General features: G+C 43.4%; 8 protein-coding genes, 1 long non-coding RNA gene and 2 pseudogenes across 13 annotated transcripts; 7 read left to right on the top strand and 4 right to left on the bottom strand.

Annotated features, from left to right (window-relative positions):
* Window positions 1-12,523: 12,523 nt before the first annotated feature.
* On the top strand, window positions 12,524-35,669 carry LOC109472223. The gene is made up of 3 exons (XR_002140351.1): window positions 12,524-13,856; window positions 25,767-25,894; window positions 34,713-35,669. It is a non-coding gene; the product is annotated as an uncharacterized LOC109472223 (long non-coding RNA).
* An 11,442-nt stretch (window positions 35,670-47,111) lies between these two features.
* LOC109472130 lies at window positions 47,112-63,046 on the bottom strand. The gene is made up of 15 exons (XM_019771707.1): window positions 62,785-63,046; window positions 61,913-62,088; window positions 61,031-61,073; window positions 60,806-60,901; window positions 60,178-60,290; window positions 59,270-59,767; window positions 58,642-58,931; window positions 57,997-58,210; window positions 57,502-57,762; window positions 53,367-53,619; window positions 52,199-53,202; window positions 51,516-51,609; window positions 51,174-51,279; window positions 48,830-48,971; window positions 47,112-47,968 (listed from the first exon to the last, which is right to left on the bottom strand). The coding sequence occupies exons 2-15, from the start codon at window positions 62,034-62,036 to the stop codon at window positions 47,877-47,879; spliced, it is 3,330 nt and encodes a 1,109-aa protein (XP_019627266.1). The 5' UTR covers window positions 62,037-62,088; window positions 62,785-63,046; the 3' UTR covers window positions 47,112-47,876.
* A 344-nt stretch (window positions 63,047-63,390) lies between these two features.
* On the bottom strand, window positions 63,391-71,744 carry LOC109472222 (probable gamma-butyrobetaine dioxygenase). Of its 3 annotated transcripts, none has more exons than XM_019771821.1 (16): window positions 71,640-71,744; window positions 70,948-71,082; window positions 70,540-70,616; window positions 69,921-70,030; window positions 69,288-69,415; window positions 68,820-68,962; window positions 68,148-68,209; window positions 67,816-67,891; window positions 67,589-67,633; window positions 67,041-67,165; window positions 66,535-66,675; window positions 66,198-66,258; window positions 65,773-65,826; window positions 65,476-65,544; window positions 65,235-65,342; window positions 63,391-64,966 (listed from the first exon to the last, which is right to left on the bottom strand). In XM_019771821.1, exons 2-16 carry the CDS (start codon window positions 71,075-71,077, stop codon window positions 64,859-64,861), a joined length of 1,437 nt encoding a protein of 478 aa, XP_019627380.1. In that variant the 5' UTR covers window positions 71,078-71,082; window positions 71,640-71,744; the 3' UTR covers window positions 63,391-64,858. The 3 variants fall into 3 exon arrangements, with proteins under 3 accessions (XP_019627380.1, XP_019627382.1, XP_019627381.1); XM_019771823.1 differs by having other exon boundaries at window positions 65,235-65,339; XM_019771822.1 differs by having other exon boundaries at window positions 71,654-71,742.
* A 166-nt stretch (window positions 71,745-71,910) lies between these two features.
* LOC109472277 (anaphase-promoting complex subunit 13-like) lies at window positions 71,911-73,825 on the top strand. The gene is made up of 3 exons (XM_019771943.1): window positions 71,911-72,080; window positions 72,886-73,016; window positions 73,519-73,825. The coding sequence occupies exons 2-3, from the start codon at window positions 72,888-72,890 to the stop codon at window positions 73,633-73,635; spliced, it is 246 nt and encodes an 81-aa protein (XP_019627502.1). The 5' UTR covers window positions 71,911-72,080; window positions 72,886-72,887; the 3' UTR covers window positions 73,636-73,825.
* A 76-nt stretch (window positions 73,826-73,901) lies between these two features.
* Window positions 73,902-77,569, top strand: LOC109472275 (annotated as a pseudogene).
* Window positions 77,570-78,102: 533 nt separating this feature from the next.
* LOC109472317 (beta-secretase 1-like) lies at window positions 78,103-94,301 on the top strand. Of its 2 annotated transcripts, XM_019772007.1 has the most exons (12): window positions 78,103-78,555; window positions 80,449-80,537; window positions 83,590-83,806; window positions 86,362-86,493; window positions 86,959-87,093; window positions 89,434-89,535; window positions 90,844-91,069; window positions 91,518-91,610; window positions 91,772-91,819; window positions 92,388-92,518; window positions 92,814-92,902; window positions 93,025-94,301. In XM_019772007.1, exons 1-11 carry the CDS (start codon window positions 78,280-78,282, stop codon window positions 92,886-92,888), a joined length of 1,524 nt encoding a protein of 507 aa, XP_019627566.1. In that variant the 5' UTR covers window positions 78,103-78,279; the 3' UTR covers window positions 92,889-92,902; window positions 93,025-94,301. The 2 variants fall into 2 exon arrangements, with proteins under 2 accessions (XP_019627566.1, XP_019627565.1); XM_019772006.1 differs by having other exon boundaries at window positions 92,814-94,301.
* A 3,972-nt stretch (window positions 94,302-98,273) lies between these two features.
* On the top strand, window positions 98,274-103,406 carry LOC109472350 (annotated as a pseudogene).
* An 8,424-nt stretch (window positions 103,407-111,830) lies between these two features.
* Window positions 111,831-113,203, top strand: LOC109472327 (forkhead box protein D2-like). Its single transcript, XM_019772023.1, has one exon. The coding sequence runs from the start codon at window positions 111,886-111,888 to the stop codon at window positions 112,735-112,737; it is 852 nt and encodes a 283-aa protein (XP_019627582.1). The 5' UTR covers window positions 111,831-111,885; the 3' UTR covers window positions 112,738-113,203.
* Window positions 113,204-114,391: 1,188 nt separating this feature from the next.
* LOC109472300 (putative hydroxypyruvate isomerase) lies at window positions 114,392-115,904 on the bottom strand. Its single transcript, XM_019771979.1, has 2 exons — window positions 115,161-115,904; window positions 114,392-114,954 (listed from the first exon to the last, which is right to left on the bottom strand). The coding sequence occupies exons 1-2, from the start codon at window positions 115,791-115,793 to the stop codon at window positions 114,775-114,777; spliced, it is 813 nt and encodes a 270-aa protein (XP_019627538.1). The 5' UTR covers window positions 115,794-115,904; the 3' UTR covers window positions 114,392-114,774.
* Window positions 115,905-116,124: 220 nt separating this feature from the next.
* On the top strand, window positions 116,125-122,919 carry LOC109472299 (CDK5 regulatory subunit-associated protein 3-like). 2 transcript variants are annotated; one of them, XM_019771976.1, is made up of 14 exons: window positions 116,128-116,304; window positions 116,918-117,049; window positions 117,451-117,551; window positions 117,813-117,861; window positions 118,068-118,156; window positions 118,282-118,371; window positions 118,509-118,645; window positions 119,138-119,306; window positions 120,372-120,572; window positions 120,707-120,734; window positions 120,834-120,919; window positions 121,578-121,783; window positions 122,255-122,426; window positions 122,768-122,919. In XM_019771976.1, exons 1-14 carry the CDS (start codon window positions 116,244-116,246, stop codon window positions 122,837-122,839), a joined length of 1,593 nt encoding a protein of 530 aa, XP_019627535.1. In that variant the 5' UTR covers window positions 116,128-116,243; the 3' UTR covers window positions 122,840-122,919. The 2 variants fall into 2 exon arrangements, with proteins under 2 accessions (XP_019627536.1, XP_019627535.1); XM_019771977.1 differs by lacking the exons at window positions 121,578-121,783; window positions 122,255-122,426; window positions 122,768-122,919 and adding an exon at window positions 121,378-121,564 and having other exon boundaries at window positions 116,125-116,304.
* Window positions 122,920-122,945: 26 nt separating this feature from the next.
* Window positions 122,946-131,864, bottom strand: LOC109472298 (kanadaptin-like). The gene is made up of 13 exons (XM_019771975.1): window positions 131,000-131,864; window positions 130,336-130,543; window positions 129,762-129,887; window positions 129,557-129,626; window positions 129,088-129,230; window positions 128,555-128,712; window positions 127,774-127,843; window positions 127,330-127,516; window positions 126,648-126,771; window positions 125,289-125,496; window positions 124,804-124,907; window positions 124,373-124,487; window positions 122,946-124,187 (listed from the first exon to the last, which is right to left on the bottom strand). The coding sequence occupies exons 1-13, from the start codon at window positions 131,834-131,836 to the stop codon at window positions 124,138-124,140; spliced, it is 2,400 nt and encodes a 799-aa protein (XP_019627534.1). The 5' UTR covers window positions 131,837-131,864; the 3' UTR covers window positions 122,946-124,137.
* Between the last annotated feature and the right edge of the window lie 679 nt (window positions 131,865-132,543).

Raw genomic sequence — 132,543 nt, 5'->3', positions numbered from 1 at the left:
AGTGGGACTCCCATACGTCACCGGCCCGGCAGGGGGGCCTGCGAGGCGCGCTGAGGCGGCGGCGTGCAAGCAGCGCCAGGAATATGAATATATCTGCTGACATCCCCCCTGATGATAGGCGGGCGGTTTGAAGAGGGGGAAAATCTTCGGTCCGGTCAAGTGGGGATTAATTTGGTCCCGGTCTCTAATCAGTCTTTTCCTACCTGCTCCTGAATGTGGCGCTTTTGTTTTGGCTACATGATATGAGCGCGTGGCGTGTAGCGATAACTTTTGTTGCAATTTGTGGCCGTTATAACTTACTGTCACCTAAATACTGCTATAGCAATACTGGAAATAATATCATGAAGATATAGAGCAGCTATATGCATGAAGTAACCTTGACCTTGCTGGGTAGTGGGCCTTGTTTTACCACCTGTTTGATGTGTGCCGATACTGTCCGACAAGACAAGGAAACCTGTACGAGTGAGTGCTACCGCCGGAAACTAGCGACAGAAGTCAGCACCACATGCAGCTAGCTAGTGACAGGTACTAAGGTTTGACAGGATAATAAAATTATAGTCTCTCCAGTCTAGTTTTCTTTCTTTCTTTTTGTTTGTTATACCCCAATTAAAACGGGACGATGACGAGCCTGACCTTCACTGCAATGTGACGCGCAGGAAACCTGTACTAGTGCTAACGTTACCGTCGGAATCTAGCGACAGAAGTCAGCACCATAGCTAGGGTTAGGGACAGGTACTAAGGTTTGACAGGGACGATGGCGAGAGTAGCCTCCTTCGCAGAATTGTAGGGCGGTGGCGTTAACTTTTTTTCGGGGAGCGACGCGAGTTATGCCGCGGAGAGACGATTTTGCCGCCGAGGGAGTTTGACGGTGAGAGAGATATTTTCATCGCAGCTAGCTAAGACAGGTACTTGACAGGGACGGTGACGAGAGGACTTCCACAGCAAGGTGATGCGCAGGTGACGCGTCAGGGCGTGTCATCGCGGGCGTGTCGCGATGGCGTGCCGGTGACAGGTGGTGTTACGGTCCCCTGGTACTGCGGGTTGGTGAGTTCTACTGCCCTCCTGCAGCACCACAGCTAGAAGAGGTAGGATGTGACAGGGACGATGACGAGAGGACCTCCACTACAAGGTGACGCGCAGGTGACGCGTCCCTGACGAGAACATGACGCGCCGCTGACAGGTGGTGTCACGGCCCGGTGCCGAGGGTTGGTGAGTCCCCCAGCCCCTTCCCAACAGCAATCAGCAGCGGTTACGGGATGATTACGGGGCCTGAGGTGGCGGAGGAGGCGAGGGGAGGTGCAGGGGAGAGGACCTGTGTCATCGCCGCCATATTACAGCGCTGATGAAACACGACAAGGTCACAGAACTGGGGCTGGGACATGCCGGCGCCGCGGAGCATCACGGGATACCACAGGGAAACTTTCTGCGCACCCTCACTCTGTGTGTTTCTCCTACATATGTGTGTGCTGACTCGATTTGTTAAACTACGTCGCTACCTGAAAAAGTCTACATGGTCGACATGATTATTCAAGAAACTTAGATTCAATACAGCCCCAATTTCTCATATCAAGTTGCCTCTATGTAATGTAATGTAATGTAATGTAATGTGATGTAACTTGTAAGGTAATATAACAGCATGGATGTATACCTTGGTGAGTTTTGGCGCATATCTATGGAAAACGGTGTTAAGTGAGGGAAGTAGATGAAATTTGGTAAACCAAAAAATTCCAGGATATTGTACATGTACAGGACAGACAAGACACTCTAAGACACATATACAATGTACAGCTATAACTGCAATACAGTGTCCCAATATTCACATGACCTATGGCTCAAGTGCATACTAATAGTCCTTGCTTGTGTACTTTATTAATATCTATGTCTATTTCATACGTATACATACATATCAGTATCTGTATAGCCGGTATAATCGTCCTTCGGCGTTACACACCGGCTTCGTAGGCACGCGGCGCGGCGGCAGCTGGCAATATATTACACCGAACAACCTGTTACACCTAACCTCTGCGCATATAACAGTAAACGTTATTTAAAGCTGTCTAAAAATGATGTCCCTATAGTATACATTTTGTAGACGAATGAGCAGATGAACATCGCCCTTGACTCTCTAGACTAATTGTATACTAAAACACAGAAAGTAAGGATAGCAAACCCCCGGAATGTGCGTACTTCGGCCTCCCTGTGGATTGTCATGTGCCGACAGCTTTACAGCCAGGGATAGTCACCGTGCGTGCGTAGGAAAAAATCACAGGCACTTCCTAAATCATATCCTAATGTTCGCGGTGTAAGCCAAGCACAACGCTAGCTTTTAGATCGAAAACCGCACATAACAAGAAGTTACAGCAATGCTGCAGTTCCATTAACCGACTTGCATAAAACAATCGCAACAGGTGCAGCCGGCGGTAAACCTATACTTCAGAAAATTGAAAAATTACATATGCATGGTCGATCCCAGGGTTGTTGAACCGATAGGATGAAGCAAATCCATGGTATAAACAGACTTCACATACATCTTCTGCCGTCTCTTGGTTCTTCTCACCATGCAGGCCCGCAGCAGACTAAGGCAGTTTGGTTGTCACAACTGACTTTCAATCTGAACTAATACGGTGCACAATCACTTTTAATTCAATTCCGCCTTCCTAACCGAGGTCTGTACACGTTGGAAACCTTGGAAGATGCGCCTTAAGTAGTTTGAATACGTACCTCACAGAGAGAAACAAGTGTTTTTCTTGCATATTATGGTTTTTTCTTGCATATAAACAGCCAATCTTACTGGAAACATAAATTTCATAAACAATTTACAGCAACCAAAAGTACCGTTAACCGTTTGATGTTTATTTGTCCATTCATTTCAGTTCCACTTAAAAGTTGTATGTTTGACAACTCTGGAAGGGGAAAAATAGCAAGTGTATCATGTGAACTTCAACTTGGTATAATACTGAAATAATCTTGTTGACTTTGTTGCATAAATATGCCCCTCCCCCGCATAATAGCTGACTTATTAAATATTCTTTTTAAGAATATATTAGACGTTACTGACATGATTCTTAATTGACTCCGCAAAAGTACAGGGACTTTCGTGTGGTCTACTACAACTAAGATCGAACAAATAAGCTAGATATTTGTGAACAGAGTCATCCTGCTTACAGAATATTATCAATATATGTTTTTGGCAAACTACGCACAGAATATATGTCAGTAGCAATTTTAGAGGTTTAACTCTTCTCTGATATGAGTCTCTAAGATTTCAACATTCCTTAATGTATTTCCCAATTAGGATACTGTTACTTAATGATGCGGGCGTGCGTTATAGATCTAGTGTGTACATTATTTTATTACGATAGTTTGCTAAAAGTCAAATACTCCCCGCTGTGGCCGCTCCAAATGTGGAGTCCCTACGTGTCACGCTCCTCTTCTCGATCGAAGCGATCCGTGCAACATGTACACACACGCGCCGTTCGTTCATTTTCTTGTCAACGAAAACTTTGACAAATTCCAACACGAGGCCGCTTTAATAAAGGGGAGATGTTTGGCTGTCGTTTCAAGTTCAGTTACCCGGCTCTGCTCTGCTTCGCCGCCGCCGCTGCCGAGCGTACACGTACGTGGAGAGAAAAAACCGCTCGACTCAGCAAGTATCGACCACGTTGGCGGCACCGGTGCCGGGATTTCCCCCGTAATAAGCCTGCAAAATCCCGGAACGCGCATCGAATGAGGGAGAAAGTTGACGGGGAAGTTTTGCCGTAATTTTTCACCGGGCGTCTTTAATTGCTTTGATGTATTTAGGGAAACGATCCGAGAGACGAGGCTCCACATTGGCGCGAGTCGGCAGCGAGCTTCTGAAGCGCCCGTCTGAGCATCCAGATATGTGAGCGGCCGGTGATATAGAGGAAGTCCCCGGCGCGTGAGACCATACCAATTAAACAAATTGCACTTATGCGTCCCATGCTCCACGCAAATGGCGCTCTCTAACTTACAGAGCGTCGTGTCAATAGCCAGTAATGACAAAATCCCGACTTTCCGGAAAATACCCTCCGCGCGGCTTTTCTGTAATGAGAAAAGTTCCCGCCTCGCCATTTTTCATCCGCGGAAAGAAATTGCATGGATGTATTTAGTCGAGCGGACCCAAACTTCATGCCGTATTTAGTGGGATGGAGCTTCGCAGCTCCGTCCGTATCGTTCCATATGGGATAATAAAGTTATAGCCGCACTCCATTCCCAGTTGCCATGGAGACCAGCAGACAAGGGTCACATAGCTCTATTTGTTTTTTGACACTAATCACAGGCGAGATGAAATATTTACATCGGAGTTATACCGAAACCGGAAGACCATTTATCTTGGACGGTATCGAGCGTGGAGCTGTCTTTGCCCCCACTGTTCATCGACCGGCCATTATATTGTTTGGCGAAGCCTGGGCCACGCACATCTCTTTTCCATACGTACGGCACCCCTCATCCATCACCGGCGCTTCCAGAACCGTTTTATTCATTTCTCCCCCTCTCGTGCGCGCCTCCGCAGACACAGTCGAGTCTCATTATCTCTGCCATTTTTCTCCCTCTCCTCTGACCTTGGCACCCTCATTTTGCGAGCTCGCTTTTGATTTGGAGCGAGAGCCCCACTCTTCATGATTGACTTTCGTTCTCTCCGAGTCTTTCTCTGTGTTTGGACCAAGTACAAAGCGTGGCGGGGGAACCCTGTGGCCGCGGGGTTCGGGGGGAGGGAGAGGGATTCGGTCGGGAGTTGTGTGGTTGTGTTGTGTGTGCACTTTTCTCATCTCCGCCGCTCAGCTCAGAGCGCCCTGCCTCTCTCCATCACAAGGGCAAACCAGCCCGGCGACTCTGTACTCTGCAGTGTTGTAATCGTCCGCGGTTTCCCCTAATAAAAAGGTGGGAGGGAAGACGGGGTTTTAGTGGGTCAAGAGAGACCTATTCCGTGGCTTTACTGCGTCTCCCCCCGTTGATAAGGACCGGGGGTGCACAATTTGTCTGCGTCCACTTCGGCTAGTTCTGTGGAGCCTCCGCGCGGCCCTATCGCGGGGCTCCATCTCCTGCCCCGCGGCGGAGCTTCTGCCCGAATCGACGGCAATTGTGCACGGAGCAATCTAGATTACCCCGGTGTATCTTTGAAAGCAAGTCCGGGGGAAAAATCGACCATTCTCGCAGCCACTATCGGAAACAGTCCGCATGTTGATGGCAATCTACAAGAGTTTGCCTTTTTCCGGTCCGCGCCGAGCAAAATGTCCGCCAGGAAAGTGGCGCGGTGTAACATGACGAAAATGCATTCGGACGTTTTGAATTGCGCGAAATGAGAACTTTTTACCTGACATCTGCCTATCTCAGCCGCAAAGCGAAATGGACTGGGCAAAAACCTTTCAGGCCGGTAGTCGATTTCGTCCGATTCCGGTGCGAGATAGAACACATCCATTTACATGGCTGGGCCCACTTGCAGTCTACATCCTACACTATATCAAGGCTTTCTGCTCCCGCACAACACATTTTCCTACATAAGCCTGAAAAATGCGGACCGTCAGGAGCAATGTAGCGATGTTTCTGTCTTCTGGAGCGCAGCCCCTCCACTCAGAACTCTGTCCTCCCCCTCCCCCTGCACCGCCAACCGGCCGGACTAGAACCGTGCGTCTTCAGAAACCACCTGATGATGATGGCTGGACCAGGAGCGTCACTCAAGGAGGAACTATGCGCTTCGTCCATCCATTCTGGTGCGAGGGAACGTCTACTAGAGACTCTCCGATTCTACTAGAGATTCGCCACGCAGAAGTAGTTTTTATTGTTCAGTGCCTACGTAGTAGTCGACAAAAAGAGTTCAACAACAGGTCCAAGGCACCGACGGACGATTTGGCGGAAGGGGCACCCTTGCTGTCAGTCGACCACTTCCAAACAGTCTATAAGGCCCAAAATACAGATGCAACTTTCTTATACATCTGTTGTGGTGTGGAATGGCTTGTGAAGAATGATCCATGACAGAAGCGAAGATAAAATATCATGAAAGTAAACTGAACATCCTGACACAAAGCAGGTACTTCAAACAAATACAAAAGAAAAGGAACAACAAGAGGGGCTGAAATATACGACCCTAGCATCACGACGACACGACTGCCTTGTTTTCGTCTGAAAAGCAGAAAAAATGTCTTTGAGAAAAGTTTCATTCCTTCAACTACCAAGACCAGACGCCCCCCCCCCGTCTGCAGTACAGGTGGGATAGAAACTTTTAATGTCACACACCTGTACAATTAAGAACATCGCGCCAACTTTTTCCCCCGAATTTTCTAAATTTTGTTCCGGTCGATTGGTCCTGACGAAGCGTGCATGCTATCAACGCCAGGAATTCGTCCTAGAGAATAACTGCGTCAGGATCCGGTTGACCCCGCGCGACCTTGACATCTTTGGCCAGTTCTGTTCCAGTCAAGATGGAGGGGGATCCATCTTGTGAAACTGGAGAGGTCTGCCCACGGCTGAGGGACGCGGGAATCGGACTCGGTAGCAGCCTAGAGAGACTGACTCTCTCTCTCTCGCAGATAACATCCAGCCCGCATTATTAGAATCCACGCCTGAAGACATGAAGAAAGAATAAAATCGAGAAAACCTTTCATTCAGAGTACTTGGTCAAAGAAATGTATAGCTGGACCGAACAAAAATAATGACAACGTGATCTCCCGCCACAACAATTCCCTTATACTTACAGTGTAATTCATATTTACACACATGCTAAAGGTACTCCATAACACGATACTAAACATCTTTACGAGGCCTATGGATTGTGATTCAAGGATGACGACTTCTCGGTTACCTTGTAGCGTAAAGACAGTTGACATAATGGATACAATATTGTAGAAGACACCCTTCATAACCCTGGTCGTCTATGATATGACCGTGTGTGCGCCCTAGCCTAATTTTGTATCACGGGTATCAGGGGAAATATTTATTGCTTATAACTTTTGATAGATTGTGCTGTTGGTACAGAAGCAGTTTCAAAACGTCTCCTCCACACACACACGACATTCGAGGACTCATCAGGCGAAGGGGGTGGGGGTCGTAGAATTCCGCAGATATGGGAAGAAGAATATCATAGGAAAGTCTGCCCGCGGGAAGGTAAATGGTTACTTTACAAAAGGCTACTTTTTTTTAAATTCCCCTGGCAACTTATTCTCACAATTTGGCTAAATATTTACTGTTTTTCAACCCGCGTTGTTAGTCTAGAGAGACTAAAACTTGTTTGGGGAAAGAATGGTGTGTGGGTCGGACCGAGGAACCAGATTCTTTTATGAGGACCAAGGAAAATGATATGACTTTTGATAGCCAATTGTGTTGTTGGTAGAATTAGAAACAGTTGCAAGACGTCACTACTGTACACACACGACGTTCGAGGATCAGGCTATAAAATTGTTGGTGGGAAAGAGTGGGGGTCTGTCTCTACTCTGCCGCGCGGGTCGGACCACAGAAACCAGATTCATTCACGTTCATTCATTCATCATTCCCAATGGCCAGGAGCGGTGGGAGCAAAAAAAATGTAATGGCGTGCCGGAGAGGAGCGGGATAGTTGGTTCTTCCCATAGCTTGGAGGCAGGGCGGGCTATTACCGCAGCTCGGGCCGGCCGGGACAGATGTGCGGGGAGTACCATGGCCGCCTGATGCTCCTGTCCCTTCAAGTTAAGCAACGTCATCCATCACGGCGAAACTTTAGACGGCGTGGTCGTGGCAGTTCGGGGTGGGGGGATGGCCAGCGGCCAAGGCAGGTGCTGCGAGGGTAAAGACGCTCCCGCTGCAAGGGTAATGGGATCTTATAATCACCCTGAAAGCTGCGAGGTTTCATTTCCAGCGGGATGATTGGTGTGTAGAGCACTACTGGAAATAAATTTTTGGCAATAACCGACCTTTGTCCTGAAGGGGCAACGGTTACTCTCCAAGCAGAGGTTTGGGATTTGGCATTAAGAAGCGAGCAGAAGCTGAAATTGTAACTTACATAGTAGTAGTCGAACCAGCAGGTAGTAGTACACACTAGTATAGTACAGTACTAGTATAGTATAGTATAGTATAGCATAGCATAGCATAGCATAGTATAGTATAGTATAGTATAGTATAGTATAGTATAGTATAGTATAGTACAGTATATATAGTGAGATATCACCTTAAATCATGTAAAGTGAGATATCTCTGTGCTTTATACATGACCTGTACTTAGCTTGTAAGAGCATACATGTACAATAAAGGCCTTTCATTAATTCACCAATTCATTAATTTTTGGCGTGATTTAGGCGTTTTATCGGTATCTCTCTTTTGTAGTAGTGGTATCTTTTTTTTACGCCCGCCTAACTAACGGGTGGCAAATGGTAACTGTCTGGAAAATGGATACTGCCTGACCAATTTGATACTGCCTTTGCAGCCACCGAAAGATCTGCTTGGAGATTAGGCAACGGCCAGTGTAAAATATCACCCCGGAACTTAACTTCTGTTCAGTGAGTGCGTATCGGTCAAGGATGACACAAAGTGTTTCCTCAGCACACTATTGTTAATTTGCCATTTTAACATAACCGGAATATTAAATATCATTAGCATATATAAGTCGTTTTGCAGTAACGTTGATTATCTAAATTCATATTGGTACAGATAACCCAGTTGCAGTATAGTCACTAGGTATCTAGTCACAGTCTCTGTTGAGCAGAACGCAGCATACACGTAATGTTAACCTTGAGCTTGCACAAAGGTGAGAAATGTAATGCAAACTCTGTCTGTTTGAATGAAAATAAAAATTGAATCCGAACATGGATTTTGACATATTTGCGTCAATTGGTCACGAATGTGTCACGGTCTCGATGTAACAAATACGATAACTCTTATTCTGTGTGATAGACATGCACAGGTATGAGGGTCTGCATGGGGGGTCCCGAGATGTACTGGCGCATATAGATACGATGGTCTGTATGGGGGTCCCGACGACCCTTTACGCAAAATTCAGTAAGACCCACATTGAGTAAGACCCATCCAGTTACGAACTGCGGGGACAAAAAAAAACTTGATGTGCACATTAACGAAGAAGAGAAATAGCCTCCAAGCTGAACCCCTAACCTCTGCTTGGAGAGTAATTTTTGCCGAAGTCCTAGCATTTTAACCCCCTTTAGGAAAGCCTGGTGGAGGCTAGGCCCCAGGTATATACTAGTATGTCTGATATCGAAGGTCATGTCGTGGCCTTGAACTAAACGTCAGACATCTGCATCTCATTAAGGAAAAATGTTCCACTACGTGTTTTCCGAGGGCTACAATAACAACAACTTGCGAGAGAGTTATGCGTATAAAATTCTTACTATTCCAACTTGTCTTTTAACTGTAGTTACATATATCCGCTAATTTCCCCTGAGCATTTTACAATTACACGCACTGAAAAAATAACTGCCCGGACAGCTATGAATGGAGTATGGGTCGCTAATGACATAGTATCGCAGCAAACACATGATAAGCTACAACGTTAATTCATCTTAACTGACATTTATCCTGGGCAAAATGCTTATCACCCTCAAGCTTGTTGTGGAGAGGGGGGGGCAACTATAGTAGTGACAAACGTGATTGCAGTCATAATTGGATGCTTTGCTTTCACAGAAGATCCGTTATAATAAGACCATTATTCCGTTACCCATGAGATAATCAGGAACTGGTAGTAATCTGACAAATCTGAACTGTGGTTCGACTCAGCAGACGAATTTTTCGTGAGAAAACGTCCCTATATGTGACGCGTTCTGACGTCAGGTTCCCGGCATGCAACGCGAGACGTCAGTCTCCCGTGTTGGTGGTTGATACAATTTTCATCAATGAATGAATAAAGATAAATTAGACGTTAGGCCTTGATCATATTTATCCCAGAAAGGGTAAGAACTGAAACGAATTAGAACATGTTAGGCGACCATTGATTTGAGTTAGCTATAGTGTCAGGACAGCTTCAAAACATGGGATGAATGTAAATTATCTACATTCATCAGCATTGAAGAAAAATCATCTTCAGGGAGGATACATAATTCAGCAGAGAAATGAGTGAAAGATAGCAACACGTTGACCTTATACAACTTAAACATCTGTACCGCTGCCAGACAGAAGCTGCGAGTTTTCCAAGTCCAGCGGCCCGGAGTGAAGTCGGCTGAACTTTTTTTGAAAAATTGAAACATTAGGCAAGAAGAGGCAGCTCCTTGGGGACTCTCGACGTCAAAGAAAATCAATCCCGCCCATAAATGTACAGATCTGAGTGATTCCGCCGCAAATTAGGACGCAGGAAAAACTTTCTCAACCGAGATATAGACTTCTTCAAAAGTGGGGAAACTTCAATAGTAAGGAAATGCCGCGAGTGATTTCAGCGGCGTTCTCTTACATCTAGGCCAGGTGCGCCCGCTGCCGGCGCAAGATTGATTCGGGTGTCGCGGAGGGCGCGAATTCCTTGGCGGGCTAAAGACAGGTGCTCTGGGTGTTGGGCGATCCGGTCGAACCGGAGCGGTCTGGCAGCACAAGAAAATCTCGGGGCTGTAAATCTTGTAGTCCGCTGATATGCGTGGCGTGAACCTTTGCAGGGAAAGAGCACCTTCGTCAGATTAGATTTCTTCCCCCCTCCGAAACACACACACAGCCCGGCCAGGCTGGACGGTCCTGCAGGCTGTAATTGCATGATGTATGGTGGCCGGAAGGCAGCGATATGTGAGTGAAATGAAACGGTGTAGGAAATACCATAATCCCGGGACCGAGGAAAGTTCGCTCCTGAGTGGGGCGGGCGACACACGACCGCGCTCGCTGCCTGGGCATTCCCGGCACCCCTCCGAGCAAAGAGGTGAACCAACAAGACGTGATCAAGGCGGAGAACTTCCACGTTTTGAGGCGATAATGACTTTCCTGATTACTTCCCCGACGCCAGGTCACGGCCAGTGGGTCCTGTTCATTTGTCATGTGCACTTTGTCGACCAAAAAGTACTGATGTGAGTCCAACAGCGCCTAGAAGATTTTTCGAGAAGTAGTATACGAGGGAAAGTTTCCTCTGTGACGGGACAAAATTTACGAGCTAAAGCAAAGATATCAGACCTGATTATTTAGCACATTTATTTAGTTAGTATCTGTAAAAGATGACAAAAGACGAAGTGAGACATAGTTGTTTTAGTGATTTTACAAACTCTAAATTCAATAATTTATCATATACTAGTGACAAAATGAGCTAACTCTCACTAGTAGATCATACTCGTACAACGTTACTTAACAACAGTATAGCAACAGGTATCCGGATTCTCAATACATATGTTCTCTACAAATACTTGCATGTTTATGTGTGAGTAAAATTGTATAGCTAACTTGTAGAACTGTCTATCTAATGTCGAACTACGTGAACAAATTGGACAAAATGCCGCCGAAAGTACCACAGCACGCCCACCTCAGGTGGGTATATCATACCAATTAAACAATCAATCGATCTTCCCTGTGCCGCATTTGTAATTCAAACAAGCGACTCGGCAAAAAGTAGACTAAACAACAGCACAGAGAGAAGAGAGAAGTACGAGCACTACATTTCCTGGGTGACAGACAACATCTGCGGGAGATCAGTTAGGTTGTTCACGCCTGCCAGCGGTGTGACAACCGCAGTAAAATATCCTGATGATATGATGTCAGATTCCCTCCCCCCCTCCAGCGCTATTCCTTGACACTATAACTAAGTAATGTTGTCATCCGAGCTGCGGCCCGTCTTTAGTCTTACAGCTACTATTTATCAGGACGGAAAAGGGTCAGTAAACTCACGCGTACTTTCCAGCGTTCTCAGATGAACAATTTCATTAAAAACTTAGCTCAAAATGATACAAATTGAATTATGAATTCTTAACAACCATCTATGGACAAGCCTTTAGTCTTTACAGGGTCGGTAACTCAAGAGTTTAAACCTTTGCAGCTAGGCGAACTTCAATGTATCATTAAAAATCCAGCTCAAAATGAATTTTAAGCAACCCTCCCTGGACAAACTAAATGATAATTTTGAGTAAACCTCTGTGGACAAACTAAATAATGAATTTTACGTAACCCTCTATGGACAAGCTCTTAGTCTTACAAGTTTCATTATCAAGAAGGACGAACCGTTGAACAATCAAGGAAAACGTGTCGGTAAACTCACACGCCTTTCAAAGGTTTGCAGATGAAAAATATCATTAAAAACCCAGCTCAAAATGATACAAACTAAATGATGAATTTTATGTAACCCTGTATGGACACGAAGGAAAAGGGGAGTCGGCAACTCTCATTCAATTGTTTGCAGGTGAAGAATACCATTAAAAATCCAGCTCCAGATAATAAAAACTACAAACTCAATTTCAGTAAACCAACTACTATCCACAAGCAACCCACTGTGTAGCACTATGTCGTAGAGCACACTTATAACATATACATTGTCTGTCTATCTTTTCATTTAGCCGGGAATCCACTTTTCTGACATGTACTCTTTAGTTGTAAAATCGTTTTGTACCGCTTAGCGTCGGGTCTATCGTATCTTATTTATTGGAATAAGATTTGTTCTCATTTTGCATAAATTCTTTATGTCGCAAAATGGCGTCTCAACAATATTAATATTTCTTACTACAACTCAACTACGTTACTGCCACCATTCAGTTCGTCTTGTACAATTACATTTAGTGTAGTGATTACTGGATTAACAAAACCTGATTTCATTTGGTACAACAGAGAATTCTATATCCTTATATTTGGCCCTTATAACTACCTCACGGATGTTGGCTTCGAAAGCCAAATATCGTATTTCCGTCACTTTGTTAGCGTTTATTTCCACCTTTTAAGGATCAAAGAATGTTTCCAGGAGGGGCGAAAATAATCCCCCAGTAATCCTAACAGAGTGTTACTATTTATGTATTTCATGATTTGTGCTTGAGGGTATGAAAATATAGCACTTCATATGTTAAGTCGAGTCGTATGCAGTCAGGCATTGTAGGCTTATATATAAACTGCACAATGTTTTACGGGCTGCAAAATATATAACGAGGAAGCAAACAGATTAACATGATTACAACAGGTGGGATAGGAAATACCGGAATATTATGTATGGTAGGTGTTGTCGGTTCATGTGAAACAATATATACTAGTAGTTACCATTTATGTTAAATACATCCATCAGTGTTCATCAGTGTTGTGGTGAGAGACTGAGAGTTTCTTATGTGTGTCTAGCGATGACAGGAACCATAGCTTGAGTTGTTTATTACTTCTGTAGGCCACAAATACAGCTTTGGAGGAGAAAACCAGTCCCGACCGAAGCTAAACTCAGTGAACTACAACATAACAAAGTTTTGTAGGAGGCGTGTGGTTGTGATTTGTGACGGCAGCGGACAATAAAAAAAACGCACTTCTGTCCAGCTCTGTTCGTTCGCAGTTTGGTCTACTAGCGAGGAGTCAAAGTCTTCACAAACTACATGATTAGTCTTCAAGGTGTCACGGAGCGTTGGAGCCAAAGTGGCCCTCCTGTGCTCCGAGTTTATGTGCGTTGGGACGGTGTTGCGGACAAAACAATCATTCACCCAGCCGTTCGTCAACCTCACCTACGGCAGGGTGTTATGTTGTCGTCGCTTTTTGGTTTGCCATTTGTCAACCGGTGTTGTCTGAAGGTCCAGTCTTGTCGCTCGGACAGCGTTGTGTAAGTGTTGGCGACTCAGAAGGAGACGCAGAAGACTAGCTAGACTTGTTGGACTTGGATTTGCCCGGTGACTTCTAGCTGAAGCCGGCAACTTGAGCTCAACAACAAGGCAGCTGGTGACAGGATGATCTCAGTCATAGCCCTGCAGACTAGCGACAGCGGCGACACACACGTACACACGGTAAACTTGCTCAAGTTTTTTACTAGCTAGTAGCACTACATACTAGCCACTTCTCAAGCCCCGCATTCTTAGCGGGTGACTCATGCCGGTAGACTCGGCTGGTTACAAATGGGACGCGGCGACGACCTGACTTATGGCGGGCGCGAGACCCCGGTGTCTCCTCGGCATGACCCGTACTTTGGGTAATGAAGGTAAAGTCGATTTGGCTTGCCGGGGTCGCGAACTTGACAGTGAGGGCTGAATTTGGGAGTAGGCACACTTGTGAATGGTCTCGTTTGTTCGAGTCAATTTTCCCCGCGCAGACGTGTCAACGCGCGCTTAATTGTGTATGGCCATTTGCTGACAAATAGCTTTGCTTTCACCGCGAACTGCGACGTCGTCGGCTTGTACTCCCTCCCAACAACCGCTAGCGACATCACGTGGACAGGTCACACATCCACACACTTACGGTCGTGTCCTCAACTCGAGAGGGAGTCAGAGAAAAGCGGTGAAGTCGTCATCAGAATCAAAACGAATTAGTGGCAAAATTTCTTACAGCTAGCTTGCACATTTTTGAGCCTGGTGGATTTACGATATGATGATGTGAAATACAAGTACACTCTGGAAAGCTGCACGGTGCAAGGGTGTTCCAGAAGTAAGGGTTCAAAGTCGCGCCAAGTCGAATTTATTGGTGGTATAAAAAAGGGAGAGAAACTTTGCCTTGTGCACACTGACTGCCAGGAGCCGGTTATATTTATGGCTACAGACCCCGGTTTTGGGGCCGCTGGCTCCGGCGTCCCCCGCTCTGTGACCCGTGCGCTAAACTTCTCCCCAAAACAACAACAGCCGAAGCCGTGCGACCTGGCGACTCCAGGCGGGCACGTCTCGGGGGAGGGAGGAAAGCTATAGCTACTTTCTTGGCAGCGCGGATGTGAGGCGGCTCTCAGTGTCCGTGTTCTCCTGAAAGTCGCATCCATCTTCTGACTGGCTGGCTGGCTGGCTGGCTGGTGAGAGTGTGTGTTCATGTTTATCCACGAGGAAGTGGATGAGTTCGGAGGGACCAGAAACTCCTCCATCAATCCTGGCCCGGGTTCCTCCACCCCGGCTCTGATTCATGGCGGAGGGGCCAAGGGGTCCCCGACTTGTTACCCGAAGTTTGGAGCGCGCTACCCGGGACAGGACGCCGAGAGCGGGGCGGGGCGGGGCCTGGCGGTGACCTAGAACATACATCACGGCGTGCCACCTGTTTGGACTATTTTAGCACCGCGAACTTTGACTCCACATACACACAGCAAGCACACAGACCAACTTCTACGGTGTCGCGCGAGGGCGGGGAGAAGGCCTGAGACCGACCTCTTCTACATACACGCCTCCAGGACACGCACAAGAGGGCAAAAATAAGGCGTGCATAAATACACACAGGCGAACTGTGGCCCAAAAGCTACCACCTGTTCTCCCCAACCCGCAGCGTCCCCACAACAAAGTTTTCAACCTGCCGGGCCGGAATATACGGTTATTTCTCACCGCCCGTGGCGGGATTGGGCAGCCAGCACGGCCATAACTCTTCGCACCTTGTTCTGTCTTACAAACGGCATAATTTCTCGTTTCGTGCAAATTTATACTTTCCAGGGCACGGACGCGCAGATGCGGGGAGAATGGAGGTGCTCCGACGTGCGGGGGTCTCCCTGACACCGGAACGAAGTTGCCGTATACTTTCCTCCGTCCTTCTCTCTCTCTCCGCGCACTTGGGCTTAGTCCAACTCATTAACGAAACCGACGGAAATGGTCCCATGTACCCTATAATGGCGATCGCTTCAGTCAATTTCATTTACAACTTCAATGTCAGTAAAGGAGTTTTGTGATTATTATGGTCTGTATGTGGCCGGCCTCTATCTGTGTGTGTGTGTGGCTTAATCAAAGTTGAAATACTGGCTGCTACACAGGGTTGAACATGACATGTGTTTATAACCGCCACACACGTGGAAGAATGGTGAAGACATATCCATACATGCGTGGCTTTTCAACAATGAAAATTTAATACCATAGCACTCTTGCATTCTACTTTACTTTATCGCGTACAACTCTTTAACTTCGTACCGACGTGATAAAAACCCCTCTCCTGTCTTCTCGTCCAAGAGAACGAACGGTTCAGACTAACACTAGAGTCATTTACCTAAAAAGTAGCGCACTAACTGCCTGCGATGTTAATGTAGCGAGCAGACACTCCCGGGTCAGAAGGCCCCAGTTATGCACTTCGAGGTTACTGCAATCCTCATTAATTACACCTTTTCATCCTTGGATGAACTAATGTCCCCTCGGCAGGCGGAGTGGGGAGAGAGAGGGGGAAAAGGACGGCTCTCTCGTGCTGAGGTGACGTGTTCTGTTCCCGTGATGAAGGTTTGCCTGCAGGGCGAGCCCGCACACCTTCAATCTCACCACGTCACCAGCACAGCCGCCACGTACGTCGGAACGAAACAAAACGACCTTGAAGGATGGGATGATGTGATTTCCCCCCCAACGAAGCTCTAGATCATCGCAGCGCGCCATGCCAGCTTCAACAGTTAGAGAACAGTGCCTTTTTGTCTTTAGTAGAAGGTATATAGAAATAGAAAAGGTAACAATAATGTCACATGATACATCCGATATTAGGCAATACAAATGGCAGTGTTGGGATTTTTGTCATTAGCAAAACTTTATATCATCACAGCGCGCCAGCTACCAGAGTACACCTTACTCACAACATAGTTAGAGAACGGTGCTTTTTTGTATTTTGATAGAGGGTATACAGAAATATAGGAAGGTAGCTATACATTTGAATAATGCCACATACAGATGGCAGTGCTGAGATTTTTGTCTTAGCAACAGAATTGACAGACTTTATATAATCGCAGAGCGCCAGCTTTCAGAGTACGAGAGTATGCGTTACTGACAACAGAGTATGTGTTAGAGAACGGTGCTTCTTTTGTCTTTTCGTATTGCACTGTAAAATATACCATATAACAATAACAATAACAATAATGTCACATCCGATATTGTCTAATACAAATGACAGTGCTGTGATTTTTGTCTTACTAGCAACAGAATTGACAAACTTAAGATCGTCGTTGCTAGCTTCAAGAGTGTATGATATAGAACAGTGCGGTGGAAAGCTTTTTCGTCTTTTGGTATCGTGCTTGCCGTTAAATGAATGAACCTTAACTACATTTTTGCCACGCTGGGCTAAGTACAGGTCACAAGAAAACAAGATGAACAGCATATATATAGTTAACAGATACAAAATAAAACTATCATGAGATAAATTCAACTTCTCCTCGCTTTTCAGTTATAGTAGAGATAGAAGAACAGATAAAATACAGAAGGTAATAATAATAGCACGTCTGATATTATCCAATACAAACTGCAGTGCTGTGATTTTTATATTATATGTCCTAGCAGCAAAATTGACAAACTATCATGTTGTGCCAATTTTTCCGGCGAGCCCGGCTCGACCCACCAATCCTTCTCACGAATCGTGGATAGTTAGTTCTTTCTGCTCGGAACAACCGTTTCCCTGCGCCTTTGAAGCAATAATTAATTAACATGAGTGATTACCATGGAAACGTTGCCATGGCAACGACGCAATTAACGATCCTTGCGGCTAAAGGTCACTAACTACATGCCCTTTATATGCAGTTTGAACGCTTTCAACAATTCTAGGACATTCAGACGCGATACGGCTTTTCTGCACCGTGGAAAATTACAGTTGATTTCTGTACAGGTTCCCCAACCTTCATAAATTCACGGCGCTCGACGAGGAACATTTGTTTTGTTGTGTGTTTTCTTCCCGTAGGGCATTTCGTCGTCCGTAAATCAGGTGCTTAAGTTCGCAATCTGGATTTAGAAAGAGACAAGATGCGTGATATATGGGAGGGATTTTACCTGCTAGTCCTCCTCGGCGATCCTTGGGCCCGCCGCTGTCCAAATTAAGTTAGTCCGACCCGACACCGGCCGCCCCACCTCCAGTACACAGTGACCCTCACACCACTTAGACACGGCTCTAACGAAAATACAATTATCCCGCTCGCTGAATATGAATATGCAGGGCCATCGATACGGGAAGCAATTAAACTTCATCAATTATTAAGTCTTCATCAAAACGACCCAGTCTCGTTTTCTTTCGGTGAACGGAATAAAACGCTAATTTCATGAGACGGATGACTTCGCAAACACTTAGGCGAACAGGAAAAGTATCTAAGATGACACGTAATCTGTCCCGGAGATATCTGCCTTGATCTTAAAGAAGTCCTGTGTGTCAGAGGAGGTGCTCCCGAACAGCCAGGTGAGGCGGAAGAAAATGATCGGACCGGGATTTTTCCGAGAACACAATGTCATAAAAAATGCGGGGAGTTATGCCGTGCGGCAGCCACGCCGTTTAGGCACCAAACTTTATTAATTATTAAAGCGGACCTGCCAGCGGGCTGGCGCGAGCTGAGGCGTCGGCTCGCACGCCGGCTTGTAGACGGTGATGGGACCTGACAGATAGGGACATCATACCGCCGCGATGCCAACACAACAATACATCAAACACACGGCCAGACCGAGACAGACAAACAAGCTATGTACGACGTCATATCACATCACACCATGGGTACACAGAGACTTTTTTCCCACACAGAAAAGGGGGGCAGCAAACACAGTGTCTCCCATACCGACACACACACACTCACCGCTATCGCTTACATCTATTTTGTGCAGTGGAGTACGTGATTTGACATCTCCTTATTAGCGTGAAAATTATTTTGTTCGGTGTAACTGAACATGATGGGCGGGCAGCATCGAGCTGTCAGGCTTCATACAGGAGTCATCTTTAGCGAACAATCGGACTGGGAAGGCATCTAATGACATCAACAATGCAAGAACAAGATCGTTAATTCTCGGCTCAATGACGGAAAGATTAGTTAGGCTTCTGTTCCTAGAAAGATGCACTTATAATATATTGTGATTTTTTAGAAGGAAAACGTCCTTAAAGAGAGAACGTTGCTGGCTGATTCAAATGGACTGAAAACGACATTTTTACACATGGTAGTTTCAATGTAATTTTTTCCTAACGACGCGGTATCATAAAACTAGCAATCCTTCACACAGCACTGGCTCTAACTCCGTCTGAAATACTCCAATTCATCATTCATTCCAACAAATCCGCAATAAAATCCCATCAAAATATCGATAAACGAGCAATTGCTGAGCATGAACATCAATTGAGAGTGCGCTGCTATATTCATCACCGGCGAAATACGTTTAATCTGTGGGCGCTGCCGCGCAAGTTTGCAGCTAGGGAAAGTCGCAGCCAGCCTAGGCGCGCGCACGCACGAGGCGGAGTCTGTTGGAGTTTCGTCTTCCCAGGCCCGGAGCTACCAGAAAGGGCAGCCCCTGTCCATCATGTTACCATCCCGCTCTCCTTTTCAGCCATTTCCTCTCTTCCTTCCTGAAACGTTCGAAGATAGTTATCTTAAAAGGGAAAGTGCGGGCCAACTTTCGCGGCGCTATCGCGTCTGGAATCTTGAGCGGGAGTATTACGGAGCGTTTTCACGGTGGAGCTGTGGAGGAAGAGGAGGAGGGGACGTCTTTGCCTACTAGGAGAGGAACGGAGAGAGACAACAACAGAGAGAGGGGGAAAATCCAAACGAACGAGGACGGGAGAAGTCCACGGCAGCTCCGTGATTGATGAAACAACGCGCCGGCCGAAATTAAAAGGGTGCGCGGGCCAGAATAGCCCGAGATGTCATGATACATATGGGTGTGTGGGGACGATAGGCTGGGTGTGATGAATCCCCCGACCATTTTTCACAGATAATGTCAGGAGAAGAGGTCTCCCTGAAAGCATCTGGGGGCTCTTTTCACGGGGCGCTGCTCATTTGTCAGCTCAACATGCATCCCTGAAAAATACAAAGAGTTGCTCCAGAGCAAATAGTGGGGATTTCGAGGACACTCTGGGTTTTTCTTTTTACTTGTCATGTTTTCTCTAGAGTTGTACACTTGTTACAGAGCCGGAACACTGAGATTTAACTTGAGAAAACCACCAAGACCTACATCTTACACCTGTAATTTTTGTCTGTTGTGGTTTGCTGATTTCTTATTTCTGTCTTTCAAGTACATGTATACTCAACGTCAAGTATACTCAACGTATACCTAATACTTTCTGAACTTCGTGGAAGTTGAGCACATTAGTGGAATAAACCGTTTCAGTTTCTGTACAACAAAGTAGTCAGTTATTGACGCGAGTCAGCTTATCATGTTATATAAGACTCTCTACATGATAGTGCCTAGTTTCTTTTCGTCTACGAATAAAGCTTTACGGTGCCCAGGCAGTCGCCTCCTCTGTTCCTGGTTAAAAGTTTGGCGGGAAAGTTACGTTAGCCGGCGGGGAAGTCGCGCTTGTCTGTGACCCTGGCTGACATGGGGGGCTTATACGAGGTCACTGATACAAAATGCGCATCGGACAAAATCAGGACCCTTTCCTCAGTCTGCTACTAACTGCACGGCCGCGGAAAAAGAGGGACGACGACCCGACGTGTTATCGGCCAAATCCACGGCTAGCTCAGCTCTCCGGGCGCGCGGGTGAGACGGGCGGCAAAGTGCACGGCACCGTTTCACCCTCGCCGCTTTCATTTGCGCGGGAAGAAATTCGTCTCTGTTTACCCCTGTCGTCTGTTCGTGAGAAAACAATCGTTCTCCGTGTGCGCCGGAATCACCGCCAAATCCCGGCCCGGCTAAAACTCGGCCGATCGGGGAGAGAGTCGAAAATCCGCCAGCGCGAAGTTGCAGAGCTGGCCCTCAGATGTGGGCATGCACTTATGGCCGGCCGATTCGTCATCCCACCATTTGCTTTAGGTGCGAATTCGTCCACTTCCTACACAGCCCGCCCAGCTAATGACCGTCCATATAGCTACAAACTACTCTAGGTACATATAAACGTGATTTTGCGGTGATTGAAGTTGTTTTTTTTTTTACTTCAGAAGAACATAGCAAAAATTGCGAAACTTCTCAGCTCATGGAGTCATTCATCTTTGACTTTGCGGTGATCAATTGTTGCTCGTATTTGGTGTTGTGTTGATGTAACGTCTGCTTAAAACGCCGACACACCACAGGTGGTGAGGCAGGTATCTCACTGGGATTTTAGCTTCACTTTTCCTCATATGGACTTTCTTCACATATTCTTCTGATTTATGAAGTGATATGACGCTATACAAACATACACAAAATTGCCAGTCAGTAGACCATAGAGAATACAACAAGTAGCCAAAATATCTTACAGAAATGCACACACTAACATGAAATTCAACTTGGTGTATCTGCCAGTTCTAACTTATATTTCAAGTTTTTCCTACTCATTCGTCCATGATATCCTTCAGGCTCTTCACAGCTGGATATGGAACTGCATGTGTAGAAAAATGTTTTGGATTTGAATAAAAAGAGATTTATGGGAAATGTGTGAAAAGTAAAAAGTTTCATGCAGCCTGTGGACTGTTTATGATGTCAACCTGAAAGCAAAGGCATTTATTTATTCATTGAAAGGGACCAAAGAAAAGGTTTTAAGTTCACATAGGGAATGCCACAGCTATCACAAAAGTATATTAAGCTAGAATCATTTCTACTTGCTTTATCATTACAGCAGAGGCATATATAATATATAAAATAGCAGTTACCTTGTTCCTATTTCCTGTTCACATATTGCATATTTACTTTTTATCCTGTATGTATACCAACGTTATTAGATTTAAGTAGAGATAGTAGGTTCGATACGTATATCGTACACGTAGAAGTTCATGTTAGCAAATAGTCTTATATCACCACATTTTTCTTGTCAATGTCCGTATGCAATTAGCCCTCGGGCATGAATTTGCAATAAACAACTTTTTAAAAATATAATTCCATGTGGTGTATTGAAAAGTGAACATCACTTAACTTTTCTCAGTTTATATTTTCAATCAATCATGGACAATTTTAAATTTTTTTACCTCCTGGTTATCGCTCTTGTAGCTAAAATTAGTTGATCTAAAATAAAATCTATGACAGAAGTGCAATAGTTATGGAATGCATTACCAAGTGAATTTAAGACTGTATACAATGTGAGGCAGTTCAATAAAATAATTGATCGATTTTATGCAACTTAATGGCTTTAATACTGATGATGATGGTTTATATTGTAGTTAGATCCTGTAGATAGAGACGTAGCACACAAATGTAACAATTGCTTATTCTTGTACCCAAGTTATTTAACTTAAGTGCATTTGGCCCGTGTAGGGCGTGAATATGCAATTGTTTATTGTTATTGTCATTGTAATGGTTAAGCAATTTTAGTAACTCGTACGTTTTATGCCTTGACTAACTGATACTAATTATCATTTTTATATTATTATTGTAGTCATAATTAGTTCTCTGATCCGATCTCTGACCTTGATTCTTAATTCTTGAAGTCTAGATCTGTACTTGTATGTAAATCTGCACTAATGTGTGTATCTGTTTCATGTATTTGTATTGTTTAACGATTTGCCCTAGAATATTAGTCCCATAAAGAAGCTAAATGGTATTTTGATGAACCTAAACTTAAAAGAAGGAGCAATCTGAGAACAAAAGAGCTGAAACAAAACGATATCGATACTCAAGTTGTTTGTGATTTTGCCAGTGTCAGTTTGAAAATCTTTTATCACTCCAGTGTTTTGTTCTCTTTTTTTCTTGCTACTTGTGCAAACCACTGTTGAATAGAATAGGATTCTGTGTGTAGAAACTACCATATATGAACCACGCCCCTATTTAATGACCCTATATTTATAAAAAGTTTTACTCTGAAAAAGTTTTACCAAAGTTTTTGGTGCAAGCCTACACACGGTTCTTGCGTCACATGCACGACCCGGCGCCTTTGTAAAGCCATGCCCCATTATGTATTCAGGTGTATTTCCCCCATTCCTGGTATTTTATTACACCTTTTATGTCCTCTGTAAGACTGTGTGTACTTATGCTCTGGTGACGATGCCTATCTATATATCCTTTCGGCTACAATATACGGTCTGATGTCTGCTTCCGTGTTCTTTGCACGGGCGCTGTAAAAAGTCGGGCGGATTTTAATGAATGATGCGACTCTCGTTGTTACTTATACGGTTATGGCACCCCAGTCGGAAGACTACAAACGTCCGACTACGATCGTATCCAGCTCGGTCGTTCAGCTAATCCCGCCACCCTGTGCCGAAATCTGCGTTCTTGTGCGCCGGCCTGGTGCGAATCTATCAGAGACGCCGCCAGATCAGCTCTGCTCGCATCGCAAAGCGCCGCAGACAATCCAAGATAGATCGCGTCGATGGACGACCTTCCATTTTCAGTGTCCGCGTGGCGCCACGCTAACCCCGGCCATCTTTAATTGCCGATCCGCACTCCGTGTAAACTTTCTCAACAACTGCTAAGTGGAAGGGGAAACAACATTAGCGATCGCCCCGCCGTGCAAGGCATTACCACACTTACATACATCCAGCTATACGGGCGGGTTCCGCGTTCTAAATTATTCATGACTCTATCGTATCGGGCTCTCTCTTTCTCTCCTCCCGATTGTGCGATTCTGCGAGTTGTGTGTATGTAGAGAACAATTCGCCACGACCGTTGTGTGCGACTTGCAGTAGTGTGATGCCCTTAACGACCTTCACTGCATGATAAACGGAGAGGTTTACTCATAACTGCACCAGTTTATTGTCCCGGACTGATTTATTGTGCACGAAGCGCCGCCCTGTGTGCAAGCCTGCATTGTTGTTGTCATCTCGACTCAGTGTTTGTCTAATTTGAGAACACAAGGTGTAAATGGCCGCCTCACCTGCATAACGTTCTCGTTTAATACTTTTGCACCTCCGAGTTGGCGGAGGAGCGCACGCAATGTCCCGGGTCAGTATTAAATATGCACGAACTCACTTTTGTTCTACGGGCGGGATGAAATGGAGCGGCGGTACCCACATCTCCTCACAGACAATGACACGGGAGAAGTTGCATATTGTCCGTCCCAATTGTCTGTCGAGTGGTAGGGCACTTAAGGGCCTCTAAGGGTCGCTCTCATGTTAAGGAAATTGAAATAAAATCACGGAAAATAACAGGTATTGCGTCGTATACATCGCACGAGCCGTATTTTATCCACTTATATCTCTTCCGCCGCCGGTTTTTATGAGGAATGAACCCGTGGTGCGCTTCCTTACGTATAATTTTTATTTCTCGGTGGGAGGTTTTGTGGAGGAAGAAAACTGCGCCGCTAAAATCGCGTGTAATTGAACTATTTTCCCCCCGGCGAAAATGTCCGATTTTACGGAATTTGGCTGTCTGGAGGCTGGGGCTAAGCAGCACGAAATATGATGGATGAGGGTTCATATCTGACCATTTATCACCGGGAAGGCCTAGCAACCAGATGTCGGTACCCGGGCGGGGCGCTAGGAGGGGAGGCGGGCGGGGGGACCGGCGACGTGGGCCGACAGGGGTGGGTACCCAGCCCCGGTACGGGGTGGGAAGCGGTGCCCGCCGGGGACTAGTGTCGTATCCAGAAGGCTTGCCATATTCCATGTATATTATATTATTATTATCAGACCCCTTCTATAGGAACTCTTTCTTCCGACACAGATACGGTTTACTATGCAACTAGGTTATATTTTCTATTATTTGTATGTCTTTCCTGTATATATTTAGAGTTTTGTATCATTTTGAGATGTATTGTTTTCATGGGTACTTTTTACCTGAAATAAAGAATAAAGAAATAATTACTTATATTAAATAGTGTAGTGTTAAGTCTTATTACTGGTATATGGAACTCCTGTGCATTGCTGTAGACGATAGCGTATAGATATTAGTTTAATATTTAGTAATTCTTAAGAACTTGACATACATTGCACCTGTCACAATTATTGTGCAATAAAGTTTGATTGATAGGTTGATCTATTTCTATGCCTGAAAGGGTTAAGGTTAGGCTCAGGCACGGTTCTGGATAGCCTCCGCGAATCCAAAAAACGTAGATTTACCCAGGTTTGGTTCTGGATACACCTGGACTATCCAGAATGCTGCCTGAGCAAGGTTCTGGAAATTAAAGCACGATTCTGGATACAGTAGGGGCTGTACGCGTGTGGTCTCTATCCATCCCGGAGGTCGGCTGATGTTGTTGTGTACGTTCATAACTGTCAAAACAAACACGCAGGTGTGCAGAAAAACATGTCCAACAGGACATGGCCATACAGTCAACCTGTCGTGCAGCGCGTGCTGTTGGTCTGAATGAATGTCTAGAATTGGGACAATTTTATATCAGGATATGGCCATACAGTCAACCTATCATGCATCTCATGTTATTTGTCTGCGTGATACTAGAATTGGGACAATTCCATATCTTTTTGTTTTATTCATCCTGGTACTTTTGACTATTTTGAGTACTGTATGGTTTGGGAGCCACACCCCATGTCACGTCCTCCACACATACATGTACGAACTAATCAGCTGAATTGGAATGAGTGAGTGAGTGAGTGGCTCAGTGAGTGAGTGAGTGAGTGAGTGACTCCTGTGAGTGAGCGAGTGAGTGAGTGAGTGAGTGACAAATAAGATTGATGAGAAAATGAACCATGAAATACAAGAGCAACACAGTATACATTTATAACAATAGAATCAATGGAAATATAGTTACATTAAAAGAGTTTAAACAGGGATATAACATCTGGTACTGCACAGTATTACATTAGACTGTATTATGATAGAAAGAGGTATACCACATAAGAACATAAACACACAGACACACACACACACGTGCACACACATACACACGCGCGCGCGCCCACGCACACACACACACACAGACACACACACACACAAACACACACATGCAGACACTCACACGCACAGGCACCACCATTTCCCCTGTCTAAATTATTGGTGTTCTTGACACAGACGCCGCCTGGCGAAGTGCAGCTACGCGATGTTGCAGCGGAGATAACGGGAAGAGGAGAAGCGTCAGTACCAACAAATTTGGGCGATCCTCCTTCACACATGAGACTACAGCTAGCTGTTGGGCAGAGGTAAGGCGATGAAAGTGCATACCAAAAAGTCTTGTCATCTCATGACGTAACCATGAAACCACCTGTTCTTAAATCCGTCGTTTTGCTCCTATCACAAGTCAAAATTGTCGTTTTATTTCTCACTTAGCAATCCTGCTTGTCGGTCAACGATTTGTCTCTTTCATTTCTGCACGAATTAATGCTGATAAATTGAAAGATCTGAGGAACAGACTGACCCCCATGACGTGAAACGGAATTATCACACAATAAATGTCTACCAGAAACATCACTCTTGTCTCCTCACTGTGTATACTACCGTTTTCTCTACAGGGTAGGACAAGTATCTACCTACTCATTATAACCATTGCCTAACACTTGATAGTATACACATTACAAGCTTCACATGAAAAACAAAACCTTTAAGACTGCTAAAACCATGAAGTTGTCATTAAAAACGCTACAAAAGTACATTTCTACAACCATGACAACCTGGAGTTTGATACATTCGCCGTTAACTGTAGCTGAGAGGTTTAACTCAAAGTCCATGTGTACAGTACAGACGTGTAACAGTCGACAGTGATGTTGTAATGTTTGAATTGTACAAACTTCTAGCAGACAAAGATCACCACTTAGCACATCTTCTGCACACCGCGTTACATACACAAGGCCTTGCCCTTGGCACAGAACTCTGGAGCGTGCAGAGAGAGAAATAATCACGAAAACTTGGGCCGAGAATCCTGACAAATGATAGATACATCGTAATTTCCCGTTCTGCTATTTGATACGCATGGCAATTTGTTTTGGAGCAGGCAGAGCTCCCTTGTTGCTCCGGGATAGTGGGGGAGACCAGCATGATTGATATATGAGAGAACTTTTTACTTTGAGATCTCAATTTTCTCCAACTGCCATCGACAGGGTGCGGACAATTCTACTGCACGGTGCGTTCTGTCTGACTGCTTGTCTTGATTGCAGCGGGTTCAGCGACCCTCAGAACAAAGTGTACGTCCTTCCAACAATTCATATAAACCTTCCCGTGGTCTGGAAACGTTTGAAAACCAAGTTATAAAGTTATAAAATCAGCGTGTTGTATGAAATCCCGGCAGCCGTGCAGTACGTGTGTCCTGGTCCGCTGGGGGATTGGGGGGAAGCTGTCTGCTGGCGTACGATATAATTAATGTGTTTTTGCTATTTGGTTATTAATGTCATTTATATATGGCAAGGTCGAGCGAAGAAGTCAATTTCAATTTCATTGCCGCGTGCAAACGGGAACCCTATGTAGGCTGTACCTCGGGAACGAGGTGTCCTGGAAACGAGAGCACGCACGGGCGTTTTGTTGTCGTACATAACAAAGCTATAAGTTTTCCTTATGTATAGTTGGTTATAGCTGTTTATTAACCGCCCATTGTTATTCCTTATGTGGATGTAGTCCTCTGCGTTTGTTGATATAATGAATGGCACAGTGTGCTTAACAGAAATGGAGCAAATAACTGTTCATTTGTGGCGGGTAAGGCCAGTCATAGCTCCAAGTTTGCGTCCGTGCTTGACATTTAGCAGCCCAAGGTGTTCTAATAAAACCGTTAGATCGCGCCTATAATGGGTGTTCTGGGAGTTGTTACTATACGGAAGATTTGTATAAGCTTCTTACGCCTGACGTCAAAACTACTAAATAACCGGTGTGATCATCTTTCATGTATTCATGAACTCGCCAAGATCAACTACACTGCGTCCACACGCTGGACGGGACAGTTTGTTCTCTAGATAGAATTTCTTGTCAAACACTCAGGTGAGGCGAATGACAGATCACAAGACTCACCTGCCTAGCCTACCTGTGCGTACACCTGATCTACGTAACGGCCTCGTTACGGAAGCGTTTTGATACGTTTGTGTGTTTTTGTACCGACAAAATGAAACCCTCAAATGTCCACTTCAACCGTATACGACTTACACGTGGGCGTACGCAACTGATACGTTCTAACCGTGGGCTAATTCGTCTGTTCGCACCGACAGCGGCAACAGCAACTTGTCCATGACACCGCGAGGTGCGAAACTTTAGATTTGTTTGCGACCCTCACAGTGAGCGCGCACGTAACATGGTGGTCAAGTACACGCTAGTGTGAACCCCCGGCTTGGCGTTGTCACGGATTCTATTATGGGAGAAAGACGTTAATGAAGTCTACCTCGACAAGGTACTAAATCACCGCAAATTCCTTTGTCTGGAGAAGTTGCCAGCTCGTCGAGGTGCGGGCACGAAAAGTTGCGGGTTTGTCTGAGTACTGTTACAAAATGACAAAAACAGACAGAGAGAGAGAGGGGGGGAGGATGTTCTAACCAAAGCGGTAGCTGCTACCTGAGGGAGACTGTCTTCTTGTATTATCACAAGGGAAAGGTGCGATTCTGCAGGCCAAGACGTCGAGGCACAGTCAACTTCACCCCCGAAGTTTGAACATGTTTTGGTTTTCCCTCACTTGATCCGGCTGGCGGGCGCAGCGCTCGGGTCAGCTGGGGGACAGGGGGGTTAGGTTTCACGGCAGAACCAAATGTTTGTCGTCAGCGGTTCTCTTTTTCTTCAAAGCATATCGAAGGCAGAAGGCTTTGAACAGTTTTTCATTACACAAGAATCCACACACATTATGGCCGGTTAAAATGTCGCGTCGCACGGCCTGGCGCGCGCGCAGGCAACTTGTCACCGAGCTTGAGAAAAGTGTTCCCGCTAGTTGCGCGCACGACGTCGGCATCCCGTCCCGCGGATCTGTCCTCACCTGGGCCGGACAGGTGCCGCGATGTCCCCGTTTCGGGGACACTGCGGGGTCAGCCGAGCTTACGGGATGGGAACGCGTCCGTCCGCAGTGCCGCTCACGGCCGAAAGGTTAACACCACCGATCGGGCTACACACTACAAATGTGCTTACTACACAAATACAGGACAAATTCACTGAAAACACAGAAGTACAAAATCACTCTAAAATGCACCCTACGGTTATAGAAAATTGTGTATTTCTATCGCAAGCAGAAACGGCTTTTATTTCTTTTTTAGAAAATCATTATCGAGTCAAGTTCGCGGCGCCGTTTCTCCGCCGTGTGTACATGTGTTATGCTCCCGCCTCGGGAAAATAAACGCCGTCGCCTTTCCCCGCCCCAAAATTACGACGCGCAACAATACATTCTGACACCAAATATAGAAAAACACAAAACGCTATAAACGACCATAAATTCCCGCCTCGCCCGCCCATCCATCTCCGAGAAAAAAAAACAGCCGCCGGCGAGTGATGAGGAACGGAGTGAATTATTCTCCCCAGTAAAAATTTCCCGAGAAGACTAATTTTAGTTGGACTCACCTCCAATTTGTTGGCCCAGGTATCTGTGACGAGCAGATTTCCAGGCGTATTGTTTCCCCGCTTACTCCAAGTAGCTGTGGTCCCGGTAGAAACTTGTCATGAGCCGCGCCGGAGATAGACGGCAGAGATCGTGCATACATGTATGCAAGCTCCCAATCTAATCTATATTTCTGATGAGAGGCGCGGGCAGATTCGATTTATTAGAGCGGGTAGGGAGGCAGCTCCGCGGAGATGATGCCAGGAGGGACGACTCTAAGCAGGCAGCCGAGCGGCCCAAGTCGGAGGCATTACCATTCTGACGGGGGAGCCTTTTAGTGGGGGGTTGGAACGGTTGTGTGCGTGCTTTAAACTGGTCTAACCACAACTTGCGTCACGCGACAGACCTAGCTGTCCCAGAACCTGGCCCGTGAGCCGAGTTGGGGAGTGTCAGATCACAGCCAACAACGTGTACCTCACATCCACAGCACGCCAGAACATGGGGAGGAACACTTATAACATAGATTACATAGCATTAAAGGATGGGAAAATACGGGGCTGTGCGCCTCTGCCGTCACACACACACACACACACATACACTTGTCTTCTTCATTGAGAATTCCCCTGTTCTTTTGTATTCCTTTCTTTCTTTTTTTTTCAGATTTCAGCCAACGTGTACCTCACATGCACAGCGCACCAGATAATACAGAACATGGGGAGGAACACTTATAGATAACGGCATTAAAGGGTGGGAAATACAGGGCTGTGCGCCTCTGCCGTCACACACGCACACCCACTTGTCTTCTTCACAGAATTCCCCTGTTCTTTTTTATTCCTTTCTTTCTTTACATGTCAGGTTCCAGCCTCGCCCTGTCACTCCTCCTTCCCGCCAATCTGGCTGATGGATCATGTTAATATCAATCCGATGTTCTATTATCTGTCTGCGGAGTCGGGACCTGTCGCGGCAAAAATTCATTATCCGCTCCTTGCCTCCCTTCCTCGGTACCAATTCTTTTTATTTCAAGAAGCCAGGTGATGAACGACCCTGTGCAAGGTAATCCAATAAGTTCACCCGACACCGCCACTGCTAAAAACTTCTCACTGGATGGAAGTCTCCTTAACTTCTGCCTTTATTCCGTTTTCCGCCTTTTTAATTACGGTGCCGGTCGTCACGTGAGGGTTTCGACGGTGGCGACTGTCGAGCGCGATCCTTCCGTAATCCGGCCTTAAACCGTGACTTATGGCGGAGACGACGGGAGCCACTTCATCACGGAATTTTCGCGCAAATCCGAAAATTGCTGAGAGTCATCACGGTAATCACCCGGGTATGGGCGGCGGCATATTCATGGACTGACTGGTGGATGGAGTGTGTTGGGGGGATCATTATTACACGGACTATAGCCTCCATAGCATGCCAACAACTGGTGGTTTGGGGGGTCTTCAGGGTCCTTGCGAGCTTTTATGTGCTATTTTCTGATTGCATATAGACAACATAGCCGGCCTGGTTGAATTACCCCGTTTTTAGAACTGGGCTAATCAGAGAACAGCCGAAGACCACCAAATCCCTAGTTCTATAAGCCTGCTATGGAGGCTACACGGACTGAGACTTGGGACTTGGATGATATAGACTCCTCGGGATGCTGGAGAGAAAAAAAAAATTGGGTCGAAAATATGTACCTCCTTTGCCGGATATCTCCTTTGGCCAATTCTTCAGCCAAATCTTAACAAAAAATTCTCCACCACCAACCCAAGGAGTCTTGCACTTTTAAGTTTTAAAGTTGCAGGCACCAAGAGTCGTATTAAACTAAAGGATGGAGTAAAGACAAGGCAGGTACTGAGAAGAAAGTCGACACAAATCGAAGGAGCAAGAAAGAGAATGAGTGAAAAATGAAATGAAATAAAAGAAAGGCAAGAAATGTAATCAGACATGTAATTGACAGGCCGTGACCCGACAGGTGACTATATTGGTCTCCTCTCTCTCCCCTCCTGTCCCCGCCATTCCCCGGTTTAATATGAGGAGAAAACAAACAGCCCCCGTGCCTGTGCAGTGGGGTGTGGAGTGGGCATCAGTGTGTGACGGAGAAGACTTGGACGAGACCTGTCGATGGCGCGAGTCCCCGTGATTAATCATGTCGCCACCCCGGAACACACAGCCAAGAGAGGGCGATGTTTTTGTTGGCAGCCCGGCGGAGTGGGGCGGGAGAGACGGGCTCGGGGAAGAGTGGGCCTGAGAGGGCGGGCTTGGAGTGGGGCCAACCCTACCGCCACCCGCGGGACGCCTCGGCCGAGGTCTCGCACTTCTCGACTTACCAACTTTATCGGTTGTGAAAAGTTCACGGATTTCAACAGTAGCAAATTTAGCGTACACAGAGAGACTCTCAAAGAGCGTGTGCTCTTAAATCTGCAACAGAAAGTATTTTCTGAACCAACAAGACTTCCTTTGAACTGTGACAGCGGTCTATGAGAACGTGTAAGGACGAGCGATCGGGTTCTTGATAAACTTCACTTGCAGTTTCCCCCGAGTCTGTTACTCTTACAAGTGACCCGGGAACTCTCGACGCCGGTTGCCACTTGAACTTTAAAGCGGGAGGTTACTGCGGCGACCGACCGGCCCAGGCATCAACACGTGCATCTCTTATCAGTCAAGTGTTCCTGTTGTTTCCCTGAAACTAGTGGCGCTACCGGAACTAGTCTCCACCAGACTCCTTTGCAGGCAGAATGAATAGTAGAAACCGGCCTAAAAAGGGGATTTGATTGGCCAGAGGAGTTGGCCGGCCAAAGAGGGTCCAGTTGGCTGCAGGCAAACTGGACCCGCAATGGCCGGCCAACTCCCCAGGCCAGCTACACAAGTTTTTAGGCCGATTTCTATTACTTATTTAGTCTGCAAAGTAGTCTGGTGGAGACTACTAGTACATGTATACAGGAACCGCCAGAAGCGGACACAACCGGAGACTCCCCATGGCAACCGTTGCTAAGGCCACGCCGCATCTGAAGAAGTTGTTTGGCCTCGACGACGTCGCTCCACACTCACTTGTCACTTGTCAATAGTTTCTGTCTTTATCACGAGTTCCTGCATGCCTGAATTTCTGAGTCTATTTGCATTTTTTTCTGGTATATGATACATTTTTCCGCACAAATGTGTGTGTGGGGGGGGGATTTGATAGCCAATCCCTCCTAAAATGTACGTAACCAAAATGGCCTAGGCCTCTGGTCTACGGCGCTGCTATTGTTTAAGGCCGTGGTCAAAGCTGCCAAGTCGTTAAATTCGGTGACCCTGGGCTCTGTTAGTCCTGACACACAGAATGTCTCCTAGCCGTCAGCCCCCAAACCCCCTGCAGTTCCAAAATCAGCTGGTAGGGGCCTAAACCTATGCAACTCATTTCTGACTTCGATCTGTCAAATCAAGTCCACATCGTGTCCAAGACTAGCCTCCTTTTCAGGCGTTCCGAGATCGGTCGGGGGGGGGAGGGGTATATGCTGATCAAACGTAGATCGCACGCAATAGAAGCTCCGGCCAGCAACCCTACATAGCTCTCCCTGGTCACACACACCCCCACGACGTCGGACGCCTGATAAGGAGGCTAGTCCAAGACGAAGACACAAGAACTGGAACTGCAGCACCACAGACAGTCACTAGGATTCTCATTATCGACCTTGACCTTGGTCTTCCCAAAAAGACCTTCCTACAAGCCAAATATCATCACATCCCATCCACAGCTACAAAGTATTAGGAAATACAAACCAATAAATACAAACAAACAACCAAACAAAGAAACAGACAGACAAACCCAAAGCAATTATTGTACGAGTACCTTAATTTTTCACGGGGGTAAGTCTTCAACCGTGAACTATTGAGATGTCCGTGAAAAACTTGCCCCCAATCATCGCACGCCGACGTTCTCTTCCTCAAACACAAGTTCTTGGCAAGGCAAGTATGACCGACCATCCACACGTAATCCCGCCCTCCCCACCTCCCCACTCCTGCGTGACAGGTAGACGTATGACCATGTTTAAAAACGGGTGTTTGGCCCCCGTAAGGTCACGGCAGCCTGCCCCCGGCCCCCTCCCACCCATTGTTCCTCCAGCCATCAGGGCAGGGAGATGGAGATGGATGGCCGACTCCCGCGCCCGACAAAAAGGAAATAATGCGTCACGGGCGACAGATGGCACCCGCCTCGCGTGTGGGAGGGACACTTATAGGTCAGGGGTCAAGGTCACACCTTACACCTGTAGTTGTGTGACGCTGTGGACGGTAAAGTGAGGAGTTGGCGGTGTTAAGGCGCTGGTAGGAGGGGATAAACTCTCTGTTCTCTCACCAAATACAAGTGCAACTGTCTCCAACAACTTAAAGTATGTATGATGGCACGGTGTGCGCGAGAGCGAGCTACCTGTTATACTAGTAGTATCGTCGCAACCAAAAAAGCCATCCATCAATCACCGCATCGCTCCGCACTTAGTTCCCGGCTGTTACAGGTCTATCCCATCCATCAATCAAAGGTGTACCTCCGCACCTGCGATGACAAGTAGTGCGGCCCGCGCGCCTGTCAGCGTGATCCATGCGTCCGTACCAGCGCCGAGCGGGGCTGAAGTTAATGCGTTTGGGTCGCGCCGTGGCCGCGCGGGTCTTCGCGTGGGTCAGCCGGCAGGTAGCCACAGGTGTGGGTGCGGGCCGCAGGTGATCGGGACTCCTCCCTTGGAAATCTTTCGCGCCTCGCGGGGAGAATCTTAACAGATGGATAGGTGCGAGGAGGAGGCAAGGTCATGAAATATTCAGGCGAACTCAATTTGGAAAAGTTTACGGTGCGATAAAATTGGGTTCTGAACCTGCCAAATATTCGCATTTACGATAGAAACATCCGGGGAATAATACAGGGACGCGTGGCTGTGCTGTGGGACTTGGTGTTACAGGACGACGTGTGTCAGGAAACCTCAAGAACAAGAAACCTCAAACATTCTGAATTTGTTCCATCATGGAGCACCATGGAGCTATAATACACAGCTCCATTGGACCACTGAGTAGCTTCGGGAGGCGATTGTACTTTTCTAGCGGACCAACTCCCTTGGCATGTCATCTCTCTATTTGGTCAATTTCTACTCTTTCCAGCCGCCTCCCGAAGCCTGGTAGAGGCTACTGTACAAGATGATGCCGTGGCCACAAGGCAGTGTTCTGCCACGAAGCCTGAATGTAGTCTGGATGCCAGTAAGTTATCCTCGCACACTGGAGAACTTTGGGACTACTGCGCTATGGGTCTGGCATCTAGGCTACGAAGCCTGGTCAATTCTCGTGTTTTATCGTCCCCAACACTCCTCCTCTTCACTTTACAGAATTGAAAGTTATTTGTCATCATACTAGTGTAAGTGTTGTTCAAGTCGGTTAAACAGGCTTGTTTGCGTTGTTCCGCCCACAATTTTTTTGTGTCGTTAAGCTGTAGTGTGGCGCGGTAAGGTGGTAACTAAACTTTCGGTATAATCTGTCGGCGTCAGGTGTGCGCAGATAAAGGTGTGCTTATCTTGTCGTCCCTTCTGCAGGGCCCGGCGTTCCCGGCCTGGTCAGCCCGCTGACAGACGGTGATGGATGGCGCGGGGCACCGCCGGTCCAGCCTTCGGTTTCGATCACACTTATCACCGGCGGGCACGACAGCGCGCGACGGTGGGGGACGACACCCGGGTGATTTATCGGGCCCGTCCTCGGACGTGCGGTGGCTGGAGACAAAAACGTGATGAATGGGACATTTCGGCGGAGGGGACCGGGGCAGGATTCATCAAAGCGCCGCGCCTCTCCCGGGAGAGCTCACCCCGCTCCTCCGACCCTTTCAGCCGATGACCAATCACCCACCTCGTCTTCCACAACGTCCCGGCCGGCTACTAGTTAAAAAGATAAGCCCTTATTAATACCCGCGTCCCTCCCGCTATCTGCGCCGATCTACAGGGATAAACCGCGTGCGAATGGGCAATTATTGTTATCAATTTCATATCGCTCAGACAGAGCAACTTAGCCTATCTGTGGAGCGTTAGGTTTTATTGGTTTCATTCTCACCTGTCGGATTTGGCCCTGGGAGGACGGGAAATTACGACAGTGATGGCGGCCGAAGATCGGCAATTTAATTAAACTCCGAACGATTAAAGGGGCACTTTGGTTTATCAACCGAATCCACTTAGGGCGTTTTAATGAAAGGGAGATTTCCCTCTGCAAATCAGATCGGAAAGTTTGTCCATAAATTTCCGGGAGGGTAAACTTAACTTCCGGGAAGTTTTAGGAGAGTCATAAAAAGTAGTCGGAGAGCAAACTTTTAAAAGTGTCGAAGGGACTGGACTGGACGAAGGGAAGAGTAGAGTTCGCCTGAACTTTGTTGCAATGTTCTATTGTAAACGAGTGACAAAATCGTCCTCAAGTATCTATACTGTATGTTTTGCTTTTAATTTAAAACTCCAGGAAGAATAGCATTTGTATATATGTACAATAAATGTATCTTATATGTGTATTAAAGCCAATGAAATAATAAAGTCTCCAAGTATCCAAGATGACCTATCCTAGAACCGTTCTAGGCCAGTACTGAACTATTCTGTTCGATTAAGGCCAATAGTTGTGTTGTAACTTTCAACATGTACTGTATTATCATCATTTCCTGTCCCTCTCACTCCAGCGTACCTGGGCTTATGACCTGTAGGTCAGTGAACTTCTCTACACCAGAATCTAGCACAGGTTAGGTACAGATACAGATACATTACGTCATTGGTGACTTCTTATGACTGTCTGACCTCCATGATATTTGTCCACGAACAGCATATTTTTCTACAGAAATATGAGACCGGATGAACATACTGACACATAATAAATAAACACAACGTTTACATCTGAGATCTGACATTGTGATATTTTGTCTCTAACAAGGTAATATTTAGTCTTGAGTGTTGTTGCTGGAAAACCAACATATAGGATGCGACGGTTTTGTTAGTTATCAGAATAACCACGCCAGAAGGTTACGTTATACGTTTTGTGACGTTTGCCTCGTGCAATCAGGTACGAGTAGTACGTATACTAGTAGTAATGGTAGTAGTGTAGTGGTGTAAGAGACCTCACGAAGGAACCACCATTTTCAGTAACAGCAGTATCTATACCGGGCACCAGTTGGTAAGTTTTAAGATGTGACGTTACGTTTTGTTTTCTGGCGCGAAATATCCAAATGTAAGCCATTTGCAGCAATATTATTAATGACTTCACAAGATGTTCCCCAGATATTGGTAACATTCCCGCTGCCGCATGTTAGGAACTTTTCGACGCCTAAATACTAGTGACGTCATTCAAACCTCATTTCTCAACATTCTTGCGGCTTGAGTCTGGGTACCGTCCTCTTTGGGTTGACTCTGTGTGCCAGGAGCCTAGCCTATACCAGGCTCTTCCGGCTACTGCCAAATTGGCAAAATTGACAGAATAGCATGCCAGAAAAGTTAGCCGTGGTTGCGAATTTTACCCTTTTATATATATTATAATAGCAGACTGACTTCTCTGGTATACTTTTCAGGCTATTTAGCCAGTATCTACTATTTTTCCAGCAACCTACAGAGCCTGGTAGAGGCTATCCGTGTGTCCGGGGCGGTGATCGGAGTGGAATATAAAATATACAGGTACAGAGCTCGAGGTAGCAGGGTTCCAGGTGGATAACCTCTTTCAGGCTTCAGAGGCGGCTGGGAAGACTAGAAATTGGGAAAATAGACAGATGACATGCCTTTATATAGTAGTTGGTCCAGTAAATACAGTTTGCGGGAAGCCTCTACCAGGCTTCAGAAGCGGGCGGAAGTAGTAGGAATTTGCCAATAGGCAGATAACATGCCTGGAGAGCAAGTCCGCTAGAGGAGTACAATTTGCGCTTAGTCTCTACCAGGCTTCAGAGGCGCTGAAACTCCCCTGGTATATTTGTCTATTTGGCGAATTCCTACTCTTTCCAGCCGCCTCTGAAGCCTGATAGAGGCTACCAGGCGGGGTGACCCGGCCTGTTGTCGCTGATAAACCGTGTACGTAAAGAAGGCAGCAGTTTGTTGTCCAACACGGTCTGTCCGGTTTGCGGGCCGCAATATACAAGTCATACAATCCTGTTCCTCCTCAGCCTGCCGTGTTACATGACGTAGGAACGGCAGCGGTGACGCTGACACTTACCTCCCGTCTGCACTCTGACCTTTTCACGGTGGGGAAAAACGGAACGTCGTCCATCTTCACCCGCTTCTCTCGCTCGGATGGCCGCAGATCTGTGATGGATGCTCCCTGGTCCGAAACTTGTACCACTATTTGTTTCAGCGGCGGATCCTGTCACCGTGCGGGGGATGTCCTTCAGTGATCTCCAAGCAGATGTTTGGAGGCAAGAACACGACCTTCGTTTCATTTTCATTTAACACGGAACTTTTTAGCCCTGCTGGGCTAATCTTTCAAGGCTCAAAAACATACATTTAGAATGACATAATGTCCATTACATGGCACAGAAAAAGTACAGTAAATACATTTAAAAGACATACTTAAATCACAAAATCAACAATAAACACACAAATCAACATTTAAAAAGTAGAGATCGAGGGTCTAATTGACACTGTTTGGATGACATCGTTCTGATCATTGTCTCGTCGTTTTCCTAACATACAGGATAATGAAACACGATATTACATTACACTTCCAACGTCCACTTGGAGATTCAGACACACGTTACTGAAAGGGGGTTGAGGAAGACACGACACTTGTGCCCACGTGAATTCGGAAGACGGCTAGGACTGGGGTTCAAACGTGTTGTATGATAGCTATATGAGTCTCGTTCGTCCTCTCCGCAAATAGAGAGAGGACGAAAGAGACTCGGCAGCTATAATAGGTCTAGACATCAGGCAAGATGGGTCAATCGTCTTTTTCGTTACGTTAAAGACGGATTTGCAATATTAGATTACATATATTACGCATATACTACGCATTGTGTTGTGCACAAGAACACTGTTACTCAAGCAGCTGGGTAGATGTTGAAAACCGCCAGAAGTTTGAGGTAGCATCCACTACACTTCGTCAGTGACGGGCATTGCATTAGTGTCCTTCCAGAAGATTTTAGCTGTACATAATAATTGTTAAACGTCTCAGTTCACACAATTCAGCCTCATGATAGTGGCTGCGACGTGATGGCGCTGCGTATTTACTGTAATACTTGTGCTATTTGAGGAATAAACCAATGGTATGGTTTGGCTACGTTACACTTATAGAAATGGGGTATGAAACATGAAACATGAGTGTCGCTCTGACCTAGCCGACCGTGTAATATACCAGGTTGTCCTTCAAGGTTCGGCACCAGATTGACGGCACACTTTCCTTCCCACTCCCGAGTCCGGTCATCCTTACCGCCATCATCCATCGACCACGGGCCGGCTTATGCCGACTAACCGCCTCTGACAACATTAATTATCAACACTATTATGCCGCCTTCAAACGGCCAATTGCACCATTAATGTCCCAATCTTTCTTCCCGCGTGGCTGGAAGGTCGGGCCTCAGGACGGGAGGGTTTAGTGGGTCGGTTGATGGTCTGGTTGGCCATTGGTCGATGGAAGACACGGAAGGGTCGGTGGTTTCGGTTGAGGGCCTGGTTGGTGGGTCGGTCGAAGGGTCGGTACAGGGTGGGTGGGTCGTTGGAGGGTGGGTGGGTCGTTGGAGGGTGGGTGGGTCGGTAGAGGATGGGGGGTTGGTGGTGGGTGGGTTGTTTCGGTGGAGGATGGGTGGGTCGGTGAAAGGATGGGTGGGTCGGTGGAGGATGGGTGGGTCGGTGGAGGATGGGTGGAGAGGACACCTGTTCATGATACGACGGACCAGTCCTTCAGCGGAAACACATATCATTATAGGATAGAAGATGAACATCATTTTGTACTAGAAGGTAGTTTGTATAACAATCCATGTAGCTAAATAGAAACCATTACAGGCAATGGCGTAGTCTTGGTATTTATAGATCTAGAACTGCCATACTGCCGTACCTGTTACAACTGGTGTCAGGCAATAACGTTTCCAACTTTCACGTATCATGGAAGTTCATCTGTGTTGGTAGTAATCATAATGTAATCTTAAACTTCATTCCAAGAGTACACGGGGATAGCATGTTCAACGGCCACTGCCTTCATCAGGAATTGGTTATCAATTATCCTAGCGGCATTATGTGGACTTAGTCTTCTCCAGATAGTTTCAGATTTGTTTTTAATTGTATGTACTGTGTTTGTTGATATGAGCCATGGCAAAATGATGAAGGCGACAGTGGTCGTTGAAAATCTTTTCCCTGCGTACGCTTGGTGTTGGAATAAAGTTTGACATTGTACTACAACTATTGTGACGGTGAAGGCCGGTATGTGGGGTAAGGTATACTTAGTAGCAGTGCGTGGTCCCGTGTGGGGGTCCTGACATCACAAATATCACTGCATTAACCCTGACCGTCTCCCGGGGTCGATATCTCTATAGGAATAATTCAATCAGTGAAGAGAACGGATTCCATGGTGCGGTCTTCGTTTGGACAAAAGGATTTACTCGTCAATGTCAAGCGGACTTGTCGATGTCTGCTTTTGTGAATAAACGTCAACGACGGTTACGAAAAGTTTGTGTTACTGTTGGGAAGTTTAGGAAACCGTTAGTGATGTTTCACTGTTGTTGCAAAAACGTTATGTTTCAGTGATTTTCTGTACGATTTTTATTGAATCTCAAACTTATGAAGATTCTGAGAATCCTTTGACAAAGATATCAGTGAAAATGAAACAAATGTGTGTGTTACGATGTGTGTGTGTGTGTGTGTGTGTGTGTGTGTGCGTGTGTGTGCGTACGTGCGTGTGCGTTTGTAAGTGCGTACGTGTGTTTGTGTGTGTGCCGCGGCGCGCGCATGTGATATCCCCAGTTCATTAGCATTTCCCCCTAGAAATAGCTGTTTTAAGCTTTCTCTTATCTCCAGTGAAAGAAAAAAACAGGTAAAATCTATCTGTGGAAGCTGTCCCGTGTATCTCAGGCAGACTGATGGCAGTAGCGGTACAGTATTTGTACTCTCCAAGCAGAGGTTTGGGTTTTGGCTTATTTTTGGCGAGTTTTTATGCTTTTTTTTATCGGGGTTTTCTTTTTTGCACTGGATTTTTTTGGGTTGGGGGAAATTCTCAGTGCAAGAAAGAAAGCCCGACAAAAAAGGCCTAAAAAACACGCCAAAAATAAGCCAGTCAGCCAGAACCCAAACCTCTGCTTGGAGAGTACAGTATTTGCGCTCGTGTCTTCAGGCCTTTCAACAGGTCCGTAAGCCGCCGCCACGGCGCACAATCCATCCCGCACGCTGTTCTTTCACAAGAACGCCAGACGTCACTGACACAGGCAAGTTGTTTTAACGTCAGGTGCGTCTTTATGTGCAGGGGTTAAGACCGGCAAATCCGCCGGGTCACACATTCACGCGGCAGGTCGCCGTACACGGCTCCCAGCATCACTTAAAGCACGCGCGGGGCTCCTATCTGCATGAGAAAAACGGGAGATACAGATGCCTACTTGGGTACATTAGAGTTATATGGTAAAACGCCTGATTTGCGCTAAAGCTTCTCCTGACAGGAGAGCAGTAGTCATATCCGGCGCGGGTCCGCTCGCACCCACGTTTGGAGAGGAGAGTAATGGAGACGCGCGTATCTTCTGACAGCACGGGCCTTGCAAGAAATCGCGAGGGGCAGAGAGCGAGTCTTCCCGGCAGCGGAGGTGCGCGGGGGTCGGACCCTGGGACACAAGTTAAGATTTAGAGTCGCCCAGGCGTGAACCGCGCAGATCGCTACAAAACGTCGCCTGTCAGGCCGACTTACACGCCGCGCTCACGACTCCGCTTCGCCCCGACTGATACCGCGGCTCAAGGACAACGACAACTTCGATCGGTTGAAAGTTCCGCGGAAAGCGCTTTGTGAGAGGCGCACAAAAGTCCCATTTCAAAGGTTTAAACACAGTCTTTTTATGTGCGACCTGGAGGCAGGAGTTAAGCGCTGTAGGATATTTTCTGAAGTGCAACTCTGAGCAGATAGAAACTTCACCAGTGCGCTATCAACTACGAGTAAGGTATCGAAATACGACACAAAATGTAACATTGAGGACTTCCATGTCCGCTGGTTCCTAAAAGTTATCTGAACAGTTCTTTGACGATGATAAGTGCAAAACCCCTGTACAATGTATATACACGTGTAGAATAGTTGTAAAGTGAAATTCGATAGCCAAGTTCAAATTGTTGTTGTTCTCTTGTTGCTGTTAGTTCGGTCCAGTCCATTTCTATAGACTTCAATACACAAGTCTATATATACAAAAATGTATCACTGGATTGCTCACTTGGTATTCCGATTTTAGTAAGTCCCAAGCGCACACATGTAAGTACGCCTGTACAATTCAGATATAGATATATATCACTGGATATCAGATTGAGATATACCACTGGATTGCTCACTTTGTATTCCGATTTTACAAACTCCCGAACGCACACATGTAAAATACACCTGTAGAATTCAGATAGTTCATTATAGTTTATTTTCTGATAGGTCAGATCAGTTTATTGCTGTATCTTATATATATAAATATATACAACAGGATTGCTCACTTTAATCCGATTTAAGAAACTCCCAAGTGTACACGTGTAAAATATACCTGTGGAATTCAGTAGAATTAGTTTAGTTTGTTGTCAGACAGTTCAGATCAGTTTTATATTGCTGTATCTTACATGACATACATATCATCACTAGATTGCTCACTTGGTATTCTGATTTTAGAAATTCCCAGGCTAACGCCTGCCACAAATGTAACACCCTTCACAGCTCAAACTTCTCTCGTACGAACCACTTTGCGAGTTGGACTTTGGGGGGCAGTTCTGACAGTGTTTAGCGCGGAGCGACTAACGGGCCCGGACTAAGACGGAGCGGCGGCGTTGTGCTGTAATCCTGGCCCGGGTACCCAGGCTAACACGGTCAAGCACGGCAGACAGCCCACGTCTGCACGCGTTACACTCAACGTACGGCTGGAGTTACACCGGGGAAGAACTCTTCAACTCGTGTACGTGTATGCTGTTAAACTGTGCTGTAGTATGTATAGAAAGTGTTAACCTTGCCCTTGTTATCGTATAGCAAGGAGAGAAAAAAATGTAGCTTGCATTATTTTGTTGTGATGTTTCCTTCCATTGTCCAAAAAGGACTCAACTCAAGCTCAGCTTTCCAATGTCAACCTTGAAAGCAATCCTTAATTCAAGAATTCATTACTGAATAGAATTTTTAAAAACCAAGACACTTTTAAGCTCAATAAATCTTGGAACTGTCTATTAAGGATTGTACAAAACCTACAAAAGTTGCCCCATTTCATACACTCAAGCACTGTAGAAAAATATATCATATTCATAAATTATATTCCTAATGCAACTATACGAAACCTTCCATCGCCTTGAAAAACGCCTTTTACCTACACTATAAGTTCTCTACCGTGAAAGGCAAGTATGGTGTAACTGTGCTGTAGAAAGTGTTAACCTTAACCTTGCCCCTTGTTATCGTGTACTACAGCAAGGAGAGAAATGAACTGTATGGGTTTGTACAAAACCTTTTAAACAAAAGTATGTTCCAAACTTTACCACTGGATATGACAATTTATTATCAGACGTTTAAAGTATCGTTTAAAGAACAGTTATACGGTTCGCTACCAAATGTAACTTCAGTAGTCAAATGTCGACGACTAAGCTTGGCCGGTCATGTAATACGTAGTGAAGAACCAGCCAGTAGGCTTCTACTCTGGAACCCTGATACCTGTAAGAGAAGAGTTGGACGCCCAAACATAACAGTTAAGAAACTTATTGAAACTGAAACTGGCTTGGAGGGACATGAACTTTTCTCAGTGATGTATGACAGACAGTTGTGGCGAACTAACTTTGTATGCTCCACCTCTACGGAGGATGAATGATGATGATGATAAAGTATCGTAAAAGATACTCGTGAGAAGAGTGACAGACACTTGAAACGTCTGATAATGAATTGTTCTATCCTGTGGTAAAGTTTGAAACACAATTTGATTTATATATAAACCTGTTGACTAGGGCAGACAATACTATTAGATTTGGCCATAGGAACACATGCTTAAATACATTTATTAGAAGTCCTCATGAAAGTACTTGCCCATACTTCAATCTCAAAAATTTTTCTGCACCAGGTAGCCACAAGGAAACAGGGGGTCGACCATCTCAAATTCCCGCCACAGCTGATGATAGTAACAAAACCTCAACTTTGACCTAATTTTCCATGGTATCCATCCGCCTGGCCAGATAAGAACTAACCCACTCACATCTCTCATTACGCCGACTAAACTGGTGAAATAACAAAACTTGACCAAAGTAGGAAAGTTTAGACCCTACCTGTGCCTTCCAGCCCAACAATCTCCAAAATGGACCAAAACTTCAAAGAGAAAAAAAAAAGATTTTCAAAGGTATTAACTAGGCACTACAATCGTCACTGCGCAACGCAAATGTGGTGTCTGCCCACTAAGGATCACTAAGGTAAAACCTATTAAAATCCATATTCCTAATGAAGCTATACAAACCTTCCATCGCAAAAAAATATCTTCTGTTGCCTCTACTATAACTGAAAGGCGAGGTAGAAGTTGAATTTATTTAATGATAGTTAGTTTTATTTTCTTTCTGTTAACTGTCTCTTTTCATCATGTTTTGTGTTGTGACTTAAACTTATATTTAGACAGGCAAAATGTGAGATACATGTAACAGGATACTACCAAAATGTTCGTAATAATAATATATCATATTCGTATTTTTGGTTGTCAAAACCCATCCTGGTCTTGATGTATATATATATTATGTTACAAAATGTATAAATACATATCCACATGAAATTATTGATTTTAATATCACAAAGGATTATGAATCGTTTTGATGTGTTAGGTAGTCGAATCTTCTATTTTTCTTCTGGCTTGCACACTTTATTTCTGCACATCTCGCACCACTCACTGTAAGACTGAAATACTCCCCGAGCAGAGGTTTTGGCTTGTTTTTGGCGTGTTTCTAGTTTTTTTTTATTGGGCTTTCTTTTTTGAACTGTTATCTTTTTTACGCACCAGTGCAAAAAAAGGAAGCCTGATATGAAAGCCCACAAAACACGCCAAAAATAAGCCAAAACCCAAACCTCTGCTTGTAGAGTAAGAGTGAAATTTGTTGGCCCGAAGTCGCGGTAAGCCGTACAGAGTTTAACCGCTGGTGTAAAATGTTCCTCCACGCCTGCCGAACGCAGGTCACGGTCCATCAAGCACGGGAAATTCACCTGCGCCGCCCAGGTGTTAGCCCGATCCCCGCAGCCGCGCCGGTTATCGCGCCTCGGCAGGGGCGCACTCTCATTTTGTGCCCTCGCCTTCTTCTGAAGTTGTATCCTGGCATCTACAAAACAATCATCAGCACTGAAGCTGTCATTTGCGTTAGTTATTTCCTTCTACTGTTCTATCCCCAACAGCAGTACTCTCATTTCGTGCCCTCGCCTGCTAAAACTAATACTGGTTAAAGAAAGATGTTTTGGCAAAAACAAGAAACGCTTCACAACTTCACATCTGCACCATTCTATGAAAGTTGGGTCCTGGCATCTCACTGTGGCATCTACTATTCAATCAACAGCACTGAAGCAGTCATTTACGTTAGTTATTCCTTTGCTGTACACTCAACTTTTGCCCTCTATTAAAAAGAAGACTGTTGCCTGCTAAAAGAAGTCTGCACTATTCCTTTTAGTTGTGTCCTGGCATCTACTATTCTATCAACAGTGTTGAAGCTTTCATTTGCGCTATTTCTGTGACTTGTCTTCGTCTGCAAAAAATAAACATAAAGATGTTTTGACGAATTCAAGTACAAGAACCGCTTCCTTTGCTGTAACATCTCGGCAACTTCAAGAAGTTGGGACCTAGCATCTACTCTTCAATCAACAGCATTGAAGCTGCCATTTGCGTACTCTCATTTCTTGCCATTGCCTGCTAAAAGACGTCTGCACCATTATTTCAAAAGCTGTGTCCTGGTATCTACTATTCAATCAACAGTATTGAAGCTTTCGAATTCGTTTGCGCTATTTCTGTAATGTACACTCATTTCTTGTAACTCGCAATCGTCTAGTCTATTCGACACATTCTCTACTCAACTCAAAGAGTAAAAAGGCAATGTCTTCTTTTTTGTTTGCTTTGTTGAACTTACGTTCCCACCAATTGGTGACACTGGGAAGGATTACTTGAGATTCTCAATATTAGTTTGTAACTCTTTATGTTCATGAATTGAAAACACTGTAATTCTTAGCTTCTTGTATGTCAGAATGTGCCCCCCTTAAAAATTTATCTTTTATTGAACTTGGCAGTCTGGAGGCAAACCGATTCTAACCCATACATGTGAGGGTTCTAGTGACACTATTGTTACACCACAATCAAAGTTCTGTAACCTAAAAATCAGGGAAGCGCAGAACCAAACGACAGTGGTGGTCGTTCTGTCGGAAGTCCGAGGATTACGTTTTTCACGTGAGCCCAGTCGGACAGCAGAGGTGTTAAGTGCGGGCTTAACTATTGTTAAGTAGTGAGAAAATGGACCATTCTTATGCCGCATGCCTTGTAAACTGCTGTAATCTGGAGTCGCCCCGCCGGAGAAAGGGCCACGCGGGAAACACGCTGCCTCTCTAAACATATAATTGCGCGGTTTATTTTCGTAGCTCAATTTGTTTGGGCAACGCGACCTTTCCGTGAGTGTCATTTTGTCGGGCGGGTCGCACTATTGAAACAGGTGCGCATTAGCTAGGGACGAGGCCACTACAACACTACAGCCGCCACCGCCGTGAACAGAGTAACGACACCTGGCGAGAATGGTGTGAACTGCAAGCAAGACCCGCCAGTATGAGATCCTCCTTCCCGAAATTAACGGGACAGAAGCGCCACTATGCAGCGATATCGTGATATGCACCTAGCTGCGTTATACGCCTAACGACTTCTCAAGTTCATCAGCGTGCTCTCTCAACGTCTTATCTTTAAACCCCGCGCCTAAACAAAAGGAAAAAAATGTCTTTCCTCAGCCCCCGTTCCTTGCCCTGTCGAGACAGACAGAAACACAGTTGGTGATGAACACGAATAGAAACCAGGGCCGACTGGGGTAGCAGCCCGCGGTGGCTCCCACAGAACCGCAGACATTCCCCAGACCACGGTTTTGTTTGTTCTCTGAAAGCGGGACGCGGGTGGTCCCTACCCGTCGTCTGGACCTTTTTATCTCCTGGTCAAAAGGGCGTTCTTCCACCCGGCTATGGCGTGGAGAATCGTTTGAAGTGTACTGTCCTTCCGTCTTTCTTCTTAAATACGTTCCACAGAACGAGGTATATATTCTATGAGAGATGGAAGAGGCTTTAGAAATGAGCAGTGACGCGGCGCTGTCCTGTGTCTTCACGGTTTGTGTGTGCAGATCGGTTTCGCACGCGCTCGGGCGAGACGAATGAGAGTCGTGACACGCCAGGGTAAAGATATTTCTGCGAATGTTAACTTCGACTTTCATATTTGCAGTAAATTAAAAGGAGCTCAGAATTATTCTTATGACATCCATGAAGACCATAAAAAGTTATTACTAGTATATAAAAGTGCAGAAGAAAAAGCCTGAATTTCCTCCAAATTAGCCTGGATGCCAGACCCAAAGCACACTGGACACAAAATATCTCAGTGAGCAACTGAGATATTTTGTGTCCAGTGTGCTTTGAGTCTGGCATCCAGGCTACTCCAAATCCACTCACAGTCTGTCTGTTAAGTCTTGACCTGTACCTAGCCCGTCGTGGCATGAATGTACAATAAAGGTATTTCATTTCATTTCATTTGTAACGTCAAAGACGTCCTTGGCACGTCTACTGGATTGCAAATTAAAGACAATTTAATATTAATTAACACAGCCTGAACGCACCAAATATTTTAGTCCTTGATAGACTTAACTTACTGTGGCATACGTGACAAATAAAATGTGTAGTTAGTCCATTGCCATTCAAAATCAATGATATATTTTTCTGGGAATTATTTTCAGGACTAACTTAGACTTTTACCAGGTGTATAAGGAAGCTTATGTTTTGGCGTCAAACCTCTGCACATAAAAGAACCCAACACACTTATCAAGCAGAGTAGGAATGACCTGGTGTACTTGGCTAAACATGTGAACTGTAACGAAGCCACATTGTGCTTGTAGCGACTTGAAAAGGCTTCATACTTCACCTCATCGGTTGAGGATGACAAAAAATAAAAACAGTTCTGAGATGGTGAAGTGGAAAGTACTAGTAGGTACAAAAGCGCCTACTAACAGGATCTCTCAGTATTGCAACCAAAGTGGCAGTATCAAGAATGGGTTTGGACCAGTAACTTTATCTACTACACAAGTATCTGAAATACATTTTTACTGGGAAAGCATAGAAAATAATTCTTTATGATCATAAGTTTTATTTCAATCTATTCATCTCAATCATAAACAAGCCTATTTTGTCTACTGAAATTGTTAAAAATTAAATAATGTGAATAAATTGTACATGGACAAAACACATGGGCAAATTACATGGTCATGATAAAATTCACAATCACTGGGCAATAGGTTCAATTCAAGTGACTCATCAAGTTAATCAAATTGTGAGTAAGAGAGATGTGTCAGAATAGAAAACTCAGCAGCCCAGGTGTGTCAGATTTACTGTCCTGTCTTGACAGGTGAGAAGTTCTGTTTGTACGGTCGTCGTCTCCTCTTCCTGGGCGGAGGGGTCTGGGTTGCCTTCAGGTAACCTTCACGGAAAGAAAAACACCTGTTAGACTCATTTAGAGATTATTTATTTCGAAAATTGCGACATTCACAATACAGTGGCCACCCTGGCAGCAGAGCTGATGGCGGGGGCCACAGACAGACATGACTACATGACTATACATACATTGTTGATTAACATATAAGTTATTATATTTACAATACTAATTAAAATGGGTAAACTTAGTTGGAGGTCAGAGGTCGAGAATCCGCACAGTGGAAATAATAGACAAGTGCACTAGACCAAATGAACAGGTGGAAGGACACTTTAGAAACGTTTTGTTTGCAGGATGTAGACCTGAAGAGCGGCCGAAATATTTTGGTTTGTAGAGAGGTTGTGACCTGGAAGACCATTGAGGAGCATGTTGGTGGAGAGGGATTGATCCACAACGCTACGTACAGCGGTGGCAAGTGTTTGCCTTGCGTCCTTGTGCAGAGATTAGTGATTAGTGATTTAATTTAGTGATTTAGAGATTAATGAAATGATAAAACAGGAAATCAAAGATTTTAATGCCCAATGAAGTTTTTAGAGTTCTCTGTGTATATTCTGTCAATCAGCCAGGAAGCTCACTTCCTACCAGTTTCTACCATTTCGACCTCCAAAAATGCAATTTTCCTGTCAGTCTATGGTTACAGCATTCCACCTCCTTACTTCCTGTGACTCTACTGTACTCCAATAACTAGACACACAGAAGCAAACTGACAAACAAACCAAAAACAGAATGTCTGTACACTGAGTTATGGGGAAAGATTTTAGCTACCAAGTCTCTTTCGTTATCTCTGCAAAGATGAAGAGAGTTGCCAGCTAGAGTAGGTTTGGTAAGCAGGCTAAATGAAAGTCTCACCTCTAGTCTTACACTCCTGTGTGGTGGGAAAGCCGAGTGACCAGAAGTGCTCAGGTGTGGAGGTGGGGGAGTGACGCTGGCGGTGGCGCGACGTCGCCTTCATACGCAGCTTCTTCTCCGACTCCGACATGTCTCCGTACCACTGGGGTCAAGAAACAGTTATACATACACATGTACTAGTATACAAAGCCTCTGTACAATGAGGAAATAAAGAAAAGTGCAGATTCCAGATTAGACTTCTTCTGGGACTCCGAAATGTCTCCATACCACTGGGGTCAGGAAGAAGTACTGTTAACTTGTAAACAATTTATACCGCAAAACATCTAGCTAATAGCCTGAGGGTCAGCCTTTTTAGCTTTTGTCTGCTAGCAGATCGTGGGGAGTGGATGAAAGCTAAAAAGGCTGACACTCAAGCTATCTAGCTAATGCTGAGCATGAAACTTGCTAGGCTGGGACTTCAACATGTCTCTGTACCACTGGGGCCAGCAAAAAGTATGGTTTAGTGGTAAACAATCTTATACTGCAAAACATCCAACTACATGCAATTCTAAGCATGAAACCTGGTAGCCGAGATGTCTGCCTCAAAGCACAGATACCAATTCCTTCGACTTTACCCTTTGGGAGAAAAGAGATGTATGTCCCTTCCCAGAGTTAGCCAATGTGTGAGGGGGAAGCTGAGGAGCTTGCTGGTGTACGCCCAGGGAACAGTCTGGTATCCAGGCTATAAACTTGATGATATAGAGGAAAGTGGTCAAAGATTGAATGGAAGGAAAAGTTAGAGAATCGACAGCTTTTGACAAGTTGTGTTTGATGAAACGAGTGCATGTGTTTGACAGACAGCACTATTTGTTGCATTACACAGACTGGCTTTGAAACACCTCACTTTTTCACTTTATCAGTTCCAATTAAAGTTCTGCTGAGATGAAGAAAAACTTTTAAATCAAAAACACTTGTCCTGAACCAATTACTGGCATGTCAGCAACTCATTAAGGATAGCAGCTGACACAAGATGTTTCTTACCAGACAAGGATGATGACAACATCAAAACCTCCAAACCAACATTAAAGGGCAGGCTCACAAGAAACAGTCTGCAATATATTTTCCCCAATTTCCTTATCTTCAACCTTTCCAGATGGTCTTGTTTTTGTGGTCTGCAGCACGCTTCCCCAGCCCAGCACTTAACCCCGTGACCTCTGACACCAGGTCAGACTCTGAGCGACCCCTGGTGACCCCGTGACCTGTCCCCCCTAGCCCCGCCCCTGCCATCCAGATGATGGATGATCCAGGTGTCTGGTCCTGACAGGGGTATGCAGGAGACAGCAGGGGAACCAGCTGGGTCTGTCTGAAACTCTGATGACCCACTAACCCACTCAACACTCACAGGACCCATTCATCAGGGAGGGTTTGTCTCAGTGTCTGTATGTCTGTCTTAGTTCTAGATCTAAACAATTTATCTGAAGAAGTGGTGTTGAGGGGGAAGCCCATGGGCACTTCCCCTCAGCCAATGAGAATTGTTCATTTACTGTGGTTACCAGTTAAATAATCCACACAGTGTAAAACTATCAAGAACTTGAAGAAGTGTGAGGCTATTTCATGCTCATCCCCTCACACACTACACTGGTACAGGAGAGAAAAGCTCTGTTCTCTGGATGTGTAAGAGCCATGGTAGACAGTGGATTTGGATTGCCTTGTTGGAAACCTAGAACAAATTTTATATTTTATTATTTATTGTTTGATTCAGGCAAAGCCCATAGACAACATAGACAACACAAAATACATAAATTTTAAAATACAATGTCTATGATAAAAAGAAATCGAAACGGGGCCTATTTAAGGTCTGCTTACCAACTGGCAGTATCGACGCCAGAACTGACTTCTAGGGAAGGCATCAGAGCGTAAGAGCAAACTGATGTTGCCGTTACCCGACGCCAGGAGGCGAGCCGCAAAAGAGTGCGTCAGCTTTCGCCTCCTGGCGTTGACACCCAACTGGGCAAAGAACAGGCTGTTACTGGTGGAGTGAGGCTGAGACATGATGATTTTGAAAGCATCATGGTAAGCAACTCGCAGCCTCTGCAACACACCTGCGCTATGATTGTTCCTTATATTTCCAGGTATTTATAATACCTGGCTGACATCTCAGCTACCTCCTTCCAATTGATTTGTTGATTGTACAATTGTAGAAATTTTCTAAAAAAGTAAGTATCTTTCAAAGTCAAGAAACTACAATGTGCTAGATATTCACTAATCTAACAAATTGCAAAATACATCTTCGTGGATTTAGTAGCCATCATAAAAACCTTTCAACTTCCCATATTGGGTCTACAGGTTTGACTGTTTGACTTACGTCCTTGCAGCATTGGCAGTCGTGTCCGTGCAGCTTTCTCCGCTCGTCTCTCTTCCGCACCACCTTGGAGTACTTGTAGTTTGGGCCAGCATCCTTCCTGGGAACCCTGTGCATCCATGTGGGAGACATTCAGATATCAACACAATCCAATGTTTAACCAGATGAATGGCCTACATTGAGAAATGACAGCAGCTTCACATTAACCCATAAGTTTGACAAATTCATGCACAATTCAATAATCCAACATGTTGCATATTAAAAGATTCAGTACTGTAGCCATCTTAAAAATTGTTTCATTTTCTAACAAAAAAGTGAAGGACATGGTAATGCACCAATAAACACCTGTCAAAATCTGCCAAGTTGTGAGAAAGGACTCTTGACCCTCTGCCTTCAGCCCTGTCCTCCCCCTGCTCCTCCTCTTCGTGGGGATCATCAGCTGGAAGAACACAGCAGTTTAGTTAGTACAAACTTTACTACTGCAAGTCAATATAAAGTAGTCAAACCTGCCAAGGTGACCATTTCTTCAAGCCAATCACCTGGCCATGGTGGCAACTGCTTTTTCTCAGTCCCCAAAATTTTCCCCTTTGATGCAAATGTTAAGCGACTGGCCCAGGGCAACCACCTGGCGAATGCAACTGCCACTGACTGAAGGATTTGACATCAAATTTCATTTCATTTTTTAAAACACCTCAAATTGGAAACTACTATGTCCCAGTCGTGTTGTGAGTCAGGAGAGTCAAACCTATTCAATGAGACCACCTGTCCAAAGCGACCACATTTCTCCAATCTCCTGGGAGGTCGGCCTTGGGCAGGTTTGACTGTAAACTTAACTGCACAACAATCGTAACAGGTACCGTACAACGTATGCCATCTTCTATTACACAACAACAGCCGCACTATAAGACTAATCTACCTTACATAGGACTATGTAGTATGGGATGATAATGCGCTTTTACAATTATTTGACAACTTATGAATTAGAAAAGATGCAAATATATGGCAGGAAAAATGAAAGCTGCACAAACCTTCCCACTCCTCCTCTCCCTCAAACAGGTCTGAGCAGCTGTCGTCTCCCACTGGCTCTTTCCTTCTGTGTTTCCCAACACTCTTCCTCTGCATCACTCCTGGTGTGCCCAGGTTTTCATCATCAGTGTCTGAGTCATTCTCTTCTCCAAAAGCTGTCTCATCATCAAACAGTCGACTGATGTCTGTCTTTCCTCTCCCAGACCATCCTGCATCATTCCTCTTCCTTCCTCTCCCTTCTCTCTCCTGCCCAAACCCCTGACTGTCTACAGGCAGTGTGGTGGTGTCCAGCTCTGTCAGCTGTATATCCGGGTCCAGGCTGCCGTTCAGAGGCCCGTTACTGTACTGCTGGCTGTGGAACTGTGCAGCGTCTTTCTGGGTGCTCGTGGTCGGGACTCCCGGGACCTTGAACTTCCCCGGCAGGAAGGTGGAGTCCGGGTCAAACAACGTGTCTTCCAGCGGCTGCCGGCAGTTCTCGCTGCTGGTGCTCCGTGCAGACGTGTTCCTGTTGCGTTTTTTGGCGCCTGGTTTCTGCGCCCTCTGGAAGGTGGAATCAGGGTCGAAAGTGTCTTCCAGACCCTGCCTGCAATTCTCTCTGCTGGTGCTCTGTGCTGACACGTTCCTGTTGCGATTTTTGGCACCGTTCATTGGTTTCTGCACCCGATGGGCGGGCTCCCCCGTATTGGTGATGTCGTGGATGGATCGCTGAACCGCCAGACGTACCGCCTCTTCCTCCGCCACCGCGTGAGGCGACGTTTCCGTCCTGGACAGCTCCAGAGCCTCCTGAAGGTCCCTGTCCTCTCCGCGGGGCGGATCCTTCTCCCCCCTCAGGCGTCCCCGGAACGCCGTGGACCGGTGCAGCTCTGTCTTCTGGTTAAACATGGCCTGAGTCAGGGTCAGCTGCTTCAGCCCTGGAGACGATTCCGTCGGCACACCGCTTTTCTGTTTGCCGCTGCTCTGACTTGACGTTGTCACTCTTTTATTTTTCCTTCTTTTGCCTTTTGCCCTGGTAGCAGAAAAAGAGGATGGAAGTTAAACGCACACCACTACAAGTGGACTAGCCGCCTGCTGTAGTGCTTTGCACAACTGTGTGGCCCAAGAGCTAAGAAACGGAGATGGGCGCTGCCATATGCAGGCCATGTTAATGGTTGCGGGAGGCCTTTAACTAACCTGGTAGCAGAGCTGTCGTCTTCCAAAATGTCGGAATCGTCCTCGTCGAAACAGGTTTTCCTCTTGCCCCCCCTGCCGTTGGCCCTGCCCTGTTGTGAGAGTTTGACCCTCCTGGGCGAGCTCCTGACAGCTTCGCTCTCCCGAGCAGCAGCGGCCCTGGTGGAGCGCCGGGGAGCTCGCCTCTCCTGTAGTACCTTAGCCGCCCGGCTTCTTCTCTTGGTGTGAAGTCCCTGCTGAGTGTCTTCTGTCTCACCTACAACCTGAGGAGAAGTATTATCCTATTTCACGCACTTAAGTAGTGTAGAAAAATTCATATTCCTTATGCGACTAGACAAGCCACCCATCGAAAAACAGATCTGTACGTTTATTGCTGCAATAACAGAAAAGCGAGGAGAAGTTGAATTTATATAACGATAGTTAATTTTGTATTTGTTAACCGTGTTCATTCTTATTGTTTTGTTGTGACCTGTACTTAGCCAAGTGTGGCAGAAATGTGCAATAAAGGTCTTCATTCATTCATTCATTCATTAATCAATGAATATAAGTTAAGAACTTAAGTACAGAATGAGGGAATGGAGAAAAAAGACTTTGATAACATTGGCTTGAAAAACGTTTAGACAACACATGGTCTATCCTGTTAAGTCTATCAAGTATGACTAACTGATTAGCATGAAGGTGAGTTGAGTCAAATTCTTTATGATTTGGATAACAATTTACATTTTGTAATTTTCACAATATGACTGAACTAGAATTCCGAGATCTCATACCTCCATGAAATATGATCTTCATATGTAAATGTAAATTTCTTCTTTAATTGTGCAAATGACCTATCATTAACATGATATATGCATCGTGATGTATGTTAACTTTTGATTAACTTACAGATGTCCCAAGTATGACATTCTCATCATTCACCACTACGAAATCATAGAATTTTCGCATTAAATATGCAAATTAGGTCATCATTTGCATAATTAGTATCTGTTGAAGTTCCGCCTGCCATAGGTTACATACATTGTATATATACATACAAATACCACCGTGGTTCCTCAAGTTGACAGCTAGTGAAATCGCGCCTGTTCTAACCAATATTTTCCAACACTCGCTAAACACTGCAGAAATCCCTAAAGATTGGAGGGATGCAAATATATGCGCCATCTTTAAAAAAGGAGATAGAGCGGTCCCCAGCAACTACAGACCTGTTTCGCTGACCTGCATATCCTGCAAACTACTTGAACATATCATCCATAGCCAAATCATGAAGCACCTAGAAAGTTACAGTATATTAACGGATTACCAGCATGGATTCAGAGCCAAACGATCCACAGAAACACAGCTTATACTAACAGTCCATGACATAGCTGGCGCACTAAAAAGTAAACGGCAGGTAGATTTAGCAATACTTGATTTCACTAAAGCCTTTGATAAAGTCCCCCATGGCAGGCTCATCTCAAAACTGGAGTATTATGGAATCCAAGGCCCTACGCTGAATTGGTTAAAGGCTTTCCTGACCAACAGGGAGCAAACAGTAGTGGTTGAAGGGAAGGCGTCGGCTCCAGTTAAAGTAGCGTCTGGGGTCCCTCAAGGAACCGTCCTGGGGCCATTGCTCTTTCTCTTGTATATAAATGACCTACCAGATCAGCTTGACTCAAATGTGAGGTTATTTGCCGATGACTGTCTATTGTATGTAGAGCTTTCTACACAGACCGACTCACAACTTCTCCAAAAAGACCTGAACACCCTGGAAGAATGGCAAAGCAAATGGCTCATGCAGTTTAATCCCGAAAAATGCTACATTATGCACATAACAAACAAACGAACACCACATGCAACTAGCTACCAGTTTTGTGGTCAGGCTTTAGCAACCACAAAAATCCATCCGTATCTGGGCGTCACGCTGTCAAGCGGACTGAAGTGGGGTGCACATGTTAATAATATCACAACTAAGGCGAAACAGACATTGGGAGTGATTAAACGTAATCTGTGGGCATGTCCAACGAGAGTAAAATCACTTGCATACACGTCACTTGTAAGACCGAACCTAGAATACGCTGCGACAGTATGGGATCCATATACAAAGAAAGACAAAGACAAATTGGAAAGGGTACAGAATCAAGCTGCAAGATTCTGTATGAACAACTATGTAAGAGGTGCTAGTGTCACGGAAATGAAAAGAAACCTACAGTGGACCTCGCTTGAAGACAGAAGAAAGATGGCTAGACTATGCATGATGTACAAAATGACTAATAAACTGGTGGATGTCCCAACTACTAAGTACCTAATACCAGCCCAGAAGAGAACAAGAAATAGCCACGCATTCAAGTACCAGAGTTATCAACCAAGGATTGAGGTGTTCAAGAATTCATTCTTTCCTAGAACTATCGCAGAGTGGAACTCACTGTCACCAAGTACAGTAGGGGCACTGTCAATAGATAGCTTTAAACAATGTCTAGAGCTAGAAGTTCAAGGGTTAGGTGTAACAAGTCGATCGGTGTAATATAGCCAGCTGCCGCCACGCCGCGTGCCTGCGAAGCTGGTGTGTTACGCCGAAAGGCGGTTATACCGGCTATACAGATACAGATACAGATTACATGTATGTAAGTAGTATAATGTAAAACACTGTAATTATAGAATTTCCCTATTAATTATGCAAATAAAGTCCTCATTTGCATAATTTGCATTTAATTATGTACATCTCTCTCTCAGCTACCTACACACCAAAAATAATGAAAATATGTTGTTCCTGTCTGGACTTATTGGCTTTTAAACATTTCGCCAGAAAGTGCCCTGCAGTTCCAGAACACATGACTTCTTCCCAAGCACGAGAGCTACCTTCCATCAAAATTTCATGACCCTAGCATGTCCAGATCGCGAGATATCAAAACCGGAAGTTGCGCTGCAGTACCAAGGGAAGCCACTAGGGGGACCAAAATCTAATCATTTCTAGTTTTCGTCACACCCTACCAACACACCAAGTATGAAACCAATCCATCCAGGCGTTCTTGAGTTATCTTGTTGACCAACAGACGGACAGATAAACGCAACTGAAACTAGAGAGGCCGACATTTGCTTGGGAGCAAATACAGCATATTTCAGTCCATCTCCCTCCCACGCAAAAGTGGACTATTCCAAACTTACCCCAGTGTAAAACTGGCAAAGATTCTCAAATAAATGAATTATATAGTAGCTATGTAATTGAGAACAAAGATGCAAGAGCAAGCACATTGAATCTCGAAAGCTTTACTAGTCTTATTACAGGTATGCAAATACTAACAATGATGAGATTTGATACATTTTGAAGGTCTTAGGACTTAAGCACATAAAATTGAATGTGTGGGTCATTACGCACGACTTACGTGCAATGTGACCTCAGGTAACCCGCTATGGAACACATGTTCCATGGCCAACGGCAGATGGAACAGGCCATTCTTTAGATAGAACATGGAACGGGTATAGCACTTTTGGCCCTTTTTTTGCTGAAAATAGCCATTAAAGTCCCCCAAATGAGTCATTTGGAAGTGGTGTATGCCAAATATGTGACTGCTATTCTGAAGACACATCTTCAAGGTACCTTTATACCGAATTTCAGATCATTTGGTTGTAAAACCAGGGCTCAGGATCCAAAAATCCATTTTTTGGCGAAAAATGCCCCAAAAAACCTTCATAAAAATTTTTCAAAGGCATGTATCAAAAAAATGAAAAAAACGCCTGGGGGTATTCGCCCACTCTACCTCCATGCCAAATTTCAAGTCATTTGGCTGAATGATGGCGGAGTTGAATCCCTTTGAGTGTTTGGCAGGAGGAGAAGGAGAAGAAACATCAGAGAACACAATATATTTCATCCATACCATGGTATGGACTGAAATATAAATATAACCTCCATGACACATTTCATGGAGGTAATAAATGAGGGGTGGACAAATGGACAAAATAATTCCAATAACTTTTGCTTGAAAGACAACATGTTTGGATAACCCTGTCCTCCTATTGACTATTGGCACAGTTGCAAATCATAATGCTGTACTTGCTATTTCCTTACATTCTTTGACGCTGGTGTGTTACGCTGAAGGGCGGTTATACCGGCTGTACCGATACAGATACAGATCATGTAGCTGGCAGACCGAACACCTTTAACATAGAAGTAGAAGAAAAACTGAGAAGAAAAGAGTCCCCAGACATACCTCCATCCCTGACGCGGCCTTGTCGAACTCTCTCTGTAGGGTCAGTCTGGTGGGGTCATGACCTTGGGGCTCCTGCTTGACCTTGAAGTTGGGCCCCCCCAGCAGCAGGGGGGAGACGTCCGAGTCCACCTGGGTGAGAGGTTCTTCCTTGATCTTCAGGACCAGTGGGCTCTGTAGGGCCGGGGAGACTACAAAGGAAGCGTGGGGTGCTGGAAGGAATGGGTGTCAAAAAACTGTTAAACAATCATACATCTATTAAAACTAAGTTGAAAAAATACAAAACAATTACGATCAACAGTTCTTATCATTATACAGCTTAATTGCTCTGGGAAAGAACAACTGTTCATGTCTCATAGTATGGCTTTGTCAAGTCAAAGCGTGTATAGGACTCTAACTTGCTGGAGGTCATAGCCACTATGTAACGTCCTAACCCTAGTCCTTATGCGTACCTTTCACCAGTGGCTGTATCTCCTGTGATGTGAGTACCCTCCTCGGGTGACAGGACTCCCCTCCCTCTCCTGCCCCACCCTGTACGTTATCCCCGAACAGGAGCGGAGACTCACAGGTGGTGTTAGTGTTGACAGGACAGGCAGGTCTGCCGAAGGTGGGGGAGACAGGCGGGGAGGGGACTGCTTCTGGACTGTCTGGCTCAGACACAACCCGCTGGATTACGTTATAAAATACAAGAAAATTGTTACTGGTACTCAGGATTACACAGGAGCACAAGATTTGTCCAGTTGCTCGAGTAACAATTTTCTTGTGTATCTCATTACTTGGATGTCTAACCTTTATCCACATATTAAGTACATGTACACATACAAGCAACCTGTAAACTTGGAAACTAGATTATCATATAGAGTGACTTGAAAATTGATCCTTAATAACCAAATTACTATGTACATAAATGGACATAAATCTAAAAAAACACTAAAGTTGCTATACAAACTGGTGAATCAAGGGCAGGCTTTTTACATATCTCCTATCTTGTTTCTGTATGCTGTGTCTATAATAAAAAAGGTGTTTTTGTTTTGCGTCATGTATAACATTTTAGGTTGAAGAGCTTTGAGATGCTTTGAGTTTTTTTACAAACCCACCTTCTGCTGTGGTTGTTCAACAGCTGAACCCTTAGTCTGCCTGTTCACTTGTTGCTGATTGGTCACGACTTTCATAGCTAGTTTCTGATTGGCCAGAGTTCTCCTAGCTGGTTTCTGATTGGCCAGGGTGCCAGGTTTTCCAGGATGATTGACAGGTGTGCTGGAGCAGCTGGGAGGAGACATCAGCATCCTGGTCTCATCCATGTCGTCCTCCATGGCCATGGTCTCTGGGATCATCGTGATGGGATCACACGCTGGATCACCACTGGAATCCTCCTGTATCCTTTCCTCTGCAGGGGTTTTTCAAGAAAAATTAAGCAGGGGAGTAGATCACTAGATGATAAGGGAGTGAAGCAAATTTTTACAAGAGTAACACAGTTTGTAATGCTAGAAGAATGCATTGTTATGATGTTTTGTTTTTATATTTTTACTGGAAAAAGATCATTTTGAGAAAGACTTGAAAATGTTGTGTACTAGTATGTAGCCACTTAGGGTTCAATCTGAAAATTGATATGAGGGTGCTGGCTGGTTACATGAGGGAGGGAGCAGCACCCTTATTCCCCAATTTAGAAAAACCTGTGCTCTGCATTGGAACTTTCTGTCCAACGATTAGCTTTGTGATTTTTACCTTTTCTACTTTCCTTTTCTTCTGTACTGGTCTCCTGTCCTGTCTGTGGTGAATTCTGTTGTTCATCGCTCTCTGTAGAGGCATTCACGGCTAAGGTGTCAGGCACAAGTATCCTGCTCATCTTCATCTGCTGAGTAAACTCTCCCTGAGTCTCCGCCAACACAAGGTGCTTCTTCTGTCCAATTTTCAATGTCTTCCCCTCCTTCCCATCGGGAGAAGTCTTGACGTTCTCCTTGTAGCGGACTCTCTTGTTCTGACGGTGCAGGCGTGTCACTGCCTGCTTTGTTGTGGCGTTTGTCTCTGAGTCTGAGCCAGGAACGGTCTGTCCTTCCTGCTCCAGGCTCATCACGGGAACATCGTTGTCGCTGCAGGTGTCTTCAACCTTTGCAGAAAGCTCTTTTGTCTTCTCATTCCTGTTCTGTACGTGGAGATGCTTGTGAGATGGCTGGAGGTTTAGAAGCTCAGACAGCCTGTTTTGGAGAGTTTTCATTTGTGCTTCTGAAATAGGACAACAGTAGACAAAGTTACATGTATGTACTTATTGGTCATCTTAATCCCTCTTTTAGATTTGACATAATAATAATAACAGTAAATTATGTTATGCAACTGATAAGTTAACATATCAACCATGATAGAATGCAACAGTCTTATACTTGGAGTACAGGTCTGATCAACTTTGGAACTAATGGAGTTTCATCAGCCTAAACAGGATTTTTTAGCTCACACCTCATTCGCTCACTAACAGGTTTGGCGTCTGTTGTTCCCCACTTCAGACTTCAGAGGGTTAGACATGCTTGCACAGCAATACAGCGGCTTCATGGCAGCCCGCAATTTGCCTCTATCCAATATGATGTAAAGATAGAAACTTCATCCTTCAGACTTCTTCATGTATAAGGATGGCACCATACCCTGTGACCTGACGTACTGCTCCCGCTCCAGTCTGACGGATTTCAGCTCTTCCTCCTTCTGGTCTAGCACTCTCTGGAGAGTCATACAGTTCTTGCAGGCATCTGTGCTTCCACTGAAATAAATGCAGCAACAACAGGAATTTAAGATATGTCATGGAAGTTCATCTGTGCTGGTAGTAATCATAGTACAATGCTAAACTTTATTTCAAAACAGGATCAAATTAAGATATGTCGATGTACGTTGGACATCCAGGTAATCAGGTACACATGAAAACTGTTACTCAAGCAACTGGATATAAAATCTATCCAGTATCTTGAGTAACAGTTTCCTTGTGTAGGAATTGTTATATTTTCCTGACAGACTTTCTTAACACCTGGCCTTAAACTTCGCAGGTCTTGTTCTCAAAGGTGAATTTCTACCTCTATTGCTCTATTTCTACCTCACTCAAAGCAAAATAGCTCACATGAACAAAGACTGAAAAAGTATCTGTACCCGGTACTACAGTACTACATTTGTAGTAGCAACAGTTGTGGAACAGTGGATGAAGCCCCAAAACGTGGGCTCAAGATAAGTCCTTGCACTGTTGCAGTTCGTTCCATTAACACTTTTACTTATATTAAGCATCACCTGGTTCTTAGGCTCGTTAGCTGCTCCTGGAGTCTCTGGTTTTCTGTCTTCAGATTCTTTATTGCACCGAGAGCTTTCTTCAACTCTGTGTAGTAGCTGGGAAGAAAGAAAAGACAAGGCAGTGATAGAAAGTTCCTACCCCTATCAATGGTAGGAAATGAAAATGAGAAAAAACTTCAATCCAACTTGCTACATGTAGTTTATTAATAGCAGGAAGAACCTTACTGTTTCCGACTCCTGTCCAGTTCTTGACACCTCTGTTGAAATCCTAAACAAAGACGGAATAGTAAATTATTTGGGTTACCATAGTCAGTTCGTTTGGTGGGTGTAAAGACGAATTCAGAGATTTTGAAAGGTTTCATTGAGCCAAATGGGCAGAATGCATCTTTGAATCCAGCTAAACAGCACATCAGCAGAAGGTACCGTATTACCGTAATGTATTGTGTATAGCACTTCTGCAGAACCTCTTGTTTAAGGTCGTATTCACGTATCTAAGGATGACAACCTGTCTATAGTTTTCAAATGTTGTGTCAGAAAAGACATTGTCTGCAACAGGCAAAATCCTGATGCAATGTTGACCAAACTTCCAATGAAAACTGCAAAAATTCAGAGTTTCCCACAGGGAAAGCATGCATTAAAGTGTATACCAGTAGCTAAACATGCCATAACTTAGCCGTGGCGTCTCTTGATTCGGGCTTACATTGCAAATTACCCTCAGCAAGAGTCGTGGAAAGATCCATTGGCAGAACTGCACATTTCCCGTTGGCTGCCCGATGCTCCGTTTTTGCCCCGTTTTTTTTCTGTCCCGAGCTTCCCTACAGTATAAAACCACAATTGGCCGGGTTGCCAATGTTCAGATTGGCCTAAATATTCCACAGCGCGACAGTTTGTAACGTTACACCGGTGTTTTTCCATCCGGGCGGCCATCTTGTATATAGTCGGGAATGTCCACTACCGCCGTCGGGAACGTTCGGGAGGCTTTCCGGTTATGATCGGAGCGCTTTCAGTCCCGTCTCGGTAATCGTCACACTACCGAATCAAGAGTCGCCACGGCTAGCCATAACTAGTGAACAGGTGATATGATGTTACATGAGATACCCAGTTTACCTGTGATGTGGTGCTGGTGTGTCTGGTTCAGCTCCATCAGCAGCTGGGTGAACTTGGCCCCCAGGTCTGAGTGACCAGGCAGGTCAGGGACAGGCTCCAGACCGGACAGGGACGGTCCTGACATGACTGCCGGGGTCGGACTGGGCTCACCAGAGCTAGGAGAAATCCCAGGCTCCCTAAATCATATACATGACGAAAATGTTCAATTATATGATCAAACTGCACTTCTACTTCTATTCAAAACACCAGGCAGCCTAGAACATGCATCAAGTTTTGGAGTATGTATGGTTCCCTATTAAATCTCGAAGCAGATCCTACAGTGGCAAAAGAAGGTCCATACTATACTGCCTGGCCAAATTATGATTTTGATCTTTGCAAAAGACCACAACATATACACCACAATATATATATACATTTACATATACATTTACATTATACATTTGCGACCACCCCCACCAAAAACCCCTACCAAAAACCCCTACCCCCACCGTGCTGCAGCCCTCAAACTAGTGAGGTTAGCGCGAAAAGGGAAGAAGAAGAAGAAGAAAACTGAAAAGACCAAAATCATATTTTGCCACCCTAGGAATACTAGGATCTGTTTTGAGATTAATGGTTCCCTTCCAATTTCGGCTGCAACCCAGACTTGTACTAGTTATAGAGCTCTTGTGTGAATGAATGAATTTTCTTTGGTTTCAGGTAGCCAACACTGTTTGAAACTGTAAGGGTTTGATACACTCACAACGCAAAAATGGGAAGGACCACAGTGTCTACTCTTTCGTCAGTGTGTTGGGTTGGCGACAGCCCGTGAGTGACACCATTCAGTCTGCCCAGGGTTGGAACATCGTGCTTTGAAATGAAACCTGAATACTCACGAGTGAAGTTATGGCCGTAGAGTTCTCTAAGATGTCGTAGTTGGCACTTTTGAGGTGTATTCTTACAACAAGTTACACAATCGCAAAAATCGAAAAGCGCGCCATCTTTTGTTTTCTCACATGCACCACATCTTAATGTACTGAAAATACTAAAGGTTCAATTTGTAATTGTTGCTGTACGGCGCTTTTCTCTCACTACAGTAGTAATGCAAATACTACTACATAACTTAGATTACATTCAAGTTCAATCTATTGTTATCTACAGTTGATAAGAAACAACGTGAGGTATCAAAAATTTATTCCAGTTTGATTTGATGCGGTTAAAGCTGGGCTACTAGTCACGAGCGCCCTCTTGCAATATGGTATTGAAGTACAGCCAGGCTATGAAATGAAAGGTAAAGACTATTTCTTCCCCAATAATCTCGTAAAGATTTTCCGACATTAGTTATTCTGTTGTCCAGTACCGGCTCCACCTACCAGATTTGTCAAGAGGCTCTGTAACATATCGATATCAAAAGTGTTCATCATCATCATCATATTGTAACCTTCCTATATAACCACCTTGGTCATAAAAACAGTGCAATTTGAGCATAACGTTACACATAATCATAATCAAACACCACTTTAATAATAATCAATTATTTCAGCCCATCACATCCAATAATTATAAATACTAGTATACATTGTCACCAATCAGTGATACATGTAGCATCATAAAATAGCAGAAATGTTCCACAAAAGACATTGTGCAATCGAGCTGAGGTCATGTATTGGAAACCTAGTAATGCTGAGGTCACATTTCCAAACCGGGGCCCGGCCGGGCTGTTTCGATTAACGATAAATCAACAATTTATATCATTAATATACTTAAATAGTTCCCGTTATCAATTTTCTCAACTGCTCTTTGCTTTGTTGTCTATTATATCATACTTTTCGTTCCATAAGAGCCATAAGACTGCCCGGCCGGGCCCCGGTTTGGAATTGGGACCTCAGCATAAGTGACGGCATTGAAAACTTCTGACATTTTGCATTGTACTTTGCCTTTATGTAAAATGACTATTTTACTTTCTTATCTGTAGCTAATTATATCATATTTACCCTGAGGACATCATTTCCCTGCTGAAGCTTATGCAAAAATATGTTAAGTGATACTTCAACAAATGTTGATAACTATGATATACATATAACAAGTATGACTGTAAGTCAACACACCATGCCCAACTGTACATAATAAAATACTAAGTATCATGGCTTGTGCAACAAGACAATGGCTGATGTGTCACTTGTGGCAACCTTAAGGTAAACTGGCAGCATTTCAAACGTTAAGTAGGTAAGCTTTTCACTGATGTTTTCTTATATATTATCTATCTATATCTGTCTGTCTCTATCTTTCTGTCATGATCCTGAACTCAATGAATGTAATACAGAAATAGTATTACACTAAAGGCTGTTGTAGATTCTAAAATGAAACTAAATAGTAATAACAACACATTCTGAGTTTGTAAAAACAACTTGAAATGTGACTTCAAATAAGAAGTAAAGGTAAAATAAGGTGACCATCCTCTCTTGATGATGCTTTTTCTACTGTACTAGTGCAATTTGCATTTGCCACAGCTCCTGTTTTCAGCTAAGTATATCACTTGCTTAATTAGGTCACCCCTCCTTTGCTGGGATGTCCAAACATCAGCTCCAAACAAAAAGTGGACAAGGCCCTTGAAATCTTCATTAGTGTCAAGCCAAACCCAGAGGTCACCTTTTCTCTTATTGGTAAGTACTAGTGTATAAGAGGAGAGGTTTCATGCACCTATATAATAACACTTTATGGTCCACAAAGTAATTTCTTAACTACTAGTAGCAGCAGCAACAACAGAGACCACTCTCCAACTTAAGTTGTATTAAAAGTAGCAGCTAGCAGCCAGCAGAAAAAAAAGTGAAGCACTACAATTGATCACACCAGCACAACCACCACAAAACACCCTTCTCTGCTGATCAACTAGTCTTTGTCTTGTCTTCCCAAGTAAAAATCCATTTTCAGGATGAGAAACAAGCAGGAACATGCAGGCTTGTTGCTGTTTTAGAAGAAGTCATGGTTGCCGACCCTTCTGGCTTCACTCCCGTTGCCTACTAGTGTGGAGAGGACCTGGACCTGGCTCTTGAACTCGTCAATGTTGATATAGCAGCCCTGGAGGGAAAACAACAGAAATCTTCACATAACTTTGTCTGAAAGTACCAATAAAACAAGAGCCAATAAAACATTTCCTTACAAGGTAGCTTCAAATGTCACAAACAAAGCCTCAGAAATTGAAGGCAGAAATTATTTTAAGTCTTTTAAGTCAAACTTTTACATGTTCCCTACATGTATTCCAACTATGAAATAAAGGGTCACAGAACTTTAAATTTGGTCATGGTACAGTTGCTCAGCAATCACTATCTAGAGGAAAGGTGTGTACCTGCAGGTGTCTGATAGTTCCAGGTGCCAGCGTGAAGGCTCTCCGTGAGTGCAGCATGCGCCGGTTGTTGAAGATTATGCAGTCTCCAGCTTCCAAACGTCTCTCCTTCTAGAAGTGAACACAGATATTACATCTGTACTCATGAGTCATATACTTAGTAAATATGCTCTAAGTTGGGATGGTCTCTACTATCCCCTAGAGATGACGTGTAACAATTTAATTTCCACACAAAGACACAAACCTTTAGTGGAGAGTCCTGCATGGCTTGTAGAAACCTCCTGTAGGCCTTGTAGTATGCCTCCACATCATCCTAAACAAAAACAATTACATTTGTACAGCTTAGTCAAATCTGTAATTGCAATAACCCTGTCTTTAATGACCTTGTCCCTCCCAACAACCTGGTCAGTCAAGGGACTAGGTAGGTAGGTAGGTACCTGGTAGGTTATATCTAGTCATACTGAACACTGAACAACATTTGAACACTACATGCAGCAACAAATATTTTAGTTTTTCGTTTAGGGCATGACAATGATCTCACCTCTGGCACTGACAGGGGACCCTCAAACTGTGGAGCCCAGTTCACAGCTATCACCTAATTCAGTAGGAGGGAGGAGGACAGAAGTGTTATAATCATACCGGTAACATAAAAGGCACATACTTCAACTGGTACTTCAAACGAAATATACTGTAGTACATGTACGTTATAGGACATAATTGTTCTCATGCTGCAAACTGTACCTGTCATCTGATTCTAGTAGGTATTTCATTCTGAATTGTACATACAAAAGTACATGTATAACTGGGCTTCCCTTTTAATGTAACTTTCACACTCACTCACTGTCCGGTTTATCGTCTACTTCAAATTCCTACTCCATTAATTGGAAGAAGAGAAAGAATTAGATGCAAGAAAGAAAGAAATAAGAAAGAAACTGTGAGGATATTAGACAGAATACATGTACATACCTCCTTATCTGGATTGAGGACTATGTGGGGTCTTTGGTACCTCATGCAAACTGGGTATTCTCTGGAAATGGTTAGAGTATTATTCAACTTTGGTATTCAACAAGGAGAAGAATTTTCCATTGGGACTTATTGATACTTTATACCCATTAGCTTCTGCTAGTATTACTGCCAAAAGAAGCAGTGGAGTGCTCATTCCTTTACAAAAACTGGAGTTATACAGTCAAAAATTTGAGTCCATTTTCTTGTGTTGGAAATTACAGTTTAAACCTTGGGTTAAACTTCTTCATATTGCATTTTCTCTTTTTAGTGACACCTTGCTACCATATTGGGTGATTACCTGTCGAAGTGAATTTTGTGGAAGGTTGCAGGCACTCGCACCAGCGTGTCAAAGTCGTCAGGATAATGCACTCTGAGATGTTCCACCACAGGGAACACATCCAGTAGTACACTCTCCCCTCCTGACACCTCCGGATCAAACCTGCAAGGTGGGGTTGAAATCAGGATACCAGCTCATACTAGTACTGGTAGTTATTACTCAAATCCTGCATACTGCTATGTACTACTACGCCTAGTCCACAACATCAGCACAATGTACTGCACCTGCACAAAAGCTTGCATGTTTCACAGTTTTTGTTGGAAGTTTGGTCAACGCTGCATCAGAATGTTGCCCATTGCAAACAATATCTTTAATGACACAACATTTGAAAACTATAGATAGGATGTCATCCTTAAGTATGCAAATATGACCTTAAACAATATGTACTGCTTAAGTGATACACATAATACATGGCGGGTTTCGCGCAGGTGCAGAATGATGTTTGTCTGGGCTCTGAAGGACAGTACCTGACACAGTGGAGCAGCTGCAGCCCAGGTGGAGACTCGTAGTACATCAGATCCATGTGGAACTCCAGCCCAACGTTGGAGTATGCAGCGTTGATGGGCTTCTCTGTGGACACCACATCAAACACCTGGGGAATAACACAAGATGTGAGTCACATCTCTACCGTATACATCTCACCTCACATGTTATTTGGGCAATTCTTTACAATGCTATTTTCACTTCCACAGGCAAATAGTGTATTAAAAAAAAAAAATTATACAGTCACCATATGCATATACACTAGTATTGGTAGTTAGAATACATACATTGCCTATAGGGCTTGAAATACAGGTAATTTTCTTTAGAAAGAAAACATGATTGGTTTTTCCTCACATTTTATTTTGTATGGTGCACCTACGGTGCAGTTTTGTGCACCCGATTTTTTAGGTTGGGTGCACCAGTGCACCTATTTCCGAAAATGAATTTCAAGCCCTGGCCTACTTATTGTCTTACCAATTTTACAAATGTTAATACCATACATATTTTTTGGGAAAGGTCAGATATAACTCACATTTCCATAAATAGACTGCTGTACTGGGGCAATGAGCTCTCCAACCTGAAAAAAACAACAAGAAAAATATTTGTCAGGAATATAATTAAAGATTGATAATAAGTAGTCAACAGACTAAACACCCATGGCTTAAAATCATTGAATTTTTAAAATTTCAAAGAAGGCCTTTTCACTACGTTAGTGCGATAAAAATTTCATAAAAGTTTTGGCGTAATACACGTATTCACCTTTGCCACAGTTCCCAATTCTGTAGGAACGTCTCTGACAAGTGAGACTCCATAGTCACTGATGTCCTGCATCCACCTGGGCAGATACAAAAAAAAAAACACTTTGAATAATTATAAAGAGACTCTTTTTGCGCAACCAAGTGTTTTATTCAGGTAAAGTTTCAGTGACCGTCTGTCACCTTCCTCAGGGCAAATCTGACCGGTTCACATTGTGTTGCTGCTTACAGCTGCTCATAGAAATACTTCATTTACTGTCTAATGTTAATCAACTACAAAATGATGGGTGATCAAACTGACAGACCAGACCCAAACACTGTAGCACCAGACATTACCTGAGTAAAACTGACTTGTTCCCAGTCAACAGCTTTTCATAGGAGATTTCAGGAAACCCGTTCTGTGGTAGAAAAAAATGTAGAGGGATGAAATATACCTGAAATATACCTTAAGTAGAGGGAAGATTAGCTTGGGTGCCAAACGCTGGCACTCATAAGCAATAAATTTTTTGGGGGGGAGAAGCCCTAATGTCTGCTACAGTATTGGCCGCCTAAACCCAGGCTGCCCAAAACCCTTCATCTTTCATGGTAGTGAAGAGATAATTAGAGCCAGGGTGCCAATCGGGGTTTGCGGGCGTATGGTTTCCCTGGCCAAAGGGATTATCACTCCTTCGCGGTGGGGACTGGCACCCAGGCTAAGGGAAGATTGGTGTACACAGGCACAAGTCTAAAGGTGCATGCTAGAAGTGCAAACAACCATATGAACATTAGGATACAGTCAAACCTGTACAAGTGACCACCTCTATATTAAGATCACCTGGCCAATGTGATCACACATACGAGATTTCATTCGCCCCATGAGTGTTTTTCTTGGGCAATTTTGACTGTACAAGTTTACAAGGTATTGATAAAGCCGGCGTAGGAAAACATAAATAGGGTCTTAAACCTCCTTGATCTAAGATTCTTTCAAACTTGTTGAATGCATACCCAAAACAGACAGTATTTCCACACCTGGTGTACTAGTGGCCTTCTGTTTTCTGCCCGCTGTCTTCTATGTTCCTGTGAGTAAGAGTTCTTCCACAGCCAGCCCAGTGGTAACACTGCTACATGGTCAGGCTCCCCTGCAAACACCAGGTGCAGGGCACGGTCCTCATCTGTAAACCAGACATAAAAAGACATTGGAAGAACTTTAGATTTCATTTATTAGCTAATGTTTAATAGTGTATTGGACATTGCAACACTACAGTGTCAGTTAAGACCATGGTAACAGGTAAACACTGAGCTGACATAGCCTTAGCAAACATCTACAAGTATATTGTACATAAGTAAAGAGAACTAAAGTCAAATTAATCAAAACAAAGTACAAAATGCATTGCATCACCACATTGGCATATGCAGGCTATAGGATAGTATATATATAGTATTTTTCCCAAAAAAATACAGAAGATTTCAGCATAAAGAATACCCAGTAGTTCTCACCATCTACCCATGCCTTGCTGACCTCCTGTGTGTCTGGCAGAGACAGGGGGTTGAGCAGTCGCTGCCCGCTGTGGTCCTGCTTACACTGGAGACAGTGGCAGTGGTACCTCAGCCACGTGCTACTGTACCTGCACAGGACATATAAAAGCAATCCTTTGGTCTAGTTCCAACCCTGTAGAGTACTTTTATATGACGCCACTTTACCGGTATACCTTAGTTTTTATGTACATGTAGTATTTAGTAGATTTAAGGTGGTTCTGTGAGTGACCATACAGCTATTAAGTTGAGCATCACATTGTCTTTCTTTCTTTCTTTCTTCACTGGCTTACTTAAACTTCCTTATGAAGAACATGTTACAAGCCAGACAGTTGTAACATTGAAAGACAGTTCAGGGCTGCAATAAAAGAGTACCTGGACTATCTTGATACAATACAAAACCTTATGGTCATCCGTTCATCAGAATGACAAGTTAATGAATAAAGAGACTCTTTTTACACAATCGTCTTATTCAGCAGTGCTATGCAATGTGGACAGTCAGATTTGCCCTGAGAAATGCGACAGACAGTCATGCGCACCAAAACTTCGGTTGAATAAACCAGAGGTTTGTGTAAAAAGAGGCTATTTATTCAAGACCTGGTGGTGCTCTCCAGCGAGTCGTCCCACTGCACCTGCACCTGCGCACCACCTGCCTGCACAGACACCTGCAGCTGCGCCCTCAGCACCTCCCAGGACGCCTCCAGCTTCTGGCAGCAGAAGAAAAAAAATCATGTTAGTTGACCGATTAATGACGTCACATCTCCTTAAAGTCTTGTGAGAATATGATCACATGTCTGTAACTCTCGCAGATTCACCTCCCAGGACGCCTCCAGCTTCTGGCAGCAAAAGAAAACAACACACACTGAACATGGAATATCATTTACTTGTATTAAAGCTCTACCTATGAATGAGTCAAGAGGATACTGCAATAGTCTTCATATTGGTGACTAGAACAAGGACCTATCTCCACCATATCTCTTCCCCACTCCCCCTCCCCTTGTTAGCTTTACAGTTTGTCTACGTTGAATTTATTGAAGCAATGAAGCTACAGTAAAGTCGAAAGTTACAGTTTATTCCTACTATACCAAAACTTGTTGGTCTTCTTCACCAACTCATTTTTCTGATAAAGATGTTAGTTCTGGACAAAACTTGACAACCTGCGACCGTATCAACACTACCAGCAATATTGTCAGCTAGATATAACTGCAGAACTTACACTGCCTCGTGCAGCAGAACACAGGAAGCCTCTTGTTTGCTGCCACCTCACTGGGGATGAAAATGTTCGCTTTCCAACTGTAGATACAATAAAGGCACAAAGGCATTAGAGATGAAATCAAGACTGTACAAAATTAGTTCTTCTAATGTCAATTTTTCTCAAAGCTGTTGACATGCGGTATGGCCCTTTTTTCACATCCAATGGCAAGTTCTACGTGCTCAATAATGTGGCAGAGACTGTCATTCTCGTATAGGACTGTTCAGCTATAGCCAAAGCCGTCTACCACGGTCAATATGGTATTGACTGAACCAGGCCATATAGCAGGCTCCATATAGTTGCAACAAAAGTTATATAGTAGTTTCTCCAACAGTGACAACTTTTCCAGAATTCTTTCAAAGACGGACTTACCGTAATTGACCTTGGAAGATGCTGAGGACATTGCCCTGGTCGTACTGTTGGGATCCAGCCTTGCCAACCTGGGCAGTCTCCCCTCCATAGCTGCCTGACATGTTCTCCTCACAGCTCCCAGCCATGCCATGGTGTCTGCAGGGCAATTAGGAAATGTACGCTTATACCAAAGAGCACAAGTTTTAATACTACACCTTGCTTTGCAATTGCGACTGGAACTGGAAAAGGTCAACGTGGCACTTTTAATAACAAGCTTTGCAAGGTCGTCACTTATTAACAATGCATATTTGGCACTGTTCCAATTACGCTAGGTGTGTTTCGCGATTCGCTGGAATGCTGTTATACTAGTTATCACAACTATAAAGATTAAGATTTAGGATAAGACAACACACCAAGGACGCACTCAGCAGCACAACTCATCAAAAGAACATGTAAATGACTTTATATACCTAGCATCTTAATAAATCAACAAATCTGTACGTGACCACCAGGAAATTCACAAACTGAACAATGAACACAGAGAGGTGTTGAAAACATGTTTGTCCTAAAAGTGGGATGAAGATGAGAAAATTATAGTAACAGATAGCCGGGGGCGTGACCACTAGTAAATAGGACACATCGCTATTCTCCAGAAAAATGTGGAGTAGAAACTAAACATCACATGAAAGGGTAATACATCTATATAGCCATACCGAGAAGTATAAACCTGTAAAATGTTCCTGTACAAATTATCCTCGTCAGGTCATTTTTGTGTTAGATTTCTCCCGCTGCAACATATTGACCTGCTAACCTCTGACCTTCCACTCTTCGTAAAAATAAATAAATAAAAAATCTAATCGCTTAACGGTTACATGTCTTATCCATAATTTTGTTTCAATAAAAATATTAAGTTATCGTCACAAATGATACCAGGGAGACGTAATTAATATATTTTTTCCTCTTCCCGCCATTTCTCAAACTTTGCTCTTTGACCCCACTAGATAGAGTCCACAACGTCACGACTGAGGGAGGGAAAACGATCAGATGCTGCGATTGTTTTAATAATTCGTAGGAAATCATAATTTTCGCAGTTCTTTAATGATCGCAGAGACAAAGAGGATAAGCCCAAGGTTGTGTTCTACCCCCAGAGAAAGGTAAGAAAGACGATTTGGGGCATTAACGTCGTAATTTCCGCCCCAGGTCGTATGTCATAAAAACAGCCATGTTTTTTCTTCAGAATTTGTAATAAAACGTTGTGTAATTCATTAGCTTCTTCAGAAAATTAGGCTTTCCCCCGATCTACGTTGTTCGTGATTAAACCGAGAACATTAATTGACACAAATTACGCAAAATTGTTGAGCATTATCCACTTGTTCACTATGGTACAACCCAGCTGTTCCTGGGCTCGAAATACCTTATAAGTTACCTTTATACTTTTGTCTGCTTACGGTAGAATCTAGGAGGAATGTAGGAGGTATGGATCACACTGAAAACGGTCCATGTGGCCCAAGGGCTATTGAACCGGAGATAGGCGCTGCCCTTTGCACCACCTGGTGAAGGAAGGACTTAACTAATAAAAGTCACCAAACACAACATCACTTTACTAGTATCTGCAGTAGCTGTCAAGTCTGTCAGATAGCCTTATGCTGTTTGCTTACATACCTGAATAAAGAGACTCTTTTTACGCGTTTGCTGTGCAACTTGAACCAGTCAGATTTGCTCTGAGGAAGGTGACAGATGGTCCCTGAAACGTCGGCTGAATAAACCTCTTAATCTTATAGATACTGGATCAAGACCCTCTCGGGTATAATGTCCAGGTGAGATCTTGGTGCACAGCTAAGTACGGCCGGTGGTGGAGGTGCTCGTAACTCTTGGTTGTGTAAAATTTTACTAAAAAGAGTTCCTTTATTCAGTGACTGATGAAATTATTCACGATATTTGCTTGCATGTTTTCTGCAGCCATGGACAGTGAGGTGCAGCGTGACGGCCGCCTGCTGGACATAGTTGACCAGGACTGGCGAGATGACCAGCTGCCCATGGACGACATCGACGTGCCACAGATGGAGCTACCTGACCCAGAGCAGGAACAGGTGTGGTTTCTAGCTTGCCCTACAAAAGTCACCAAACACAACACAATATACTAGTACTATAGTATAGTGGAACTCACTGCTACCAAGTAGAGTTGTGGCAGTCTCCTTGAAGTAACTTTAAAAGTCTGACTGTGACCTCCTTCATACTGCAAGCAGAAGCTTTTGAATTGTATCACTTTAAACGCCCCCCCCCCAAAAAAAAAAAAACACTGACTGCAATGTTTGCATGCCTGCAAAGGAGGCTAGTACCACGTACTTGGATAAAAGATGTAAGAATCAGTCATTTCATAGTCAATCTTGTTTCTGCCATTGTGAAGACATTGCATTTGAATATATTTTACAGAGCTTTGTGGGAGCATGCCAAGTTGGTAAAAAGTTTCATCATTTCATCTTGTCATACCATAGATACCAAATATTGAACAGGAAAACACAGTCGCTATGATGCTTTGTGTATTTTGAAGTGTTACGTTTAACAGTAGGACTGTCTTGTTTCACCTGGCAGGACAACGGAGGCCCAACTGAATCGCTGAAGGAACAGGAGCAGAAGTGGACAGACCTCGCCCTGCAACTGCTACACGAGAACCCCTCCACCAACAACACGGAAAACCCGTCTCGTTAACTTTGGACAATTAGCCTGTTCCTTATAGTTTTTCTTGTGCAATCTTGCATGTTTTTTTGTTGTATAAGTACAACAACTTTTCTATTAACCTCTTGGAATCCCATTGCTGTGTATATGTAGCTGACAGTTTCTGAAATACAGCATTGTGTGTTCTCCATATTTTAAAAGAGACTGTCAACATTCTGCAGACTATTAAGCCAAGCCTTTTTGTCAGCATAAAGAAAGACAGCCAGGGAGGGAGCAAGTAAAGTGTACTGCCACAGACTGTACGTATACAGACCACTACAATGGAGTACTGCCCAGATGCAGTTCCGCTGTATCTACACAGGGTGGGGAACGAAGTGGAAAATGTTCAAAGCTCAGGTTCAGTGATCACCATCCCTGCAGGCAGCTATCTTGCCATCCCCATGTCAGCTCCGTTCTATGGCACCCTTCCTGGCGGGATCCTGCCACCCTCCACGGGAGATGGGTACTTCAGCAAAGGGGATGCGTTTCCAGAAAAGAAGACCCACCGTAAAGTATTTGTCATGGACCCTCAGGACACGTGCCATCTTAAGATAGAATCAGTCTGGTCTCTTGCAGAGGGTGGTCAGAACAACTCTGAGGAATACACGAAGGCAACTGAAGCCCATACAAGTAAGGTAGGACTACCTCATTCTACAGGTGTCTCGGAAACCTCAACAGATGTTGCCTGTAGTGACAAACAGTCCCGAAAGCTGACTACTGGAAACAGAAGTCAGACTGCAGAGGTTTCCACCAAACTTCATGACGCATGCAATACTGGTACAACATCTTCCATCTTGGCTGAGACCAATGTTTCAAAGGAGGCAGAAACCCAGACATCTCTTCCCTCGAGCGCATTCCAGCCAGCTTCTTGCACACAGAGCCTGACCTTCATGTGTTGTAGGCACGAGTTTTCATCAGAGGAGCTGTTCTTTGCACATCTCAAAGAGGTTCACAGTGAAGGGTTTGTCGCTGGATCAGACTTAGAAGGCACCCTGCCACAGTCCTTCACGTGTGAGGCATGTGGTCAGGTCTTCTCAGAAGAAAGGCTCTACAACCTCCATGACCAGATTGTGAAAATCTCAAGCTCTCAACTGAAAGACATTCTTAACATCATCTTAGAGGGACAAGGTGTTAGCAGAAAGGCGTCTTTTGCTGGTGAGGAATCATCTAAAAAGAGGGTTCAGCCACCAAAGGGCTCCTATGACTGTTACCTCTGCACAGCTGGGAAAACGAAAACTTATTACTTGTACTCTGCATTTTCAAGGCACCTAGAAAACATTCACAAAGTGCCACCCCTCAATGAACAAGGAAACCCTCAGTGTCAAGTATGTGTGGAAGAATTTCCAGACACCAGCGCTCTCTATGAACACATAGAACACCACCATGTCCGGAAAGCTACAAATGTGTTCAACGAGTGCGTGGAGAATGTCAGAAGCAGAAAAGAATCGGGGCTAGAGATGAAGTGCGTCTTCTGCCAAAGGTTGTTCACAAAGGAAAGGGTGTACTTTGTACACTTGAAAGGACACTTTGTCAAGAAAGAGATCACGAGTAACAGGAAGAGACGCTGGAAGTTGGCAGAGGTTGCAGGACAACCAGAAACTCTTCCCACAGATGTTGTAAATCAACCTGAAACTCTTCCCACAGATAGCTGTAAGGCTGATGAAGATGTTAAAACTGAAGAAGACTCAGCTGAAGTAAAGGATGAGTCTGAGAAGGAAGTAGTTTCCAGCCAGAGTCAAGAAAGGCATAAGGAGAAGAAGAAGAAAAAGAAATCCAAAGAGAAGAAAAAACTGCTCACTGGGAAAAAGGAAAGCTCTGTCTCAGAGCCTAACATAGAAGGTGTTCCTGCAGAAAAAGAGATGAAAGAAAGAATAAGTAAGAAGCTGAAGAAGAAGAAAAGGAAACATGAAGCTGAAAATGAGGAAGGTGGGCACACAGGCAGATATTCTTTTGTCAAAAGTCTGATCAAGGCTTCAAATGAGGAAGATGATGACAAAATGAAAACAGACAAGATCAAAACAAGTGGCAAAGTTATCAAAAGCAAAAGTGGCAGGCTGATCAAAAGGAAGCACCCAGGTACAGAAGTTTCCTGTACAGAAATCAAGTCAAGTGATAAATCAACAGAAGCAAACCTAGAAAAAGATGGTGGAAAAAAGCTTTGGAGAAGTAGTAGCTCGGGGTAGACCAAGAAAAATACATACATGTACCCCAAAAGCCCTACATCCAAACAGCAGACCACTAGTACTGGAGATGAAACAGACACGCCAGCAGTGGATGCTGAGACTGTTTTTGACTCAAATGATATGCTCAGCCCAGATGAGAACCAGGCACAGAAAAGGAAAAGAAGTAAGACTGAGAAAGAACTGGGTTTCCACTGCTGTGGGAAGAGCTTCAAGGATGAAACAGGTTTCTTCTCTCACCTCCAGAGTTGTCATCAGCAGTTCCAACATACAGAAGAGTCTGTCTCAGACTCCTGCTCAGTTTGTGGTCAAGATTTTCCATCTTTAGGGCAGCTGTTGTTCCACACCAATCTTCACGAGGCCTTGAAAGCGGTAGGTTTGCCAGACAAGCTTCAGCAGCCCTCAGAACCACTTTTGCAGCCGGTAACAAAGAGTGAAGTCCAGTCCCCGGAAAGCAACAAACCCGTTGGCTACTTCATCTGTCAAATGTGCCGCTCATCCTCCACCAAGGATCCAACTAGAGCCAAGTCAGGCGGACAAAGCAGGACTTACAACTCAGCCGGACAAAGCAGGACTTACAACACGTTTTGGGCCTTTTCCTTCCACATGCAGAAAGCTCACAACGTGCCCTTCCTTAACGAGGAAGGGAAGCCTCAGTGCCAATACTGCTCCGAAAGCTTTGACAGTGAAGGGGAGTGTTACAGACATATCAGCACGGCTCACCCTAAGTTCATGCGAGCTCCGACTAGCACGTTCAGCCAGCAGGTGGAGGATTGTCTTGGGCGGGAGGGCAACAACAAGTGTGTTCTGTGTGGAAGAGAGTTCCTGAAGAGTCGAGTCTGTCAGATTCACCTGAAGAAACATTTCTCATGGGAATAAGGGAGAGGAGAGGTTGACAAGGGAGGACGTTTTCCCTCCATACTACATGTGTGGAAACAAGAACGATTTTAGAAATGGATGTTAGATTTTCATACATCTTTGTTTTGTTCAAGAATTCAGCACAAAGCTTTAGTTTCATGCTTGCTTTCTAATGCTGTTAGATTAGTCATTCTTTACTTTCTACAAGTACATCATCTATGGGTTTGTTAGATGTTTAGTTGATGTTCCAAAAGAGCTCATTTGTTGCTGTTTTTTTTCTATGCATAGAAATTTTACTACTTTCACAATCATACACTGTCGAATTGTAAGTCAATACAATACTTGGATTGTCATATGTAGTACCTGTTAATGCATAACACTTACTAATTCTTACACTGTTACAAGGAATGCGACTTGGTGATACAATGGAAATTTCAATTTAGGTGTAGGGGAAGCTACTGGATTTTAATCAATATACATGTATAATGATATGAAATCAAAACACAAGTGCAGATATTGTCAACAGGACAGGTTCCCTCTTGTGTTCCCTATACAATACCTGCTGTATTTTCACTGGTTTGAAATGTTCAACAATCCTAGTCTTTATTATACAAAAACCTGTTATGATCCACTGTTATGTGATAGATGTTGGAAGTAATCAGTACTATTCAAACATAATTCTAAATGTGTTCTATCTAACTTTTGACATTCCATGGTTGGTTTTACTAGTATGTAAAAGTTTAACTCATTCCAGTGCCTTGTTACTGGTCCACAGTCGGAGTACTGAGTTCAAATACTACGGAGTGTACATGGATTAGGTTGTTCATTTACGTTGTTTTACCCTATGTTCGTGTTATGTTGAAAATCAGTGGAATAAAAGTATTGAGGGAGATTATTGAGTGTTTTGTCTTTTGAAGAGAGTGTACCCATGGAGTTATAGCTCCATGGTGTACCCAATTTTGAGACTTGCCTACCCACTGACACATGTAGGCAAAGTAGGGTTCTACACTCACTACTGTAAAATCAACCTTGACAATTCAAGTAAACAGGACCTGAGACTTGATTGAAGACTGGAATATTGCAGCTACATGTTGTGTTTGTACGTAGAAAACAAAACATTTCAGGTGATCACAAGAGTCACAGAAAATGTTTTATAACATACAATGTACATGTTAACGTTACAGTGAAGTGAGAAATCACGAAGGCAATACTTTACAAACTTTATCACACCCCATACTAAACAGTGATTCATTGAAACCTTCAGAAGCCACAAATTTAATTCCATCTGTCTGATTTCCACATGTTGGCCAGAGAAAGCAAGGCTAACTTTGTAAAAGGCTTCAGAAGGCAAAGCACATTAAAAAGTTACATAGACGTTCCTCCCCGTGTTCCCAATGGTAGGGCCCACCCTTTCGTTTTCCCATCATGCTTTACAACATCCGCCTACGTCTCCCGCAGAGTAGAGGGAGAAGGAAGTTCGGGTCGACAAACTAGTAAATGCCAACTTTCTCGTCTCGCACTCGCTGTCATGGCCCTAACAACGCGTTTTAGATGACGCCGATATGTTTGTGTAGATAAGCTGTACCGGGGAAAGGGAAAGATGTGTGAGTTTTCGGCGCTGGCGACCGGTCTGCTGGTCGTGTTGTGGACTTCCGTGTGCGTAGAAAGTGTTTCGTCCCCGTCCGGTTTTCTGCGTATACCCGGCGATGGCAAAAAAGTTTTGAGAATCCCGCTGAAGAGGATATCGAGAGAAATCAGCGAGGACGTGTTGGAGGGAGATGTCGGGGCCGATCCGAGCGCACAGGAGGACAACTTACGGGGGAAACCAGGGCAAGGGTACTACGTAGAGATGGCCCTGGGCACCCCTCCCCAACTGGTTGGTATTGTCTGTAAATTTGTGTTCAGTATGATATGAAGGATACAGATTTGTTTATAGGCAATAATATGGTGGTTTATACGACAACACTGATTGTAAAAGTCATCTGAAATGAAAAATAAACAGCACAATATTTTGCTGTGTCAGGGCTGAACTGTCAAAGGACCATCAAAAAAGAAAAGCCTCGTTTCTTTGTTGTGATGACTGTCCAAATAGAAACATGTAGAAAACTGTGAAAACTCGCACGATAACGTAAATCAATCTTCTTTATTTTCCCAAAGATAATAGACATGACAGCTCATTTTAATGTCTATACTCTGTGTGATTTTAATTCAAAGGAAATGTGCAATTGACAAATGCCAATAATTTATCATGATGTCACACGACAGTTGTCCTTTTGTTTATGTTGTCATTCATATTACAATAGTTATTCTGAATACAGAATAGAGATGTTGGGCAGGAGTAATTCCCATGTCACAAAAGCTCAATCAGTTTCTGAATGTTTCTTACAAAAAGGTTATCAATTTTTTTAAAATATATATATATGTTAATTATTCTGATTAACTATTCAAGCTGATTAACATTCTGATAATAACCCAATGATTGAGATGAGTCCATTTGACATTTCACAGGTGACTGATCCAACTGTCAGAGTGACCTTTTTGTAATGTTGTAATTATTAGTCCTTATATTTATGAAATTGATATGATGTGCTGAGAAGTTTGCCCAACCTGATTGTCAATAGCTTTACCCAAAAGTTTGAAGCCAAAAGGATACTAGTAGAAGTGCAGACTTCTAACAGGGCAGCATTTGTTTCTTCGACTCGAGCAACTAGAGCAGCAGTTTCTTTCAGGGGAGGGCCTTTTTCGGGGTTTGAGCTGTATCTGCGGAGAGAGCTAAATCACCCTGTCCCAAACCAGAAATGCCAGGGAGGCACAACTCCATATTATAATTCCGTCTACTGCATTAGGGAATCTCAGCCTTTAAAAAAAAATCATGTATCAGCTCCCCAAAAAATAAACGCTGCCGCTTTAGGATCCGGAAATCTGCAAAGGGGGATACTACTCAGCACAAGAACGTTAATTAGTCAGAAGTTATGCCCAACTGTCTTTGATTATCAAAATCTCTGGATCTTTTCTGTACCAACTAAGAATTCCCAGGGAACCTGTAAGAAGTTGAACACCAGTTTTATTCATCAAGTTAAAAGCATAAAGATCTAACTGATATAACACTGCTAATGTACCCACTGGCACTTTATTCCATCTAAGAGGATTACGAATGTGATATATCCTTGACATTTCAAAGGAAACAATATTTATCTTCCTCCTTAATCTCTTACGTGTTTGATAACGACCTGAGAGACTGAGGTGAGATCATTAGGTAAGCGCATCCTTCATCACCAGGACGGTGTATCACCCTCCCAGGGGGGGGACAGAGGCTCAGGAACGCAATAAATATTTGATGCTAGTAATCCTCTGTGAATAGGAGAAAGATCTTTTTAACAGTGTTCAGCCGACAGCCCTTGCACAGCTCGTGATGTAATATTGGGTTGTTAGTAGTAGTAGTAGAGCTTCATCTGTTTTATATCTCTCTGGAACTCTTTCTGTCCCTGGGGGAAGAGTAATTTAAGCAGATCAGTGTCGATATTATGCGTTTGACAGATGGGTTGGCATTGATTGGGTCACAGACATTTGTTGTATCATTCTTTAGAAGTGAGAATATTGGAAATCAATGATGTGGTGGGGTCAGCGTGAACAATTTACATGGCTAGGCAAACAACTTTTTTAATATGCATACACATACATGTACTTACAATGTATAGATTAGTCAATTAGTACAGTCTGTATTCGTAACTATTGAGTTAAGGACATACAATGTCTTTTCTTCCCACAGTTGAACATCTTGGTCGACACAGGCAGCAGTAACTTTGCTGTAGGAGCAGCACCTCATCCCTTCTTGAACAAGTACTTTGATAGGAGTTCGTAAGTACAACGTTAACGTATCTTACTAGAAAGTATTCAGTGTGACAGGCTGAATAAAAGTTCTAAGCGGAAACTATGCTGCTCCAGATGTCTTACTGAGGGACGACTGCGTGTGCATGTCGGTAGCTTGAGGAATGAATCCCCTCTACTATATATTACTAGAAAGTATTCACAATGTGTCAGAGTTCTTCAGACTGTTGGCATCAATTAAAAATCATTTAAGTTAATATCATTTAGATAGAATTTCTATGCAGCAGTCAGTATTGTTATTGAGATAATCAGATGGATATAGCAAAGCAGCATGCTTTTCTTGACCCTTGTCTTAAAGGAGTACTAACCTCCAGAAGGAAGTGCTATTTTCTGATACATCATGCTGCGATGAATACATAACTAGCCGACTTTTTACATAATTTCGCGTGTATGACTTGCGCGGCGCATGTTTGTAAAGCGACATCAATATAAATTTTCCCCATGCTGAACCACAATCGATACATCCGGGAACTCTGGACTACGCAATCCTCATACACTTCAAGTCAACATAAACATTTTTCGGCGAAAATGTAGGAGACAAGCACATTAACAAGCTGATTATTGAGAAATTACTTGCTTTACTTTACTTGACCTGTGGTTTGAATACTATTATATCAGGATGTCTAACGCAGTGAGCGCCAGTTTCATCCTGCGTGTTTTGATTTTCTCAACTTATTTGCATGTAAGTATTAATTGAACAAATGATTAGATTACGCCACTTATGGAAAAGATAATTAGATTACACCGTTTTTTTCATCGTCAATATTTCGGCATAAATAAGGGGCGATAAGGACATCAAGAAAGGCAATGGTTGGTAAGATACCAAAGAACACAAAACGGAACGAATTTTTCTTATCGCCCCTAAAATAAATAGGTAACGTAACTTTTTGTTTAAAACATAGACACCAATGTGGTAGCGTGGTGTATTCTGGGATAGTTTTGAGGGTATTTGGAGAGTTTGTCCTGGATTCGATGCGTTTTAAGACTTGCGCGCAAAATGGGCATTTAATTGTATACTGTAAAGTAATATGCATTTTCACTTCCTAAAATTAATGCCTATCGAAATATAGCACCTCCTTCTGGAGGTTAGTACTCCTTTAATTCTAAAAAAANCTTTAAGGTAGATGTTGTGGTTTGTCCTGTAGACCAATGCCCTGATATCCGATCAACATCGATGCTCTGAACAGAAGCTATCCAACAAACTGATCCTGTTAGACTCGAGTCCTAGAGCTATGATCAGCAGAAAGCCTGGCTGTATCACAAACATATAATCCTACATCTAACTAGTGATGCATACCTAAACCCAATTTTAGGTTCAGGTCCGGATTCAAGTCCAGAGGTTTAGGTTCAGGTCCGGACTTGTAAGTCTGGACCTAAACCCGTGGCATATACAAAATTGCATGTTGGCAACCTTGCAATGTTGTCTGGGTGAAACTTTGGCCACGTAACATGGAGGGCGGTACTTGCCGATGCCCAATGGCAATGTTTTCTTCATTTTGCAGCAAAGATTTTGCAATCTACGGAAGGTTTTAGGTGGTTTGGAAAGAAAAGGGGTATGTGAAATGGTCTTTTATGGTAATAAGTCCGGACTCGGTTCTTGACTTTAGGTTTTTTTGGACTTGAACCTAAACATTCTTACAAGTCCGGATCCAAGTCCAGTGAACCAGTATGCATCGCTACATCTAACTGTACCCTCATAGGGACTTGGATGGGAGGCGTACAAATGCCAATAGACTTTTTCTAACCAATAAAAGTTAGAAAAGTTTATACATGATACTTTAAAATACCCTTGGAAACGAACCGGCAAACTTTCAGCACTGTCCCACTTTGCCCCGTGAGTAAGGCCTAATGACAGAGCCTTTTCTTTGATGTAGCCATATCAAAATTTAAGCGCCGTTTAATGTAAGATATAGTGATGCACACGATGCTGGTGTAAGGATAACAAGCACTGATGAATGTATTGGGAGTTGATTGTAGCTCAATCCTCTCTTCAGGCTGTAGACAATCATGGAGATTAAGCCTCAGCGCCATCCGACCGTGTCATTACCACGTTACCCGTCCGTGTAGCCTGGGGGTGAGCAGGTGCTGGCAACCCTATCCCCACAGAGGCCATTGTCTTCCCCACTTTTAATGAACTCGTAATCCAGGTAGAGATTTCAGAGCCGCTGGAGGAAAGGAAGGCTAAGCCTCAGCCATCCTGATGCGGTTCCCCGCCCTGCAGGACTAATCACATCAGAAAATATCCTATTAGCCCAGTAAGCTCCGCTCTGACCCTCAAGTCCATAAACCACCTTTTATAATTTCCCCTGAGTGCGGCGCAAAGGGAAGAGGATGCTGTGATTGTGGATCGATTTCTTGTTCTTTGCCCCGGGAACAATTTTTTTTCCGACTTCTGAGTCCCCCAGCTGTAATACTGGTTATCCTCCAGCTGTGCCCTCTCCTCGTGCTTTTGTATCTTATCTCTGATAACAGCCATGCATGTCAGGACCATCCTACATTTATGTCCTTAGTCAGTGATACAGAAGTATATATTGCCAGAAGGTGGAACAGTGAAACCATAAATATGTAGCATTGATATTGGCTATGAAATGTGTTACTGAAACCTTTTGGCCATTAACCAACACTTCACAGTTAGATTGTAGTTATACTATGATACAATACAGAGATTTTGTAAGCTGTCTTTGTGTATCTGTAAGAGCAAAACATTTCTTGACTTGAAGCTGAAATTGCCTGAAGAGATGTCTAGATGTCTGATCTTGTGTGAATAAGGTCATGTCACTCTCGTGTCTGTAAACGCAACTCTCATGAGATTACGTTTTAAAGTGATTGGTCATTAATTATCCGGATGAAGGTGACAGTGGTCATTGAAAATTTGATCCCTGTGTAATCCTTGTGCTGGAATGAAGTTCAACATTTTACTATGTCTAGACTGGCTTCATTTTGTGAAAAAATTTCAAATTTTCAAAAGTTTTAGTTTTAGCTCTCAGCTATTCTTTTCATTTATCTCATGTTCTCTCCCCAGATCATCTACCTACATGGATTCGCAGAAGTCTGTCTACGTGCCGTACACACAAGGCAACTGGAAGGGTTCGCTTGGCACGGACGAGGTCAGCCTCCCCTCCGGACCAAATGTGACAGTCCGTGCGAACATCGCCAGCATCACCAGTTCCAGTAACTTCTTCATTAACGGCTCCAACTGGGAGGGCATTCTGGGACTGGCCTACTCAGAAATAGCACGGGTAGGTCCTGGGTACCCAAGCAGAGGTTGTGGGGGAATGATCGTTACCTTTTTATATATGGCCGTTTTTTTTTTCGCTACCCCCACCAACCTGTCGGTGGCTGGCAACCTTCTCTGGCTAATGGATACTGTCTGGCCAAATTGATACTGTCTTTTTGCCACCGAGAGGGATCTGCTTGGAGATTAGGTCCTGGGGAAATTCTCAGCCAGTGTTCTAGCCAGCCTGAAACTTTTTTTCCACCATCTCAGTTTTATTTGATGTACGTCAAGTACCAAGACGACAAACCTGAGGGGCCCAGGGGCATGCTCCTCCAGGAAATTTTGAAATCTTGACCGTCTGAAATACTATTTCCTGCATTTGAGGTGCAATTTTAGCTGGTAGATAAAGGTTAGTTGAATGACATCTGAATTGTATCCTTCAAAGATGACGGATTGGGCAAAATTCTGTCAAATGATGGAAAGATGGACGCTGGTTAGAACACTGCTCTCATCATCGTATATACCAGGGTTCAAAATCCCACTTGTATACGCAGGTTAGTGCAGGTTGAATTGGAGCTGTGCTGATACCTAACCTACACCAGTCTGTGAACCGGGTTTATGTTATATACATGTAGTGAAGTGTAAAAGAATTACAGTAATGGCAATGGTTCCTAAACAGTTTTTAGTATGACTATGATCCATACTTCCTAAATTCTGACTCTGAGTAGTGCAGGTAAAATTTGTCTGGTGCAGGTAGTTTTCAATATTACCTGTGCCAGTACTGAGATATGCAGTAAAGAGTATTTTAAGCACTATATACACAAGAATATTGGTACTAAATTACTACCAATTCCATCAGTTGTCTTTGACAAAAGGGGGAAAGTTTGACTGTGGTCAGGGGCTAAGCTGTTATGGTGATTGATAAAGATTAGATTGTGGGAAAACGTAGCATCGTAAATGACAATTTGGTTTTAACGGTAATTGGGAGTTCTGATATATGAATAAAGTAAATCTTAAACTGGTTTTATCCCTTTTAGTTCTAGTGATTTTCCAAGCCTGGCCAGCTTGAGGTCATTTTACGTAATAACGTGGAAAATAAAAACATCTGGTTTCCCCTGGATGACGCACACAATCTGTGCAGTGGGCACATGTGCAGTGTGCCAAAAATCGATTGGTACAAAAATGCCATGCTTTGTCATCATCATTGTGAACGGACCAGTTGGCAACTGTGGGCTGATATTGGACATCTGCCCCATAGCTGGCAGGAGATGTGGTACTGATGACAGTAAATACGTCATCACTGTAACACATCATTAGCCTCTGTCTCCATAGTGATGCCTACATTCCATCACATCATATGCCAGAGCTCAAAATGCTGATGTACATTTGGAATTATGCAATAAAGAATCATTGTCAATTTGAAATACTGGGTGCATAATCTTGATGCACCCGAAATTGGAGCTGTTCCAGAACTTTCACCCAATTTTTTCTGTGGATGCACTGGAGCAACCAAATATTTTCGTAGCATATTCTTGACATCAAAGTGTCAAAATATGGTAAAATCTTTAAGAATATTTTGAATGGTGCACCCAATTTTTTTTTGTGTGTACCCAATTTTTTAGGTTGGGTCCACCAGTGCACCTATCCCAAAAAGGAATTTCAAGCCCTGTATGCTCTTGACTTCAGCAGGAAGTTGACTCGAGCCCAATATTAAACTCAAAATTGTTATCACAAAATCATTCTGTGACCAAAAGAATTGCATGTGTCATGTGCCATTCCAAAGTTTTGGCTCCTGTGTAGCTAGCTAAAGCATGCATGGATGGAGTAGAGAGGCCCTGCAGACATCCTTTGTGTCATTCAGAACCCCTTCATGTGGAGAAGGTCAATGATAACGTTACCATAATGACAACAGAATGATGATATGTTACCCCGCTGATAGCGAAGTCTGACAGAGAATTGTGGAGATTATGGCTAAAGTGCTGCCAAATGTGTGTCTCTCTCTCCTGGATGGCGTTTTGCCAGGCATTTTGCCAAGTTTCGCTCCCATAATGACTCTTTAGTACAGAGGAAAATGTCCGTTTGCACATTTAACAAAGTACTGTCTTTATGGGCTGTTGATGTTGTATCATACATCTCACAGTATCATTGGATGTCTTCAGCGACTTTGGTTCTGAACACATTGATGTAAAACTAATACTGTTGCTGATGTCTGTAAATTGTATTTTTGTCAGCTATCATGTGGAAGTTTTTTGCTGGCCTGCACGCTGTAGCCTGAATGCATCCCCTTTGTGATGGGGCTCCTTTGCACTTGCTACCCCAAAAAAACAGGGTAGCAACTACAAAGGAGCTCCGTTACAAAATGGATGGCACCTAGGCTATGCCTGCTGCCCCTTCTTGGCTTGGTGATATGGGAGTAAGTCAGAATAGTGAAAGATAAAAGATACTGAATGTAAAAAGACTAAATTATTTTGTTGTAGAGAGAACAAATAGGTGACAATGACCTTGTACGTTTATCCAGTAACCCACATCGGATGACAGCTAATGATTTGATAAATGATGATTTTATTCCATGTGCAGCCTGACTCTACTGTGGAGCCCTTCTTTGACTCCATGGTGAAGGAGGGAAACATTCCTGACATCTTCTCCATGCAGCTGTGTGGGACAATAGACCAGGGCAACACCACAGACATCAGTGTGGGGGGAACCATGGTCAGCACAACTTCTGCTACCACTTTTTACCTCTTAGTTGATTACTGCACAGGCTAATATTTTTAATTTGTGATAGGAAAAGCGTAATACAGACTGTAATACTAATGCTATAACATCTGTGAGAAATTTCTGTTTGAGTATATGACAGTAGAGTATGAGAAACCATGGTCGGGATGACTTCTTCTCCCAGTTTTATCTGTTAGTACGTATAAAGGGCTTGTAATGGCTAACATATTTAAAACCGTGACAGAACAGAAAAACTGAATACAGACTTATACATGTCTTATAGGTTGTAATACTAATACTTAAGTACTTGGAGAAATCTCTCTATGTCAGTGAATAGACTGATTGTTCTTCCCTTTTTGAATTTGTAACATGATAGAACCTTCTTCTTCCCCAATGTACCTATCAGACATTGGCATGCAGTGTTTGATAGCTGTGAATCACCTTGAATGATTTTACCAGATTGTAGGAGGAATAGATGCTGACCTGTATGAGGGGCCCATCATGTACAGCAGCCTGAGGAGAGAGTGGTACTACGAGGTCATCATCACGAAGATGGAGGTGGATGAAGAAGACCTTGGAATGGACTGCAAGGAGGTGAGTCAGGTTTACTTTTCATGTGCTGGTCTCCATCATGTTTATCTTCACACAGGGAAAACATATTGTTTTTGGTCTGTTTCTTCTTTTCTTCTACATCTCCAAACACATAAGGTCAATGACCTAGACAAGATGTCAGTCACCATGGTAACTACTGCTGTGGCCGACACCCTGTAGTGGTGGGTCAAGTTATGTAGCAGGACAGAGCTGGAGGGGCTGGTCACTATGTACATGTATAAGACTATGTTTCTGTAAGAATGAACAGAGCAGTAGTTTGTTAGTCTTGAAACATTATGCAGTGGCTTTGCAAATGTTACATTTGTAGTTTTTTTCAATTTCTGTTGTGAACTCTTCTTACTTTTTGCAACAAACAAGAAATTGTATCCCTCTTATAAGTTAGCAGAATGTAACTGAAAGTTAGCAAACACTAATGGTCTTTTATCCTTCTGTTAATGCCCATTAAGCTGTACGGCTCTGTCAGATAGAACTCTGTGGCCAGCAGACCGTAACCCACACGCAAACTGTCCTTTACAGTCCTACTAATGGCACACATCAAATGGCAGTTGGCATTTAAATATAGATTGGATGAGCAAGAAGGTGACCTTGATAGTCACAAGTACAGCACTGGTTAGGCCCAGGAAACAAAATGTTGTGTTTCCTGTTTCAGTCCTGGTTAGGGATTATCTTTTTTTTTTCTTTTTTCTTTATTAGACATAGGTGATCTCTAGTGATCCAACTTATACCAAGTAGCTTCTTGCTTATACAATACACTTTAGTATAGAAAAGTGAAATTTGCATGAGGGCACTAATATTTTCAATGTCAATGTTAGAAAACTGATTGTATGTTTTATCACTCAGGTGTCATATTCTGGAGCTAGAAAAATTTGAACTGCTCAAAAAATGTATCTTCCTTGCAGGGGTCCGACCCAAAAAAAAGTCTAGGGTCACCAGTTTTATCTAGGGTTAGTTGGGAAACAGGAAACACAACATATTTTTTCCTAGGCCTTAACTTGCTGCAGAATTGATCCAAAGTGAACATTTTAAGCACCACAGTCAGGCAATAATGGCTGTCATTATCCCTGGCTTATTCCATGATATCTGCATTAGGCAGTTCAAATTTATTCACCTTCATGCATCAATTGCTTCAAACAGATTTTTTAATGATATGAAGTGGCCCTGTCATGAGAAAGATATCATATTAACAATGTGAATGTGAATTACTGTACATGTATTAAGCATTGCAATAATCTTTTTGAACAAGTAACAGACATCTATGCTACATCCTTGTCCCCTGATACTAACCTGTGATCTGTGTTTTATTGGTCATTTTTCTTGTTGGGAAACCAAGTTACAGAAGTTGATGTGGCCTTACTAGGGATTTGAAGTAATCAAGGTTCATATAACCCCAGATGTGAAGGGCTTTTTGTGCCCTTGATCTGGATAATCAGTGGTTTAGCCCATGGATTAAAGGTTTACAACAATGTGGTCACTGATTAACTGTGCATTTCAGTTTTGGCAGTTCTGCTGCAAGTTTATCTGTTGTGGACTAGAGGCAACTTTATTTACCATACGCTGTGTTGAGTTTCACTTCAGTTGTCCTTGAAATGATATACATGTACAACACAAAAAAATGTATTGATATGTAAAGCAATTATTTGCTTCCAGTAGTACCAGTAATGATTATAGTGCATAAGTTAATCCTTCTGACACTTGTGCAGCGTATGGCAAAGTGGGCAGGATTAACATACAGTTATATATATATAAAGAAAATCAAGATTTTGTGCCATCCTATTGTATACCAGGGCTCCCATATGCATGGCATTTTTTTTAGGAAGTGAGTACTTGAGCCCTGGTATACATATGGGATGACATAATATACAGGATTCATATATAGTACTGATATACAATTAGTATACAAAGTGGACAAGATTAATATGCAGTCCATTTATGTACACGCCGTGCAATAACAGTAATTCATGTCGGGCAATAGCCCTGACCTATACAGTGCAATAAGCCAAACAACACAAATCGTGCAATATACTCTTTGTAATGCTATTGTTTTATTGAAATAATTACTACAGTAATACAGATGCTTTTTTTTAAAAATAATGTTCAATTGATATTTAATTAATCCCAGATTTTAAACCTCTTGTTCCTAAGTTTGGTCAATTTGAATGTCATCTGTGTTTGTCATAGTCGTTGTCATTGTTAATGTTGTCCTGCATGCTCGGTCATTACTGGCTGGCATGACCTGGAGTTCTTGTATATTTCTTGTTCATTGAATAAAGAATGATTTACACAATACTTAGTTCAACTTTGACCTGGAGGTCTCTCTTGCAGTACAACTTTGACAAGACTATAGTTGACAGCGGCACCACCAACCTCAGAGTCCCCAAGAAAGTCTTCCGGAAAGTCAAGGAAATGCTGGATGCCAAGACAGATGTGAGTAGTCAGTTGTTGTCTCATTGTTGGAAAGTCATATAGCCCAGGTGCCATCCTACTCTTCCTAAAAAAGAGAGTGAGTATGGGAGTCCCAGTATACAACAGGATGTTAGCCAGGCTAGGTAACTCAATCAGTAAGTTTAAAATCTAGAAACCTTGATTTTCAAACGTCATTTCAGTCATAACTTAAATGTAGTCATCAAACTGGTAAAAGAAACATAAAGGTAATTTTGTACGTTGTTCTTGTTTTGATTGACAAGAGGTAGAACATGACACTGTAACATAACCTACTCTGCTCTCAATAAATCAATATTTAGGAAACTCTACATGCCATAGGGGCTGTAATAGGTCTCAATAAGGCCACACCGATTTAATTTTATGGATGACATCCGCGCGCGCATTGATTTTCGCCTGTTCTCCAAAAAAAAAAAAGATCACGTCCTCCGAGGCTCTGGCCTGGTAGTCTAGGCCTGGGTAGTCCATAGTTAGCGACAATACGGAGCCAGACACCCAGGCTACAGAAGCTCCATGACTCAAAAACTCAGTACATTGAGTACAGTGCCGATGGCTTTCCGTATACGGCGCTATGTACTGCCGCAAATTTACAATACCAACTGTGTATTCCTATGGTTTAGTAGCATTTTTATTTTTGGCCAAATTTTTTTTATTCGCCTGCGCGCACTAGTTTGGGGGTCTTCAGAGGATGTCATCCATAAAATTAAAACGGTGTGGCCTAATCAATATTTAGAGAACTGTACAAGCCGTAGGGCTTAAGTTTCTGTAATAAAGCCAGCGTGTTCCCCTGTATAGATCGACATCCCTGCAGAGTTCTGGACTGTCCGACAGGTGTCCTTATTTTGATTGAAAAGAGTTAAAACGCGAGATTGTAACATAACCTGCATTACCCTCAATAAATCAATATGTAAAGAACCTTAAATCCTGTATCTGTATAGCTGGTATAACTGCTCCTCAGTGTAACACACCAGCTTCTGTATCTGTATAGCTGGTATAACTGCCGCTCAGCGTAACACACCAGCTTCTGTATCTGTATAGCTGGTATAACTGCCGCTCAGCGTAACACACCTGCTTCTGTATCTGTATAGCTGGTATAACTGCCGCTCAGCATAACACACCAGCTTCTGTATCCCTATTGCCAGCATATACGCCCAGCGTAACTTACCAGCTTCTGTATAGCCCTTGACGTAACAAAAAAGCTTCTGTATAACTAGTATAACCACCCCTCAGTGTAACACACCAACTCTGTAGAGCTGTAGTACAGTAATAAAGCCAGCCTGTTCCCCTCCACAGATCGACATCCCCCCAGAGTTCTGGACGGGTGAGGACCTGATGTGCTGGAAGATCGGTTCCACACCGTGGGAACACTTCCCTCCCATGGGCATCTACCTGCAGGGCACCTCCAACAGTGAGGAGTTCAAGCTCCTCATCTCCCCGCAGCAGTACATGCGCGCCGTCAGCGACGGGCTAGGCCGCACCGAGGACTGCTACAAGTTTGCCATCACCTCATCAGACACAGGTAGTCTGTGTGCTTCATTGTTTGTCTGCCTTCTACTCAATTACTTGGTCACTAATTTCCCATTTAAAGATTGCTGCAGCTCACAGTAGACATGCCAGGGGCTTATGCTTGCTAGCCACTGCCCTCCTGGCATTTCTTTGTGAAAACTTTGTGGAGCTTAGAAGGAGATGACAGTATAAACTGGCAATATAAACAAACTACATGTATAATGTATTCTAGTATGTATCGGGTTCGCCATTGTCTATATTCTGACAGCAAAGATCTGTGTGGATCTGTCATCTGTCAAAGACGATTGTTCCAGCCTGCACCTCATGTGTGATAGGGGTCCTCACAATAATATATGAGTACTTTTACATCTCTTACAACTGTTGAGAGACGACTGATAATCATCGCATGTCTAGGTTTTATCCCATTGGATTCCTTGTAATGAGCTGTTTGTTTGTTACAGGAACTGTGATTGGAGCTGTAGTGATGGAGGGATTCTACGTTGTCTTCGACAGGGCAAACAAGACGGTGGGCTTTGCCAAGTCCACATGTGGAGGTGGGGCGTCTTCTGTTTGCTACTCAGATGTAACAAAGGGTTATCCAATGAAATTTAAGCCTTTTTATGTTTTAGATCTCTAGTGTTTTTCTACTACATGTAGTGGTTGAATTACACGTACATGTTTCCCAAGGTTTTAACAAGGTTCTTGTTGTTGACAGTCCGAGACACAACCCAGTCCTCAGGGGTGGCAGGACCATTCCCACACAGTGAGTAACGCATTAATGCATAATCATGAAATACTGTCCTACAAAAAGTACTCAGTACTGTGCCAACTTATATATGCCGCGAAAGGCTAGCATATGCTGGCTTGCCGTAAAACTCGCTATGTAATACCTCAAATTCATAATACCAGCTTTGTATTCCTGTTGTTTAACAGCATTGTTTCTTTGGCTGGATTTTTTTATTCACCCGCGTGCAGTAGTTTTGGGGTCTTCAGAGGATGTCATCTATAAAATTATGTCAGTGTGGCTTTATGTACCCATACAGGTAACACGACAGACTGATATTACCTATTTATTATGATTTCATACTACTTGTATGTACCATATGTACATTTGAGTTACTTTGGTTTTATTTGACTTATGTTGTCAAGTTGGATGGTTCACTTCTTTTGTTCTTTTCCTTTGTTGAATAGATATTAAAAAAAAAAAAAACACGACGGACTGTGCATCCACGGTGCCTCAGGCTGCTGTAACAGTGTGGTTATGTGTTGTTCCTGTGCAGGTAACATGACAGACTGTGGTTAATGAGAGGTTACCTTTTGTATCCATGCAGGTAACACGACTGACTGTGCGTACACGGTGCCTCAGGAAGACACCACAGTGCTAATGATGGTGGCATACGTGATGGCGGGGATCTGCGGCATGTGCATGCTGCTGCTGGTCGTCATGCTGGGGCAGTGGCAGGTCCGTTTGTTTGTTTGTTTGTTTGTTTGTTTGTTTCACCAGAAGAAAGGTAACACAACTAAAAAGAAGGTTCATGCCTATCATAAGTCGATACAAAACTTAAGTAACTTACCCCAACTAAACAAACTGTAAGTCATGAATAAAGAGAATCTCTTTACACAACCTGGAGGTTTATTCTGCAATTCTGACTGGTTCACATAAAGTCATGTTTACGAAATAAGTAAAACAATAGTATAACATAATGCAATGTAAAGCATAATAAGATGATACATTGGAAATTTGCCTATCACTGCAGGTGCGCAGGTGGAGACGAAGCTTGGACGACTGTGCAGACGACACCTCACTGCTCAAGAGCAACACGTCTTACTGATCAGCTCTATCAAAGTAACAGTTACTCAAGCAACTGGATAGATTTTGAAAATGGTCAGACATTCCTGGTAGCATCCACTACCTTTGGTCTGTGACTAAAACGGCTGACCATTTTCAAAATCTATCCCGTTGCTTAAGTAACTGTCAGTTTGGTATCTTGTAATGTGGATAGATCGACAGATCATCTGTATCATTTCTTAAGTCTTTAGAATTTCTGTTGTTGCAGATGTCTTGACTCAGTGTTTCTTTTTGTCAGTATTCTACTTACTGTTCTGTGGTGAAGAACTGTCTTTGTATATAGTTGGTAACTAATTGTGCCGGCAGAGCCTACAAATTCTCATGGTAGATTTTGTGCCACGCTTGTAAATTAATTCTTAGGATGTTACTAAAAGAGTCAGCAAATCTACAATAGAATACCAACACATCATCAAATAAATGATACACACTATTTTACAATATTTACTTCTTCTATGTTTATATCAGTTTGTAGGTTTTCTCTTCACTGTGCACATGTGCTATTTTCTCACAGATGTTAGAGAAAATAATTTTAGACAAAAGTTAACATGTTCAAACATGTTGAAGTAAGCAATAGCCTAATGTGAGTCATGTGATTTTAATGTCATTGCCAAAAGAATCATCACAAGCCATTGCTATTTATTGTCAAAGTTTGAAGCGTGAATTATCTGTAAAAAAGTGACGCAGTTACCAGTTTTTAGAGTAACAAAAGTTTCCACTCTTATTTATCTCTACAAGGAAAATACTAAATCAGCACTGAATACTAAGTACTAGTAATTTTTTTATCAGGGACGTATGTTAGTATTTGTCACAGTTAGAGCCACAAAAAATATGCACGTTTTATTTTGAAGCAGATTTTTCTTGTTTAGATATTTGTTTGTTTGTTTGTTAACTTTCTATGGTGTATATATTATTTTCAAAGTGCAATTCGCACAACACTTATAAAGTCATGATCATTCCATAAAAACTAAATATGTGTGTTAAATGTAAAAAAAGACAGTGTATAGAGCAGTATATTTTTAGACACTAGATATTTAGTGATACATGAATGATAGACTATGCAAGGACAATTTGTAATGATAAGATAAGAAGATAAGAGATGTTAAAGATAAAGTGTTGAAGAGAGGCTTGTACTTGATCTATCCTGGAGGTGTCATGACAAAATTGTGCAAAGTTGGTGTTTCAACAGTATCTGGTAGGAAGGAAGTTAACTTTTCAGCTTAGTATATAGTCATGCTACAGAAGTATGGCATCATTACATCATAGTATTATCAAGCTACCTTAATTTGTATTGATTGTACTGGTTTCGGCCAAGGAGGTTGAAGAGAAAATATTCCTTATATTTAAAAAATGTACTTTTTAAAGCTTTTGTGTCCATAATGTCTGAAGAGATGAGAAACACGATTCCTTGGGATTTTTCTTTGCACAGATTTCATGTATGAAGACCACATTGAGTATGAAATACACAACTGGGATACATATGTTGAGACTGGTCTGTCACAATAGCTGTTTTCAGGTGCTGCTGTTGTTGACTCTGAACCTAATGAGCTCAGTGACTTGTGTTCAAGCGTGTGACATTGCGTTTAAGGCATCCAGTGCCAGTTTTTAGGGCTTGGAAACCTGATTTTTTTCAGAGCCAATATTCTAGTCATTTATCTACATACTGAGTTGAAGCCACACTATCCCAATGTATATTGACCCTCATGGAGCAAAAATTCTGACGCAAAATGTTTACTGGAAGGGCCCTTGGCTGATTTTTAGAAAATAAAGGACTCATCTTGGGGCTTGTTTCTGCAGTTTTAAAAGCCCAAGCTATGAAATGAAATAAATGAAATGAAATACAAACTCAAATGTGCTAATGTGAAACAGTATGTGTCAATATCACAAAGATTGCCTTATTCAGAATATTTCCAGTTTTGCTGCCCTGAAATCGCGTTGGATGCCTTTTTGCAGTGTAAAGCCTTGGAGTGTGTACCGGTCAGTAGTGCTGCTTGTCCCTGTAGGCTTAGATCTGGACTCACGTCATGCTACATACTTATACTAGTAACCTACTTTGATCACGCATGTAAGACTGTATGAAGTTTTAACCAAACAGAGGTGTTGTAGATTAGGTCACTCCTTGATGACGTATACTCCATGGATAAAACTCTGTCGAAACAAAGCCGCTCGCAGTCGCTTGTTCGATGTAGTTATTATATACAGTTTATACAGCTATTCTACCTAATACTTACAAGGAAAAAACACCAATTATTACCGGAGATACTACAAAGAAATGACAGATTAGGACATGCTGTGTTCCTTCCTTTATTTGTAGCATGGATGTAGCCTCAAATAGAGAGATAACATGCCGAGGGAGTTGGTCAGCTGTAGAGTACATTTCGTTGCGACAAACTGTACTCTCTAGCTATAGAGTACATTTTGTTGCGACAAACTGTACTCTCTAGCTATAGAGTACATTTTGTTGCGACAAACTGTACTCTCTAGCTATAGAGTACATTTTGTTGCGACAAACTGTACTCTCTAGCTATAGAGTACATTTTGTTGCGACAAACTGTACTCTCTAGCTATAGAGTACATTTTGTTGCGACAAACTGTACTCTCTAGCTATAGAGTACATTTTGTTGCGACAAACTGTACTCTCTAGCTATAGAGTACATTTTGTTGCGACAAACTGTACTCTCTAGCTATAGAGTACATTTTGTTGCGACATACTGTACTCTCTAGCGGACCAACTACCTCGGCATGTTATCTCTATTTGACCAATTTCTACTCTTTCCAGCCCCCTCCCGAAGCCTGGTAGAGGCTAGCACGGATGACTGAACGAGTCCCGCGATCGGCACTCGGTCAGTGACTGGCGATGCACGAACTTAACGATGATTTGATGTTTTCGTAAACTCAGTCAGTCATAAAAATTCAACGACTAGAAAATATGACTCTTGAACTATTCTTTGAGTGAGCTATTACTACCTGCCCTCACAATTTGTTGATACAGAGACAGTCTTCCCGTATTACTAGTAATTTTAATACCAAATAAATTCTACTTTCCTCTGGGACGGTTCCGCTCGGTTTGTTTAAGCCTTAGCCTGTCACACATCCACGAACATATGGCCTGCAGAACACAACTGCACAACTACCCCCACCCCACCCCCAAACCATGGTTATGAGTAGGTTGGAGTAACGTCAGCTGGGTGTCCAAGCAGAGGTTTGGGGTTATTTTTGGTGTGTTTTTAGGCTTTTTTATCAGGGTTTCTCTTTTGCACTGGAACTGGGTGAAAATAAATTGCAGTGCAAAAGAGAAACCCTGATAAACAAGGAGAAGTCGTAGACATCGTCCCTCCATGAAATAGCTTGTTATTTTGTAATCTTTTGGTGTATTTTAATAGAGATATTATGAGTCAAACTTTGTTTTTATCAGCAGAATGATAGATGTCTATAGATGTCTATCCTTTAAGAATTTTGTTGTGGCACTTCGTATTGGAAGGGGTTGCCTATATTTATCAAGCTGTCATGTGCAGGCGTTTAGTGTCTTGTTACCATGGTTTGTTTGAGGTCAATGACCTCTCAAGCACAACATATTAACAAACCACAGATGACCCAGTTCCCTGCTGAATGACCGATTAAAGATAAGATATATTTCCTGCAGACATGGTCTAGAGGTAAAAATAGATTGGCCTGACCTGCCAGCTGGAGGTATAAACAAAAACACTCTGTACCAATTTGGGGTCAAACAGACCATCCTATTATGAAATAGGGGTGAAAATGTGAAAATCCTTTTAAATAAGCAATGCAAATCTACGACAACCTGCTAATGCACGCTAAAACGCAAAGACAATCAGCGTCTACCCACATACCAAAAATGATCGCCCACCATCCACCGGGTTCTGAGATCATTCAACGCAAACAATCTGACATTGAGATAGCAATTCCGGTTCAAAGCAAACAGCTAGGGGGCCCAAATTTACATCAGTAAACCATTGTAACCACAACTACATGCTACCTTAGCATCGCACACACAGACCATAACGTGCCAACAATAGAATAAAAAATTAAACTGCAGTACCAAGGTCAATCACCAGGTGCTCAAAGTCAACCTACACAATCTCCAAGGCCCCATCCATCAATCTGCCAAATATCATACAGTTCCTTCTCACCGATCTTCAGATATCAGACCAAACATGAAACGGAGTAAAAACAATACCCCCCATTTACATGGAGGGTAAAAAAAGTATAAAAACACACCCCAAACCCCAAACCTCTGCTTGGAGAGTAGCTGGGTCGGCTGATGTTCGGCTGGGCCGGCCACTATTCAGCCGGAAGTTTCAAAATGTTTTTAAAAAATCCGGGCGCGTAAGGGAGTTGAAAATCATTGGTTATTGTATGTTGCTGCATTGTGCACAACCAAAAACCTTACACAGATGCAACAGTGCAGGGAGGCAAAACAGCACCAAGGCAATTGAATAGGGTGTGACAAAGAGGGGGGGGAGGTCTTTACGCCATGAAGTACAAAGGATATGCCCCATGATAACCGCAATAAAAGGTATTTCAATTATTTTTATTGGACGCTTGTAATAGACTCGCTGAGACACAAGTTTTTAGAACACGGAAGTCTGGATCTTAATAACACCATTGTCACATTGTCGTGGTAGACTAGCCGAGCCTGAGGTATGCTGATGGTGACCAGGATATATATGTATATATTTGTATATATATGAATATATATATACGTACTATCATAGAGTGGAACTATCATAGAGTGGAACTCGCTACCACCACATACACATATACATACATACATACATACATACATACACACACACGCACACACATACATACATACATACATACATACACACACACACACACACACACACACACACACGCACGCACACACATACATACATACATACATACATACATACACGTGACCCCAAAAAGAAGTCCTGTATTTGCTTTGCATCTTAGTTATTTAGAAAAGAGTGAGAATAATTCGCAGCGGTGGAATGATTCCATTCTGATGGTAATGCAGTTTTTGACGTGTCCCTCGCCAATCGTTTAAAGGTACGTGTACGTTTTCTCTCCGACAAAGCCTTGGTAACTGTGTATTTGTCCTTGGTAACACTGAGTATACAATGATAAAGTAATCGACTTTCATTGATTCCCAAAGCATTTTTAACATGCATATTCACACAATCATGCAATCCTCTTTTGAAATCAAAACGAGCGATGAAGTGTGCAAAGAAAAGAAGGATTCATTCACAAGCCGACAGCAAAGATAATACCGACTTTTCAATACTTGATTCTTTGCCATTTTATCTTTCAGCTAGCAACATAAACGGTGACTCATAGATGTACATTGTCCGTACAGGTAAGTTTCTTTAGAATCATTCACTCACGTTGTCGTTGAATCAATCACTCTCGCTTAAAGTGATGTAAAATGCCTTTGATAAGGGCACAACGTCGGGATAGGTGGATTTGAACCTAGGACCCATGGATACCGGGCCGAATGCCTTACCGGTACACACACAGTGATTTTCTGTAACGCCTCTGTCTGAAGCAAAGTATCGCCCGGACCTTGCCTGGTCCACATGTGATGCGATGACGATCCAACTTTACGTTGTTTTGCCAATTGGATCTTCTACTGGCTGCAGCTTGTCAGTGGTAGGTACTGCACATAAAGACTACGCGTTAACGACTATGCATGATGTACATGTGAGTAGAGCTAGAGCTGAGCTAGAGCTGCAATGTAATATTACCTGATGTGATTCCACTGTGTTGGCTACAGTTTGTCATTGGTACATGGTAGGTACTACACATGAACATTGTGTGCTTAATACTCTGTGTGGTAGCGGTGTACAGATAACTAAATTAGCGGACATAGCAACTAATAAGTATCTAATACCAGCTCGGACAAGAACAAGAAAGAGGCATACTTTTAAATACCAGGGTTATCAACCAAGGATTGAAGTGGGCACAAATCCGTTTTTCCCGGCTAGAACTATCATAGAGTGGAACTCGCTACCACTACATACAGTAGGGACATGTGGCTTGTATCCAAAGATCTCCCATACCAAATTTCAGGTCATTTGGTTTTAATAATAGGGCACAGGAGCCAAAAATGTACATTTTTGGTCTGGAAATATTCTAAAACCTATATTGTACAATTTTAAAGTGGTATATGTCAAAAGCATGAATGGCATCCTTTGAATATGTGTCCAAGGAATCCCAATACCAAATTTCAGGTCATTTGGATTGAATATTGGGGCACAGGAGCCAAAAAAATGTATTTTTTTTTGTCCTACAATATAGCCTATTAGCCCTATTTTCCACATTTTAAAGTGAGGTATGTCAAAAGCTTGAATGTGTTTTTGTAGACATATGTCCAAGGTATCCCCATACCAAATTTCAGGTCATTTGGTTTTATAACCAGGGCTCCACAAAAACAAAACAAATAAAACAATTTTTCAAAAAAAGTGAAAAAAAAAACACCCGGGGGTATTTGGCTACTATACCTTCATGCCAAATGTCATGTCATTTGGCCCAAAAATGAAGAAATTGAATCCATTTAACGAAATGGCAGGAGAAGGAGGAGAAGGAGAAACACAAGAGAAAGCAATATGTGCTTCGAAAGAAACACGAGAGAAAGCAATATGTGCTTCTCACTATCATTTGTTATGGCTTCACTACAAATTGGTAGCCTGGGTACCATCCTACTTGTATAACGGGGCTCCCACACTCGCTTCCCTAAGAAGTACTTCTTAGGGAAGCAAGTAGGATGGTACCCAGGCTAACAAAGTGGTGCTTCACCACAAACTTGTGGTGGAGCCATAACAAATGAGACGGAAGGTTGCTATGCAAGCTCTTATCAGCAAGTCAGGTTGCTATCAGAAGTCGTGATCGCGTGTGTGTGTGTGTGTGTGTAAAAGGTTAATTCCTTTTCGTGGGGCATGTTTCTATGTGGTTACACTGTTGTCAGATTGCTGTCAGGCGACAAAGACTGTGACGGATAACAACTAATAAATGAGGCTGAGCTAGTATATTTAAACCGAAGTGGTGCGTGGATGGCAAGTTATCATTCGTTTAAATGCAGCCATTCACTGTGCAAGTGCAAAGAAAAGAAGAATTCACTGGTAGACGGCAACTTATACCGACTAATACCAATTTTTCAATACTCTATTCTTGTTAACTAATTGCCATTTCATCTTTCAGTAAAATAAACTGTGACTCTTAAATGTGTTTTGTCCATGCAGTAAGTTTCATTTGAATCTTTCACTCGCTCTGATGAGCTCCATTAAAATATTTCAGAGCTGAGTCAGCTGACTAAACATTGATGTTGTGGTTTAACTCTCTACAGGTGTAGGCAAGTGTCCAGTATGACAAAGGGAGGAGGAAGAGGAAAAAAGAAATAGCAAATAGCTTCCTCCAAGGTTTAGTTGAAAAGGAAGTAAAAACAACCTGCCTGTCGTCAAAGCAAAGAAACAGAAGAGTGTGGATCAGTTACTACCAGTGAGCCATTGCTCTGCAAAGTAAAGATGGCGCTAATCGCTACGCTCTGTGCTGTATTTCTGCTGGCTGAGATGTCGTCTAGCTCCCAGGTCCAACTCCATCATGACCTTTTAGTTTGGGGTGAAAATGAAACGGAAATACCGGAGGATGCGCCAGTCGGTAGCGCGGTGGTGCGGCTGAGAGATTCTCTTGTTGCCGCCAGCCTGGTTAGTTCTGCAGACGACGCCAACGGGACGTTTTGGTCAGCAAACATCACCACGGGAGACGATTGGGGACGGTTTGGGGTTCGCGCTGAGGACTTGGCGGTGGTCGTAGCGGCTCCGCTGGACTACAACCTGTACTCGCGGTACAACCTGACGGTGGAACTGACAAACACCGGGAACGAGAACGTCTTGTACGTGACCCTCATCATCGTAGTCATAGACGTGCCCGAATACCCGCCATTCTATAACAAACGGTGTGAGACGCCGGTCCTTCCAGATAAAGAGAGGGGAGAGGATTATACTTTGATCAGTAGTGACGGATATTATGTTACAGTTAACGGAGATGAATTTTCAGAGTACGAAGACTTTCTTCAGTTCGGTTATGTGAAGAAATACCCCGCTAACTTTGTCTTGAAAAGCGACTGTTCCTTACGATTTGCTGTCAGCAAAAAGACATTTCGGGGTGAATTTTTGGTCGTAACATCGGTGATTGAACTAAACAGACAGAAGAGTGTCGGTAGAGGCGAAGCTGAATGTCGCGACCGGGAGTGGAAGACTAAGGGGAAGATTACTATATTGGACCTTTCTCTGGATGACGACTTGCCTCAGTGGGTAGTAAACGGTCAGTTCCAATTGGAGAAAAATTACGGCTATGTCATCGCCATTGAGTTAAACGAGATGTGGTCCACATCACCATACTGGTTACGCTGTGGCGTTAATGTCCCGTTTGGATATAATGGGCAACAGTTCTATTTGAGTCGACATTTCAGTACAACTTTACAGGGTGTCCTGGTGGATTGTACGGTATGTATTGTGACAGGGATTGTGTTTGCAAGAACGGTGCCCGCTGTCATGGCTTTAACGGTGCCTGTGAGTGCCGCCCGGGCTGGAGAGGGAGGGCCTGTGATATTCCCTGGCCCGAAGTCGCCATCTTGGTAGAGACACCTGGCGATTCAGCAGTTGTGAAGTACATCGGTACCAATCTGACTTTGACCTGCCTGGCTCCTCATATTGACGTGGCAAATATGACTTGGCTTTATCAAACAGGAAAAACAACTAACGACACAAAAATCATCGACGAAGGGACAGCCCAGAACAGTTCTATCAGCTTTCAACCGATCCTAGAATCAGCTAGCGGCAAATATAGCTGTATGGTACAGGCAGAAGATGGTCAACTTTTCAACGCGACTTTCGTACTAAACGCCACCGAATGCCGACCCAACTATCATGGGGAAGATTGCAGCCAAGCGTGTGACTGTGAGTACGGAGGGACGTGTGACAGGTGGGAGGGGTGTTTGTGTCCTGCAGGCCGTCGCGGAGACAGGTGTCAGCACGAGTGCGACCCTGGCACGTTCGGGAAAAATTGCAGCATGAGGTGTTACTGTGAAAACAACGCGTTGTGTGATCCAGTCAATGGTAGCTGTATTTGTGCTGAAGGACAGTCGGGCGAGTTTTGTCAGGACGTCTCCATTCCTGCTAACAATCAAGTCGTTGTTGTGGTGTTGTCGTCCGTTATTCCGACCATTGTGGTAATCGCCTGCATCGTCACTGGAATCCTGTTGAAACGGGGTCACCGACAGGCAAAAGTTGACTCAGAAATGACGTCCGTCATAATCATGGAAACCCTTTCGTCATGGGAAGTAGACAGAGAGGACATTCGCTTCGAACACATGATCGGGGAGGGAGAGTTCGGCCATGTCGTACGGGCAGGGCTGCGCGTGCCGGAAGGGTACGAGGTTTTGGTCGCGGCTAAAAGTATCCGGCCCGACCGCAAGATGGCGTCTACTGTCCGCGACTTTCGACGAGAAATGGACATTCTCGCCAGAATCCACGAGGACAAAGATGGACACCCGAACGTGGTGAAGCTTTACGGAGTTCTCACCAAGTCGGAGCCTCAGTACATCCTGGTAGAATACGCGAGCAATGAAGAGCTACGCCGGTACCTGTGGACTTTGCGTGAACAGTGCAAGATCACGGGGGATAGGAAACTGTTAGAGCGTCTCGGTTTCGCTTGTGACGTGGCCTGTGGGTTATCGGAGCTGGCACGGCTGAAGATCGTGCACCGGGACATCGCGGCTCGTAACGTCGTCATCAGCGACAGAAAAGTGGCCAAGATCGCGGACTTCGGACTAGCGCGTGACGTCTACGTGTCGTCGGCGTACGAACGCACCGAGCAGGCGGGGAGGAGGAACTGCTGCCGCTGAAGTGGATGGCCGTGGAGTCGTTACGGGACGGGGTGTACACGTGCGAGAGTGACGTGTGGTCGTACGGCGTGCTGCTGTGGGAGATCGCCAGTTTTGGGGAAGAGCCGCGCTACGCTGGCGCTCCGATGCACCCGGGCGTCTGCAAACTACTGGAGCTGCTGAGGAAAGGCGTCCGTCTGCAGCAGCCGCAGAACTGTCCGCTGCCGGTGTACCGCATCATCAGGTCATGTTGGGTGTTCAACCCATCGAGGCGGCCAACGCCTGACGAGCTGTTGCGGAAGATTAACCTGCTGAGGCCGCAGAGAAATGCTGCGCACCCGGGGTACCCGGGCGATCACTACATTCGATAAACTTTTCAAGTTTATTGTCAACAAACATCTGTCATCACTGGCTGTACCCAAAGCAACCCAAAGCATTTGAGTGGCTCTCATGAGCCTTGTTTTGTGGTGAATCATGAAGTAAAAAAATAAATAAGTAAAAAAGGGACCTCGGAACAATGGACTCCCCTTTATACTTATACATCATTGTTATCATATATCAAGGCAAAATTGTAAGACCGCTTATATGGCTAGACATTGATAACATCTAATAATATTAGCCACAAATTTTAAAACGACCATGTTCCGGTACTTTTAAATAATTATTTCGTTTTAGCATTAAAACATAATATTAGAAATAAAATATGAAGATATTAAGATAAGATAGTACAATTTCAAGAAGCATAGTCTCCCTTATACCTATAGGTTTTACATCATTGTTATCATATATTAAGGCAATATTGCAAGAACACAGAATATTTTGATAAATAATGATAAAATCTAGGAATTTTAATCATAAAACTATCATGTTGTTTTTTTAATACTTATTTCGTTTTTGTAATATACTACCTTTAAGGTCATGTTGATTTGATTATATGGATGACGCGCGCGCATGAATTTTCGTCTGTTTCCAAGAAAAAAAGTTTTCGACCATACTGTAAATCGTACATAATGAGCAAATATATGTCGTATGTTGCGAAAAGGTATTGGAAAAAATACCAATGTCGTAGAATGCCAACATCAATTCAGGAAAAGAAAAAAATGAGAAGGAATGAAACTGAAGAGTTTATTTGAATATTTTGGACATCAATATATTTTAATTGGCCCTTTTCACTTGTCAGTTTATTAACCATAGTTAATAGACACATTTGAAAACTTTCTCAACTTTCGTTCACAATTCCACCAAACTCGCCATAGCTTCTAATTAAACATACCCCTATACAGAACCTCCCAGGCCCAGATGAATGTGAAATTTAAAAGTGCCCTTCCATGGAATAATCTTCCCCTTTCCCTCAAAAATCTTACCTCTCTTCAAACTTTCAAACGTAAACTAAAACATCATTCCTATCCAACTCTTCACCATATACGTCCTTTGCAAGTTACGTCGCGGCTTATGATTAGCATCACTGTCATATGAAATATTTTATATTATCTGTCTGTCATTATCATTTACCATTGAGATATACCTCGAGATATACTGGTATTATATTTTGATTACACCTATGTTCTTTTCTTATCAATTGTATAATAAATAACTCAGTTGTATTAATTTCCAGTACATGTATAATGATTTTCGGTTCTGTAAAATGTTCTTTGCATTTAGTGACATCCTTTGTTAAACTGAGTTAGTTTCCTTTGCATTATCTTTGTATTCATTAATTCATTTTCAATTACTATATTAGTTATGATATTCATTCATATGTAGTAGTTTCCATTATAGTTTTCCGTTAATTCCTTTACATTTATCCTATTGATCTCATACGCTCGTACCTTTAATTTCGTGATCAACATGGGAAGGAGGAGGGCCTTGTACAAGCCCTGAAGGCTTTCTGCCCCCCCCTGCACATTATTTTGTTTTATGTAATTTGTTTACCTTTTCAATGTATTTTAATAATTGTGCGAATAAGATGAATACAAAAAATATCATTCGCTATACCATACTCTGTGTGTTTAGTCATGTGTTCTACCTTTATGACCGCGTAGATTTCGTAATGAAGGAATCTTTTTTTTTTTTTTGCCAAACTTTTTATTAATCGCACGCTCTCGCCAGTTCTGGGGTTCCCAGAGGATAATCAAATCAACATGGAATAAATGACAACCTTCGACAATCTGCCGGCCGCGCCTGCGCACTGAAATTCGAAGGCAATAGATACGACAATAATACGTCTTTGCTACGTCAGTGTTACAGAGTTTCATACACCCTACCGCTAGCGTTGTCATGACAACATTCACTTGAAATGCCAAGTTTTACGAGAATGCTGGCGGCCGCTGATTGAAGCATATCCGGTAGCCCAACGGACATTTATTTAATGAGGCCTATTCGTTTCCACAGGCATGAATACTAGTATATACAAGGAGTTCTTAGAGATATATAATTAGACTGGGGATACCATATCAAAGCTTAGCGCAACCAAACGTATAATCTATAATAAGGTTGGTGTTTCAACAGTTTGTGGTATGAAGGAAAATGTTAACTTGTCAGCTTACTAGTACTATATTGTCATGTTACAGAATCATGGCAACATTAAAACACAGTATTATCAATCTACCTTTATACTGTTGTACTGGTTTCGGCCAAAGAGATAAGAAAAACAATTCCTTAGATTTTTTCTTTGCACAGATTTTTATGTACCAGGACCACATTGAGTACGAAATATAATCTCCAAGCAGATGTTTAGGTGGTGCAAAAGACAGTATCACATTGGCCAGGCAGTATCCATTGGCCAGACAGTGTTGGGTGGTGAATGGTTACAGTCTGGCCAATGGATACTGCCTGGCCAATGTGATACTGTCTTTAAAAAAAAATTAATGGTTCTCAGTGGCCAATGTGCAGATGTTGTCACATCGGCGCACCAAATCCGTAAGGTGTTTTTGGCACCCAGACAGACAGATTAGCCTAAGAGGCTTGGTGGGCGTCACTCCTCCGTATAGGTGGGGAAGTAGTGTAAAGTGCCTTTCCCAAGGGCACAGCGTCGGGCCAGGGTGAGTATCGAACCCGGGACCTCTCGATTCCGAGTCCAACACTCTGACCGTTGCACCACCGATACTTTCTTTTGCGCCACCTACACATCTGCTTGGAGATTATATGAAATACACAACCGGGATACACATGGTGAGACTGGCCTGTTACAACAGTTGTCTGTCGTCATGTACTGTCAAAACATGGCGAGAACAATACCATATCTGGCGGTGCAAGAACTGATTGTTCTCACTTCTATTGTCTACACTTGAACCCATAGTTTTCCCACGCCAAATGTCAGACAGAAAATTGTCTTTAGATGTAACCCAAGAAAAACTCGCCTTTTTCAAGTAAGGGACTGTGTAGACTTGTATCCGAGTAAGGGGTTACAATTAGCATAATTAGCTATATAGGTCTTCTTGCAATTGTCACTCGAAGGTGTTGCCTGATAACTTTGCTGGTGCAAAGATTCTTTCTGACAAATTTTGTTCCAGTATGACAAGTTGGAATCACGAGAAATGAGCTGGCTAATACAAAGCCAGGCCTGGTTAGAAATGTTTCCTCAAGTCTTCCAATGTTACAGCAAGGAGGTTACATGTACAACTATGAATCTCGGCAGGTTAATTTTGATCCCTGCACATGTACACTGTGCACATGTGTAGTTAAAAAAAAACACGCCAAATAATAATACTGGTTTATTTCTTCCACTGTACATGGTGGGAGGGTCCCTGTAGGACGCTGAATTGATCTGCCGCATTACACGGATTGTTAAAAACAGTTGGAACAGATATTAAAAGCAGTTATTAAAAACAGTCATTAAAAAGTAGTTACAATGGACTGCAGTCGTAGTTAAAGGTATAACATGTCATGACAGACTGTTGTTTTTGTTTGTCTTGTCTTTCCTGCCATTTAGGTGGTGTGCATAAAAATATATGAAATCTGTGCACACGATAGCTATTGGGCATGAAGAGAACCCTTGGTCTTGCTTCCTTGGAGTGGGCACAAGAGACAACTTGAACCGTTGGTACTGCGAAAACCAAGCATCCTTGTCAAGTTAGTGTTTATAATCTAACGAACGTAACAGGAGTAACACCAGCTTAGTTAGAGCTTTGGGTGGCCGGTATAAACGACCTAGGCTAGAGGGCACACAGATAAGACTGTGCGGGTTGCTGGAAACACAGTACAAGTTGGCCAGTTGGTTTGAGTTAACCGGCCATGCATTGGGGTATTAGTTGCTACCAATGGTCGAATGAATTACTCTCCAAATCAAACTCAGTCCTAGTAGCCCTGTTTTGGCCAATTTCTCCACCCTTTCCTTCAATTCGACGCGGAGGTCTGGTAGACTCGTAATACGCCAAACTTTGCCCCCAGGTGCATTTCTGTTTAAAATAGCAGGCCCGTGTTTACGTGTTGTCCCTGTTGTCCCACCCTCTCCCACCCACGTATTGTGCCAGTAATGACAGGATTACGCAGATAGACGCGTGTCTCACGGCTCCTCCTCTTTAGCCTCTACCAGGCCTCGGGAGGCGGCTGGAAAGAGTAGAAATTGGCCAACTAGATAACTATCCAGGGAAGTTGGTCAGCTACTCTCTAGCTAACAAACTCCTCTGACATGTTATCTCCCTATTTGGGGAATTTCTTCTCTTGCCAGCCGCCCCCCGAAGCCTGGTAGAGGCTACCTCCTCTTGTCACTGCCATCGGACGGAGCGGATTCTCCGATAAGATCCCGTCCTTAATGACCGCTAATTACCTCATTACCTGGTGTAGATGGATATCTCTAGTCTCATACCACTCAACATTCCTGAGCACGTCGCGGAGAAAAAAATTGAAAGACGTACGGAGAAGCATTACATATCTGTCTCTTCCCCCAAGAAATTTCAATAAACCAAATCAAGAATTCGAAGTGCGTCCCAGCCATACATAGCCTGAACAAGTTGTACTCTACGATGTTTGGATATTCTTTTATAACCAGTAATGTCTATTATCTGCTTATGGTTCGTCTATCAGACGCATTCCTCAGGGCTTCTGTCGCTTCTCGCCGCTGTATGTAGCCGATGTAGGTGGCCCTACCAATACCATAGTAGTTATGCTCTACCAACCTCATGAAATTATTTTCGGAAATATGTATTCTAGGTTTGTCACAAATGAACGCACTTTTAAAACTTAGCTATCACAAGTCGTTTAATTGTTGGAAAAGTTGTAGAATTTGATCAAACTACTATGGGGAAGTCATAGAACTCAATTAGTTTCGAGCTATGTGTTTTGTTCGTGATGATTCATGCAGTGACGTAAGTTTGCAGACATACTTCAAATTGTTCGTTAAGTATAAAACGAAAACTTCGCCATGTGTGCTGTCAGTTTAGCAATAATAAAGTGGAAGTGATTCACTAGAAAATCCTTGTTTGCACACATAGGATCTGGTGGGATTATTAACTGATGCCCACTCATAGCCACATTTCCAAACCAAATATGCCAAAACATCATAAATGCAGAGTCAAAACTTATATTAAGGTCACATTTCCTAACCGGGGCCCGACCGGGTTGTTTCCGTGAACGAAAAACAATTAATATCAAGAATATACAAAACGGTGTACATGAGTACTAGTATATTTCTTTCCAACTTTTTTTGTGTGGTTTGCTGTCTGTTATGTCATATTTTTCGTTCCCACAAACTGACCGGTGACATACTGTACGTACAAATTTGTAATATGAAAAAATAGCATCTAGTAAAACTACCTGTAACCAAATTCCATAAACTTTCCCACGTCCGTAGTCTAAACAGATATTTCCATATGCAAATTCATCACTCAAGATAACAATACTAGCATATGCTAGATTTTGTCCCCGTCTTAACTTGTATGGTTTCCAGACAAAGTTGGTTATCTTGGGGGAAAAAGTGTTGTTCCATCTGTGAATGTTGTCTGTCAGAATTTTTTTCAATCGGTTTATCATGGCTTACTATAGATTACAGAAAGCTCACAAACTTTGATAAAGTTAAGGATCAATAATTACTTATTGGCAAAGTCGTAAACTCGTGAGAAAAAAACAAGTATTTTTATGATCACATCGAATTTCTACCTATCGCGCTAGAAAATATTGAAGTAGGATTCGTAGTTGAATTGAAACCTTGCCGTATTAAACTAGACAAACCTTGTACATGTATCATTTAAACTATCTTAAAAGAAGCGGGAAAAAGTTGCACATATATACACATAGTAGCTAACATTGGCTGCGATTATCATGTATGGTTTTAGTAAGATACTGCTGTAATTTTTCTTTATTTCTGCTTCGTTCATGGCCTATACTTAGCTTGTAAGAGCATAAACGTACAATAAAGGTCTTTCCTTCATTCATTAAATCCACTGTTTCCTTCATCACGGATATGTCATCACTTTTCCTTCTGAAATCATCACACATTTTGCAATAGTTGTATTAAAGTTCGTACAGCCATCTCCTTTAGCCTCCGTAGCAGGCTTATAGAACTGGAGATTTGGTGGTATTCGGCTGTTTCAACTTTCTGATTAGCCCATCCAGTTCGAAAAACGGGGGTAATTCAACCAGGCCAGTTATGTTGTCTATATGTAATCAGAAAATAGCACATAAAAGCTCCCAAAGACCCCCAAACCCCCAGTTTTTGGAATGCTATGGAGGCTACATCTCCTTGCTATACAGAATGTGTATTTGTTTTTCTCCCACGAAAGTTTCAGACGGCCACTATTCTGATGGTAAAGTCCGCGTCGCGTCAGCTTTCCCCAGACAATTACTATCTGGCTTCCTTTCAGCAGAGCCTGTAGTAATGGATGTTGTTATTGTTGTCGCTATTGTCATGAGCGTCGAGTGGAAGCCAATAGCTCCTAATGCTAACTTTGTTTGTTTCTTACTCATAAGCTTGACTCCTTCCTTTCCAACCGAGTTTAAAGAAAGAGGACGAATGTATGGAGTAAATGTTACATTTGCAAGAGACTGATGCTGATATTTGGGCTTTAACTCATAGCACACGTACATGTTACTACGAATAAAAGTTTTTCCACGATACGCCTAAGCAAAATGTAAAACAAACCGAGGGCAACCAACAAATTCCTCATTCCTGTCACAGGGTTGAAGTTGAAGCAGTCACCCTCTCATTATACTTATACTAGTCTATATGTTAACACATAAGGCACTATAGGGAAGTGTTTTCTAGTATTCTAAAAAAGCAAGGCATTTTTGTCCGTTTACGTTAAACGCATATTCCATTTTTCTTTTGCTCATTGCAAGGAATTTTTATTTGCTCTCTTAAGCAACTGGCAAAGTCCATTCATATCACCAAGGAACTTCAACATATTTACGTCCCTAAGATTACACAGTAAATAACAGTCTCAGAATAGCAGTGAAATCATTTTCTGGTAGAAACTACACAAAAACACGATAGTCCCAAATCGATATATAATTACCACATACATGCTGTGTGAAATGCTCAGATTTTGTTGTTTTTGGCTCTTTTCAGTGCGCATAATTACCCTCAGGTTGCAACAACAATTTTCGTTTCTGTTTTTATGGAAAACACCATCAACCACCAATTCTGCATCGAACAATAGTTCTCGATCCCGTGACAAAGGGGTCCTTTCAAAAGAGTCCAACAGAAACCATAAGTGTGAAGTACGTGAACGTCGTGTTGTTCTCTCCTCACCTGCCGGACAGTAGTGGCCCCGTGGAGAGGACGTTTTACACCTCCTTGGGAAAACAATGGCTTCATTAGCGATGTTTTCAACTGGGAGGGATCAGGGTGAGAAACATCCACGCCCCGAGATAAACAACACACAAAGGCCACACAAAAGCCCTGCAGCTCCCAACAATGGACAGGTAAGACAAGTTGGCGTCTGCAGAGAATGGCTCGGTTCACCCATCAGTGCACCATTGTCAGACGTTAGTGCCAGTTTCCAGAGAATTTGAATGACAGATCGACATGCGAGAAAAGGTTTCGTCGAGAAACTGTGAAGAAATTGTCTACTTTTGTTTCACAAGTTTAATAAAAAAAGATAATCCACAATTCGCGACAAGGGTCTAATGTTATTTGTCGCAGATAATGTAAAGCGAAGACCACTATTAAAAGAAAACTTTTGGCAAGCCAGCTCTCGCCAAAACATTTTAAAGTGTTTTCTGACACAACGAAATAAAGAAATCGTATACTAGTACATGTAGTAGCCAAGAAGGAAGCGATTATCCAACAGTTCTTCCGGTTTATCATACAATCCGTGCGGGCACGTGTTAATCTATCTCGCTTGGACAAGAGCTTAACACTAGTGTTCAAATATACTTCACTCGGTATGTCGAACCTAATCCACGCTCCGGGTTCATTAGGCAATTATTCTAAAACAGTTTCCAGCTAGCATAGCCGATGGCCGTTGATAAAATATCTTCCTGTCATATGTTTGTCCCTGTTCTCACAGATATCATTCACAACATTTTTTTAATAAATGTCTGTCTAGCATGTCTGTAAGACCCGCACTTGGGCAGACAGACACTTGACAGACACTCTTAATCTAACTTTGGTATAAAATTTTGCATATTTCACTGTCTTGACAGAATAAACTGGCCATAGAAACGTTATGTCTACTTGGACCAGTAAATATCGTTTTGTGTCTCCTTGTACTTAAAGTAAATAACGTGCATTGAGAGGTGGAAAGTCTTTGTCCGTGAAGTGGCTATGTCTTTATAGGCAGGTCCATGTAGATAGTAGGATTTGTGTATACATGTAAATCTCTTCAATATGACAGAGCATCAACTTCACGCTATAAGCCATATGTTGACAAACAAGAGCCCATCGTTGAACCCACAGTGCCAACAATGTGGCAATCACGCGTACAATTGCGCATTCAGATGGTAATCCTGGCTACGCCCTCCCCATTTTCAAGCGAGGTGATAATTGAGTGCAAATTAGCACCAAGACAATACCCGGAGCCCACCCACTGTTTGATTGGCCATTGGCTTCGTGTATAAAATCCGGGCGTCAAACGGTTTGTCTTCATTCCGAGACAGCCTCCGAGCTCGACGCACCAACTCTTCTCGACGATCGCCACTCTACTACCCAGTCAACATGCTGCCGTTCTCTATCGACAGGCTGGTCGGCGTGGAGAAGCCAGGCCCCCTGAGGGAAGACGACCACCTCCCCGCTCCGCTGCTCAGCATCGTCCGGTGCAGCCCGTCCGTGTCAGTGTCAGACCCCGAGTCGTCGGGGTCCGAGGACGACCGGGCCAGCAGCATCTCACCCGTCGGCGCCAGCCCCAACCCCCTGCCGACGACCGCCAAGCCCGAGTCGTCGCCGCCCGAGTCGCCGTCGTCCGAGCTGGAGAAGCCCCGCCACTCCTACATCGCCCTGATAGCCATGGCCATCATGTCGTCCAAGGACAAGCGGCTCCTCCTGGGCGACATCTACCAGTGGATCATGGACAACTTCCCGTTCTACCGCAACAACGAGCGGTCCTGGCGCAACTCCATCCGCCACAACCTGTCCCTCAACGACTGCTTCATCAAGGCCGGGCGCTCCCAGGACGGCAAGGGCAACTACTGGGCCATCCACCCCGCCAACATGGACGACTTCGGCCGGGGAGACTTCCACCGCCGCCGCGCCAGGAGGAACGTCCGCCGCTACACCGCCATGGCACAGCACCCCTACATGCAGTACGGCTACCAGTACACCGCCATCTCCCAGCCGTCAGTGTCGGCCTACAGCTACGCCGCCGCCGCCCACCCTGCTGCGCACCCGGCCGCCTACGCCGTGCCCGTGACGTCGGCGTACGCCACGTCCCTGCCGTACCCCGCCGTCATGACGACGTACCCGCGCTCCGACGTCATGGCGCTGCCCTACACCAGCTACAGCTACCTGCCCTCCGCCTCCCCGCAGATGGTGCCCGCGCCCGTCCAGAGTCTGCAGAGAGTCACGCTGTAAGAACTGACAGAAGGAAAACTGTATACGGACAATTGACCAGTATCTGTACATACCTGTAAATAATTCAAGTGTATATACATGAAGCATTTTTGCAGCTAAAAATCGGTCTTGACGCCACGACAAATTGTACAGAAGCCTTGAAATGTCCTCGGTCTAATCATTCCTTTTCTCAAACCATTGTCTGCTGACTGTATGAAAGTTTCAATCTGTATCCAAGCTCCAGTAACAATGCAAATGTGTGTATATATCATACCGAGTTGCGTTAAAAGTACTCGTAGTTAATAGCGAAACTAAGTGCAATAAGTAAAACGCAAATGTATATACGATTATTCTAAAGCTGCTTGTGATGTTTAAAGTTGTTCGAATACATGTACTTGAAAATTTTGCTGGAACAAAATTCTTCAAAATTATGTTATATTTTGTTGACGCAACTTTCTTGACCTTCTCAATAAAAGATGAGAAAATGGAAAAGCAGTGTCTATCATTTTCTGTATACTAGTATATAGATAGGTAAATGTGTTTTAAGCTTATAAATTACAGTAAAGCTTAAAAGGTTCAAGATCTGTAGTGGAAACAAAAGAAAACGTGTAAAAATTAAGTAGAGGTATGTAGCCATAGTCAACGACTGCTTCAAATCGTACATTAACTTTACTCTGTTTCGATAGGCAAGAAAACACCACACATACACAACACCCATTCCCTTGGGAAAAACGCTACAACAGTCGTTTAATTCACCAGTAATCGTTATTGAGGAACTGCTCTTCATTGCAAGCATTTTCTCGCGATCTTACAGCACAAGTGATCGATTTTACTTCATTCGTTCTGTGGCTTTACCTCAGTATTGCTGAACTTACCAATGACAGAATAACACACAACATCAGTCTATTTGCTGCACTTAGACCCTGTTCATACCAGACTTATATTTAGCGGTTTCAACCGGTTTTTCAAAAACCCGGCTAAAACCCTTAGCGTTCATACCAGACTTTTGATAACCGGTTTTGTAAAAATCCTGTCCGGTGAATATCCAATTAATCGGCCATGACTGCAGTTTGAATAACCGTTCCTCTCGCTCTTCTGATTGTTTTCCTTGGCCTTCTTGCTTGTATGCCGTCTTCAGTTTTTTTTTTTACCTTAGTGCGGCACTGATCCTTTATCTTCAAGAAATCAGCCTCCTCCAACATTTTTGTTTCGGTAGAGCCCTCGCCCCCCCCCCTAGCTTTTTCGAATTTGGCGACTCCTGCTCTCCAACCTAAGTATCAAGAGCGTCCCGTTCGCCGACCAGGTTGCGTTTGCTGATTCCATCGCAAAATGAAGAAAAACCGTGGAAAAACAGTGGAAACGAACTCAAGTTGGTCAAAACAACGCGCTCAAAAAAGCTTGCAGGTCGCACACGGCCAGGATGCTGACCCCGTGACCCCGGAATTATGACGCAAAAAACCGGTTCAATAAACCCTTAGCGTTCAGACCAGGTTTTTCGGTGGAAAAACCCCACAAAAACCCCTCAAAAACCACCTCCCGAGGTGGTTTTTCAAAATCGGATTTAAACCCCTAAAAAACCGGTTAATTTGCGTTCACACCAGGTTAAATAAAAACCGGTTTTTGAAAAACCGGTTGAAACCGCTAAATATAAGTCTGGTATGAACAGGGTCTTAAACACTACATGCTGGCTAAAATCTTGTAAAGATTAAATGTTGACACCGCAATACAACATACATGTATTTGCACAACATCTCATTTGTACATTTAGCTTCATAATTGTTCTGATATATGATAATATTTTGTAAGACAATCAAAAGTTACATTTTTATGTACAATTGTCTTCAGATCAACTGAAATAATGTACCATAAAAGGTAGCACTGTTCTTGTTTTCAATCACCGAAGTAAGAAAAGAATCCACGCTGTCTGTATAGTTGTTGCTTGCATATCTCATCACCATAGCCACCTGCAATCACAGATAACGTTTGAAGCTAAAATAGTCCCTTTTTTCTTTTCACCAGCTTACACATTCTGGCACACAGTTCCGCTGGTAGCATAGATCATTTTGCCTTGCTCATGTACTTCCTCCACCACTCCAGGCCGGTGAGTGTGTCCCCGGCAGGGTTGTACTCCAGCCCTATCCAGCCGTCGTACCCGACACTCTCCAGCACAGAGAACACGTAACCGTAGTTCACCTCGCCCTCGGAGTCCGGCTCTGCCCTACCGGGGACCTGGGAGACCTACAGAAATTGGACAGACCCAGAAGTGACCCCAAACTGTTACGTCTGCGGGGTAAAAGAAACCACAAACCACTATAACTATAACTATACATACATCACTGTGGAAGATACGACAAGGACAGACAGCAACTCCTGAATGAAGAATATACGGAAAAATAGACGTTAAGCAGAGACAACAACAACAACAACAACAACAACAACGAGACCTGCATGTGGCCGATGTGCGGGAGGTACTCCTTGATGCTGTTGGTGAGGTTCCCGTCCATGATCTGTTGGTGGAAGAAATCCATCTGCAGCTTGACGTTCTTGTGGCCAACTTTCTGCAGGATGCCCAAAGCCTGTCGAGGGGTGTTTAAGAAGTACTTCGGGTCCGTCATCTTAGAGTTGATGGGTTCGATGAGCGCAAGGATCCCTTCTTTCTCAAGCCTGGCCGCGGCGAACTTCAGGTTCTCCACGAATGTCTCTTCCATGCTTGGCAGAGCGGCTTCGCGACTCCAGTCCACCGGCACGCGTCCTGCCATCAGATGCATCCGCTTGCACTTAAGGGCGTTCGCGTACTTGATCGAGAGTTCCAGACCGTCTTTGAACGCCTGCTGTCTCCCGGGTAGAGCCGCCAGCCCGAGCTCGCCATCGGCAAGGTTTCCCGGGAACATGTTGATCAAGACTTGCTCGACTCCCGCCTCTTCTTTCGCTTTCACCACTTCTTCCACGGGTATGTCGTACAGAAAGGCGGCCTCCACTCCCCGGAAGCCGGCCCGAGCGGCCGCCCCGTACCGCAGAGGCACCGCCCCGGCCTCCCGAAACAGCCAGGAGATGTTGGCACAGAATTTCAGGGTCATGACAGCTTTCTATGAGACGTCTAGCAGCCGAGAAATGGATTAAATCTCTTTCCTGGCCTGATTTCTGATACAAAGTCCACGAGAAACTACTTTGGAGTTGAAAGTTCAGTTGAAGCAGCCACTCACATGCCGGGGGGTTTATTAATTCATATGTACTTACCAACACACTTATTCCGTCATTAAACAAATACAAACATATTCTAATATACCTACACATTAGGTAACTAACCCTAAACCAATGTTATATGCACACTTTATGACGTTTGTCTACAAGAAATATATTTTCAACCTTACCTATTTTGAAGAATGTAATCACCCTAATTATAACCTTTGACCCACCTGCGTGGCGACTGCACAGACGCACAAATTCCATCTGGAGGAACAATTCCTGATACTACAAAGTAGGCAGGACAACGCAAAGTTAAGAAAGCAGAGGAGGAGAAACACAAGATGGTGTCTCAACAGGACATACAGAAACTACCCATCGATATCCACTACAACAAGCTGCTGGGTGAGTTGGCAACTCCGCCCCTCCTCTTCCATGGCCTCAGCACACAGCCAGTTCTGAAGAAAATTTTCTTCCGGCATGGTTTTTCATATAGAAAAAAAAAAACAGGTTGATGACAGGCATGGAATTTGGGCAGGTGTATGTAGATAGACGGGCCGGCACCTACGTATGAAGTATAGTACAGTCGATTTATTTTAGAGAAGTCTAGTTTTACAACCTAAATTTCCTGCATATCAAGTTAGGGCATATGGAGAAATTATAACTGTTATCATTGCTGTTATAGACTATATAGGGCAAGATGTATTTAGTTTCCTATGTTGTAATATGTTGAATTTCCTTGTCCCTCCATTCCGTGCACAAGTATCTAGATGATATGATATTTGCCTTTTAATTTTATATCATTTTAATATAATCTGCCATTGACAACAAAAGATGCCCCAAGAGGGCTTTGCCCAGTATATAATATAATAACATTAGGATAGGATGTAATGTTACATACTCCAAAATAGGTAATTATTCTCATCATTTACTAGTACTTGAACTAATCAACTGTTCAGTTCTTCATTGCTGATTATATCTGTCATAATTGGCATCTCATTCCTTTTACCTATAATAGATTGGCTTGTGGATAGGAGGCACTGTAACCGACAGTGGCAGGCAGCAGCCCTGGTGGTGCGAGAGAAAATCAACGCCGCCATACAGGACATGCCGGAAGTGCAGGAGATCACACAACTGCTACAGGGAACGTGTAAGTCCAGCTAAATGTCAGTAATCTTAAATAAAGCACAGATGATTTTACTTAGGCTCTACCAGGCTTGAGAAGAGGCTGGAACGAGTAGAAATTGGTCAAATGGAGAGCTAACATACCAGGGGAGTTGGTCTGGCAAAGGAACTCAGTTTTCAACTCTGCCCCTATGGAGTTGCAAACAGGCTGCCACTCTGATAACTGTAACGTTACTTCTTTAGCGGACCAACTCCCCTGGCATGTTATCTATTTATTTGACCAATTTTTGCTCTTTCCAGTCTCTTCTCAAGCCTGGTAGTTCTACCTAACATGATGATTTGTAACACATCACAGGCATTTCTGTCAATGGCCTTGAATTTGAGTTTCAATGGTAAGAATGGTGATATTTTGTCCTCTCCCAACAGATATAAACTACTTCCACTGCATACGGATAGTAGAACTACTGAAGGTTTCAGAGGCAAACACCAAAGATATATTTGGTCGGTATTCCTCTCAACGGATGAAGGTGAGAACCGATCCTTCTTGGTATTATTTAAGTTTTTGGGATAACCATATATGATAGACATAAATGATATCTCTAGAAAACAGTTTCTTCTGCTTTGTGTATTAATGCTTTGAAACTTTTGTGTATTAATGCTTTGAAACTTCACTTGTGGCAAGTAAACTTTAAGATGATTGAAATCTGTAATATACGGTATTCATGTTTTTGAAGGTGCTCAGATTTTTATGTAATATCTTGGAGACTAATTTATTTATCTTTCTTCAGGACTGGCAAGAGGTGGTCAGACTATATGAGAAAGACAATGTCAATCTTGGTGAGTCAGATCTAGTGGTATTTTTTAAATGTCTGCAATGATTTTATTTTTGCGGGTTTTGTGGTGCCTGTCCGCCACAAAATCATGACACCACAAATATGTTTTTGTGCTGTGAACTTAAAATACTGTAAAACCTCATAAACATGGCACTGTGCAGTGTAAAATTTACATGTGTAATTGCACTAAGCTTTGTACTTTTCCTACAGCTGAAGGAGCTCAATTGTTGACAAGGAACGTGAACTACGAGATCCCAGCAGTGAAGAGACAAATAGCAAAGTGCAAGCAGACACAGGAGGTACCGTATGGTGGTATTCATTTACAGATCACTTTAAGGTAATGATTTTCTTCAACAGTTTTTAAGCAGATTTCTTTAAATTTTTAAATGATTGTTTGTTGTTTGTTTGTCTACATCTTGAATAGGAGTGTGTGAAAAAGGAGGCAGACTTCACCAGCCAAGCCAGAATAGAAAGAGAAGGTTTCAAGGCATCATGCAAGGAACTTGGCATTGTGGTGAGAATATTTGTTTTTCTTATCAGAATTTTCAAAGAAGTCACTAACTTCTGATCAAAGATGTGCTCATCAACCCCTATCCTACATACAAAATGATTATACAGTAAAAAGAAAAAATGAAATGTTTTCCCCTGCAGGGTAAGAACATCCGTTCCGAGCTGCTGGCATTGTTAAAACAACTCCCAGGGATCCACCAGAAGCTTGCAGAGGAGACCAAGTCCCTGCAGCCTGCTATAGACTTCTACACAGCTTTTGTACAGTTCCTGTTGTCCAGGTGAGAGATACAATAAGGGCAGGCCTACAGTAGAAGTGTATTACAGCTGGTCCTCTGCTTCAGATTGAACTTTCCTGTTATTGTTAAAATGGTGTATAGGTTAAAAAAAATTTGAATGTCCTAATGACTTGTAACTTAATGAATTTATGACTTTTAGAATTTTAGAGGTTCATCTCTACATGTCATCACTACAAACTTTATACAATGCCAAGAGTTGGATTTGCAAAGGCTAGGTGTAACAAGTCATTTGGTGTAATTTGTGCCTGCAAACTTGGTTTGTTACACTGAAGGACAGTTATATCAGTGCTTGCTAAATGGATACACATACATGTAATGTTACAAGTTAAGCCTGCTGTACAGACATAACTTAGGAGCGGTCTCATTACCCTGAGGGTATCTATCGACCATCTACAAGGTGAGATTAATCACAAATGGAACATACTTTCAAGGCTGACAGTTCTGAACTTCTGGTTCTTGTTTTTGATATGGCAGCTCTGGAGATGATGCTAAGGCTGATGTTTCCATGGTATCCATGCTGAGGTACCTGACGTCACACGGGAACACGACCGTGTACCAGTGGAGGACAGGGGAGGTGCCCACAGTCGTGGTGGAGCCTGGTCTGCCCGGGGGAGGGGAGCCTGCAGCTACGGAGGAGCCACAGGTGGGTGATCAGAAGTTCAGGAATTCATCAACTCCATTCAAATATTTCATTTATTTCACTTGCTGCACTGTACGTACCCAGATAATACTCTCCAAGCAGAGGTTGTGGGGAATGATCGTTACCTTTTTATATATGGCCGTTTTTGTTGTTGTCCTGATCCCCGTTGGTGGCTAATGGAGCTTCTCTGGCTAATGGATACTGTCTGGCCAATTTGATACTGTCTTTTTGCCACCGAGAGGGATCTGCTTGGAGATTACCCAGATAACACAAATGCTTCATGCCCAGTAGCCTATCCTGACTAAATCACACAGTCACTCTAGAGGCCGGCCCACCATACAGTTGGAGGAGCCAGTTAATCCCCGGCAGTGAGCGATTGTGTAGAACTGGCTATCCAGTACCCCTGCAAAAATGTCACATAAAGCTTTAAAGCTGATATCTTCAGTCTTTCTTCCTTTCGTCTCTCACTGACTTTGCGGATAAAATCTGGAAACTTGATTCATTTCTTTCACACAGCAGCAGATATCTATGATGTCTATGTATTATATATTATGTCCTACCTGGGCCGCGATTACGTTCGATACGGGTGTTCCGGCCCATGTGATAACTAGCGGTACGGCCCGGGGGTTCTTTACGCGTACGGCCCGGGGCTTCCAAATGTTCCATAGAACGATTCGAACGCGTTTCGGCCTAACCGCGTGCACCGATTTTGAAATTCGAATACAGAATCCGGATGTTGGAATTGATGTTGTCGCATTTTGGGGTTTACAGGGACACCAAATTTTTGCTCATTTCGCATTGAAAAGCGCGTATTCTTGGGTGGGTATGACAAAAATAAAATACAACACGGTGTATTCCGCATCGCCCTCGGTCCCAGCCCTCCCGCAGATCGGATCTCCCTCCGGCCTTCGGCCGTCGGGCGATCCGACGCGCGGTCGGGCTGGTACCACGGGCGATACGGAATACACCGTGTTGTATTCTATATTTATACATGTATATTTTATATGTATAGTCCATGCAACTGTCACCATACTGATGTACCCAACTGTCACCTTTTCCTCCTTCCAGATAACCTGGGAGGACTCAGGAGATGCCGCAGGCGGGGACGGGGAGATCAGCTGGGGGGATGAGGGTGCGGAGGGGCAGGAGGAGGAGGGTGGGGAGATTGACTGGGGAGGAATGGACACAGGGGGAGCAGAGGATGGTGGGATAGACTGGGGAGGAGACGGCGAGCTGGACATCACAGTGGAAGGCAGCGGGGCTGATCAGGTGAGGTTATGTCTTAGATGTTGTATTAGTCATATTTGTTGAATTTGAGCAACAGAATAGAAATACTGAGAGAGAACTGGAAGGATGTAGAGAGACTGACCATTGACTGATTGTCTTCCCTTTGTATTTTACAGTCACAGAACGGTGCAGGTGCAGTGGCAGGTAAATATCACTTGTTGTATATTCTTAATGTTTTTCATAACCATATGTGCCATTTATCCCATCATCTTACACAGTTTAAACAAATGTTTTGTCTTCCAGACAGCCGAGTTGCCATGGGAACAGATGCCCTGTCCCTGTTTGACCACAAAGAGACAAGAGACCAGGTCATAAATGAACTACGGGAGGTATGAAACTTAAACTTACTGTACTACTCAAAAGTACAATTTACTTACCAAGACCAATTCATTTCTTGGTTCTCAAAGGTTTGAAGTAAAAATTCAGCAAGAGGTCATTCAGCAAGAGGTCCAGAAAAAAAGAAAACAGGAACCTGCCTGTACTCGCTGCCTGAAACTGTGTGTACCAAGGTACTGATGTTGACGTTCTGAGTGAAACTATTTTGCTATTTTCAGATTACAGCTTTTTCAAACTTTTTAAAAAGATTTTTGAAGTCTTAGGTATGACTTGGCCAAGGATTGAACTCATGACCTACCAAATGCAAGGCAAACTCTATCTCTCTCTTCCCCACTTGGCCATTGCGCTGGTGAAGTATTCCAGTATGGCATCAATATGTATTTAGCATGGCAACTCTTCCTGTAGACTCAGGAAATGCTGGATGTCCTCCCCCCCATTGCTGTACATGTAGCTCTCAGGTTTCCTGGCCCAGCGGCTGGTGGAGATGGAGGGAGAGAACAACGTGTTGGCTGAGATCTTCCAGTCGGCATTGTTGTGTTTTGTATTTTTGTTCTCACAAACTGCCTGCCTGGGCCCCAGGTTGGGAACTGTGCATAACTCAAATGAGATTCACTTTTAACACACATGCTGGATTATTCCCTCCTGTTGCAGCTCTCGGGTTTCCTGGCCCAGCGGTTGGTGGAGATGGAGGGAGAGAACAACGTGGTGGCCGAGACGATCTTCCAGTCGGCGCCGCAGGAGCTGCAGATGCGCTCCGTGGAGGAGATTACGGACATGCTCGCCCCTGTAGACACCATCCTGGCCCAGCTCACCAACAACCGCATGAGGCAGCTCTACATGCTCAAGGCCTCTCCCAAGTAAATATGGTTATACACGTTAGTTTTAGTCACCTAACCAACAACTGTATGAGGCAGCTCTACATGCTCAAGGCCTCTCCAAAGTAAATATGGCCATAGCTGTCTGTTATATATGCTGTATTTTAGCATTATTCTTTATTGATAATAGCCTGATGTCCTTGTTAGCTTTAGTCTACTTCCCTAGATCTGCTACACCACCAACAAGCAGATCTTGGGGAGCAAACTTAAAGCTGACATTAATGGCTTACTTGGTTATTCATCTGATGACATACCTGGTTATCCATCTTCTGGACAGTATAAGACAACTGTCTTTTTCCTGTCTCCTATTGATATGTAGACAGACAGACAGCATTCTTTGTTTGATAATGGCTTTTTTTTTTTTGGTACCTCTTTGTTTTTACATACGTGTGCTTGGCTCATCCTTTGATAACAAATTGGACAGCATAAAACACCTTTCCTGTCCCCCTACAGGTACGTAGACAGACTGACCGCCAACCTTCAGCAGAAGCTGGACCAGGCCGACAAGATGCTCGCCAGGAAGCGCATTATGATCGAAAAGAGACAGGGGGCGCTGCAGGACCAGAGGCAGACGGAGCCCAAACTGCAGGTCATCATCAAGAAGACCAAAGAGCTGAAGAAACAGGTTGGGTGAAAGTTCATGTACATTTACATGAATCTCTTTCTCTTCTATCCCTTGTTTGTCCATTTGGGCACCACAGACGATATGACAATGTTGCAACAAGGTCACCCTTCTCAGTTTTATGTTCTTAAGGTGTTGTGCTGGTCCATTCCTCACATCTTTTCTATTACCTATGAGCCTAGAGGAAGCCAATTTCATGGCTCAAATTATTTTTTTCTTAAATGTTTGTTTGAGCATAATTTTTGTCATAGAAGGAAATACTAGTACATGTATTGTTTTTGTATGATACAGACAGTACAAAAAACAGTGCAACATTTTAGAATTAATTGTATGGCCTTTCGCAGATGGAGGGAGAAATATCCAAGCGGTACAGCGACAGACCAGTTAATATCATGGGGGAGATCAACCTGCTCTGAGTCCAGCCTCAACAGGAACCAGCAGTATTCCCAACCTCTGGTCTGACACAACATTGAGAATTTACAGTGTCAGCTATGTGCATCAGATATATCACAAAACTAACCTGCAATTTCAAATGTGATCTGCAAATATCAAATTTTCTGCAAGAGGCCAGTGTATACTTGAAGTTATGCTAGTGGACATTGTGCCTTGTGAAAATCATTTAATATAGAAATTATTTGATACACTGTTGTCATAAGAGAAGCAATTACCATAAATGATATGTTTTTTTCCAATGACTGTAGGATGGTCTTGATATGAAGTTATTTATTCTCATAAAAGGGATGTATAAAAAAAGTTTTACTGAACACCTGTGTGATTCCCATTTAATCACTGCTGTGACCATGTGCCAACCTACAACCTGATATTTGCTTCTTATTCTTAACTACGGTACTGATGATGTTATAAAAATGGTCAATGAACCCATTGAATATGGCCTCAGCTCTTTCTCCAAACTTTTTCGGTGGTCATTTGTGTATCAATGGTCATGTTAGACCACCTCAATGTTTGCACACACAGTGTTTCTGTGTGGAATCAAATATTGGCATCTGCATATGTATTAATAATTTCTAGTACATTTAAGATTTAACTACCAGTACTGAACAAGTTTTAATTAGGATAATTTTCTCATTCAGACATTGTGTATCAAGTCAAAGAATATACTCTTGTAAATCTTGTTCTTGTGTACAGTATAAACATAAAGGATGATTTTCTGAAGTTACTTTTGTCTAAGTTCTTCCTGGAGTAATAAAAAGATCCACTGAAAGGATCAGTTCTGGAAGTGGAGCCAGAACATGCCATACACTGTGATGTGTCTGTTTAAACTTGTAGTTCACATTAAGGTAACTAGCCTCTTTACCACAAAGAACACAGGACAAAGCACTGCAGATCTCTGGTCATGTTCTAGGACAAACTGGTTGTTATAAGGACAATCGAGTAACAAAATATCTACTTCACATACAACCAACAATCATCATGTCACAAAGGGCTATCTCAAGCAGGATTTTGTGGAAAGCACGTTCTAACAATTACAATTCATATAAATTGTTTTGTTGAGTTTAAACTCATTTTATGATCATGTACAGAGCCCTCTCCTACTTTGGGGTTACCATGATATATTTACGGTATAAATACATTGTGGTCTGTATACAAGGAAGAGGGTGTCCAAAGAACACTGATAAACTGGAAGTTGAATGGGTTCAAAATCTTTTATTCAAAGTAGAGACCTCTAATATGGTACTGCCACCAGTTCTAGCATTCAGTAACCAAATTTCTCATTCAAACTGGTCTTCCCATCTCCAGATTGGTCTGTAAAACAAAATATAAACAGGTTTAAGCAAAATGTAGAAAGACCAATAAATGTGTAATGTGCTCTGTTGTGTACTTTACAAATTCAAGAGAAAAAGCTATTACATGAACCTACTTTTAAGCATTTAAAAACATAAAATATGTCAAACATATAACATAGAACAATATGAAAAGTCTGTACTCACCATCTGGTGGGACCCACATGCTGTAGTCTGGGTCGTCATCAGCGTACTGTTTGGACATGGGAGGGTCTGGTTTGGGCTGGGACTTCTTCTTTTTGGAGACTTGTGGCTTTGGATCCTAGAAACAACAAGAACTTTTTCTTCTTACATTGTAGTATTGGGTGATCCAATCTTTCAATAAAGTGTTGTACATGTACTTAATACTTAAGGTTGTAGAAAGGAATGCGTGGATGAAGGTTAGACATTCATGTAATGAGGTACACAAGAAAACAGTCAAGCAACTGGATACATTTTGAAAAATCTATCCAGTTGCTTGAGAAAATGTTTTCTTGTGTAGAAAAGAATGTTTCATTTATCTTCCTTGTCAGGACAAAAGCAAAGGAAGATTGTGTTTCTATTCTAGCATATAACAAAGAAATCAAAATATTTCTCACCACAAACTTCTGATCATCATCAGCAGCAGCCTGGTCTTCTCCCTGTTCCTCTCCTTCCCAGGGTCTTTTACTGGTAGATTCCTGGCTACTTGCTGCAGAAATGTCTGGTAGAGAGAAATGAACGAAACATGTCACACAACACACAAATGTACATGTATGTTGCATTATGATCTCATTGGTACAAGTGACCTTATGATGCAAAATCGTATTGTAGATTAGTTTTCGGTATTACAATGTACCTATCTATCAAAATCTTATCTAAAAGAATTCTGATAAAGATTCAATTGCTTTATTTTGTCATTGTGTTTTACTCTCGTTTTATATTTTTGAGTAGAAGGTGACATATAAGCAATCTGTGGTTTTTGCCTAATACTCAATAAATATATGTGAATAAATAAAAAAAAAGATTCAAACATGGTGTCCACACTGCCTGCAAGATGACTAGAATGTTTAGAGGGAATCTTAATATCCATGAGTGTGCTAACCCATTGCTGTAACACTTGGCTGCTCCTCTTCCTCCTGTAGTCTTTCTATAGCTGCTGTGCCTGTTTGTAAGTCACTGGCTGTAACCTGTGCTGTTTCCATATCAACAGGCTCTTCCTTTGTCTCCTCTACATCATCTTCCTCCTCCTCTACCTCCTCTTGGTCCATGGTAGAAGGAACTTGCACTTGAACTGGCTTGGGGAGAGCAACCTGAAGTTTGCATGTCAAAACATATGGTGAAAACCAATTTGTATAAAATAGTCTAATGCAGACACTATATTTTTCTATCAAAGCACCTTGCACTAGGAAAAGAAATTTACAAGGAACTAGTCCCAGTTATTGCCTGATGCCTGAACACACCAGAGCGAAGGCTATGTCTTATTAAACTCCATGAATCACAGTCTATGACTGTAGAAATCTGCAAATCTTTGTCATTTGCAAACAAAGCCAATATCAACCTCCACTTTGCAATGTGCCAGTACAAAAATGCTTGAATGAGGCACCTGCATATAGTGCGGCTTAACTGGGTTCCCCTCAGCAGCCAAAGAGAAAACTGTGTGCATTCTTAAGGTTTCCAATTTTTCGTATAATGTTCTGTGACTAGTATATATGTTGATTATCTTCCTTTCACTTGTAAGAATGTAAATTTACCATGTTATCTGTTGTAGATGTATTTTTATTTGAGCCCTGGAAGATTAGCCTTTTGGAAGGTTAGCCTTTTGGGCTAAACATCCTCCCACCATGGCAGGGGCAGCGACTCCGAATTTCTTCTCCACCCCTTACCCCTGCCGAATAACCCCGCATCTTCTACTCTGCGACCCCAGGAATATTAATATTCGATCATGAGCTTTCCTTATTTGGCATGACCCCATTTCTGACTTGGCCGCCGGCGACTCCGCCGCCGCCCGGTGATGAGCCCGTTGGGGAGGCCGTGTGGGGCAAAGTCACCAAGCCGCCCCCTCTTTTCTCCGCGCCGGCACCTTCCCCGTGCTCGGCGGGATCCGCGCGCAGCCTCCAGCACACACTAGCGCCCCGCCGACGCCCGCAGCGGCCTGCATCGCAAAATTCTCTTCCCAAGACGACGCCATGTTTGTTTTTATTTGTCACTGAACAGCCGACATGATTGGTTCCGATAGCTAGCGTAGCTCATGAATATTTAATGTAGAGTGCGTTAAAGATTTTCTCTGTGATACATGATTGGCTGAGAGTGTGTCCCTGGAATCGGGTCGCAGAGTAGAAGATGCAGGGTTATTCGGCAGGGGTAAGGGGTGGAGAAGGAATTTGGAGCCGCTGCCCCTGCCATGGGCGGATGGGGCTAAAGGGCATCGAAATGAAGAAAATAAAGTGAAGGTTTATCTCACCTGAGGCTTACTCTTGGCTACAGTGTGTCGACCCTTCATGGCTCCAGTCAGGGGAAGGTTCCTCCATGGCTGCTTCTTAGTGGCCACACCTGTACTGGTCTCACCTGGCTTACCTGATGACGTTCTGGATACAAGTGTGAACAGCAAGATCAAAACATTACTAATACTTAGGTAACACCAATCAGTAGTTTGCTCTCCATGGACATGGCTGAATGTTGTAGGTTACTTCTTGAAGACATAAGTAAGAATGCTGTACTTTCGACAGGACAGACATCTTGTTATAGAGTGTATTCTTGTCACGAATTTTGCAAAATTCAGGCTAGTTGCAAATTACAAACATAAAAAAAAACATTTAAACAGAGTATTAAGAGCTATAAAGTTTTCTACATTTATCAAAGAAGGTTGACCATCTACCTGTACATACAGACTGTTAGAATATGTTTTGGTAGCATCTGTGTGTGTGTGTGTGTGTGTGTGTGTGTGTGTGTGTGTGTGTGTCTGTCTGTCTGTCTGTCTGTGAACACTATAACTTGAGAAGAGTTAGATGTAATTGTAGACTTTGATTAGACCTCAAAATGATTAGATTTTTGGCCATCTGGCAGCTTGTTTATGTATATTTTTTGCATCAAACCATATACCCCACACTAGTCTATGTTGGATGACTGGAAGACTTGATACTCACGTGCTGAGCTGCGGTAGGTCTGCAGGCTTGGCCACCTTCATGAGTCTCTGCAGCCGCTGCTCCTCCTTCCGCAGCTCAAACAGCCGCAGTCGCAGCTTGCTGACCTCCACCTTCGTCAGCCCCGATCCCGCTGCCATGTTGGACATGAAGGCCTCCAGCGGGTCCTCTGACTCCTCAGACTCTGATTCTGGAGGGAAGAGAAAGAGAGACACAGAGCTGGTAAAATCTAACTCTGACAAATGAAAGAAGGTGATCACGATCCAATTTTAGATCTATTCTTCCACTGGTTGTGACAGAGGAGACAGACACTATGTACAGTTTTTACAGGTTCATTGTACCGAGGAAATTAGCTCTTTGAGAAGAGCTTAACGTCCCGTCCTAAGGACTGTGACTCTTTTCAGGAACAATGTTATACTCCAAACGAAAATGAGGAAACATTCTTACTTCTCCTGGCAGCTGCTAACTTTTCCTCTGTAACCCTCAGCTCCTGGACAACTTCTTCATGCTGGGCTGACTGTAAGGCATTTAGAAAAAACACAAAATTCATCAAAACAGTACATTAACCTGTAGCTAAATCTGGTAAAATGCAAGATCATACTGAAAACAGTATACTGGTAGAAACCGTATAGTGCCATTATTTATTTCATACATCATAGATGGTAACAGTCAATGCAGCAAATAAAAATCCACATACACCTAACATTACATTTGTATATAAACCCAGCACATATAGACTGGTGCAGGTTAGGTGCAGTTAGACATCAGAAATACCTGCACAGCTCCAATTTTACCTGCACTAAAGCTACACCAATTTAATTTCTTGGTTAACGGATTCGCCGCTTTTTTTCTGATTTGCAAATAAAAATAACAATTCAGAATCAACTGCACAATGCTCATATTTTGCCCTGAACAGTTGAAAACAGTCCTTTTCTTACTACTTGTTACAGTCATCCCATCTTTCAATGCAGTAGTATCAAAATTCATTGTTTAAATTTTGAACCAGCCTGGTGTGATGACTTCATGGCTCCTATCGTACCATTTTGGGCCATAATAGGATGTCTAGGCCTGTTTTTGGGGTTTTTTTTTCGCCGCCCGCTCCATTATTTTTCTAGAAAAATCCGTTAACCAAGAAATTAAATTGGTGTGGCCTCAGATGCATATACACCCAGTATTTTGAGCCCTGCATAATAATGTATATTCTAAAGAAAAACATGACCGTACTGACCAGACTGTCGTACGTGTGCGTGACGTTCTCATCCTTGCCGGCCTTCTTCATCCTGCGGATCCGTTTCTTCTCCACGTCTCCCGTCCTGTCCGTGAACGTGTCCTCATCGCTATCATAGTAATCATTCTCCTCCCAGTTCCGCACAACGCGCTTCGACTCTGAGATAAAAAAAATGACTGGGTACGTAAGTTTCAAGATGACTTAATTGGTTTGTGGTTGTTAAAACTGAATCAAAAACAATTTTTTTTACAATAATTCTCATGTTTAAAAACTTATGAGTAATGTTGAAATACTTTATACAAGTGTGGGATTAAAGGACTAATTTACATGTTGAGATGAAGTCTAGACAGTCTCTGAGAGGTCAATGAAATAGAATACCTAGATGTTGTACCTACTGCAGTATTCCAGTCAGCCTGAATTTTTTTTTATGTCATCTCAATTTTGTTTGACGTAACATCATAGCAAGCACTGAAGGTACAGCAATTCTATAGGGGTCCAGAACATTTTGTTACCCTTTATGTGTCCTAACTTACTGTATCCCTGCTGCCTGAGTACTCCGTAGGCATCCAGCAGTCGACACGCCTCCAGAGCGCACGCCAGGACTGCCTCCTTCTTCTTACCAGACGTCGTGGCTTCTGCGTACTGTTCACGGCCATCGGGACCCTCCACTGGTAACCTGGGGGGAGAAGGGGGAGTGAGAACAATTGTACCTGTGACCTCCATACAACTTGTACACTGCTTGTGCAGTAAATTCAATTTGTTTTACATCCACTGTCTTAAGTCTTGAAATATCAGGATTTTCTTAAGCACAACCAATACTTCTCTCACCTGCTTACCTTTCGATGTCTATCAGACACCTTCTGTCGAAATGTAAGCAAGGTGACAGAAGTACTGGTTGTGTATGAGAAAATCCTAATATCCCATGTTCTACCAACCTGATGAAATTACTTACTATGTATCAAAAAGTCTTACTATAGAAATTATAACAGGACAACAACAGACCTGACTCTGCAGTAGAACTGTCGGTGGAAACTGGTGCCTTTCTCCTCAACCTCATACTCCAACTCTTCTCCTAAAACAGGAATCACATCATTATCATTAAAAAACAAAAATATGAACAACGTGAAATGTGCAAAACAATGACGGATAGAACTTGTTAGGGATCAGCTAATCAATACTTTATCTGTGTGCTGTCTGAAAACTTTACCTTCTCTCTCAAAGAAGTTCTTCAAGGCTTTCTTGGGGTCCTTGACATAGTACGCCTCCTTCTCCTCAGTTAACTCCAAGGAAAACGGGTTCCTGTCATCCTCTTCTTCCTCCTCAGCATCCTCCTCTATAGGAAGATAATCGTAATGTCAGCGCAGATCTGATATATTGTTGTACTTCCAGGACTCCTTTTGAAGCTAACATGGTAACGTGCACTTTTTGTTTCATTTTCAGTTAAAGGGTCACTAAACATTGTTTGAGAACAGATTAACACAATCATTCTTTAGTTAAGTGTAAACTTTACTATATTGTCCACTTCTTTTGTTCTGGTACTGCCCTCAGTGGATGTGCATGTTTCTGGGTGTCTGTAATAAGACATGCCATCTACAACAAATGTTAGAAGTACTGGTATATACTTGTTGTTTTTAGTTCACACAATAATTTGTATGAAGGTGTTTTGAATGTTGACCACACCCACCGACCAGACTAGCCCGACTATAGACCACCCCTGTGCAGTATTATCAAAGACTGGATGCTACTACTAGTCCACTACTACTGCTACTACCACTACCCACCCATGCCCCAGCTGATGCCCTCCTCCTCCACATCCCTCTCCTTCTTCTTCCTGCTCCTCCACTCCTCCATCTCCTCCTCCTGCGTCTCCCGAGACTCCGTCACGTCGTCCGTGTCCGCCTGCTCCGCCTTCTCCCTCTCCTGCCGGTGTAACTCCCGCAGCTCGGTCGCCGTCATCTCGGACTCTTCCTCCTGGTCCTCGTCTGGTCCCTACAGCAATGTTCAGAGTTAGATGTTCAAGGGTTAGGTGTAACAGATTGTTCAGTGTAATGTAGCCAGCTGCCGCTGCGCCACGTGCCTGCAAAGCTGGCGATTATACTGGCTATACAGATACAGCACAGGTGGGGAGGAGGAACGCTGAGTTTTTCCAAGTACTCAGTACAACAAAGTATTATCTGCATTGTAGAATGGAGAAGACCCATATGGCAAAGGTTAACATTAGCACACATAACCAGAACTCTTAAAATGTACTCTGTACTGCTAACTCTATATTGTAACTTATAAAGCTGCGGTTAGTAGTAGTAGCCATACTGACTTCCTTATTCATTTTGTACATTTGTGTATTTGATATCTTGCACGCTAAAAAGTGGAAGAATGCGGGGTGTCTTCTAAAGTAAGAGTTGACAGGTACTGTAATATTTCTAGTTCTTAAGATCACCTGCTCACCTGTAAGATGTACATTCTTGAGCTGCCTCCAAACTTGATCATGTACCCGACCCTCAGCCTGTAGTACACCTTGGGCTTCACCTCCATCTTGTTCATCCAGGTCCCGTGGGTGCTGCCCAGGTCGTACAGATAGAACCCCCTCTCCCTCTCCCCGTCCCCCTCCCCCCGAAACTGCACCACCGCGTGGTATCTTGACAGTGACGGGTGCTCCAGCGTGACGTCACAGCTGTCCAGCCTCCCGAACACGTAGAAAGGTTTTCCCGTGAGTTCCAACTTTGACACGATGCAGCCGTTCTTCAGCACTTCTAAACTGTAAGGTTTGTCCGGTACGGAGCTCCAGGCCGGTTCTTTATAAGGCAGAGGCGGTGCCTGTAATTTTTCTGCGGGGCTCTGTTTCTTTTTTGATGGAACTTCCTTGGGATGTTGTGGTTTCGGTTTGTCTCCGTTGACTTGCTGTGGTTCTTCCGAGTCTTTGCTCTCGTCAGCAGTTTTTGTCTTGACGTCTCCATCTGTTGTTGTTGGTCCCTTGTCTTGTGGTTCAGGCTGTTGTTTCTCACTTGCGTCATCAGAGGAATCGCCGAGTCTCTGCTGCTCTACACCTTTCTGAGGCGAACCTTCTTTTGCCAGGTGGGGAGGGGGGTGCGGGGGTTTCGGACTGGACTTTTTCGGAGCGAATGCCGCCGGTTTCTTGAAAGGTGCGGGGACTTTGAATGCCGCAAACGCCGATGGTGACTCCTGTTTACTCTCGTCACTCAGTTTTGTCTTATCTGCAGTTTTGTCCTCCTCTTTATCCGAAGAACTCGTCTCTTCATCTTTCTTCACGTTTTCGTCCGCCATGTTGGATTTACGTCGCTATGTCGATTGAAATTGCATGTAGTTTAGCTCGATCTCGCTAGGGAGCGCTACTTCTCTTTACCGCTCAAGCAGGTGGAGTTAGCCTGGGTACCATCCGGATTTTTTCGAGCGTTGCGTAGCGAAAATCCGAATGGTACCCAGGCTAAGGTGGAGTTCCTCTCAGACAAAGTTTGAAGTTGTTAAATATTTCACTTTACATAACGTTCAAGCCCTCAATGTGTGTAACAGATTATGATGTGTGTGACGCTAAGATCACAGGACGATTGCTTTCTACAGCCATTGGACAACATTCGTTGATGCCTATTCGTAGCTATGTGGACCTTACTCCTGACACCACAGCGGCTAGTAGATAGCCTGGTTACCAAACCTATTATAGCTCCCGAGTCCTACATCCTCTCCGCAAATATTTGGTAACCAGGCTAGCTAGTAGAGCCCTCCACAGACGCATGCATCACTGAATCTTCAACAACTCTTCTACAGATTGGTCCATACGGAAAACTTCAGACTTATGCTATCTACTGGCCATCATATCAGAGGTCATCACACCAGTATACGGCTATATACGGTATCATTAATTTAAAGTTGATTTCCTCTGTAATAAAGTAATGACAATAAAGAGCACACAAAACATGGACAACACCCCCATGGCCCAACTTAAACGCCAGTTTATTCAAGCTTTGGTACCAAAA

The sequence above is a fragment of the Branchiostoma belcheri genome, unplaced genomic scaffold, assembly GCF_001625305.1.
Source record: "Branchiostoma belcheri isolate BF01 breed outbred unplaced genomic scaffold, Haploidv18h27 scaffold27, whole genome shotgun sequence".
Taxonomy (NCBI): Eukaryota; Metazoa; Chordata; class Leptocardii; order Amphioxiformes; family Branchiostomatidae; genus Branchiostoma; species Branchiostoma belcheri.
Note: the sequence above shows the minus strand (reverse complement) of the source record. Positions and strands in the feature narration are given on the sequence as shown.

Excerpts from the sequence above, each read along its gene's own strand:
- LOC109472222 (XM_019771821.1), bottom strand. The coding sequence starts at position 71,077 with ATGGCATGGCTGGGAGCTGTGAGGAGAACATGTCAGGCAGCTATGGAG. Across the intron at positions 70,031-70,539 it reads GTTCTGCTGCACGAGGCAGT|AAGCTGGAGGCGTCCTGGGA; the intron begins GTAAGTTCTGCA and ends TTCTGCTGCCAG. Across the intron at positions 65,545-65,772 it reads GTCCCCTGTCAGTGCCAGAG|GATGATGTGGAGGCATACTA; the intron begins GTGAGATCATTG and ends GTTTTTGTTTAG.
- LOC109472298 (XM_019771975.1), bottom strand. The coding sequence starts at position 131,836 with ATGGCGGACGAAAACGTGAAGAAAGATGAAGAGACGAGTTCTTCGGAT. Across the intron at positions 127,844-128,554 it reads CGCACACGTACGACAGTCTG|TCAGCCCAGCATGAAGAAGT; the intron begins GTCAGTACGGTC and ends AATGCCTTACAG. Across the intron at positions 127,517-127,773 it reads GTTAGCAGCTGCCAGGAGAA|AATCAGAGTCTGAGGAGTCA; the intron begins GTAAGAATGTTT and ends TCTTCCCTCCAG.
- LOC109472317 (XM_019772007.1), top strand. The coding sequence starts at position 78,280 with ATGTGTGAGTTTTCGGCGCTGGCGACCGGTCTGCTGGTCGTGTTGTGG. Across the intron at positions 87,094-89,433 it reads TTGGAATGGACTGCAAGGAG|TACAACTTTGACAAGACTAT; the intron begins GTGAGTCAGGTT and ends TCTCTCTTGCAG. Across the intron at positions 91,820-92,387 it reads GGCAGGACCATTCCCACACA|GTAACACGACTGACTGTGCG; the intron begins GTGAGTAACGCA and ends GTATCCATGCAG.
- LOC109472299 (XM_019771976.1), top strand. The coding sequence starts at position 116,244 with ATGGTGTCTCAACAGGACATACAGAAACTACCCATCGATATCCACTAC. Across the intron at positions 118,372-118,508 it reads GCAAGGAACTTGGCATTGTG|GGTAAGAACATCCGTTCCGA; the intron begins GTGAGAATATTT and ends TTTCCCCTGCAG. Across the intron at positions 120,573-120,706 it reads AAGGCAGCGGGGCTGATCAG|TCACAGAACGGTGCAGGTGC; the intron begins GTGAGGTTATGT and ends TGTATTTTACAG.
- LOC109472327 (XM_019772023.1), top strand. The coding sequence starts at position 111,886 with ATGCTGCCGTTCTCTATCGACAGGCTGGTCGGCGTGGAGAAGCCAGGC.
- LOC109472277 (XM_019771943.1), top strand. The coding sequence starts at position 72,888 with ATGGACAGTGAGGTGCAGCGTGACGGCCGCCTGCTGGACATAGTTGAC. Across the intron at positions 73,017-73,518 it reads CTGACCCAGAGCAGGAACAG|GACAACGGAGGCCCAACTGA; the intron begins GTGTGGTTTCTA and ends TTCACCTGGCAG.
- LOC109472130 (XM_019771707.1), bottom strand. The coding sequence starts at position 62,036 with ATGTCAGGACCGTCCCTGTCCGGTCTGGAGCCTGTCCCTGACCTGCCT. Across the intron at positions 53,620-57,501 it reads AGTTTTTCTTCTACTTCTAT|GTGAGACAGAAGACACTCAG; the intron begins GTTAAAGGTGTT and ends CTCAGGTTGTAG. Across the intron at positions 53,203-53,366 it reads GACGACAGCTCTGCTACCAG|GGCAAAAGGCAAAAGAAGGA; the intron begins GTTAGTTAAAGG and ends TTCTGCTACCAG.
- LOC109472300 (XM_019771979.1), bottom strand. The coding sequence starts at position 115,793 with ATGACCCTGAAATTCTGTGCCAACATCTCCTGGCTGTTTCGGGAGGCC. Across the intron at positions 114,955-115,160 it reads CGCACATCGGCCACATGCAG|GTCTCCCAGGTCCCCGGTAG; the intron begins GTCTCGTTGTTG and ends CAATTTCTGTAG.